The following is a 105,220-nucleotide window of genomic DNA, read 5'->3' on the forward strand; positions in this document are numbered from 1 at the left end:
GTTTGTGGATAAGACATTTAATAGTAAAATTTTTTTTCAAATGAACACTATAAAATACAGTCAAATTACAACAAAAAATCGGCCAAGTGCGCGTCGGACTCGCGCACCGAGGACTCCGAGCAAACATATTTTTTCATTATGTTGTATCTTACAATTTTGTTTAAAGGATTTTTTTCTTTATCTGTGCTTGTAAGTACTTAAGTCGTTGCTTTTAACCAAATTTCAAGACTGTGTTCACGGGAAGTACCTTGTAGGTTTTGATTGATAATTCCCTTGCAAGTAGTTGCGAATTACAGAATATATTGCGGCTCTAATTGCTTTTTATTGCGTTGACATAGAATTTGAATTAAATAACAGATTTAAGTTATTATAGACCTGAGTTCTGATGTGAGTATCAATTAAATACATGACGTATACGTTCATGAGTAAGGGGATTGTAAGTTAAAATTATTTGAAAATATATTTTTATTTAATTTAATTAAATAATTAGGGTTTTCGCAGTTATTAATACATCTGTGCACGATACTATATAACACGATACTTTTTACTCAATTTCAAGACTGTATTTACGGGACAGGGTGCTCCCTGCAGGTATTGATTCCCTTGCTTATGTCGAAATCCTACGGTCTACGGTCCCTTGATGTTGTGAAAAATTCAAACGTTTTAGCCAACGCAATCAAAAAATGCAGCTGTAATTGCTGAAATTTTTCGACACTCCCAAAGAAATCAAAACCTACAGGGTTCCTAGTACACAGAGTCATGAAATTTAGTACAATCAAACGTCTTATAACGCACACTAGCTTACCGCCCGCGGCTTCGCCCGCTTTCTCTAAAACCTTATAAATTATATACTATTCCTCTTGAATCACTCTATTTTTAAAAAACTGCATCGAAATTCGTTGCGTAGTTTTAAAGATTTAATCATACATAGGGACATAGGCACAGAGACAACGACTTTGTTTACTAATTGCGAAAAGCATGAATTCTTCCTTAGATTATAATATAAAAAAAATATTAAAAAAAAATTTTAACTTACAACCCTGTTACTCATGAACGCTGACATGTATTAACTAGATATTCATACCAAAAACTCAAGTCTAAAATACCTTACGCTATAATAAAATCAAACTTCTATCATCTATGTCAACGAATCAGAAGATACAGCCGTAAATGCCGAAAAATTTCGCAAATTTCGACATTCGTAAGGGAATCAAAACTCAAAACCTACAGGGTACTTTCCGTAAACTCAGAATCTTGAAATTCGGTACAAAGCAACATCTTATAGTACAGATACAGGAATAATTGCAAAAAAAATATATTTTTCAAGTTTGTCTGTGAAGACCCTTTTTCTCAGGAACGCGTGGAGGTATCAATCTGAAATTCATACCGAATACTTAAATCTACGATTCCTTATATGTAGCTGTGAAAAAATCAAAATTATAAGCCAACGCAATCAAAAGATACAGCCATTTATGCCGTAAATTATCGCAAATTTCGACATTATCGCAAGGGAATCAAAATCTAGGTATTGTACTACTTCCTGTGAACATAGAGTTCTGAAATTTGGTTAAAAGCAATGTCAGCACAGATGGAGGAAAAATTGCTAAAACATACATTTCATGCTTATCAACATTCGCAAGTGTTGCCAGGAATCAAAACCTACAGGGTACTTCCCGTGAACACAGAATCTTGATATTTAATCTTTATTTAATAGAAATTTACGTCTTATAGCACAGATAAAGGAAAAATCGCAAAAAGCATAAATTTAATATTAAAACATATAAAAATGTTTGTACGGAACTCTTGGTTCGCCAATCCGACTCGCACTTGACCATTTTTTTTAATCTACGTATCAAATAAATTACCAAATACCAAAATATAGCTTTTGAAAATGGATTACGTCTATGTGACCCCCCCCTGGCACTAAAGCTGGATCCGCCCTTGATAGTACATACATACAATTTGGAGCTTAAAATATTTGAGATTTTTTACATAGGTCCTTCACTTATGTATTGTTATTTTTGTACACAATAATGTATATTACTCGTATTAGCGTACCGAAGGGCAAACTTTTGTTCCGTTACTTATATATTAAAAGACCGCAACGAACGTTAGAAGTACTTTCGTAGCAAAGTACTTTTCCGTTCGTGAAACTTTTCGCAAATCTCTTGTTATGTTTTCGGTGACCCGGAAGAGATAATATTATACGTCATTACCCTTGAACGCGTTCAAGCCCTATATCACAAGGCCCAATTTGAACCCCTATAATTTTATACTTTACCTAATGTATAAAATTAGTAAGTATATAATTATGATTCGGTATGTACTGTTCGTATCTCATTATAAAAAATATAAGTACTCTGTAGACGTTAATAATTTCCATGATTATAAGACGAGATCTCCCTGCGAACACCTTGAGAAGTTCAATAGGTTCTTGTACATTAAAAAGTTTTCCCCTTCGCAGCTCTACAATTAGTTTAAATACAGTGAAGAAACCTATATTTACTTAAGCTTTTATTTCTATCATATCTAATTGGAAGCAATCGGCGCGGCGGACCATATAATTATCATTATTCAAAATTATAATGGGGCTGGACGAAATTTGACGGCAACAATGACTGAACATTCCTAAGAAGTCAGAAGCGCGGGAATCAATAAAGGATTTCCTGGCGGCGTGCCCACGCATGTGCGTGGCGGACTGATGCTCGAGAGCCTCCACTTCGACCACCAATTTCGGCAATCTAAACTAATTCAAAGCGAAACTTCTAAACTCACCTTACCTTAAGCTTCCTTGTATGTTTTTTATGAAACTGATTCGAGCGCAGTGGACTGTCTCGATGATCTCGATCGTAGTAACATTAGCCTTAGCTGACCGTCAACCCTATGCATGATCAAATAAATCTCAATAATAAGGCTGCGTTATTGGGCGTATGATTCGCGCGCAGCGTCACTGCGGCTGGGCGGGACGGGAGGCTCGCGGCGGCGCGAGTTCGCGCGCGACATTCTAACCCCGCGGCCCGACCGCGCCACGTCCGGCGGATTGTCACGAACCTATGCACGAGCTCAGGACTCAGTATTAACATAGCAGTGCAGTGCGAACGGTGTTGTCTCATGTAGAGGATTCAGTGGTGTGTTGCTCGTGTGATGTGGGGAGTGCGATGGTGCTAGCGACCATGTCTCGGCGCCCACTGCTGCTCCTCACCCTGTTGGCGGTCGCGCTTGCCAACCAGTTAGAAGATATACCCCACAATGAGTAAGATCTAATATCGTTTCATTACTCGCATTACTCTATAATTATGCAATCTGTGCTTTATTCATGATATACATACTCACATAGCTGATTTCTAATTGCTTCGTAGTATTTAAGCTTTACGTTTAGCGCTGCTCTCGCTGAAATAATTCCCATTATGATTGTATTTTATAAAGAACCAGGATTACATTCGAGTACCTATAATATACTGTTACGTGTTATTTTATCAAGCTATTAGATATATGTTATGCAAGATTTTAAAAACAAAAATGTACCTACCTACTAGAAATCCTGTCTTAAAGTAGGACGCTAAACACATCTATCATTATTTCATTATTATAATCTTTAAGGTTCAAGTCTTCGTCAGTAGATTGCTTTAATTGAATTGTAATGCTTAAATGAAATAAGCTTTCTAAGATATAATGTGCCGGTTGACCGAGCTACTCTCGAAAAGTTTCTTATCAACTATATATATCTATAAGCATTTAAATAAGTACATTGATAATTAATTAGGATACATAATTTAATTTTAACCGATCGTGATTAATGCTACAATTTGAATTATTCGAGAAACAAATTAATAATTTGTTTTGACATCGATGATAATGGATATAGTTGGTACTGTGTACTACGAGTTTTATTTTAAAATACTGATAGAAGTGAAAATGAAACTGAAATACAATTGAAACATCGCCTCGCCTCGATTATAATTATTCGACGCTATCTAGCTCCAGCATGCCATCTATCTACAGACTCCTAGCTTACTTGATTTGATCGAATCTAGTTCAAATGATGTTGTATTGATCTAATGTGTGCTTTTGAGGTGTTTTAATAAGGTGATGGACTATGCTGTATTTTTTCGTGATAGTTATAGAGCAATTCATTAATTGTATAGTGTATACTTAATACTGATTGTATTGATTAATGCATCCGTAATTCATATTCATCGTTTCAAATTCAATCTTCAAAGTTTTATTTAGAAACATAAATTTATAAATGTTTATTATGAGTAGCAACGCGACGTAGCAACTAGCAACTACGTAGGTATAACGTAGTCATCATAAAATTCATAATCATCAAGTAATGGCTAATTTTTTTAATCATGATAAAATTAAATTCATTTTAAACTATAGAACTCTTTGCTTAGCCATCCAAATAATGCAAAAATATTATTTACACTTAGAAGTAAACGTACGCGGCCCATTCGTGCACTAAGACTATATGACTAGAGTCACATAGAGTCACCAACGGGGCGATACATTTTATCATAATGCGACAAAGCTTATTGCACATTAAATACAAAACATAGATAGAGCGGCGAGTGAAGACAGCGCTGGTAAAGCCCACATCAACAGCAAGAACAAGGGTACTTTCAATTAATGTTAAAAGCCATGCTTGCACGGTGCAGACCACGCGTAATTTAAAAGGGGCTGCGTGCCAAGCTAGTGTCGAGACATGGCTGGTTAAACGTGCATCGTTGACTTGATATTTTGATAATAGCCAACACGTTTCTCGTGCAAAGCTCTTTAGGAAACTTTAACCACAAATAAGCAGCTTTTTCGTAGCTTATTTCAAATAGTTCGCATGCATGCATCTAGTATGAAATATAGTAGAATTTTCAATTCAATTGGAATTAACAAAATTACGAATTTTTATTAAGACATACGAAGAAAAACCTTGCATCTTAATTTGTATTTCCGAAGAAATATGAACCATTTTACTATGAACGATATTCTGACTAGTTCACTAAGCACTCACTGACAGGCAATTACACATCCTGTCAGTCGCCAAATTGCTAGGCTTCTGTTATTGAATGTTGCAACACCGTAATGGACTAAATTTGTTACTTAATAAGTAAATTTAAAGCAGCATTAGTTAAATCACAACTGAATGAATTTGTGACGCAGTAGACAAAATAATTAATCCCAAAATGCAACACAACTCTACATGAAAACTCTTCTTATGCAGATATCGAATAAATATCTAAATTAAAATAATTTTCATTAACAGCTTCGTATAATGTTTCACATATGACCCACGATTATACATAACACCGAATATTGCATTACAATTAAGCGTAGGTAACCAACGTACAAAACAGTATAAAATTTTACTTAAAATAGAATACATTCACATTATTGCAATCCCATTATTCTTTCATCCAACTCAATTGCTGTTACATCTCTGTATTGAATCGATAATTCAAAATCGAATCTATAATGGCGTGGCGTTGTCTGTCCCCCCGTTTGCTGAACGAAAAACTTTCTCAAGAGACAGCTTGAAGTTCTGAGATGGATCAATTTTTGATAAACGACCTTTCGATGGTCTGGCATGCTTTGGATGACTGGACGTCTGCATTATATTATTTTGAAGCTCATGATTTTGTCTTTTATGTGTTTTTATAAAATAATTGGATGCTATTCGATTATATATTAGAATTCAATAAGTTTACTTAAATATATAAAATAATTTATAAATAACACTACACCTATATACACTACTAGCTTTCCGCCTGCGGCTTCGCCCGCGTTTTCAAAAAAAAAACCCGCATAGTTCCCGTTCCCGTGGGATTTCCGGGATAAAACCTAGCCTATGTCACTCAGAAATGATGTAGCTTTCCAACAGTGAAAGAATTTTTCAAATCTGCCAAGTAGTTTCGGAGCCTATTCAATTCATACAAACAAACAAACAAACAAAAAATCAAACCTTTCCTCTTTATAATATTTGTATAGATTTAGAAATAAAAATTCTTCAAATTATGATTGACTTCACGGCATAGTAAGAAGTTTAATAAACAATTAAACTAAGTATTTAATGTTAAACTACAGATTACGATAAATCATGATCTAAAATTACTTTCAATTTATGAAGCTTTGACCTCTGCCTTTATCAGCGGCAAATATCAGAGTCTGCCACACACCCACCTAAACCTTTCAGGCGCGATAAAATTAAACAGCCCACAGTTAACTAAATATAGCTTGATTAGGCAATAAAATGCTGTAAGTTAAATGGCTCTTCTGAACCATGATTGCTTTATTTAATTATTTGTTCATTGTGTGATAATTTGAGGATATCGTAATCATTATTTTTCAATAGATAGGTGATCACGTTAAGCATTTAATATCAATTATATTTAGAATAAATGATTGCAGTATGAAAGTTTAGATATATTCCTTAAAATTGTATAATCTTCTTATATATAAAAATGAATCGCAAAATGTGTTGGTAAGCGCATAACTCGAGAACGACTGAACCGATTTCGATAATTCTTTTTTTATTATATTCCTTGAAGTACGAGGATGGTTTTTATGTAGAGAAAACGTAAATGTGTACCACGGGCGAAGCCGGGGCCGACCGCTAGTCTTTATATATAAAAATGAATCGCAAAATGTGTTGGTAAGCGCATAACTCGAGAACGGCTGAACCGATTTAGATAATTCTTTTTTTATTATTTTCCTTGAAGTACGAGGATGGTTTTTAGGGTTCCGTAGCCAAAATGGCAAAAACGGAACCCTTATAGTTTCGTCATGTCCGTCTGTCCGTCTGTCCGTCTGTCCGTCTGTCACAGCCGATTTACTCGGAAACTATAAGTACTACAGTGATGAAATTTGATGGGAATATGTGTTGTATGAACCGCTACAAAAATATGACACTAAATAGTAAAAAAAAGAATTGGGGGTGGGGCCCCCCATACATGTAACTGAGGGATGAAATTTTTTTTTTCGATGTACATACCCGTGTGGGGTATCAATGGAAAGGTCTTTTAAAATGATATAAAGTTTTCTAAAAAACATTTTTCTTAAAGTGAACGGTTTTTGAGATATCAGCTCTCAAAGTCGTAAAAAGTATGTCCCCCCCCCTCTATTTTTATAACTACGGGGTATAAAATTCTAAAAAAAATAGAGGTGATGCATGCTAATTAACTCTTTCAACGATTTTTGGTTTGATCAAAGTATCTCTTATAGTTTTTGAGATAGGTTGATTTAACTGTAAGTTTATTATATTTGCTGCTACGGAACCCTTTGTGCGCGAGCCCGACTCGCACTTGGCCGGTTTTTTATGTAGAGAAAACGTAAATATGTACCACGGGCGAAGCCGGGGCGGACCGCTAGTATACTATAATTTTATTCGTAGTTTTATCGGCTATGAAGTTGCGGTAAACCCAGGTATAAACCATAGGTACAACACTTTCATTATTTAAATGGGAAATCATTTATGCAAAATATTTCTCCTCATTTTTACAAAGCCCGTATTAACCCTTGGTAAATTGGTATTCAGATTCATGATACATATTGTTTGCATATTGTAAGTCCTTAATTATTGCTTTTTACTCATTAAATATTGTAAAGGTCTATTTGATTTGGGTTTACGCAATATGTACGTACAATATCTTTGAATAATATCAATAAGAGATGGAAATTGATCTCACAATTTGTTTTACGGTTTTCTATAAAAAACATGTATCATGTTTTATTTTTTATTTTACTTGTTATTTTCTTGAGCTAATATCTTATTCTAAAGGTTTATCTACATATTATCATAACCATGACCAGCTTGTTCGTGCTAAATCCGCAACATATAACATATTTTATTTCATCATAATATTTTGTACAAATATTTCAATCACGTCAAGTGAAACAAGATAAATATGTTCAGTCTTGCAAAACCGCACAATTTGTAGGCGTGCTTCATTAATTAAATGATATAAAATTATCCGTACACAGTGAAGAAAGGCGAGGGGAGTAATGTAGTACAATTTACTAGAAGCGTAGGCGTCAGTCGACGACCGGAGGCTCATATTGCTGAATCGTACTGCATTGTGAGTCGTGGGCTGAACGAATATATTCCTATTTTTTTATCTTGATATCATCCCTGAATACACTACAATAGTATGTAATTATGTTTTACAATGGATGAATTTTACCAGGAGTTGATAGGGTTGAATTGATGTTGTAGTTATTTTTAAATATGATTGGATTATTTGTTTATTACAGAACATATTCATTTTGAACTAGTATATAAGACAACAGCTAAGCAGTGTTTTTCCATTGTGCATCAAAATATTCAAGGCTTGGCTAGCAAATTGTTAGAAATAGAATTGTTTCTGAATGATAACAATATTAAAATATTTTGTGTAACAGAACATTGGCTTAAACAATGTCAGTCGTTAGTAAATATTGAAAATTACAAATTAAAAAGTATATACTTTAGGACACAGGCTATTCACGGAGGTTCTGTTATTTTTGTACATGATAGTGTAAAATGTAAAGAACGAACTGACATTGTTAGTCTTTCTGTAGAACGGACCATTGAACTGTCCTGTGTGGAGCTGGAGCGTTATATTATTGTTTGCGTTTATAGACCCCCTTCCAGTGACTATAATATGTTTGAGACAGTCATGGAAGAAATATTAAAGCGTCTAAGCAGGAGTAAAAAAAAAGTTATAGTATGTGGTGATTTTAATATTGATTTACTTTTACAAACACAAACGGCTACACGAATTGTTAATTTGTTTCAGTCATTTAATCTATATAAACTTTTTAACGAACCCACACGAATTACACCTACTTCTGCAACTTGTATTGATAATATATACTGTGACTGCATCTGTTTAGAGAAAAATATTCTCAATACATTGACTTCGGATCACTGTGGCCAGAAAGTAGTTTTTGAATGGGATTGCATACCTACATTTAAAAGGATTAATGTTAGGCCTATAACTAAAAAAGGCATTAATAAATTTAGGAATAATATTAATAAAAACCTGCCCGTACTAAATGATCAATCCTATCCTAATAGTCCTTGTGAAATGTTTAAAAATCTTTTTAATTTAGTACATAAAGAATTTGAAAAAATATTTAAAGTTAAATCTTTAAATATTACCAAGGATTTACCATTTAGTAAATGGGCGACAGCTAGTATACATAGGTGCAGGAACATTCTTTATGAATTATATGGTATGAAGCAATATAATAAAGACCCATCTTTTCTTAGTTATGTTAGAAATTACTCAAAAATTTTTAAAAAAGTTTGTTTCACTGCAAAGCGTTTGTATATCAAAGAAAAAATACGCGACTCTGATAATAAAGTTAAAACAGTTTGGTCAATTATTAATGGTGAAATGGGTAAAAGCAAATCAAGTAATACCATAAAACTTGTAAATAATGACAGGGTTATTGACAAAAGTGCTGATGTTGCGCTTGCTTTTGAAGAATTCTTCAGTAGTGTCCCTGCTACTATTACTAATAGTTTAAATTCGTCTTCAGCACTTGCAGAGACCTTTTTGAGGGACCATGTTGCGGAGTGCAGTACATTATTTGAATTACGACACGTAACTGCTAATGATATTGTTACTGCCTTTAAGACGCTTAATCTTAAAAATACTTGTGATCTTTGGGGAATGTCCGTAAATTTAGTTAATAATATAATAGAAAATATTGCGAAAAATTTAGCTTCCATATTTAATAAGTGTTGTGACTATGGTACATTTCCTAATTTACTAAAGCTTAGTAAAGTTATACCTTTATTTAAGAAGGGCGATCAAGAAGACTGTAACAATTATAGACCTATCTCTATTTTACCAACATTAAGTAAGGTATTCGAGAAGTTAATATTAAACCAATTGAGTAGTCATTTTGCAAATAATAATTTACTGCACACCAAACAGTTTGGTTTCACAAAGGGGCGCTCAACCACAGATGCTGGAGTTGCACTTCTAACACATATATATAAGGCATGGGAAAACTCTAAAAATGCTCTAGGGATATTTTGTGACCTCTCCAAGGCATTTGACTGCGTTGAACATTGTACTTTGTTACGTAAACTTAATCACTATGGAATTAAAGGAAAAGCCCAGAACCTCATAGCGTCATACCTGCATGATAGGATACAGACTGTAGTTGTTAATGGAGAACGTTCTAGCGGTGCGTCAATTAACATTGGTGTTCCACAGGGGTCAATTTTAGGTCCCTTCTTGTTCTTGGTATATATCAATGATCTTCCCTATTATTTGCAGGATAGGTGTGAAATAGTTCTGTTTGCAGATGATACCTCATTAATTTTTAATGTGGATAGGCATGACCCAAATGTTGACGAAGTGAACAGTGCTCTTTTACACATATCTGAATGGTTTACTGCCAATAATTTATTATTAAATGCCAAAAAAACCACTTGTGTTGAATTTTTACTTCCTAATGTAAAAAAGTTGAACAGAGATATTACCTTGAACGGGGAGGTATTGCATCCTACTGAGTCTACTGTATTTCTAGGGTTAACATTGGACGAGAAACTACAGTGGGGAGCCCATGTCAACACCGCTGCAGGTAAGCTCAGTTCTGCTGCATATGCAGTCCGAAAAATAAGGCATCTCACCGATGAAGATACGGCCAGATTGGTTTATTTCAGCTACTTTCATAGCATTATGTCCTATGGAATTCTACTGTGGGGCAGGGCTGCAGATATAGAAACTATATTTATCTTACAGAAAAGAGCCATTCGCTCTATATATAATTTACGTGCTCGGGACTCACTAAGAGATCATTTTAAGAATACTGGTATCCTTACTGTACCATCACAGTATATATTTAATAATATTTTGCATGTACACAAAAGCTCTGACTTACACACAAGAGTAGGAGATAGACACGATTATGGCACAAGGAACAAGAATAGAATTGAAATGCCATTTTTCCGATTAGCTAAAGTTAAAAATTCATTTATGGGTCAAGGTATACGCTTATACAATAGAATTCCTCATAATATTAAAGAGTTTAGTAGTACTAAATTTAAAACTTACATAAAAAATGTACTAGTTCAGAGAGCGTACTACAGTATTCAGGAATATATGGACGATAAAGACCCATGGAGGGTTGTCGCGTAAAAACCACAGGACAGTTCTTTGGCATATTATGTAGTTAGGTAGATATAAGTTACATATTATGTAAATTTATTGACATTATTTAAAAGAGCAACTATGGAGTTTCTTGCCGATTCTTCTCCATAGATACTGCTTTCCGAATCGGTGGTAAATGTTAAAATACTATGTAATGACGATTCGAAAGTGCTACTAAATAGTAGTCTAATTGAATAAATGAATGTTTGAGTTTGAGTTTGAGTTTGAGTTTGAAATTGTTTGTGTTTAAAGTATAATAATTAATAACAATAAGTATATCCAGGTGCAAGAAATAGTTGTCTCGGAAGAATTCTAACAAATACCCGCGGCCCCATCATTAAAGCGGCTCGACGGAACAAAGTCCGTGGGTGCCCACGCTGCTGATGCATACAAGATAGTCGGTTCTAGATAACTGCGATATAATATATAGTAAGAAATAGTTACAGGATAACCTTTTAATTACGATACTATAATAACCTATAAAGTAGTTATAATATTATATAGATGGTAAGTGACATATCACACTAGCGGATTGCGAGCGGTTTCAAAGCGGAGCGGGTGCGCAACGAATACGTTGCGGGCGCGCAACGAACACGCCGCGGTTGCGCAGCGAATTCGTTGCGGACGCGTGGCAGATGCGCAACGTTTACGTCGCAGTCATGTACACTCATTAACAAAATGGAATCCGTGCTGGTTGTTACTTATAACTTGTGATAGTATAATAATTATGAGATCATTATTTTTTACGAGTTTCATAACATATGTTAATGTTTAGGGTATTGTTTTATCTATTAAATCTTGGTCGAAATGCAATCAGATAACTTAATTGCTCATTAAGAAATTTCATTAGTGAAATAAATGTTAAAGCTCCTTAACTAAAACAGGGCTATCTTATTATTAGATAAATAGCAGTGAATAGAAAATTTTATCAAGCAACCAGCAACTCACTATCACTTTGCTCATAATTAGGTTCACAAAATCTCTTTATAACATACGTTGCTATGGGAGAGATTATACTGGTCAGTCGTTACATACTTTTGGAATGTATGGTACATTCTAAAAGTCCTAGTAATTCAATTTTATAGCACCTTTTTTTAACAACTCCAGTGGTTATTACATCTTTAGTTAAGTAAGTGCATTTCCACAGTACGGTTAAAATATTGAGTGCTACAGAAACGATGGAAATATTGAATGGAAGTTAGGCAAGGCGGAAGGGCTGGCTTTTGTGCGAGAGTATACAAAATGACGTCGACGCTTCTATTCGCAGCGAAATCGTTGCGCGTCCGCAACGAATTCGCTGCGCAACCGCGGCGTGTTCGTTGCGCGCCCGCAACGTATTCGTTGCGCACCCGCTCCGCTTTGAAACCGCTCGCAATCCGCTAGTGTGATATGTCACTAATATGCAGGCAATATATTCATAGTTTATTTTCCAAGAAACAATTTTATGACTAAATTCAAATTAATTCCAAACACTCGCTTGGTGAGCTTGAGCGCGTAGCGCTACGGCACTCGTAGCTACGTAGAGCTACTTTTTAATCTATATTTAACGTTATAAATTTTCCGTAGTAAATAATATAAATTTGTAGCTTTATTAAATTTAAATCCTTTTAAATATAACTCTAAAGTTTATTTTATTTATTTTACATTCTTGAAGAACATTTCGGGTTTAATCATAATGACCAAATCTCCAAAACAATGTTCATTTAAAAGTAATTTAATAAACAGATAAAAAGTATAATAAAATTAACTTTGAGATACAACATGATTTAACATTATAATTACAAAACTCAAGGGTCAAATATGTCTTATCTGTTACCCTCCATGTTATTCTTCAAAATTTCGAAGTTTTCCGTTTCAGATTATCAATTCTGTTTCTATAGAATATTTACTATTCATTTTTTGAGCCGATTCAAATCTCAAGAAATACCTTCACAAAAGTACAACAGAGAATCATTGGTGGTTTCCGAGCCGGAAGCCGGGGCGGCAAGGAAAAAATTACGGCCGGAGTGCCTATATTCCGTCAAAGGCTTTTAAAAATAATCATTTTTCAAGATTACAGGTACTTTATAATTTCTTGGAATTGCCGAAGTTTTACGGAAAATTTATGCGTTGCCAAATGAGATTTTATAATCTTTCATTATCGTGAAATAATGCACAATATTCATTACTTTTAAAACATAAGCAGCTTAACTACATATAAAAATATCCAATGACTTTTCGAAAAAAAAGCAATAAGCTAGAATCCCTAAACCCAAAGGGCTAATAAAGACATAAAAAGGACAATTAAAATTTTTATTTCCGCGCGTACCCGAGCAAATGAAACTAGTTATGATCTGTTTCCACAACGTAAATATTTGCGGAGCGGCACGCGGGGCACATGTCAAAGGCTCCGGTATTGATCTAGAGGTGCGGGGCGCGGGCGGCGCGGGGCGGGGCCCTGGCGTACTACGGACGCTGCCTTACGTAAGGCGCGCGTCTGACACCCGTCTGAACGCTGATTAATAAAACAACGACTATCGACTCGATTACCTGATAGCATCGGTTATCTAAATGAAGCAATCGTTTACATCTCACGGCTTATAAGTAGCGGAGGTTAATGCAAATTCACTTCACCGAGGTTGCTAGGTCAGCTTATATTTTTAATTTAATCCTTCACGCAATTGTAAATATGCGCACAATTTATTAACACTTAAATGAAATATATTGTATTGCTGGGGTACTTAGAATAGGGTTATTATATTTTTGGGAAATTTTCAGCGTTTTTTCCAAGAATTAAATTTTCCTAATCTGCTTACGTAATTATTATTTATTACCTATGTAATACAACTTTTTATAATTTAAATTTTAAGTGTTAAATTATAGAAAAATAGCTGGCAGGCTTTGTACTTAAAATATAAAGAGTAAGTAACGAACCAATTTTAAAATTGCAAATCACCCTTAAAAAGTGAAAGAATGCCACATACACTCCCAAATCCGTAAACAAACCTCTACATTAGCCACGCAACATCCCAGTAACCTACTTTTATTGCAAATATCATTTGAACATTATGCACAATGTTGCAAGCTCACAATCGCAAACTGAGAGGAACAATATGGGCACTCGTAAAATCAGGTGAGAGGTAAATCGGGTCGGTCCTTCAGCGAGCCCGGGTTAAACCTATTACAGTAACAAGATATTTTAAGCGGATACCCGCACACTTAATCCAACTTTCTTTTGTTTTTCAATGGCGCCGTGAGCTCGGTAAACTATTGAGTTAACGTTTCTCTGTGAGTCGTGCGCTTAAACGGTAAAACGATTGATAAAAAGGTTTGTATCTTCACGTAAAACATGCAGATGAATCTGAATGTAGCAAATATAATTGCGATTAATACGTTTCTGTGAAATAACTCTAGAATTTTTTTTGCAAATATGGTTACACCTTACAAGGCACAAAAATTTTTGTTAAGTACCTATATATTAATAGTGTTGTAATTTTATGAAGCTTTCTGTGTAGTTAGTTATTCAAATACGCACTCCCAATATACCTACGTGTAATAACTAATAATGAGGTATTTATTATAAACTCTACACTCATAATCTAATGCCTATATAAAAACACTTTTTGAATTTCGTGGGCTTATGAAAACCGCCTATCAGTGGGCATTAAAAAAAACCCAACTTCTGTGGTTGTCCGCGTAACTTGAGAACAATACCAACGAAACCTTCGCTGATTGCTAATGAGCATATTGTTGTATAACTTTGATTAAACGATACGAACTGAATATTATATTAAACCATTAAGGTTAGCTCATTCAATTAATTCGCTTCTTGTTTTTGTGAAATATAGGTACACTCAATTCAATCGCCTTTTATCGTTAAATTTCACGTATACAACACACATTAGATGATATTAAATTTAAATATAAATTGGCTTCAATACGTGTTACTAATACGAAAATAAATCGCAATTTCTATTTTGAAAATGCTAGCTTTGTCAATAAGTCTAAGTTACGGTATTTTAAATGGGGTCACGCGACGTATTGTGAAATTTAAATAGAATTTATTAATAGAGTGTTGAATCAAATGTTGCTTTTAGAATGAACCGGTGCGATAATCTCTATTTTATGTTTGGATTTATTAATGAATACCACGCCTACAATTTTACATAAAATAATACGCAAATTTCTATCAGAAAAGATAAAATATCTGAAACATTTATTCTACACATATGTTTTACTTCATTATTGGGACAATAACTCTACATTGCAAAAAAACCTTGTTGCAATAGACCTTTGAATTGACTATACTTGACACATACTACTGAGCCTTTTACAGGTAAATTAGCTTGGAGAAATTTTTGCGTTTGTAGTAGTGTATGGTCAGCAAATAAAATAAAACAACATTTTATTTTTAGTTTTTATTTTATACAGGGTTACTTGTAAAACACCAGCAACCTCGCAGGACAAGATAGCTAACATCATAAGTAACAACATTTGTTCTACGACTTTTGGCATAACGCAATAAATTATTTTTAAATGATTTTTTAAACTTTTATTGTACTCTCCTTACATTTGTAAGTCTATGTTCTATTCATTATCGAATGGACGACGCGACGCCCCCTTCCCCCTCTCGTTCGCTTTTTGTTTACGTAATTTTTGGGAGGCGTAGAGTTTATAATATTCAGACGGAAAATTAAATGAATATTTATTTTTGTATGAAAATAAAATCTAACAAATTATCAAAAGTCGTAGAACAAATGTTGTTACTTATGATGTTAGCTATCTTGTCCTGCGAGGTTGCCGGTGTTTTACAAGTAACCCTGTATATATAAGGGATTTTAAATTAAACTATATGTGTTTCTCCTCTGAAAAAGATGAGACTTTATTTTAATATTTGCACATTTAACATACATATAACTTTTACATTAACAATGTTACTAAAATGAAAAATTTACTAACCTGAAAAAGAAACGACATTTAAAGTTTAATTCTTTAGTTTGAGAAGTCAAAGGCTTGCCTCGACCATGTTTTAACACTGGAGCCATTTTGAATTAACAATATAAAGTTACAACACTTACACACAAATTAAACACTAGTTATGGCCCTGCCTTCATACAAAACTGCTGAATACGCCGTTCGCACGGGAATAGAATGTGGATGCGATTTCCCTTAGTTAGCATCCAAGCTTACGTCTTTATAATTATTAAACTGTATAAATTCATTCTTTAACTACGGTCTGCATCGTGCAGACATGGGTGTAAAAGTCTCATTTTAGCTATTAAATGTAGTTTTTAAGTACATCTGAGTTTTCATTTGGGGCCTCCGGCTGCGGGACATGTAATTCACTTCAACAAATATTATAACAAATAATAACAACAATCAACAAATACAAAATTTATCAATTAAATACGTACATAATAATTATAATTTTTGAATGAAATGTGTGCTTTATGTTCAAACGGTACCAAACGACTGCACGTGGCACCTGCGGACAGCGTAAACTGGTTTATTCTGGTTTTGTGCGTGTTTCCACTTTCCACTATCAAGTGACGATTTATTTATTTGTTTTGTTTCGTAATTATTATGGTCAAATATTAATTATGAAACAAATTATTATGGACACGATATTTTATTGTTTCACGGTAGTCGCCTTGTCGTTTGCTCAAGGACGTAAAATTGAATGATATATTTTTTTTATAAAGTCAAAACCATTTTCTTTCAAATAAAAACTTGTTTTTATTGAAAACAAAAGTGTTGCTAGGAATAAGTATAAAATTAAATAGTAATGTTAGGATATCGAAACATTTTTGTATAGGCCAGAACGATATAATGGAAACGCGCTCTAAGATCTGAGTAATATACACACCACTACATATGCAAAAATTTCTCCAAGCTAATTTACCTGTAATGTGTAGCGATCATCGATCGATATTATTATACGATTTCCTTCTTTGCTTTCAGTAATAATTTTAAGTTCAAAATGAGTTTATTTTTTAAATGAAATCTATTGGCAGTTGCTGTGCCGTTGCTGGTAATAGACTGATCATATTTCAATCATAAAATGGTAGAGAATTCATATAAAAAATTGTGATTGAACACAGTTCAGTTAGGTACATTAAAAATCATATATTTGTACCCTTTCTTGAGATTTTATCATTCAGTTATATTTGCAAACAATTTTACGACAGGGTGTGTTCTCGCAGTGTGTACGGAAATCGTTGTTTATTTGACAATGTCTGATTTCCCGACACAATTTGCATATCAAATAGTCAAATATGACTTCATTGTAACAAGGACAAATATTTGTTATTATATTTTTATTGCTTTTTGCTACACATAAAATTTCCATATTTCATATGTACTATTTGAATTTGCTCTTGCTATTCAATTTACTCACTTACTTACGAGTTACATGATAGCATTTAATAACTCTTTTTCCTTTCTATTTGAAATGTGTAACGTAACAGGTAGCTATGTATGATTTTTTTCCAGCACATGAACTTAATATAACAAAAAGGAACATTTCCATATGAATTACCTAAACATGGTTCTTTCTAGCAAACTGTAATGTATCTATATTAAAAACGTGCTTCATTCCAGCGAGCTTATTCAACTTCAACTTGCAATAAAAACTCGAAATAAAAAACTACATTATAGACCGGGAGATACTGACAGAAAATTTCGAGTCATTTGTATCAGGATGGCGGTTCTACAGGGGTCTTAGTACGCAATGACAAAAAGAAAAACGATGGTGTGAACACTGGTACCGGGGGCTTAGTCGCGTGGGCGTTAGTCGAACTCGTCGGAAAAATAGCAAAGTCAAACGATTTGTAACACAAAAATTTTAGAATTTACCGATAGCCCATAAAAAAGAAGTAGGCGGTAGTGTCATGCCATACTTTTCCGGTGTGACTTACAGCGCGCCATACCGACGCGAATGTGTTGATTTAAAAAAAAAATTCAACCATTTGTACCAGGCTAACTTTTGCACAGGTAACCATCGTCGTGCAGCCATTTACGAAAATCGCCATGCCATACTTTTCGGACGATTCCAAATGGTCGCCATACCGCCGAAAATCTGCAAATTTTTTTTTTCGCCGAACCATTTGTAACACCCTAAATTTTTTTTTCAACAACTCCTGAATGATTATAAATAGAAGTGTGATAATGCCATACCTGTGGGAGGTGGCGAATGTGTATAGGATTTTTTTTTTTGTAAGATTTTATTCGTATTTTGAACGATTAGTAACAGTATGGAACTAATTTTTCCTGTAAGTTTGAGGTTCAACGAATATAAATACAAAATTTCAAAGATCTAGGTGGTGGAAATCTTCACTTATAACCAGATGTTTATTTTGTATAATATTGTACGGCTACTATTACTACTACTAATACTATTGTAAGACGCAATGTCTGGCAACGCAGATATATGACAGATGCTTGTCAAATGAAACGACCAACACAAACATAGCAATAATTGGAGTTCTATGTATTACAATAAGTCTGCCATTGTAGTGTGCCTAAGGGTGGAGACAGTGTTGCCATATCTACCACCTTTTAGGTAGATCTACATACTTTGCCCTCAATCTGCCTGTCTATCAACTCAGGTTGATATGGTTTTGGCACTTTACTATAAGTACGGTGTAATTTTCCCAGAGCATACTTTTTTCAAGTTTCGAAAATTTGAAATGCTATACTGAAACAATTTGGTCCAATTATTTTATTAATTTTTCTTGAGCGCGACAATCTTCCGCCCCATGGTAACATTATGGGATAATAATTTTTAGGTAGAATTCCATCCAAACGAACCGAATACAATGCTGCCATACTGTAACAAATGATTTTATGTCTTGCACCTTGAAAGCCCCTTGAAAAATCAAGTTTTTTGAAGTATGTTGCCCCTTTTTCCCTCTATTAAAAGTATGGCAAATATAATAATGGTCACATTGCATCATATACTTTCCAAAAATCCAAATGCCATACTGGTACAAATCGCCAATTCTTTTCATTTTTTTTTTACGTCTTGGCTTAAGTCTTACAATCGTCCGCCCCATGTTTGCAATCTGCGATATTTTTTTTTAGGTAGAATTGTATACAAACAAACAGAATATAATGATCCCATACTGTAAAAAAAATATTTTACGTATTGTACTTGTACGTTGTTGTTGTATTTTTGAAACGTGACGAATAAATTAATTTCTCAAGTATGGCAGCACTTTTTCCCCCTACTAGAAGTATGGCAAATATAATAATGGTCACATTTTATCAAATACTCTCCAAAAATCCAAATGCAATACTGACACAAAAAGTTTGGCGAAAAAAAAAATTTTTGCAGATTTTCGGCGGTATGGCGTCCATTTGGAATCGTCCGAAAAGTATGGCATAGCGATTTTCGTAAATGGCTGCACAACGATGGCTACCTGTGCAAAAGTTAGCCTGGTACAAATGGTTGAATTTTTTTTTTTAATCAACACATTCGCGTCGGTATGGCGGGCTGTAAGTCACACTGGAAAAGTATGGCATGACACTACCGCCTACTTCTTTTTTATGGGCTATCGGTAAATTCTAAAATTTTTGTGTTACAAATCCTTTGACTTTCGCTATTTTTCCGACGAGTTCGACTAACGCCCACGCGACTAAGCCCCCGGTACCAGTGTTCACACCATCGTTTTTCTTTTTGTCATTGCGTACTAAGACCCCTGTAGAACCGCCATCCTGATACAAATGACTCGAAATTTTCTGTCAGTATCTCCCGGTCTAGGCGTTTCTTTGAGAAAACATCTAGTTACATTCTGAGCGACCGTTCGTGGAATGGAACGCAGAGCTCATAGATCTAGTCAGATACTTAATTAAAGACTGTGATAAACGATGCGTGAGATGTAAGGTGGCGCACGTGTGAAATGTTATACGTTTTTTGTTACAGAGTCAAGAATTGGGCGTTAAAATTCGGCGTCGACTTGTGGGAATTCGGGCGACATTTCACGAAAATGAACCAGATACAGAACGTAAGTAGAGACCTTTTATATTTGCGTGCATTTTCACTTTGAAAGTTGTACTAGAGTGGAGGAACTGTGGGCTGATCGGTCGGACGCGTTGCTACAAAAACGCAGTGCGAGTTTGCGCCCGCCTCACCCCTCGTTCATCCTGGAGGGAGGGGTGTCGCGACCCAGTTTCGGCGCCGGGAACGAGGACCCCATCGGATCGGATACCGCTGGATAGCACTTGCAACTCTCGAGTGCAATACTACTGAGTGCTGAAACCAAGACCGACAAACGAGACTTCTCTAATCATATTTTTTAATTAAGAAATTAGAGCGTTATTAAGTGAACTTGGATATTTAAATATTAATTTGCATTCTAAATAATTTATATAAGTAATAATGAAATGAAATCTAGACAATAAAAATCCTTATACAAATCTTTTGTGAGGTTTTGTAATGATAAAACTAAAGCATGTAATACAATATCGTACCAGGTGTGTACCTAGTACAAACATTGAGTCCATTAGCTTGCTTACCCATTTAAAGGCCTTGTCTACGTAATTTGAGGTTGAGTTATTTTCTTGCATCAGCGCCATGATAGAATCTATTGATAGCAATGTAATTTTGACCGCAGGGAAAGACATTCGAAACATCTACAAATTTAGAATTAAAAAAAAGGAATTAAAATACATTCCTTCGTAGAAAAGATGTTATTAATATCATCTTTACAACATACTTCAAAATCTTTACTTAGCTTTTTCTTAATCTCTAAAATCAATGAACATCGCTAAACAAATGCTGATAAAAAAATACCTGCAGAATAAAAATTACAACGTAACTTATAATAGAGTGCATTCTTTGCAGTTTGTACATCTTTTTATATAAAAACTTTAGTTATTAGTTTCAATGTTATTTTTTGATTAACAGTCTAACTAACTACCTTCAAGTATATTTAATATGTATTATAGCTTATATTATATGTGTATTATGCGCCCACGATCGTAGTGTGGTTAGTTGAGAAACTAATAAAAGTAGTCAAAGAAAACTTTTATATTAACGTTCTATCATATTATGAGTTCAGGTTTACGAATCGATCAGTCTTCAAAGCTTGCTTTGTTTGTAACATTATCCTTATAAATAGTTTATCAAAATCAGTTAATAAATCTTTTGAAACAGAAATGATGGAAAATTTTCGAACGAAGTCATTCGAAAGTATCATTTTTCATTTCGCTTTTTCCACAACAATAATGTATGAATAATTTAAGCAAACTTTTATAGAGGGTTAATCGCAGGTTTCGTGCCGAGTCTTTTACTATGAGTCACTAGCCATTGGTTTTTCCTATCGGCTATCTACCTCGCTCTACTTTCGCAGAGATACCTGAACTAACCTTAACTGAATGTATAGCCTTGATAATAGAATGGAGGAGAGGAAAATTAGGTTAAACTCCATCCGCACGACGTCACGGCCGTTTCCGATACGGCGTCACACAATAGCACATTACAGGTGAACAGAATTAAGTAATAATATGTCACAGTGATAATTGAATTAGCGATGCTTTCGGAAGCCTTTTAACTAAACTTATTACTTTGGGGAAGCCATATTAAGATTTCAAAGGCCAAGATAGATTTCCCAGAATAGTTTTTCACTTAAACTATTTAACTTCACTATGGATTGAAAATATAATGCATATTCAATATCTGTTTGTTCTTTTTAGGGTTCCGTAGCCAAAATGGCAAAAACGGAACCCTTATAGTTTCGTCATGTCCGTCTGTCCGTCTGTCCGTCTGTCCGTCTGTCACAGCCGATTTACTCGGAAACTATAAGTACTACAGTGATGAAATTTGATGGGAATATGTGTTGTATGAACCGCTACAAAAATATGACACTAAATAGTAAAAAAAAGAATTGGGGGTGGGGCCCCCCATACATGTAACTGAGGGATGAAATTTTTTTTTTCGATGTACATACCCGTGTGGGGTATCAATGGAAAGGTCTTTTAAAATGATATAAAGTTTTCTAAAAAACATTTTTCTTAAAGTGAACGGTTTTTGAGATATCAGCTCTCAAAGTCGTAAAAAGTATGTCCCCCCCCCTCTATTTTTATAACTACGGGGTATAAAATTCTAAAAAAAATAGAGGTGATGCATGCTAATTAACTCTTTCAACGATTTTTGGTTTGATCAAAGTATCTCTTATAGTTTTTGAGATAGGTTGATTTAACTGTAATTTATTATATTTGCTGCTACGGAACCCTTTGTGCGCGAGCCCGACTCGCACTTGGCCGGTTTTTTTAAATGTTACCTGGCTCTATAAAAAAAATAGGTTCAGTTTATTTTTTTACAAAACTTTACTTCAACAAAGAACCCTCGATTAATTTCCAGACAAACCTCTTTGAAAATGGTTCGGTTTCGTTATTTTTTTACTTAAATTTATAAAAAGGCTATTTTAATTTATATTTTCACAACCGTCCTATAAATTTCAGATAAAACATACGTAAACAAAACAACAACGAAATAGTAATTGAATCGTTAAATTCACGCGGGTAGTTTGTAGAAGAATGCAGAAGTTTAGATGTAGATGGGCGAGGCGAATAGTTGGTGAAAGGATTGCGGCAGGTGATGCGATCAAACGCTTATCGCTCGTAATGAGCATTCCTTTACGAATACACACATATTTGGAAAACGGAATTAAAGAAGACCACGTAACATTAAGGCCAGACTTTTTTTTAATTTTGTGACTGATATAATGTAATATAGTAATAATAAATAAGTATGCGAGATAATATTATAATATAAGGTTGATAATAAAACTTTATTTAAATAATTTCTTTTAAAATATAGAGAACTGAAGGACATATTTATAACATAAAAAACTGTTAATAGATATAATATATTCTTAATCTTTGGAATAATATTGTTTTACTCTATCCCGCTTTTCCTGGTGGTGCATTTACATCAAAAGAGCGAATGCTCGTTCTAACCCCACTATGTCAAATTAATTTAGTGTAAACAGGCGTAGAGCATTGTTTTGTTTTTAGTGCGTTTTAAAAGATTCTATGCAATGTTCTAATACTCAACAACACCATAGTATCTTTATACTATGACAACACTGAATACGTGCTTTCGTTTACACTAAAAGAGCTGTGTTCTAGCTCTAGCTCTAGCTCTATGTTCGTTTGATCTAAATGCACCGTCATGAACAATCACATTATAACTTGTTTTTATTTGATAAGATTGAAATTAATTTCAAAGAGGTCCTGAAATTGGCCAATAATAAAATCGTTGCCTACATAGAATAATATTGTTTTAAAATTTAAAATTCTTTAATACTTAATATTTACTACATTCCGTTGACTCTCAATACGTAGGTATACTTTATACTTATATTGTAGATCGAAAACAGATTCCATTAGTCCACAGGAGCACTCCTCAGATATGTCAATAGTTGAACAGAAACCTCAAACTAACCCACTTAGATAACCGCAATCCTAATGTAATTAAAGTGACATAGCTATGGTCATATACATATAAAAAGGTCAAATACTGTATCTTTGATATTTTCGATATCTTTATGTGAAATCGTATAGGTCAATGGATACTGGCAATAAAAAAGATAAATACCGATTTAGTACTTTCACGAGTTAAACTCGCGCTGAGTCCCTTATAATATTATCATTTTTCATTTGATTTTATTTAATATCTCTTCTTTTTTAACAATCATCATTACATTTTTACTATGCCCCGTTTGGGGACATTAGCCTAGAAAAATTAACAAAAATATTGAACGTAAGCTTTTACGATAAATTTAAGAAATATTCTCTTAAGTAATTCTTCACAAAATAGTCTTTTACTTATCCTTCTTCCGGGAAATGTAACAAAATATGTGTGTTACCTAGATATCCTTAGCTTTCCCCTGTCGGTACGAATGTCGCACAGGTAAGGAAGGTAAGGCGTGATCAGCACGATCCGCCAAAGTGGGAATTCCTGTAAGGAAACACTGGACGTTTACTCCACGATTCGTGACAAAGCGATTTAACCTTTTATTATTTCCCGCACCGTTTCACTTACGAGCCAAATCGATTCCTATGTATTATGATATTGAATAGTGAGCAATTTAAGGTAGAGTTCTTAGTTTGTCAAATTGGACTTTCTTATAGACTACCTGCACCTACGTACTTAATGTGTAACGATATTTGGTAAGGAAAAATACGAATAGGGCCATGCACAGAGTATGATTCGTTCGTCGTAGTTCCATCTTAGTTCTCTCTTACCTTTATCTAGAGATAAAGAAATTAGAATATTTAAGATTTAGAAGATTCTTTAAGAATAAGAAATCAGAATATTTCACATTTGAAATTTTTTTAAATTTAAAATCTTAACAAATGTAAATGATACAATAGCAACTTTAAATCACCACACAAATAATTTGTTTCAACCAATACATAGAAAATTTACTGTCTTCCTAGTAAGCGAAAACACAGAATTCAATCAACGGCTCGTAAGGATGGTGTTGACGTACAAAGCGGATTAAATTAACAGCCTTAATTGAATTTAGGTTCCTTGTTAGGCAACGTGTCCCCGGGGTCCAGGCTCGCTGCAGTACTCGACCGACTATTTAATATTCCATGAAATCAACCGCAAAACTCCCTTTAAATATGATATTTTGACTCTTTATTTTGATGTTCAGTTAATAGATTTATGGCTGATTTTTCAATCCTCGGTTAAAACTTATTCGTCGAATAATGTATAAAACTACCACTTTAAAAACGTATTCTAATTGCCCGTATTTGACAGTTTACGTGACATTTTAATATTATCGTGTAATACTTTATTGGACGGATAAGTTTTAACCAAGGATTGAAAAATCGGCCCTTAAACAATTATGAATGCTAGCACAATACTGATTATATTTATAGATAAGCTGTCAGCTAAGCGATATTTTTGTTTCCTTTGAATTTAGGTTACTAGCGAAATTAAAAACTAAATTAGAATTTACTCAAAAATAAACAAATTATCTATATAGATGCATGTAAATTTTCAACTACACGTGTCGTTATTACAGGTAACACGAGGTAATTAACCCTTACCGCAAAAAGTTTCCACTGGGAAACACGATATAAATATTCGTCAAGGATACAAAATTAAATGTATTACTGAAGAAGTGGAAATATACCTCATTAGATTTGATAGCACAACAAAGGCGACATCGGGTACAATCCAAAATTCAATAACAACGGCGCGCGGAGCGAGCACCTCCGCCGAATAACAATAATTTGGCAGCGAGCATCCGCCAAATTCCGGACGTGTTCGTTCCATTTTTAAATTTGACAGGTCTTCGCCGCCATTTTGGGACCAATAATTCAACGCGTAATGTAGCGCAAAATCATGAATGCGATGCAACACGATTGTTGTCATATTCGTAATTAACTGCACGCCAAATGTTTATCAGCTTCGTGACACTATAAAATATTCCCTGCAGTCATTCAGTATGTTTATTGAAAAGTTTGCAACTGCCAATTTTGGAATTATTCGCTATAATTTAAATGATAATCGTTTTATAAATAGATCGCAGTTTAAAGCTAATTTGCATGTTAACAAAATTTGCTTAAATTCAATGCATACAAAGTGCGGCTCGTTGCATTGTGTTGTAAACAACTGACAATACTAACACAGACGCTAACACTGAGATACCACTTATATCCTATGCATTGTCTCTCAGTTTACCTTTTACAGGATACTGTATAATGATGATAAGCATAATTTGTATGTTAGGTAGAGATTTTTGATTAGAAAGAGTAGGTATGCCGTTTGATAATAATGGTAGTTCTAGGAAATTGTTAGTCTAAATTGGATATTTTTGTCGCATCTAACGTTCTCTTTTATAGGTAGGTATATGAAAATTGATATTACCTAAATTGTGAAATAAATCATTATTTTTATAGAATTTGCACGACTGAAGTTATAAAGATTAACGTCTAAAAGGATCTAACGTTGTATAGAGAATCGTCATTGCTATAATCTGCATGTGTAAAATATATAAATTACCTTATCCATCAGGTTTATCACACAACAATAACCTTTCTTATTATTAATTCATTTTTAATTTTACGCAGAAATATCACGAATATAACGTCGAGGTGGTGCGGAAGGATGGCCTTCTTCTGGTACGAGACCTTGCTAACGAAGTCAAGAACCATATGGATTTCAAAATTAATGCCGTTATGGTAAGTCACATTATCCTTTTTTTATACAATTTCTAAACTTTTACAATATTATGTTAATTATTATTAAAGCTATAATATTATATGCATGGTACCTATCCTTAAAAAAAGAGTTGTAGCCGAGTACGAATTGTACGAAAGTTTTAACACAAATTTTTTACAGTTAATATGTATTTAAATCTAATATTGTATTGACTATGTGTAGTATGTATCCTTAAAAAGTAAGACGAATTGTTACGCGAAAGTAGAAATTCTTTGTATTTAGTTAATATTTTTAATATTAAAAATAATAATCACCAAAGTGAGGCATATAATGAAAATAATCAATGTAGAATAAAGCTTGGTCGTTCGGATGGAAACTACGAGCAAACATTTTATTATTGAAGCAAAACGCATTCCTCATGTTTCGCTTGAAAAAATACAACTCGCAAGGAGCCTTTGTTTTGAAGAAAGAAACAAATCGCTTTGCTCAAAAGAAAAACAGCTACACTCTCTGAGAATTGTTATCCGCAACAATACAATGATGCTTTTAGTTCACTATCTTACCTCGCGGACGGAAAACAAATATATCATCGTAGTATTATCCGATTTTGTATAAGTGCATCCTTTTGTACCGTTGGAATTCAGTCTCAAGAGCACTTTTATACCTTGATCTTCGAGTGTTATTTAATATTTTGAGAGGATTGGTATTACTGCTGTACAATGTATTGTGAATTCAAATTGTATGTATCAAGAGCTCTTCAATTCATTGTAAACATATTCTTTGTTATATTATAAAATCTATAAGGTTGAAATAGTTGAATTTTATATAAAAATTCCAGGACATCTTTACAAAAATTATCTAATTATCTATATCACAGTCCAATAATCCACCTTCACCTCAAAGATAATCTCCCAAAATTATTGATAATAACTAATACGTGCTAATACCCTCTACCGTGATGTTTGTTTTCATAGCGTAAACGTAGTTTCTACGCGCCCACACTCGGGTCGTACCGCGTACGCGTGCTCGAAGGCTTTAGGGGAAACAACCGCCCTTATTATTACGCATGACTCAATGCTTCGGTCGAGGGTGATTCCCTCGTCTATTGATGGACGTTTTGGATTACCAACTTGCATGTGTGTGTTTTTTCAGCACTCCAACGTACAAGAGAGGCGCATTTTATAGACATAGTTGTATTCTGGAAACCTTGAACCACAATTAAGCAATTGTTGTAGATTTTGATATTTCGTTTTGTAGCATTCATCACCTTTTAGAAAAACGTGGATACAATCCACCGTTGTGATCGATTTTTTTTTGTATTCCTTAAAAATGTCTCAATTTTTGTAGATTCTTATTCTAAGGATTGTAGAAACCCAAATTATTTCATTTCAATGATAACACCACGCAATAATCGGTGTCTCAAGCTATTTATCATAACGCGGGCGGAGCGCTCAATATTGCTTTTGTTTCAAGAAAAGTTAAGAGCTGATAAAATGTAAGGTCAAAGTATCAGCAATTCAGAGAGGACAATTTTCTACATTAACATATTCAGTGATGGCCGATAGTCGACCGTGTCTCTCGTCTCTGTTATTGGAATTCTTCTGAATCGCGAACTAATCCCAGTGGCACTACGGTTGTTACTGACTTTCAATTTGATGCAAACTTCACCGTTTTCTTACAACGCTGAAATGTGAACATTTCGCTAAATTCATTTGAAGATTCTCGCTTTTAATATTACCCTATGGCCTAAATTATTGAAAGGATTAAAAAGTATCAATAGTACCTACCTATCTATACCTATGCTCAAACTACGCAATGATACAGAATCTATACAATATATACAAAGATTATTTATCGATAAAATTGAATGATATTTAGTTACAAAATTATTTTATAGAAAAGGAATCGTAAATATCGTAACACAAGTGAAAAGCCTCATATGAGCGTGGACGCATGGCAACATAATTTGACGCGGGTCACCTTCTGAATGTCGTTCAAGTTTTTGTTACAACTTCTCCATTCCGCTTTTCTGTAAAAGTTCTTTTTGCCGTTTCTAAGCCCTCGATGTAATGAAGGCCTACAGGATTCAATTAACCGAAGAGATTGGAATGTCCCTGGTACACAATTCCATCAGCGTACTTCAATTCTGCTTTTTTACTTGTACAAAACATTTATATTGAATAGATCTAAGCAACCTATACTTTGTATATTATTTATTTTCTTGGACATAATCTATAATATATTGTTGACAATTTAGACTGGCGGAATATAAAAAAATAAATTTATTATATTGGATCATAATATATTCTTCGTATATTAATTAAGAAGATCGCTTTTTATTTACTTGTTTGTAAAGAGAACCTGAATAAATATGGAGCTAACACCGCGCTTGTAGGAAGGTGGAAGTAGGTAGTTAGGAATTGTTCTCGAGAAGTATGCATATTTCCCCTCATACACCGACATGCTTTAGTCAAGAATGCGACTAAGCTTCAATGCTTAGCTTTAGTGTAGCATTTTACCTATATTTCAGCAATATTATAAACTATTTGCATTACTCAACGACGCGATTGTTATCCACATAACGTTGTGCGTTTAAATTAAATAAAAATTCACAATTGATATCTATTTGTTTTATTGTAAACCAAATGCTAAAGTTCATCATTATTTCAATTCTGTCATTATAAAATCTGCCATGATTATGGTATTAAAAATAAGCAAATAAATTCAATGTATTCTAAAAATTTCGAGGGGTTTATCCCACGGAGATTTTCCGTTCTTTCGTTTCAATTAATATACACGTACATTTTTAACATATCATGAGCTACATTTCCAAGGCTTTAACGTCTACCAAAAACTATTTTCAAAAATATCTCATTAAAAGCTCACCTCCGTAAAGTTATAATTTAAGTACATGCAAAGAGAATTCGTATCAAAGGCTCACGTGTTTGGGCGTGGTTAAAATTCCTTTCTAAGTGATGAAACGGTAACGAAATTTGGTTAAATTACAAAGCTACTGAAGGCGAATAAGCAATAAATCATAACATTATAAAAGCTAGCTTTAATGTAAACAGGATGGAACCCGACCTATCACCTCTGGCCCGTTTTTCCAAACAAAGCTTCGTTTAACGAGACAAAAATGTCAGCCAGCGCTTGACAAATTAAAATTGATAATATTGATATCTACATTTTAGGATAATGAATTTTTCCTTCACAGTGTTAATTAATTAATACGTTTGTCATAATATATTCAATCGTACTATTTGGATTAAACAATAAAAACACACGGTGACGTGGTTAAGGTATATTCATTAATTTGATGTTAATTACAAAATGTCTTTTTAAACTCGAAAAATTGTAAAGCTACAAAGGCTTCAAAATTTAAAGAAATCTTTTCATAAAGGAGCAGACGTCATAACTTCACGGTTTCACTCAGAAATCATTTTTAATGAGAAAGGTTTCAGTGTTGCTCTTATTACAGCTCTTGTATTTATATTTGTCTTTAATTAAAGTTAGAGTAGCATTGCTATATTTTTGTACTGGATAAAATATAGGGTAATAGGATTTTCTCCTCAAGAGGGGTTAGGCGGTCAGCAAAAATTCAGCTATTCGCGCCTTAGGTACCTAAGGGGTGAGGGGGTCCGCGTTTAGTATGGAATCAACGTGCTCGAAACTAAAAATCGTAAGCGCCATTCATATTTTTATCAAAAAGTGAAGGAAAATATTTAGTATTTTCTAAATCTAAAACAGTCACGAAATCGAGAAGGTCAAAATCACAAATTCTTATGTATTTGTGATTTTATACGAATTGCTGTAATTAAATACGGTTGTAATGAGCGTTTATACAGGGTGTCCCACTATTGGTATACTAAGCGCGAAGGGACTTATAGTTTTGCATATACTGATCACGAAAATAATACTTAAACATCAAAATTACATCAAAAATTTTTTGTTAAATTTTTCCTGAAAATCCATGTTCTCTTCTCTAGCTTCGCGCAGCCTGCATATACCGCTTCGCTGATGTGAGCATTTTGTCTATGAAAACATAATCTTAAACGATAGGTTACGTGCTGCTAGCAAATCTGGGCGGGTTGCTTGTTAGGGGTGTACACATAGAGTTTTAAGAATTCATCTATTTGAAAAAAAAACTGCGTCTGGAATTTTATAAGTAGTTTTTACGTACTCAGCGTAGGCAAAACTATAACCTCCTTTGAGCTTAGTATACCAACAGTGGGACACCCTGTATATTTTAGAGGTAACTTCAGGATATTTTTATCGAGCAAAATTTTTCCAATCGTGTTTTGGAAACAGTCATTGTGCAGTCATCCCATCACACATACGTTCTGTAATACATATTAGAAATTTCAGTGCGAAAAAACTTCAATATTTTCAATTATAGCTCATAGATAACAGTCCATTTTGCCGTTTTCACCTACTAAGGGCCCTTAATACACCTACATTTCTTTTCTGCACAGTTGCGTTTTTATGCTTACTAATAAAGCTGTAAAGTCTAGTAATTCAAATAACAACACAATGCATTGCAAATTGCATTTGAATATATGGAAATTGATTGTACCTATTGTTGTATGTAAATTCACATAACATAGTTGAATTTGAAAGCACTGGTATGAAACATAGTTGTGAATAAAAAACATACATGTATAAATATCGAGCCGCCTATAAAATATATTCCTCGCCTGGATAACATGTGATAGGTATATGTAAAATACATATAGGATATTATGTACCAGGTTCACCTATAATCTTAAAAGTGTGAATTTTCTCAACGGCATTAAAATCAAAAGCATAGACAAAAAATAATGTTCTTCTATAAATATTAAAATATCAATATGGATCTTGTTTTCATAAAACCTTACCTATATTAGTGACCTTATCCCATGTCCATTACTCACACATACCGGAAGTAGTAAAGTTTATCAAATGGCGGGTAAGTAAAGAATTGGAACCATTTTCCTTTTCTACTATTAAAATGTTATATTCTGGAGAGTCCCTATTATAATTTCATTACAGTCTGATAGGCCTATTGTTATGATGATTAATTAGTCATAAATCATCTGAAGATAAGTTATTTAAATAAATATAAATATTATTGAATACACAAACGAAAATACTAATTCAGAAGATAGGTACAACATCTACGTAATTAATATATAATATAGAGTTTCAACATAGACAACACGAGCTGTGAATTAGACACGAATATAATATATCCTGGCAGTATTAATTTTACGGCAAAGCCCACAGGCAAAGCCGTTCTTTGACATCAAACTAGTACAAGAACAAGTACAAACTACCACATCGTATGACACGGTATACGTATAGCACAAGGCGCACCGCCAAATTCTCCAGGCATGCCGCAGGGTGGGGTGGGGCGCACTTACCGACTAATGTCGCCATCAGCAAATTGCAAAACACAGCTGCTGAAAAGTGACAGTTCACAGATCACTATTCGATCATGACATCCCCATTCCCCAATCACACGCTGCAATCAGACGCTTGTTCTCCACAATTGCCATATTGTTAGCGTAATTTTTACTTGTTGACTCGTGAATGAAACTAGATTTTCACTCTTTTACAGCGGTCACTGCACTGCTATTTTCATTGAAATTTTCTACACGAATTCTCTTTTCGTGATATGAAACATGCAGTGTGTTGCGTTACTGAAATAAGTGGTAAATTCAATTACCTATACGTGTAAAATACTTACCGAATATTAAAACGAAAGTAATTTAAACGTCTCTTAGAATTATGTAATAAATTGTATACTTTACATAGCTTAAACTGGAGTTAAATTACAATTTCAAATGGAGCGTACTGTCATAGAGAGCTTATAAGAGCGCACTTAACGTGAAACCACTCGAATTCCAGTGTAAATATAGGAAGGATCAAGTAATATCTGTCGGGGTGTAAAGGCGGTTATTAAATACGCGGGAGTGCAGCGTGACCCATATCCACTGCACCCCGACTTGTATAAGTGGACTGTATTGATTCGCAGTCTTGAGACGATGCCTCCGTCCCTCTTCCTCTCGCACTCCGAAGTACTCCCGGAGGCTACTTACTCAATATTCCGTACCGCTCGGGACATTTGCAGTAATAGAGCCGGTACGCATTGTATTAAATGTACCTACTTAATACGATAAGTATTGCGGTTTTTTTTTGTCTATTGTCGTATAGTTTGATCTTTATTTGATTCTGAAAAAAAAAAGTAGAAGGTTAACCACGATACAATTATACAATACGTACCTACTTTTTCAATACACAATACACACAACACATTTCTGATAAAAAAACTATACTCTTAATGTGGTATTTTTTAAACAGGTAATATTGAATAATAAAACAAATTACATACAAGGAGCTGATTATGTGTTTTAAATAGTATAACAGATAACTTGTTGAGAGCAGTTACACGTGCAGTTTTAATTTCATCTAAGTGTGAGGGTACGCAGGCGATAGTACAACTATGCGTTTTTAATTTAACTCGCGTCTAACATCAAAGGCATATTTTTATATAAAAATGCAAGATATTACAGGGCAAAGAGCCAAGCCGTAATTATTGTGCAGTGGAAACTTGCCGTAAATATTTCAATGTGCCTATACTCTATAGAATGTAAGTTTTAAGTGATAACGGTATTATTACTACGACAATTAAATTTGTTTTTACTTTTAATACACTCACTCACTCTGCCAAATATTCGTCCAAAAAATTTTCCATTTTAATAAATAAAAGACATCTACAACGAGTTCAATATATTAACTTATTTAGAAAAATCTTTCAAAATAATTGGAATGTTATTCTTTCATCTATCTATATTTTCCACGCAGTAATGTAGAAGAAAATGAATTTAATCTAAATATTTTTAATCTCAGAGCAAGCACGAGACGGCTGCGACGGTCAAAGACCGTTAGAAGCGCATCGCCCTCTACGAGGTATCATAATACGCTTTTCACTACATACGACCGACGAAATTGTATATCATATTTATAGTTTTCTTTTCAGTATAAAGTGTTCCTTTGAGTATATAAACTTATACTTTTCGGAATTTTTCAATACCTACCTGATAGCTAATATAATTACTATTTTCCAAAGAGCTGAACATATTAAAATAGCTCTACTATTTCAGACTATTTCGATCCAACGACCAACATAGTACACACCCGCCTTTAATGATAAAACTTTAGATTGAAAACGTACTTTCAGGTAGGCCGAAGTATGTGTTATCGGGCTCAAAATAGAAATATATTTTAAGAAAAATCAACGCCCTTAATTTTGCTTGACTAAATAAAAAATTAAGCAAATTGCTCATGTGCTACATTTGTATTTTGTTGTACGGAATATTATTCGATCCCAGAACCCCACTCTATTTAAATAATAACTTTGAGTACTCTAGTAATCACGGGTTAAATCTGAGATCGAATAACACTTATCTCATTAATGTACCTGTACACAAAACTAAATTCTACAATTCCTCATTTACAGTGAAGGCTATTCGACTATGGAATGACTTACCAATAGCCATACGCAAAGCGAGATCCATCGATGCTTTTCAAAACATGCTTTTTGACCATCTCCTTAGTAGCCAAATGATGACTTTAATAATTTTTCCCTTATCTATAAGTATTTTGTATATATATTATATATGTATATATATTTATTTATATTATGAATACATATATATGTATAAAAAAAATACTTGATTATTAACGTTGAGCATGTTTGATATCCATCCGTTTTAACGCTTTTTCGATCAGGTCACGTGTCCTGACGCGAGTTTAAGATTTTATACCCAACGCCGCTAAAGAAGTTTTCACTTAAATAATTTCGATTTTGATTTTGAACACTTAATAAATATATGGGTTACGTTATTGTATGTACTTACTTTCATTCAGTATCTTTCTTGAGTAAAATGTAACAAGGCGTTAAGATAACCCGTATAGAAGTATTGAATTATGATTATCCGTCTCACGAGGAGACCGAACCGACAAAATGTAAGGAACAACCAATTTTCTCTCCCCAGTGACCTGGCATTATTCCACTAATACGATTTCTATTACGACTGGAGAATTGAGAACTGTTTCAATTGAAAGCACTTCGAATAATTTTAACGTGGTTTTAAAACGTCGTTTTTCATTTCCTATTAATTTTGCATGTGGAAAGTAATTTTCTCTATTCTTATTGGATTTTACCGACATAGAGATAATAAATACATAATACTTAAGATTCATGTGCGAGTTTTTCATCAGTATCTCTGATATACTTAGTCAAGGAAAATTAAATTAAGATTTATATCTATATTATAGATTTTGACTAAGAAGAAGCAGTTTATTAGAGCTATAACACTACACATTCCTGAATCCCGCCACATTCCATAATAATATGTTATTAGCGTATTGAACATACCGACATCTCAAGTTGCACGATAGCACGTACAATACCACTAACGCGAAATTGGCTAAGTGTTTTAAGTAGTTTCAAGTGTTTACTCGAAGGCGAAGCTAAGCTGTCGAGTTTGACATAATGCAATATGTCTAGCCCGATGAACATGCGGTTTGCGTCGAGGACCGTGTAATCTTATTATAGCAAAGTTCCTCAGATTCTCCGAGAGTTTTAAATTATCCCGTGGCAAGCGTACATCGTCCAGACGATTTTATAGCCACATATCGGCGAAAGCGGTCCCAAATGTTTTTACTTTACAGACTTAATTGAAATGTCTGCTTTTTATGTAGTGATCAATTTAAAAATAAATTATATTTGCAAACCATCTAATTTGTTTTTTTCTTAGTAAAAGTATCTATCATGAAGATATAATAAGTATGGCCTAGACTAACATGTCTCATGTGGTATTCTAGGCCATAATCGATTGCATTTGAATCCATTATCGAGTTTAAATAAGACCAAAGGCTGAAGCTATTCGCTTCTAAAAGAATTGAAAAACTAAACCGGCAGTAAAATAATAATCAGTTTTAGTTCATAGTCTTTAGAATATTGTCACATATTTCGTGGTTGAATCATAATATCATGTTTCCTAACGCCAAAAAACTATACGCCGTGAATAGATCAAATATTCCCTTCAAAGAGACCATTGAACGATAAACAATCGTCTACAACCATAAAAAAGTGTGTCGTAAAAGTACTACGAATAGGCGGTATCATAATAAGTTGTGAACAAGGCCCGGGCCAAAAGCGCCTAGAACTTAGCTCAACAATAAAGTTGAAAAATCGCGGGGATTGCTTCGCTGCGGGCGTCGCCAAGAAAAAACGACGCCAACATTTCGCACTTAATGAAACTGTAGCTGGAACAAAATAAAGGAATTCCGCATTTACACAGCACCGTTAAATATTGTTAAGAATATGCGGCCTTCGTCGCGTTTCTTAATGACTACATTTAAATATTGAAGGTAGCGCCCGCGCCGCCGAATTACATTGCCTCAGCCTACCCTTGGTCTTACTGAATTAGCGAAAAAACAGACTTAATTATATTCAAAATCTTTTTTAAACATACCGTTATTTTTTAATTATTTCAGTGGCTTGCGGTACAAACTTATTTCTGATTAAAATTATTTTGTGGTTTTTGTAATATCAAAAATATTAAACGAATTATTATCCGGTGAATTTTTAAAAGAAACGTGTAGGTATAATGAAAAGCACAGAGCTCGTAGCATTCTCTAAAAGCTGTGTACGAAACTCTTTTTAACAAGAGTGTAAATAAATATTTGCAGGATAGTTAATTAGGTGAATTATTAAAATTTTAAACATTTTCTAACTGATATATTCCGATATACAATTTAACTTACTACAATTTAATTCACTAACAGACCTCATTATAATTGGTCCTTTATCTAAGATTAAATGAAGCAATATTTGGATTACAAAATTAAAATCTCAACTACAAAATGACGTCGAGTAGGTAAGCTAAAAAGTTTTAATTCCTAAGTATCTTTACTTAACCGTCTCGTATAGAGGAGATCATAGAGGACTTTCATCTTGTTTATTAAAAACTTTCATATATAAACCACTTCGTCTATCATCTGTTATTTTAGAAATTTTATTTAAAATTAACACCAGTATCTACGTACCTAGCTGAAACTTTCTAATAAGAATTAAAATATATCAAACTATTATCTTCCAAAATATATCTATTTGACCTTTTGAATTAAAGGACGTTTTAAATAAAAAATCATCCATTGCTCTTGATATAAACAATTGTTATTAATGTAGAGGCTAGGCTCCTTCAAGAATTTGGTCTTTTAGCACTTTTCATAACACATTACTTCCCAGCTTACGTGTTTGAATACTAACAGATCAAAGAATATACATATATTGCTATAACAATACTCAATGTGGTTTTCGAAGGTGCTAACTCTTCCGTGTTGAGACAGGTCACGGCCGCTACAAGCCCTTACCCTCATTACTTGTGCATATTTCAAATCTAAACCCTACATTATATAACTCTGACCCTTCGCTTAGTCAACTAGTTTTCGTCAATCAATTTAATCCTTTAACTTATAGCCTATATGTGTGTGTTTGGGGATACACACACGATGATGTTACAATATTTTGGCTATGACAAAATCCTTTCAGCTAGTATTGCTGAATCATGATGGCTCTTGAAATAAAAGTAGTTATATATTTTGAAGATTTTAAATGTGAATGGGATTCTTTTATACATATAATATGATATAATATCATGCGATGATTGACATGATGTACATCCATCGTCCAATCACGCTTAGATATATCGGCATAAATCTATCTGAAATAAAACATTACTAGCCATCTTTTTCAATACCTACAAAGACGGAGTATCGATCTTCACGTAAAAGAAAAAGATTTCTACAACTTCCTTAAGTAAAGATCATTCAAAACACTATGACAAACAAATCATGACAAATTATCTGAACAGCGAATTATGGATTCCGCGGAGGCAGCAGCACTCTCCGGCGGCGGGGGCTCCGATGGCACGCCTGGCACGTACTACGACGCGCGCTGGCTGAACGTGCACGCTGATGATGGCACGCTAGCCGCGCGGGCACGACGGTTGTTGCTCGCGCCCAGCAGGCACTTCGACCATATCGCTGTGAACACCAGCTATAGTGCTGTGCTCATGCCGCCGTATATTAGCACTGAAGGTAAGATTCAGAACGTAGTTTAATTTTAACGTAAGAAGATATTATGGTAAAAATATGTTTTTATTTGGCACTTAAAAAATATGGTAAGAAGCAAGGGTACCTACTTGTTATTTTGTTAATTATAAAATTGCTTAAAAAAAACTAACCTTCCATTTATTTTATTTGTTTATTACGTAGAAAAATAAATACCTATCTCTGTATATAGAGCATTCAATATGTAAATAAATTGTCTCAGTTGCACGTACGTAATAAAGTATCTCTAAAAGGATATAACGGGACGTATATAACGCTATCGAGTGCATTTCAGATAGAGGATGCAATATCCACCGTTTGAACATTTTCAATCAAAAACGTAGTTTATAAGTGGGTTGCAGTTGCCAGTCAAAGACAAAGAATGGAAAATAAAGGGATATTGAACGTTTTAAATCTCATGGGTTTTATTCTGAGAACAAAAGTTTCGACATATGTGGGTAAAGCGGATTTTCTGAGGCGCGCCAGATGTCGCTTGTTGAATATTCCCAATCCCATGTGGAGTCACAGCTTTTCGCTGATTTGATAAACTGCCTGATAAAATATTTCTATCATTTACTTTGCATAACGTTCTACAATTTGGTTTTACTTTAATGTTTGATTAAACTAACGGTTTTGTTTATCCCTAATGATTATGAACAGTAATTGATTTACTAATTTCTTTGATGCTATCACCAGTTGCTTTACTTTTACTGTAGCGCTATAAGTGACACTGAGTGACAGTAGGGGGTTGTTTGGACCGCTGTCCCTAAATAACGACACGTAATATATTGGTGACACGCAACGCGGGAGGCCTCGAGGCCTAAAGGGTGAAATGATTTATTAACAAATGGACTTACATATTTTTGCTGCAACTTTAGCTTTTAGATGGAAAGATATGTTATAATTTTTGGGTTTTATATTAATGATCGGGTACTTACTCGATTGGTATGTTTTGTGGAATCGTTAATCGTGACCTCACTAGGAACATAAATCAAAGTACATATATGTATATATAGTGTATATTGCTTTGGTGGCATATAGAGCAATGCATCTGCTCTACCTGCTCTCAAATCTTGTAAATTTCATGCTTTGAAATAATTATAATATCTATTATTGATAAGTACCTACGAGTAATTTAAATTAAACTGTTTGACTACAAATTTACAAAATATACGACATCGCTGAATATGTCGACGGGATAAAACTACGTATCCGCATACAGGTAAATTAGCTTGGAGAAATTTTTGCATATGTAGTGGTGTGTATATTACTCAGATCTTAGAGCGCGTTTCCACTATATCGTTCTGGCCTATACAAAAATGTTTCGATATCCTAACATTACTATTTAATTTTATACTTATTCCTAGCAACACTTTTGTTTTCAATAAAAACAAGTTTTTATTTGAAAGAAAATGGTTTTGACTTTATAAAAAAAAATATATCATTCAATTTTACGTCCTTGAGCAAACGACAAGGCGACTACCGTGAAACAATAAAATATCGTGTCCATAATAATTTGTTTCATAATTAATATTTGACCATAATAATTACGAAACAAAACAAATAAATAAATCGTCACTTGATAGTGGAAAGTGGAAACACGCACAAAACCAGAATAAACCAGTTTACGCTGTCCGCAGGTGCCACGTGCAGTCGTTTGGTAGCGTTAGAACATAAAGCACATTTCATTCAAAAATTATAATTATTATGTACGTAGTTTAATTGATAAATTTTGTATTTGTTGATTGTTGTTATTATTTGTTATTATTGTTATAATATTTGTTGAAGTGAATTACATGTCCCGCAGCCGGAGGCCCCAAATGAAAACTCAGATGTACTTAAAAACTACATTTAATAGCTAAAATGAGACTTTTACACCCATGTCTGCACGATGCAGACCGGAGTTAAAGAATGAATTTATACAGTTTAATAATTATAAAGACGTAAGCTTGGATGCTAACTAAGGGAAATCGCATCCACATTCTATTCCCGTGCGAACGGCGTATTCAGCAGTTTTGTATGAAGGCAGGGCCATAACTAGTGTTTAATTTGTGTGTAAGTGTTGTAACTTTATATTGTTAATTCAATATGGCTCCAGTGTTAAAACATGGTCGAGGCAAGCCTTTGACTTCTCAAACTAAAGAATTAAACTTTAAATGTCGTTTCTTTTTCAGGTTAGTAAATTTTTCATTTTAGTAACATTGTTAATGTAAAAGTTATATGTATGTTAAATGTGCAAATATTAAAATAAAGTCTCATCTTTTTCAGAGACACATATAGTTTAATTTAAAATCCCTTATATATATAAAATAAAAACTAAAAATAAAATGTTGTTTTATTTTATTTGCTGACCATACACTACTACAAACGCAAAAATTTCTCCAAGCTAATTTACCTGTACGTATCTACAACCACAGTCATACGCGCAGCGTAAATTTTAATATAGCTATTGAAGTACATACATACTCGATTGGACTGTAAGGCCATGGCAGCTATGTTATGCCGTATTTATTTCAAAAACACGGCAAGAGATTAAGCGTGTATCATTTATATTTTCACAATACGCGGTAATTAGCGCGGTCCAGCGTTACGTATTTAATTGCACACAAGGCTGTTTTAATCGCACATATTACATGTATGTAAAGTTGCATTATGCTCTCATCTGGGTTAACGCAATTAACCCATATAGAATTTCAGCTGCTCCGAAACGTAAAGTTCGCGCTGAATGAATCAATGCACCGACTCAATTCAGTTGTGGGCTCCTGGCGCAGACGAGTCCTTCAGAGCTTAGAATGCTTTTAGTGTGATTGTAAATTAAATTTAACTCGAGATTTGGTCTCGAATGCTGAACTCCTTAACAATATGGGTATTGTACACGTACTCGTGTTTGCAATTGTTAGTTTGTGGTTCAAAAGCTTTTATGGCTACGTGTATTATAACTAGAGTCGAGATTTGAATCATGAATATCCTTCCAATCTTTATCCTCGTTCTAACGTTATTGTATGTTTCCGTTTATTTAATACGTTTCAAGTCCACAATTTCTAAGAAAGCATTGTGGCATATCGCCATTAATTTTTCCGGTTCAGTCCAGGCAAAAGCAATCAGAGTTGCTCAATGAAGCAAGTTCACCAATTACACTGCCTCTAATAGCCTCGCTAGTTAAATAAAAATTTCCCTAATTGGTTCGCGCAGCGCCAACCCTTCCCTCGATACATAACTTGAATCGCTTCATGCATATTTCATGAAGCATTTTCTTTTATTTAATACAACCATGAACTGTGTTTGAACTCTAATCAAACACTTACTCTTCAATCCGATAGTTCATAATTCTTTATTAATGTAGGAAAACACAAATTATATTTTAAAAAGTTAATTGTATTGTATTCCAATTTAATTATATATCCAGTGAGTGATAAATATAATAAATAACCACGCCCCAACACTAATTTAAAACCATGCTAGGTCTTTTTTTATACGAAGGTCAAATATTTGACATTGGAATTAGTTTGTATAATTAATGGTCATTATAATTAATGTTGTATTTGTAAATAGATGGCGAGGTGCAGAGCCAAATAGCGTGGTCGGAGCATTTGGATCCGCTGTTCGTCAATAATTATGAAATCGATCCGACACTGTCGTGGCAGTACTACGCATCCTCTACGGGATTCATGAGGAGATATCCAGGTTAGTATCTCGTAATATCAATTAGATAAATGTACTTTATTTCGATTTTAATATCCTACAAAATCGACGATTTCTAGCATCTCGCAGATAAAAAATTATACTATACAATACTACTGAAAAAGACGTTTCATAATAGAAACTATCCTTTCTCTTTTTCCTCAAAACTATGTTATTGATTTTATAATATTGATTCTTGAGTACTGTAACACAATTAATAATTTACTAATAAGGCATTATTTTCCTACCAGCAATGTCATGGCCACCAGAAGACGGCTATTCACACCACGCCCGTGATTTCTACGACTTTAGGTCATCAAATTGGTTCGTTGAAGCTGCCACGTCACCGAAAGATCTAGTGATCCTTTTAGATGACTCAGATGACCTAGGTTCCTCCTACCGGCGGTTAGCCAGAGCAACCGTGTCAGCGCTTTTGGATACTCTCGGACCGAACGACTTTGTCAACATCTATAGATATAGTGACACAGTGTCAGAATTGCATCAGTGCTATACGAAGATGCTGGCTCAGGTATGTTAATGTTTCTATTGAAGGTAGTGTGTTGTTAGTCTGTAAACGTTTACAATAACACACTAATATTTTCGAAAAACACGAATTTTGTTATAAATATTAACTATAGTAAGTACAATATCAAAAATGAATTCATTATATAAGGGTTTAAATAATTGAAATTCTCAGATATCGCCTCCATAATTATAGTCACATTTTGACCGTCCAACGCTACAATACGACAAAGCAAAATTATTCCAATTATAATTCGATAAAAGTTCAATCAAACAAAATTCCGTGAATAGTGAACCAATTACCACCAGAATTCATAAGACCAAACATTCAAAACGAAATTATATTGTGGAAAACAGTAGACAAATGCATGTATTGCGTGCGACCCTAAGTTCTTTGATACGCATCTGCTGACTCTGTATTTGGTTTAATGGATTCAATCAAAACGGCTTAATTTGTAGCTCCATTAACATCGGGACGAATATAATGTATGTCAGCAATTCAGTTAACCTGAAGAATTCTTTGTATTTTCTCTTTTACCTTTTCCGAAATCTCCATAAGAGTAAACGGGATAGCTGTATGAAACAACTTCGTATGAAAAGACAGACCTATTTAATCGAGTCGAAGGTATCGCAAAATCCACGTTTCCTTTCAAATGACGTCTTTTATTACTAAACAAATTAAGGTATACAATATACATTTCTCCTAGTCTATACTGAATAGAATAAATGTGTTCAGCTTGTCAATTATCTAAATAACATTTAAGTAATGTAATCGTAGGTACTTATTGAAAGTACCTACCTTTTTAAATATTCTCTCTTCAATTGAAGAGCCTAGTTAGTAGCGTTAAGGAACAACAAGGAGAATGAGAGAATTTATGATAATAATTTCCTATGAAAAGTAGATAAATTGATGTTTCTCAAGGAACATCTTATGAATACAAAACAGAAGTTAAGCTTCGTAAAGTATCTTCTTAGATAGAATTCATCAATTGTCTAGTCCGTTCACGCACCTTTAATGGAAGAATTTGAGGACGTTGTAAATGGTCCTTCTTAAGTGAAAAGTTGTATTTACGAGGCTCGATAAAATTAATGAACTTTACCACGCAACTTTTAGACTTTAGTATAGGTACATTATTATTAAACGTAACTTTATAATAGGTTGTTAAGAAATCAACATCATATATTATTTAAGAACAGAACTACGCAAGTTGCAAAGGGTTTCTGACATCAAGACAAAAGAGCAGAATAATAATGAAACAAGTTAGTAAGTAAAGTGAACGTAGCTTTTCATGCACAACTGCACAGGTGCAACTGAGCGACAATTCTCGTTACGTATATTAAAAACACAAGCAAGGAACCATTACTAAAAACGTAATATACTTTCCATGTTCTGAGTCCCGATTCAGCTACAATAAGAGATAACGATTAATATCTAGAGCATAAATCTGAAGGCGAATAGAAGGTTCCAGATATTTATCTCCGTTTTACAAAGAATATTCCAGTTCTTTGAAAACTCTAGAAATTTTGTTGGCGAGTGAAGATCATTTAAAGTGAGATCTTATAGTTTTGTTGTTGTCTGAAGATGTTACGTAAAAAGCCAACACATAAGTGTCTCTTAGATCACATCTCCACTTGACATTTGGCGCTATTGCGGTCAAGTCAAGATCAATTCAGAATAAAATTCTGACTTGCTTACTTTAGAAATGCAGAAAATAAATGCAATATTTTTATAACCTTGTATGTACGGAATGATTAACTAAGAAAGTCGTGCCAGAACTGAATAGGGGCAGTTTCTTCTCTTTCTTCGATGATTAATGAGTTATTTGCAGCTTTCTTATGGTATACCGCTTATCCCAGACGTTTAAGACCACATATAAGACATTATATAATTTTTGAATCATAGAAATCAAACGTTACACACGTTACAGAGAGGTTCTTGGGTAAAACCATCGTTACATTTTAGACAAAAAATTCCGGTAGCAACTTGTAGCGAAGTATATAAGAAAAATATCTTATAAATTCCCCCGTATTTGTGAACTCCGCGTTCGTAAAAGCATTCAGCTAAAACTGTCACAATGTTGTTCAAATGTGCTCTCACAGTTTATAAGTGGAAAGTTTCGCGATGCTATCTGTGGTGCGAAGAAGTAGATTCCCGCTTTTGACAGGTGGGTGTTGTGACCGCACCCTTATCGCAAGTTCGCTGCCGTCTTGGGCACACACGAGAATTCCCAATGACAAGTTTGACTAGTCTCGCTCGAATAAACTTATATGAGAATGTTACATGTTATTATATCTTACATTTCTGCTTATTAACCTTTGGCGTGTAACACGTCAAATATTATATATGTAATTATTTGAGTATAAATGTTATCTCTAGGTAAATAAAACATAATATATGATGATCATGTAATATTATTAAATAAGGTTCTATGATTATAATAAGATTTTACTAAAATGATGTTAATGAAAGTATTTGTCTAATTGATACCTAAAGAAGAATTTAAAATTCGAAACTTTTTCTAAACGCTTTGATAAATAGTTAATCAATAAAGTTACTTTGGCTCCTGACACATTTAAAACACAACTGAAAAGTAATCAATTATCACGTCCGTAAAAATTCAATGTAGAAAAGATACAATAGGTACGCATTACAGTAGACACAATTAAATGAAATCTAAAATGATGATCTTCAGTTTCCCTTTCATATACGTATGAATACAAAACAAATCATATTATTAGTATACATAAACATATGTCATAAAGTTGACGTGTTTGTTTAAATTAACAGCTTGTCGCGAAGTTATTTGAGTTTGATATCGAATTGCTTATTTGCAGTGAACGGGTTGAAATGTGGTTACGTGTGGGGAACGAAATGAGTTTCAAACTCCCTTGTATTTGTATTAATAACTGGATGTTTGTATTAGGATCAGATTTAATATATTTTTTGTATGAGTAAGAATGTTAAATAATGATTTATCGTATTGTGAAATTATCGCGTTACCATGAAATTACTCAAGTTCTATACATGAAATGAGTTAAAAAGTCATTTTTAAATCAAAGCTTCGATGATATTCTATTCTGTTCTATGCTTTCAAAACTTTACAAATATTTATGTAAACACTCCACTTGTGAAAAATTGAAAATCACAATCCATACTAATATTATAAATGCGAAAGTAACTCTGTCTGTCTGTTACTCAATCACGCCTAAACTACTGAACCACTTTGCATGAAATTTGGTATGGAGATATTTTGATACTCGAGAAAGGACATAGGCTACCTTTTATTCCGAAATATGTACCACGAGCGAAGCCGGGGCGGACCTCTAGTAGCATCTTCTTATATATAAAATTCTCGTGTCACAATGTTAGTCTGCATACTCCTCCGAAACGGGTGGACCGATTCTCATCAAATTTTCTGTGCATATCGGGTAAGTCTGAGAATCGGCCAACATCTATTTTTCATATGTACCACGGGCGAAGCCGGGGCGGACCGCTAGTATCTTCTTATATATAAAAATGAATCGCAAAATGTGTTGGTAAGCGCATAACTCGAGAACGGCTGAACCGATTTCGATAATTCTTTTTTTATTATATTCCTTGAAGGACGAGGATGGTTCTTATGTAGAGAAAACGTAAATATTATGTACCACGGGCGAAGCCGGGGCGGACCGCTAGTAGCATATAAATTTAAGCGACATTTGCAAAGCGATGCACGTTCCACTGTCAAAACTCGCACTCAAAGTACAGCAAAAGCAAAAACATAAATTATCGACATTGTGGACTGTGGTGTACATTCAGCTATTTTGCATTTCCTTCATTACGTATTCGCTGGGCGCACTTGCCGTAGTTTAGAATCACCTAGCGATATCCGCACTGCAATGATCTGCATTATATAACGGTTACTGCAGTTTTAATTGATTACTCACAACTAAACTACAAATATTTCGCTTCCTACAACATTTTAATATCAATCGACAAATATTAGTTACTCGTGCATGCATCGGATTGTACGATTAATATGTTTTTATACAAACTAATTTTGAAACAAAAGAGCTTCGATTTGTTATATATTACGTAATACGATAGACGTATACACTCGTAGAAACGTTTGCAACATAAGAGTTTAATGTGTCTAAATGGACTGATGACACAAATCCTTGACCCTTTTAAAGTATGACGGCCGTCGAGAACCTATAGGCTTCCTAGTAATATAAAATGTACGAGTAGTTGAGATTTACAACAATAGTAATAAATTGCTGTGAGCTACATACGAAGCTTTTATGTAACTATGATTGTGTATTTTTGAATTTGAATATGAATAATAAATATTTAGATTGCTAAACATGATGGTTATTTGAATGTGAAGCTATTTAATATTTTAAAGTAATATCAAGTGGATTATTTTTAGGCAATTCCGGAGACGCTACGAGAGTTAAAGAGCGCAGTATGGAACACGGCACCGACTGGCGGCGCAGCTAACTTGACAGCTGCATTGAGTACTGCTTTCGAAATTCTTCATAGGGTATTTATATGAACTAATTTTATGCGGAATCCTTAGTCAGAATCTCATACATTCAGGGTGTATCAATTACGCGCTTATTATTAGTAATATCAAGTTCGAATTAGTTTTTGTTAAAACTTTATAATTTTTTTATCTATTACAACATACATTTCGTAAATTATAATAGAATTCTTTTTGTCATTAAAACATTTTACGAAATAACTAGAATTAAAACATTACCTGTCATACGTGTGTTGGTACACGTATACATATTTATTACTCAATATCTTCAGGACTCCGTTCTAAGCCGCAATTTTCGTTCCAGTATAACAGGACAGGACAGGGCTGCCAGTGCAACCAGGCGATAGCGGTGGTGGGCGCGGGGGGAGGCGCCGGCGGGGTGAAGGGGGTGTTCCGCACTTGGAACTGGCCACACATGCCTGTCAGGATCTTTACGTACCGAGTCGGTGGAGATGCGACGTCCGGGAGCAATATGAAAGACATGGCTTGTACTAATAAGGGTAGGTCATTTTTACTACGGTTGCTGTATAGTATAACAAATAGGCTTCATTACTATAGTTTCGTAGCTTAATGAAACCTTATCTAAATTCTTAATTTATCTGCTAGTTAAAAAAAGATAACACATGTTAACTTTTTGAAAGTTAGTATTAGTATTCATTAGAAACATTTTAGTAGTTAGTTGTTAGTATTCATTAGAATCATTTATTTCTGAATTTGATATTATCCAAATATTCATGAGCAATATTTACTTTGATAGAACATTTATAAAAGCGACACTATTATAACAATACATAAATCTCATAGGTTTCCACGTGACAATAAACGACCACGGCGAAGTGAAGTCCAAAGTCTTGCATTTTGTGGAAGTACTGGCCAGACCTCTGGTCATGTACCAGACCCTCCACCCTGTACATTGGAGCCCTGTATACGTCGGCGGAAGGGTATGTCTAACTGAAAATGTAATTTTTTTAAACAACGTATATAGGATGAACATAAACAAAGGTTAGAGAGGAATATTATAACATTTTATGCGGCGTAGACAGCTCTACGTCGTAGAGGGCTGCATTATGCAATACATCGTAACAATCGATTTTCAATCATTTTCTATTTTCAGTTCAAATATTGGAATGAAGTCGCCTGAAAGATTAAAACTTTGGAATAATATCAAATCTGTTTAAAATATTGAGTTTAAAAATTAAAGTATAACACAGCTTGTAACTTAAATTTAGTCAAATACAAAATTAGAATTACATGACGCAAAATAAAAATATATGATATCTTCTACTTATTTGGGTATTAATTTTATTTATTCTTTGCAATACAGAGTAGCAGCTTGGATGATGATGGAATGGGTCAATTAATGACTTCAGTGACTGTACCAATATTCGACAGGAGAAATCATACGGTATGATTTATTTCTCATTTACATATGAATTTAGTTGTGTAGTTATTACTTAATTTTTATTTATTTCTTGTTTATTTCAGCAAAGAGAAGCGAATCTTTTAGGAATTGTAGGTACTGACGTTCCTGTCGATCAAATAAAGAAGCTCGTTCCACCTTATAAGGTATTCAAAAATAATTTTCTATGCTAATTTCTGCATTTTAATTATAAAAGTAGATACTGTATTAATTTTTTATTTAGTCAAAATTTTAACAAATGCCTAATACTTAACATATTTAATTGTAAAATTATATGTATTACAAAAAGCAATATTAATTAAGTGTATAATTATTTTAGCTTGGCGTAAACGGCTATTCTTTTATGGTGGATAACAACGGGCATGTTTTATATCATCCAGATTTGAGGCCACTGGTATGTTTAATACACAAATACTTAATATGAATGAGTTTATTTTTGAATTACACGTATTAATTATATATCTTTTACAGCATACTAACGAGGAGGTAAGGAACAATAAGAAAATTTGGATAAGTAGTTAACGCTCTTTTTTCATACACTAACTCTTATATTATATACGAATTTAATATTCTATAAGGTGTTCATTTTATTCGACTTTTTATTGCAGTCCAATGTAGTTGCATAAAAATGTTCAACCAAATTCATCCCAAGCTTTATTAATAAATGAGCTATTCACAACCATTGAAAAACATTTTCATATTAATAAATTCTGTAGATTTAAATTTAGAACATCGTGAACTAAATATGTTGAATAAATTCTAGTACACGGAGACACTGCGGCCTCTATACTCAAGTGTGGACTTAACTGACGTTGAGTTGCTCGTTGACTCGGACGAAAACTCCCGGGTCAATCTCACGTCGCTTCTTCTAGATGTAAGTTTTTATTTTTAAATGTTATATTCTTTTTTCAAATAACCATCCAAAGAGGCCATTTATTTAAACTTGGCAGTAATATTCTGCAAAGGTAATGAACGTACTTTGATGGCTGTTTCAGAACTGTAATTTATATCTTTGAGGTCAAAAACACAAAGTTGAATAATTACACTCAATTGTACGTAATGTAGCTACCAATGAAACATGAAACCTTATAAATTAATTTTCGCGTTCATTATTAGCTCGTTTATTGCGTTTCTACAATGCATTAAATTTTAGTAAATAACTGTAAAATTCAAAGAAACAGCAAGAAAACACGCATAGTTAGCGGTCTAGCGGCGCTAGGAATGTACTCGACACTAAAAAATTGAGTGTAATTCATATATAAGTATTTTATTGCGTTATTTGTCACTTATGCTAGTCATACGCCCTTGGTTTGAGCGTGTGCCAAAGTGTCATCGGCGGGAAGCCGGCGTACAACCACGCAACGATGGGCTTGCCATATTGTTTATTATTAAATATTATGACAATTACACAAAGATATTTATTTTGTGATTTTTAAGATTAATTGTATCACCTATTAGATTACACAGCTCAACAAAAAAACTATTTTTTTTTGTTGCCCTGGATATTTCTACAGATTTATATAATTCAAGTACCCGGTTTACGAATCTAATCATTAAAATTATTTAATTGGCTCTAGTTTTTTTTTATTTGGATTTTCATATATTAAATTTTCTTACGGCCCTTCAGAATAATTGGTTAATAACAAGTGTTTATTTTTTTGGTGAATTACGTTTTCTGCACATTTATTTGCTCAGAAATAACCCTATTCTATAAAACAGGCTGTAGAATATCAGAATAATAAATGATTTCTGTAAAAAAATAATTTTCATGAACAACAATGTTCGGTTTGTATTGAGTTGAAGAAACCCAGTAGCACTTAGTCAGCAAAGTGGATAGGTATACGAAATTCCCTTGATGTTTTTTTTAATAGAATTAGACAAAGCAAATTAATTAGGAATAATTAATAAATATGAGAATTTAGGCCTTTGAGGGAATCTAGAAGTATAAGAAGAACACCCGATGGCCCTACAGGACGGGCGTGTCGAAAATTGATAAAAGATGGAAATTTAACAAAATTTTATAACTGATGCTGAATGTAAATTATGGAGAGATATAGTATTGGTAAATTTAAGGTAAATTTAAAACACCAAATTATAAGGAAATTGCACAACAGTTGTTAAAAAACTTCATTATTTTATGAGCAATTACGAACATAAAGCTACACTTTCCCCACAGTCTCCTGGATAGATATCCAGTAAATCTGCGAAATTTCTGTGAGAAACAGGAAGAACGCATCGAAAAAGAAGTAAAAATTATGGAATAAAGGTATCAGGATATATGGGATCGTCACATGATGGCAGATTACTGATGGTCCATAACAAAACTATTGTCCCAAAATTAACTAAGAAGAGAAGCTTATAAAATCTATTTCCTTGTACTATTTCACAAGTTTTAATGATTTTTCTCTATTTTTATATCCATTTGAATTAATTAAATACTAAAACAAAACAATAAGTAAAACTTTGTAATAAATAAATGATGTTAAACAAATATACCTTCTATTTCATGCTGCGTTTAAGAGTCTAATAAGAAAATTAGGATTAAAAAAAAACTAGAGCCAATCTACCAAAACCATTAATAGTTTTATATATAATATGCATTAAATTATTCGAAACCACTTTCACATCCAGGGCAACAAAATCATTGTTGACCAGTGTTATGTATCGTGTATTAAGATTAAAAGATATGCAATATTTTTACAATGTTACATAGATACACTATTATAGACACGCTACGGTGGATCAATATAATATATGCATACCCACAAGGTGATGATATACCCACGATACCCACGATGCAGCGAAATACATATATCATATTGACGATCGCCTTTCAGTACTTATTTATTATCACGACAATGGCCCCGTGAATATTTATGCAATTATTAAAAACATCTACGTTTACTTTATACCTATATGTATAATATTACACTTTAATTTAAGATAATAAATAACTAAATAAGACGAAGAAATACACAACAAATATATTCTACTTTCTATATAAGCAACTTTATTTCCAGCTACGTCACGACATGATAGAACAGCGTGAGGGCGAAACAGAGATCGGTGTGAAAGTGCAATACGATGGCATGCGTCGCGTAGCAACCAGGCGGCAGAGATATTTCTACAGCCCGGTTGAAGGAACTCCGTACTCTCTGGCGGCAGTGCTCCCTGATGGCTATGGCATGTATGAGTTGCAAGCGGAGCAGGAGATTAAGCACAGTCCTATTAATAGTATGTATCACGAGTATATGGTTGAATAGAATAACGGCCTTTCTTCGTATTAAGATATTGAGCTTTTAAAACAATGAAAGTTTGTAAAAAGTAAAAAAAGGTTAGGCTGAATATTACTATAATAAATATTCTTTTGTTTTTAGTAACGGAATACTTTAAAGGCGAGAACTGGAAAGTGCATCCAGAATGGTGAGTGTAATTAGTGATATGACGTTTTATGATAACTAAAATTATTACATTTCAATGTTATAGACTAAATGCCATATTTAAAAAACTGCCGTTTACTCCGTCGCGGTCGTCTTCTAGTTCAGCGTAGACAGCTCTACGCCGTAGAGGGTTACATTTCAAGTTCGAAAACATTACAAAAACTATAATTTATTTAATATCCAGGGTGTACTGTGAATACGCATCCACATCAGATCAAACGTTCAACTCCCCGGAGGAGCAATTGCTCCACTTTCTAACCCGGACAGGCCGCCCCGGATGGAAATGGATGTCCCTTCGTCCCAGGGCCCTGACGCTGCACAACGCGCATAAGAAACAAGAGAGAGACTCATATTATTGTAAGTATATCATAGAAAATTACGTAATAATATAACATAAAATAGCTTATCTGGGATAATTTTTCTCTAGCATATTTACAACTTGATGTTAAAATCTCTGTTTAAGTGGCACGGCTTTTATCGACACAAAATATAATGTCTGTTTGTCGAACACCATTATGAACAAAAATTTGTTTCAAAGATTTTGTCAAAAATCTCTCTTATGATTTTCGGAACTTATAGGGGCTATGGCTTTACCTAAATGTATATTGCATCTTATAGTTCTCATAACATGAATTAAAATATTTAAACTTTAATTTCAGGTGACAAAACTTTAGTTCAATCCTTAGTTAGGGACGCAATGGTAATCAAAGAGTTAGACACGCATACCGGACACGCTAGTCATCACTCTCAGTAAGTATTATTTTATTTATAGCATGTTTTTTTAGTCACCAAGAATGAAAATAATATTAAAAATTAATTAAAAGTTATCACAATTGCAATGGTAGGTTCTTTTAATAAGCAATAGTTTTTTTTTAATATCGATATTTCTAACAGATACCAAACGTTCAATTTGAAAAAACAGAAACTAACATTGTTTATGTAAAAAATCTCTAACAATGGATTGAAATTTTAAGTCAAATAAAATCTCGTCTTTTTATTTTTCATAATTGATGGACGATCAATATAATAATCTATAACGAATCTCCTACAATATTAAAGCATGAATATTTTATTTTAAGTTAAAGCACTTTATTATTTTGATCACTAATTCGATATGTTTATCACACGAATAGCCCAATAGCAACATTAATGGCACTACTAACAAGGTAACTAAAACATAAGGAAAATCCTAAATAGCGTTTGAATTATTCATAGACATGGAAATTGGAACAGCTAGTTTTTCATACTTCGTATTTTCTACACTATGGACCTTGGAGCTAGATTTTCTTCTGTAAAATTACCTAGTTTTTTTTAGGAAATGTATCAAATGGCACGTCCTGTACAAAATATTACTCAACAAATCATCCCATAATTAGAGATAATTTTTAAACACAACACAGGCTCGTAATGTCACCATTAGGCATTATTAGAGCCACCTGCTCTACCGACCTCAGTAATCCACGTTTCTACGCTATATTTCAATGGAATAATATTTATTGACAAATATACGGGACCCCTAAAATTACACCTCCATCGCTAGGTTTAATCTTTTTATGCTTGATTTACAATATATTTTAAGCATTTGTAAACTTTTAATTTTATGGTATTCAAAGCCGCGTATTTACCTGGAATGTGCCTAAAACACTTCGGGAAACGTACCTACGTCCTGTATATTCAACGCTTTAAGAAATGTTTGAATGGGTCTAGTAGTTCCGGAGTAAAAATAACATACCCAACTCAAATGTATATTGATGAGTGATTTCCTTCAGTGAAAAACGAAATAAATTTTTCCGGCCACTGACCCATAGCTCTGGTATTGGTATAATTATTAATTTACGTAGACTAAGTTTCATACAATCGACTTATAGTATTAACTCTAAAGAACTTGTGGATATTATAATTTAAGACGTAATTTAGGTTGCTAATAATGTGTATAGCCTACAAGGATCAGGTAAATTTAATCATAAGCTAATCGATTTACAGGAATTTAAGCTGCCAAGGATTTTAGTGTTCTGACATGTTTGATGCTAGATATTAAGTTATGCTAGTTTGCTACGTACTTTGTTACATAGGAAATAATTATTCGCATAAATTCAGTTCATATTTTAAAGTACATAAATATCTCATTTAGATTTGTATGTGACAAAGTAGGTATATCAATAAGTTAGTATGTAAATGTATACAATATGTACTGTAAATTGGAGGAAAATAGTCACTAAGCTATTAAAAAAATAACTGAGAGTCTTATAAATAGAGATTCAAAACATCATATAGAGCGATGTCTATTGAAAATTATTTTTTTGGGTTAACGATTAAGTACCTAATTTTTGACGAATTTTATTTGTATTTTAAGTTATGAAATAAGATCTACTTTCACCGACCAATCATTTGCATTGTCTAAACAACTGAGAGCATAAACCATGAATGCTCTTATAAAGTATTGGAGATATTTTAAATATAATTAAATCTTTACAGACAAGGCCGCTTCCACAAATTCGTGGTGACGATGTCGTTCATTGCAACCCGCAGCGGCCTGCTCAAGTGGACCGAAAACATGAACACCACACGATCTACCGAATCTATTGATCCGTAAGTATTTATACATATATTTTAGTATGTGATGTTTTAAATATTGTTGTGATCATCTCACTTGTAATTTTTAAAGACAAGTTCCTGTTCTCTTCACAAGAAACAGCTACAAAACCAGCATTTCATAAGCACACGTAGTTAACGATACCTAACTGTAATAACTTTAAATTAAATTAAAAAAAATTATTCTGTATGACCAACCAACCATTATGATTTAAATAAAAAATAATCAAGTCATATATTTTAATCCTATAAATCACTATTAAAATATCCTAAAGTAAAATAGTAAAATACTCTATTTCAAAAAATAGAGTTACTTTTATCTGGTCTTAAAAAAATTGTGTTTTAAAACAATAATTATTTTTAACATCGTATCCAAATTATTATTTATAGTCCTTTTCACCTATGATGATTCCTGTGACACTTCATCGTGTTCCGAATTACGTATTTTATGTTTAAAACGCCAAAATAATTTTAGTGCATAATATTTTTATTTTATGGCGGAATTATTGCCAAAAATATAAAAATAAAACATCTTAAACTTATAAATCGAAAACAGTATTGTTTAGTTTAATATAATGAAAAATAAAATAAAATAACACAAAAATATAATACCTACGCAATTTGTGTACATGAAATGGATCGTTGAAAAATCATAGAGTTGGAAAATCATATAATCGGCGCCCATCTTGTGATCGTTTGTCAATCGAGACAATCGTCTGTACGAGTGCCTCAGCCTTGTATATAAGTTGCATTTTTATAATGATACTTTACGTGGTATTCTGTTATTGTTACTAATTGTTATTGTTGACTTTTTGTTGCTGTTGTTTGCTAAGTTTCCTTAGTTAATTGTTGACGAAATGCCGAAAAAACTAATTTTGGTACTTTAATCAAATCGATTTAATTTCCATATAAAATATTATCGATTATCGAAAACAATTGATATGATTTCAGTAAAGACATCTCTACACGTGTCAAAAATCCATGTGTCACAGAAATCATCTTAGGTGGAAAGGACTATAATTTGTTTATATTTCAGGCATTTCAGCGAAAAGTACGCGCGCGCGTTCGACTCAGAATGGTACAGGCGCGCAGTGGAACACCATTCAATCGAACCAGAGAGCTTCGTGTTCTCCGTACCGTTCCGCGACGGGTCTGAGACCGAGGACCTCAGTGCGAAGCCCCCGTTGGTACTAGCTACACATGCAGTGTTTGTTGAGTCGAGGGGACATCGGGCGCCTGCTGCGGTTGTCGGCTTGCATTTCCAGCTAGACTCGCTTGCGAAGCACTTCTTGAATGTTACTTCTACGGTAAGCTCTACGGATATTCGTAATAACTCAGGCACCGGAATCACAGACACAATAGAAAATCTATTGTGTCGTGGACCGATCGGGCCGCTCGGGGCTCAATGGGTTAAGTTGGTAGAAGATAAATAAAATGAGGCAAAATCTTTTGTATGGATCGTATACTTTGCTTTGTGAAAGTTGCAATATCTCGATTTCACAGTATAGGATCGTAAATTCGTATGAAAAGTGGAATGCATTTTAGATGAAATCCCTTATTTATCCCTTTAAAAATCAACGAATATAATCAAACGATAACTTTCTAAATTGACTCAATAAAGACACATCTATAATGAGAGCTTTACAACTGTTAGTCAACTGACTTTTTTGAAGCTTTTAATTTAATAAATATTACATTTTCAGTGTACCGCTGGAAGCGTTTGCAAGAAAACATGTGCAGGCGACGAACTTGACTGCTACATACTGGATGACAACGGCTTCATCATACTATCTGAAGACGTATCTCAGACTGGAAGATTTTTCGGCCAAGTTGATGGCACTATAATGGATTCATTGGTTCAAGATAAAATATATAAGAAAGTGACGGTACACGACCATCAAGGAAGGTGTCCGGACTCTAGGAATCAATACAACGCTGATGGGAATAAGATAACTCCAATGAAACCTTTATCATGGCTTGGGGGATATTTAACACGGCTTTTGGCTATGTGGTATCCTTTGTGGCAAACTTCCTACGCTCACCCATACACTGAAGATGAACCTGGTAAGTGTCACAAAACTTGCCAACTTTTCCGTTATTAATTTAAGTAAAATAATAAGTGGTTGCTCGTATAATTTTTAATGAATTATAACAGACAGATACAATTCAAGTTAATTTAAATTATGTTGTAGGTAATCTACCTATAAACAGTAAATTATATATTTTTATTGATTTATTTAAACCAAATGTTCATAACACTTATTTCACCCTACACAGAATACGAAGACTACGAAGGCGAGGACGACGCGGACCGCGACCGTGGAATGTACGAGATCATTATCGACGGGGTGGGTGACGTCACGCACGAGCCGAGCCCGCCGCCGGCCCACGCGCCGCGCGAGCCGCCCCGCGAGGCCGTGCGCTCTGCGGCTGTGCGTCCCTGCGATACAAGCGCAGAGCTGTTTACACTACAGTCTACGAGGTTGAATGCCGCGCAACCGCTGAAGGGGAAACTGACGAATTGCCATAATTCTGGATGTGAGAGGTTGGTGGTGTATATTTTTAATTTTCACTTGAAATGAAGTTTGTATCCAGTTTGCTATAGGTTATCGTTTATGGAAGGAAAGAATGTTACAAACTCGTTACTACAAGATATTTGAGTGCTAAAGAAATTTCAAAAGATGCAACCTGTTGTTGTTGTTGTTGTATGTTTCAAAAACCTCAAGTAATGCACCTTCATGCTTTTTCTCAACCCTTTCAATATGTCGTCTTCTAAGTACGGGAATTGTGGACATTCTACATTCTGGAATGTCGTCGTGTGAGTGTGAGACACCGTGTCGACGTTAATTTTTTAATGCTAGGAAGAAAAGATGACTGTTATATGTACTAAGCTTTATAATGGTCATGTTAGTAACATTCAGTCAGGTATGTAACGTTTGTTATGATGTCATAAATGTAACGGTACAATTTTTCGCGGTCATACCCTCCAATATTACCGGCACATACCTATATTTAAAAATGTGTACATCAATCAAAAGCTCATTCACAATTTGTTTCCCCAGACCGTTCAGCGTGCAAAAGATCCCGCACAGCAACTTAATCCTGCTCGTAGTGGACACGCTATGCCCGTGCGGCGCCAAGCGGCTGGACGTGCGCGCGCGGGAGGCGCCGCCGCGCGCCGCGTGCCGCCGGCCCCCGCGCGCCACGCACCGCCGCAGACCCCGCTCCTGCGTGTCCTACCACCCCGAGGTAAATTATACCTTAGTGAAGTGTGAATAGGATTGGTTTTAGATCAATTTTGTTTTACAGTCGACGCTTAACACGTATAAAACAAAGTCGCTTTATCTGTCCCTATGTATGCTCATACTTTATAACTACGCAACGGATTGATGCAGTTTTTTTTGTGTTGGAAGGTTTTAGTATATAATTTATTAGGTTTTTGACAAAGTGGGTGAAACCGCGGGCGGAAAGCTACAAGTACCTATATGATATTGCACAAATAAATTCGCTTATTTGAATTAGCTAGATTTCTTTACCAGTATGATTTCATTTTATAACATTGTCCAGGAGATCGAGATCCAGTCATGCGGAGGCGCCGGCGGGCTGCGCGCTGTGCACGCGCTACCGGCGCTGGCGCTTGCGCTGCTGGCGCGGCTCGCCACGTGACTGCACTAGCCGCCCGCCCCCGACCGCACTAGCTTTCCATAAACCATATCGAATTTCATATCAACCCTATAGTCTTATCTGGATCGTTAATTTCCGAACGGAAAGCTTTGCGCGTCGATATTACGTTGTGTTCGAATCGCGTGATGTGATCTATGAACTGTTGCTCTCGTCGATGGGCGACGGGATACGTATCCGCTCAGACGAGTGCCGCCGTCGGTCTACGAAATGTTTAAGAGTTTTGATCAATTTTATCGACTGAAGTTTTGGTCCGACCAAGTGAACTTTTGATCTTGTTTTGAGACAGGATTATTTGTATTAGGATAAGATACGGTTTAAAGATTTTCCCTCTCTGTTCGGTTCACTCATATTGTAACTACGATGCATTCGCGTAAATAAATAGGTAGATAACGAATATCTTGTTAAATTCGATTAAAGATATTACTTGGAGATCTTATAAATTATAGAGAATGTTAATAGGTGATAAATGATTTAACATGAAGTACTAACTGTTTTAGAAAAATTTACCTATGTTAAATTTATTCTTCATATCAGTCATCCAAACTTATTGAAAAATATAGAAATTTATTAAAAACATAATTTTGTTTATAGAGATTTATTTTGTGTGCCTAAAGTAATTTAAATTGTTGCTGTAAGTGACATCGCATTATTATCGATCAATTTAATATATTAAGTGTGTAATAATAATCGATATTGTTCATTAGGCATTTATTAAGTGTCGAAAGTGTACTAAATTCATGTACTTACGTTACTCGATGTCCTTGCAGTAAGATTCATAAGTAGTTGCTAGGAATTTTCACGCCTAATCTTTGAATAATTAAATAATTGAGAGCGTTAGTAATCTCATATTTTATTGTAAATATTTACTATTTTGATGGCCTATGAAAAACGAGTGTCGCTGATTTTAAACTATGGCATTGAAAACACGAGAGCAATTACAAAATTTTATGCATCGACCTGTATGTTGGGTGTTGCGGAAAATATTGTAGTCTCCATATTGTCATTACTGTGAACCGTTTACAATAATTTTGCCATAGTAATACGGTTTACAATATAATATTTCTCAAGTATCAAGACGTATAAAACAATTTCCTTCTTGTCAGCTACGTATGGTATATTTATGAATGCACTTTATTACTGTTAAAATATTTATTATAAATGTGGTCCTTTAAAGGGTGCGTATATATTAGTATTAATTGCTCTTTACACTGTCGTGAAACGATATATTTTTTATTTTATATGATTATTTATTCTCCATTTCATGGATTACAAAAAAGTGAATTATTTCATTTTATTAAATTGTAACAGATGTATAGAAAATTTCAAATTATTTCTATTTATATTTAAATCAATAAAAACTTCAGTTGAATAAGTTTAAACAGGTCCTAATAAGTCACTCTTAAATATAGGAATTTTACATATTTATCGATAACTACGTCATCGGGCTTGCTCTTGTCCGTTTTTCTTATAATTAATAATAAATGTAAATGACCGCAAAGCTCTGAAATAGTACAAAATAAATAGTATTTCTCGCATTGTGTGCCAAAACGCAGCAGTTTGTATTTTGGATGTTTGATGTTACCCGAGTGAGATCACGTGATGGGACAAAAGCAAGCTCCTAGTGGGACTGATTGACTATACGTGTTGCTACCAACAAGGGATTGGATGAGAATATAAGGTTTTGAGGGACTGGTGGAAGTAATTTGTAAGCATCTCCATAAACCGACACGGAATCGATTCTTGTTACTAAATGATTTCCGTCGATGTATTGAGAGTTTTCTTAAAATTTCGCAAACTTTGGGAAAACTCTAACACATCTTTCCATCACAGAACATATATTACAGTTATAAATCAGTATACTATAATCGTTTTGCAACGCGACACTAAGTCGTAAGATAATATTAAGTACATTAATATTCTAAAATATTTGTCAGTGGTTCCATGGTCGTTTGTAATCAAACTGTTGTATCCGTACGTATTTACAGAGTTGTTGAAGAATGCTTTTGAAATATTGTACATTTTGTATAAACTATACAGTAAGGAGTCGATATAATGATGTAATCGTTTCTACCGGTGAGTGTTGAACGACTAATGTATTGAAAGTGCTTCTTGTAAGCGTCGAGTCTTCCATAGCAGTCGTGAGGCGTATTTACTCTTAACTAAGTATTAAAATGATAATAATAGTGTATACTTTATAGTATAGGTGGCGCTCGCGATGCGTGCATACTTCGTATTGCACTTCGTGGGTTTTAGTTGATATAGACACAAAGGATATACCTCGTTTAGTTACGCAAATAATAGCTAGACAGTTAGTGTTCTTTTCGCGTTTATTTCGTGGACATATCAAATCAGGCACCAAATGATACTATAGCGTAAGCGGTTTTTTGTATATTTTCGATTGTGATCTTGTATAACGCGATTTTAAGGAGGCCTCGATCAATATAGAATAATTTCAAAATCAATACCCGCCATAGTAGCTTTATATATCGTCATAGTGTAAGTAGAGAAATTAAAAAATGATAGAGTAAAACTCATTTATTTAGCCGCCAGTTGTTTTGCGAAGAGACGTTGAAGGAGGTCTTCTTAAAATATTTTATTAAGGTTTGTAATCGCGTAAGTTTTATGTAAGGAGGTAATTTTACGCCATTCACTTAACAGTGTTACACTTTTCTAAACGTATCCGTTTGTTTTATCCCTTTAACTATAACTATAATCATGCCCTCGTTAACGCTTCTAGAATTTAGATAATATTCGAAATTTATAAGTAAATTGGAAATTTGTGAGTCGAGTTTTGATGTCGCTGTGTCAACGTTTATTTGTTCTCATATTAGTTGATGGTAAGTGATATAGCTGTTGTATATTTGGGCACGGCCGACTGTGAACATGGTTCTCTAGTGTAATTCTAGTCAAATATTGTTCTTTTTGTTACTTGCCAGTTCATGCTATAGATAAACCGTAATTACAATAAAGTTCTCTTATAACATTGTGGAATTTGTGTTTGTTGTTTTATTCCTTTCCAGACAAAACAAAACTATTGTTTCAACGAATGAATCCTGTTTCAGTGCTTAATTTTATTCCCCAATAAGAATATTTTTTTACATCATTATAACTTAAATTATAAAATTTGTTAGATTTATCTCCACTTGGATTATGATAATAAAAGTCGAAAATATGATAAAATTACTTAACTACTCGGTCGAAGTCGGAGATAAAATATTTCCCGATGGAAACTCACAGACTATCATAATCTACCTAAAACTATTGCACCAATCAAACCATTACTATCCTACAAAACCCTTATTACTACAAATAAAAAGCAAACTATGTATAAAATAACGTATATTACCATACATTTAACTACATATATAAACTGGCAGCGAACACAATGTCCCTCTTCAACATTTTGATGGCTTCACTGAACTTATTCTCCAAATCTGTGTTACCAATGTTCTTGGCCGCTTGACACAACTGCCGTAACACTTCTTCCAGACGCCGCATACAACGGATTATTGATCCTGGAAAATTATATAGTTGATTAATGCTTTAGGAATAACGTTAAAAGAAAAGTTGAATTAAGCTGCAACTTTTGAAGGTTGTAATTAGATACGACTAGACTTTTTTATAAAATATTACAGTTAGTCTAGCCAGTCAAAATCTTTTTTTTTTTTTTTACTAGAATAGAAATTACATTAATGAGCTATATAAACAATTTGAACAGAAGCGTTAATATATATTTAAATACGTACTTTTCAATTGGATAAATTAAATAAAATCCTTTCTAACACATAAAAACAATGTATTGGTTAATTATTATTGAGACAACAGACATTGATAACACAACTCCCATTTTATTGTGAGTTTTATAATATTTTCAATTACAAACAAACAAAATTTGATAGAGCCTTTCTAATACAATGTATTGGCAAATAATTTTCGAAAAAATTAAATGTAGTCATTACACTTATTTAACGAAACATACCTTCAAAAACGTCAGTCATCTTGCATATCTGCAGGAAGGACGCGCCCTTGGCCCACGCGAGCACCACGTCCATGAGCGTGCACTTGAACTTGCCCACGTACTCGTCTTCATCGAGCGACATCTTAGCGTCTATTGATACTTTTGCTATGCGACGCGCGTATTCCTGGAACAATTTGTGTTTCTTCTTAAAAATATTGTTATGATGGAATATGTATGTGAACAATATGTTTTACTCATAATTAGAAACAATGGATAAAATAAAAAAATACTACTATACTCATTTCAACAATTATTTCACGAGTAGAAAGCTTCAGTATTGGACAACATAATAATTTTAAATAACTTATTGAATATGCGAACCTTAACAACTACTACGAGTTCTCGCCACACAAAACAGATCACTAGCGACGCGCTCTATTGAGCTAAATTGAACTATAACCACTACACAATAAGGTCCGTTTTACATTATCACTGACATGTAGCTATTTAAGTTCTCCACGCAACTCCTTCCCAGTATACGACGCTTGTGTATAGTTCTCATAACAAACAAAACAGCGCACTAGCGTCGCACTCCGTTAAGCTAAATAAAACCATAAGTACTACACAATAAGGTCCAATTTACACTATCGCTTACCTGTAACTGTCTTAGTACACAGTGGCGGTACGTTCATACAAGCCGAAAAGCCCGGCTTGCCTTAGAAATTCGCTACGAGATAGGAAAATAACCAAATTCACGTTTGAATATTCGCGCGCAATGAGCAGTTCATAATTTGTTCCGAAATTCAATGAAAACTCACCTACAATATAATATATAATACGCCTAGCATAAAACAATGACGAATTCGAGTAAACTTTTAATTTCATCCTTCAGAATAAGATGATCAGAATAAGGTCGTACCTTTTATTTTGACGTTACAATCTAAATTGGATGGATTATAAAATGTAGTTGTCTCGCTTGCACGCGTGGGCTTTTACCGGGCTTTGCGCTCATCTCTTCTAACGTATGAAATTTCGTCTAAGTAGCTACATACCTAGCCATAGAATTCTATAGCAATCTGTATGGAAAATAAAGCCACGATAAAGCCCGGCTTTAACAGTGTGAAGATAGTTACGATTGCGCGAACGAACGTCGTGAATATTATTGTTATTAGGTATTAGTTTGTTTGAGCGGGTGATTATATCGGTGTAATTTAGGTTATTTTTTTCGAATTTTGTGATAAAATGAGTGTCGCGACAGCAGATTGTGTTGTAAATTGTGATGGTTTGCTTTGTGCTCAGCGGGGGAAAGGTAAAATCATTAAACTTTACTGAAAAACATCAATTAATTTCTTCATAAAAACCAACTCCCGATTTGTGCATTACCCAAACAGCTAGTAAGTCACATAAACGAAATTTTAATTAAAATATGTTTACGAATTAATCGATTTCATGAATAAGAATTGCTTAGAAGCCCCAGCTGTTGAAACTTGCACATTTGGTACTTGGTAGTTATGATTTCTGCTAGTAGGTATAAGGTAGTTCTTCCACGGAGCGTGCTTTCTCATCGTTAAATCGAATTCATGGGTACGTATTTAAGAAATACACAAGGCCAAGAACGCCTTATTGAATTATCAATAATTGAAAGTTGTTAGGTAATTGAATTCTAAAACAATCACCTAGTTTCTTCCGATTCCGATTCCGATTCCGATGTTATAAAATCTTTCCTTCAGAAGATCGCCGTTTTGAATTATTAGAATATAAATGATCTGTTCAATTTTATTAATAATATAATGTCATACAGTTTAATAATTATAATTTATCGATTTTAATGATAAACGTTTGACTCAACTGTTAGCGGGCGCGCGTGAAAATTTAGAAGATTTGATTCGGTAATTACACAGTATAGGTACCTTAGGAAGGTTTCTAATTCAAGAAAAGGGTACCCAGCAAAAACTTTGAAAACTTTGGGCTTGCCCAGTCCTTACACCCTAGGCACGCCACTGTTAGTACACCACGCAACTCCTCCCCAGTAGAGGACGGTTGTGTAGAATTTTCATCACACACAAAACAGCTCACTAGCGGCGCGCTCCGTTAAGCTAAATTGAACCATAAGTACAAAGTAATAAGGTCCAATTTACACTGTCGCTTACCTGTAACTGTCTTAGTACACCACGCAACTCCTCCCCAGTAGAGGACGGTTGTGTAGAATTTTCATCGCACACGAAACAGCTCACGAGCGAAGCGCTCTGTTCCGGTGTGAGGTTGTTGAACACACCGTTGAATATCAACTCGGTCAGTAGTAATTCGTCAGCACTGCGTAAAATAAAAATAGAGATTATGATATAAAATTATTATTTTTTATTTACTAATAAATATTTATTTAATTATTTAAGTTGCTTTATTTTGTCAGTAACATAATGTTGTAAACTAAAAGCTTAACAGTAAGTCGTAACTCGAAGTGTTGATAATATACCAGTATTTTTTGAAATAGCAAACAAGTACAAAATTTTTATTATAATTTCCGACGTTAAATAGAAACTACATCCGTCAAGATTATTAAAAGATATATTCTTATTCTCCTACATTCCTCACAGATATACAGACAAGCAAAATTTCCAAAGTACCTGCTCAGTTCGCAAGCAATCCGTCCCTTCATCTCAATAACATCAGCCATAGTACAATATCCCATTCGTCGAAGCACACGTTTCCGTTTCTTCAATTCGTCCATTTGTAAAATACTCTTTGCTTTATGCAACTCCTGTTTCACTTGTTTCAGATCTTCGTACATTTCTTGCTTCTTTTCGTATGCGCTTGTTAGCGCTGCGCGGTTCTTGTCTTTGTGTAGTGGGTGGGCATATAATCTTTAAAAGAAAGAGAAGACATAAATCAAAGCATTATTTAATTTTTATTTCAGAACATCGGAAACATTGATTAAGAGTTTCGAAAGAGAAGAAGTATCTTTAAAATGGATTGCAATGTGTAAATACATTAAAACCACAAAAATAAAAGATACATTTATTGTCATACATCTTTATTTGAAAAAAGTCTCTAGTCTCTAGATATGAATAGATGCTTATGTATGCAATGAAAATTTGTACATACCTGTCTTCAAAAATTTTGATTTTATCCACACAGTCTTTAAATACGGAATCTTCAATTTTCATATCTTTTATAGGGTTCAACAGGGGTGGACCTTCAGGGAAACGTTTTTTCACTTCGTTTATCGTTTTTAAAACCGATTTACGGCTATCGGATGGTCGTAAATCTTTAGGATAGTACACACGAAGCGAACTTATTTGATATATTAGCGTGTGCAATACTGGAACTACTTCCACATCTCCAGACTGCAATAAATGTTTTTAAGTTGAAAGTCTGCTAAATATAGTGTGTTCTTTTTTCTACCATTAATTTTAATGGACTTTTTTCAATCTTTATGTTAATCAAGACTCAAATTATATCTAACATCAGATAAAAATACCGTGGAATAATAATTTATGTTTTGAACTAATACAGAATGCATTGAGAAAAAAAATACTTCAAATAAAACAGATATAACAAACTGTTATATTTTATTACCCTTAAAGGTAATTTTGGCTTAATAAAATAACTTCACAAATCGCACCTTAATGCTATACAAATAAAGTTCACATTACCTCACCCGGCGGGCACGGAACATTGCTCTCCGGTTCATCACCCTTCCCCTTCTTAACATGGAGTAAAATATCAACAAGTATAACTGTATCAGCGGTTAGAGGATTCTCATCTTGTCCTTTCTTGCCTTTGCCTGTTTTATGCCGGAAATTCACTATTATACCCCAGTCGTATTCGTACTTTTCTGTTTTTATCTGAAGAAGGAATAGTTTTTGAGTAAATATTTCAAGTTATCTCTCTCTCTGGTTTGTTTATTTTAATTTGGTGGTGGACAAATTACTCAATATTGTTATGTAGGATGACTCAAAGGTTCAAAAGATGTTTTTAAACTTTCTACAAGTAGAAACTTGTCTAAAGATGTAATATGATTTTATTATGTTTATCGACCAGTCGTCAATTATTACGGTTTTTAAAGATTTTTTCTTTTTTTTCGTAATATTTTTATTGAATTTAAATATAGTTTACCTTAACAAGTCGTCCAGGCTGCAAGAAAGGTTTAAGATACTCCGGTCGCGTAATAAAGGATCTAAACTGCGCTCCCAATAGGTCTAGTTGCGAACGAATATTACAATACGATGCGATTGAATTCTCTTCGTCTATGCTTAGCGCGTCGTATTCTTTTTGTTTCGCTTTAACCTCTGAAAGATTATGTTTTATTTAATATTTACATGTTTAAATTTTCAATTCAGGTTATCAGACAATGCAATGACCCTCTCTAAATTATAAAACACATTTTGAATCCGGATAACAAAGATCAGGTGCAGGTCGACAGATTGACCTTGAAGACCTTATCATAGCTATGTTAATTGCATACTTAGCATTTTAATATAGTACATAATGCATTATGATAAAAAAATTATTTATATCCCAAAATAGTCATTGCACTTACTATCTATGAGATCTGGAATGGCAGCTTGATTTTGGAATTGATAGAAACTTCTCTCCAACATATATTCAGGATTGATTTCTTCTACACGTAATAAGTTCAATACCTGGAACAAATTATAACAAAAATATTTAAACTATTTTTGATTAACACTTAACAAAATTTTATTATGTCACTATTATACAGGTTTATGATTCATTGAATAGTATTCAAGACAATATAGATAGAATAAAATAATTAGAAAACATAACTCTTATATAAAAAAATATAAAATACTACATAGAAAAATAAGTAAAACAACACACCATATTATACGTGAGATGGAAAGCTGAATTAATAGGATCGGCTTTGCCTTGCACCATGCCTTTCACAGTAGCGGGGGCTACTTTCTGGTCAATCATGAGTATCACGATACCCTTGTCATCGAGACCACGCCGACCCGCACGACCCGACATTTGGATGTATTCGCCTGATGTTATCTAAAAATGTAAATAACTTTTTATACCATTGGTTTTATTTTTTATTTAGGAAACCATTATACGGTCTGTAAAAGAAATCCATACTTAATATTATAAATGCGAAAGTAACTCTGTCTGTCTGTCTGTTACTCAATCACGCCTTAACTACAGAACCAATTTGCATGAAATTTGGTATAGAGATATTTTGATACCCGAGAAAGGACATAGGATAGGTTTTATCCCGGAAATCCTACGGGAACGGGTTTTTCTTTGAAAACGCGGGCGAAGCCGCGGGCGGAAAGCTAGTTACTTATATAAAAGAATAATGAAAGAAATTACATTTTCAAAATTTTGAAGACATATAATATGCCATTTATAGCGCTTAATTCTTGTGGACTGAGTGTGTAGGTGTAAGTGTGTACTTGGATGAATACATTTCTATAAATCAAAGTCATGAATAAAAATCACGTATACTTACGAAACGTATATAAAGTTTTCGCTAAAGTTATCCTGGACAGAGTGTCAAACCAACTAGACGAAAACCAACCGATAGAACAGGCTGGTTTCAGAAAAGGATTCAGTACAATTGATCAAATACATACAATTAAACAGCTTATCCAAAAATACAATGAATACAATAAAACTATTTATATGGCATTCATAGATTACTCTAAAGCTTTCGATAGTCTCAAACACGAATCCGTATGGCAAAGCTTAAAAGAGCAGGGAATTCCAAATTTATACATAGACATCATCAAAAACATATATAAGGAAAGTAAAGCTAGTGTCCGACTGGAATCAATGGGAGATGTTTTTCCAATTGAAAGGGGTGTCAGACAGGGTGATCCACTCTCACCAAAGCGGTTTACAGCAGTGCTAGAACAAATGTTCAGGAAACTAGAATGGGAGCATGTGGGACTAAACATAAATGGATCAAGACTGAATAATCTCAGATTTGCTGATGACTTGGTGTTATTAGAAGAAGACCCGCTACTACTGGAATCTATGATACAAACTTTATCAGACAGAGGCAGGGAAGTGGGTCTAGAAATGAACTCTAGTAAAACTAAAGTAATGACGAATTCAACACCCATAGACATAACCATCAATGGACAAAAACTTGAATACGTAGAGGAATATGTGTATCTCGGCCAGATTATATCACCTTATGATCAAATGTCCAAAGAAATAGACAAAAGAATTGCAGCAGGATGGAAGAAATACTGGGCCATGAAAGAAATCATGAAAAGCAAGTCTCTGGGAATTAAGATCAAGAAGAAAACATTTGATACCTGCATCCTACCCTGTATAACATACGGCTGCGAAACCTGGGCTCTAACTAAACGCCATAGGGATAAACTAGCAAGTTGTCAAAGAGGTATGGAAAGGAGCATGCTGGGTCTGAAACTAAAAGACAAAGTTAAGAGTACAGACATCAGACATAAAACTAAATTAACAGACATCCTCAAAAGCATAGACCAACTAAAATGGAGATGGACTGGACATATGCTCCGCTGCAAAAAAGAAAAATGGAGCAAACAGGTCACTGTCTGGTACCCTAGGGATGGAGTAAGGAGCCGGGGTCGCAAAGCTAGGAGATGGGATGACGAATTAAAAATGACTGCAGGGCCCTTTTGGACAAGAGTGGCAGCAGACAGGGTACAATGGAAAGAGTTGGAGGAGGCCTTTGCCGTAAGGCATACCGAAATAAGAGACATTTTATAGTGAAATTTTGTTTTTAGTTTTAAGTAATTTTTATGTTTATATAACTTATTTATGTCAACTTTTTTTTCGGAAATAAAGGCTTTATTATTTATTATTATACTTACGAATCGGAAATCTCTTCCGTCGAATTTTTGACAACTCGTAAACACAACAGTTCTCGCCGGCATGTTGAGACCCATTGCAAAGGTCTCTGTGGCGAAAAGAGCCTGTAAAATATATTCTTTATTGTATTTGTTCAAAGTTAAGCTACAATTGAGTATTTGAATGAAATTTTTTTTTGTGATAAATGGAAAGATTATATATTAGTTTTATAACAAAACTGTTTTTATTTTTATTTTTTTTGCAATAATTCAAAAGTTATTTCAAAATAAAAATTAGTCTTTGAATCCAGTACCGAAGACACGCCGACAACTCCCGAAGCGTCACCCGAGCGCGTGTGACGTCATAATGTTAGTTTTCACTCATTGCAGTTGATAGAAAAATAAATATGGTTTGAAAAACTAAACAGGATAATAAGATAAATTCATGAAATTATTGTATTGTTACCGGGTTTTTATAAGTATACAAATTTAAATTAAATCCGTCGGTTTATAGTGGGTTTAAATCGAATCGAAAGGAGAATTGGTTACTTACAAACATATGTTTTAAGCTGATCCTGGCGATCCTTATCAGGATAAAAGGATAAATTTATGATATTATTGTATTTTCATCGGACCTTGATAAGTGTTCAAAATTTGAACAAAATCCGTCGGTTTTAAGTGGGTCAAAATCGAGTCGAAACTTCGAAAGGAGTCGGTTACATACAAACATACAGATACAGGTGAAGCTAATAAAAGCGTGTTAATAATAGGTAATAATAAATACAGTGTTTTGATCTATTTAATTTTGTTGTCATTATTAAATTACATATTAATTACTAGCGGTCCGCCCCGGCTTCGCCCGTGGTACCTACATGTTTAAACTATCCTATCTCTCAAGTTGGATCGAACTGCACATGGTGTGCGAATTTTATTATAATCGGTTAAGTGGTTTAGGAGTGCATTGAGGACAAACATTGTGACACGAGATTTATATATATTAAGATATTAATTGTTAATTATATTATTTAAATTTATATTAAAAATGGCGAACCTCAAAAGTTATCGTTTTGTACCATTATGTACGAATACTACAAAGGCAACTCCTGACAAAAATCGGTGATCATAAATTGTATATCAACATCAAGAATATTATTTTCGTAACTAACTAACTAATTCGGAACCAACAAACAAATCGTATCTTAGCAATAAATTTTCAATATTATTGTCTAGTCACGTGTAATAGCCGTAAACGATATGTACTGCAGTTAATAGCTATAACATTATGACGTCACAATCTATGGTGACCAGTCATGGCGCGTTTGTAGTCACGTGATTCTAATTTAAATTTCATCAATTTTTAATTGCTTATAATTACGGAAAAAAAAAATTTTGAAGTTATTTGCATTAAATATCAATATTATTAATAATAAAGTTTCAAAATACATAAAAAAAATCAATAATTTTTTTTTATTCAAATACTCAATTCAATTTTATTATAGCAACCTATTAAAAAAAAACCTATTCTGATAAAAACAGATAACTTTAGAAACTACATTGTGTATGGTTTTTGAATTAGTTCAACTGCAAAGACTTAAACATTGTAACACATTACTTAGAAGAGTAATTATTAGTACAAACTACAATATTAATGTGGAAAAGCTAAATGCATTTTTAATATTATAATTTAAAATACACTTATGTATCAAGTTTACTATAACTCCTCATTCAACATACCTTTATAAGCCCCAAACCAAAGAGAATCTCAATGGTTTCCTTAAGTATGGGCAGTAGACCACCATGATGTATACCGATACCGCGTCTCAATAACGGAATTACATTTTCGACTTGCGGCAATTTCCGGTCCTCCTCTGTTAATACGTCCATAGCGTTGTTGAACACTTCATCTACTAATTTCTTTTCTTCAACTGCAATTAATATTATATGTTTACCATTTTTTAAATAAGTTTTAAAATGTAAATGAACCTTTATAACACTTTGAATAGAGTATGTGTTTCTTTAGTAAAAAATTGAAAACGAAAATGTTGAGATTCAAATAAAAATTACACAAAGGAATTCTTCTATGAGTGACTCTGATAAAAGAGATTAGAGAGATAAAAGAGAATAGATATTAACAGTATTCAATCACTTTAAAATACACCATACTCACTGGTATTAAAGTCCAATTTAGCCATTTGCATAGCATACAGCTCACAATCCTTCTTACTAAAACTGAATATGATAACGGGCGCGAAATTTCTTTCCATAATCATCTTGACGATGTTGAAAATGTTTGTATTATTGTTTCCTTTGGGCCCACCTCGACGCCCGCGTTGGTCACCTTTACCTGCGTCACCTGCATTGCTTAGTACAGCCATTGCTGTGTTAAAGTTATCCTCTTTGAACTGACCCTGAGAATTAGTAATGATGTTGTTAAAATTAAGGGTAAATAATTTGAGTTGAAAAATTATGATGATGTCAGAATTATATATATTATAAGTTTTTTAATGACATTAGACTTTGGACAAATATTTTCTAACTGAATTAAGTTCTATTTGACCTTATAAAATTGTATGATGAATAGATAACGAAATCCTTAACACGGCTTTTACATAAATATGCCAAGACCATAACCAACTTACAAACCTTATTAAAAAATATTCATACTTTTCACACACTTGAAAAAAAAAGAAGCATTTTCAAGTGTACAAAACCTTTTTTTTTATAGTGGGGAAATCTTCCAAAGATACCCATGGCCCCCGGGGAAGGAGCCGTGGGTTATGTCGGATTCTTTCCGACTAAAACCCCACTGTGTTACGTCGAGCTGCTTTAATGATGGGGCCGCGGGTATTGGTTAGAATTCTTCCGCGACTCAAGTGTATAAAACCTGCTTCAAACAGTTTACAGTAGTAATATCCAACACTTTAACCACACTTACCTTCTCATCAACAACAAGATGTATCCCGTCCCCACCCGCTGGGAAGATATAATGCTGCAGCGGCGTTGGTCTATACTCCGTGTACACCACGTGGCATGGTTGCGAGTGCAAGCGGCACACCCACTCGGCGAACTGCCGCGCGTTGGGAATAGTAGCGGATAGGAATACGTAGTGCACGTTGTCGGGGAGAAGGATTAGTGTTTCTGAAGAAAGTGTATTAAATTATTTGAATTTTGATGTATTGGGTGGGAAAAGTGGAATTATTACTATATTTGAGGGTGAGAAGAAGTGAGGCATACACAAAATTGTTGCGGACAATTTTAACAAGCTTTTTGTTTAAACATAAATATGTACATAATACAATGATATATTTCTGAGACAGAATAATGAAATGATTACATCAAATAGTAGTAAGAATTAATATAAAGCAACATACAAATGATTAAAATAATTTGTTACAATTAATAATTAATTCTTATTTAAATCATTTATGGCAATATGAAATTTAAGATTTTCTTGTATCATACAGTTGATTGTAGAAATTAGTCAATAAAAATAAAAATTTATAATATTTACCTTCCCACACTACTCCTCTTTCTTTATCTCTCATGTAGTGGATTTCATCAAACACAACCCATCCCACCTCTCTCATGATTTCTGATCCTCTATATAACATATTCCTTAGAATCTATGGAACAAAAACGAAAAAAAAATCATTTAAACAACTCCGAGATTTAGTTATTACAAAAACCATTATAATATTAAACAATGGAATATTATTGGAGATTATTGATAATAATTATTTATACTTTCACAGCATTCAAATGCTTTATGAGAAATCTTAAAGAAATTGAAAAAATAATCATTTCCCGGAATGGGCTTGAATCTCATTAGCAGCCCAGGGGCTGTATTATGACCTTTTATTTTCAGGCAAATTCATTTTATGATCGCAATAACCAGCCATGGTTGATTATGGTATAATATGAATTTGCCAGTTAGTATATGGCCCCAGACCTTGTTCCCACCTCACACCACCACATTATCTTTTCTTTTTTCTTATAATAATATGAATGGAAGTTACCTCAGTTGTCATAATAAGACATGAAGCTGATGGATTGATCGTCACATCACCAGTTATCAAACCAACATCATGGAACTCTTCAGAAAACTCTCTGTATTTCTGATTTGAAAGTGCTTTGATTGGTGTGGTATAAATTACTCTTTGTTTTTTCTTAAGTGACAAAGCAATAGCATACCTATAAGGAAAGAATAAGAGGAATGATGTAATATTTTCTATAAATATAAAATTTATAATTTTAACAGAAACCTAATTTAAATTCTTCATTTTTTGACATATTATATATAAAGTTGCAATTGAGAAATTAAATTAGACTTACTCAATCCTTAGACTTTAATAATAAATCTATAATATATTATTTTAGCCACTAAAACTCAATATAATCAATATCAGTAAATAATAATACTTACTCTGCAACAACAGTCTTTCCTGCTGATGTGTGGGCTGACACAAGCACAGATTGCAAATTATCTATACACATGATTGCTTCCTTTTGAAAGGGATCCAATATAAAACTATACTGCTTAGCAGGTTCGGAAGATATTGGTACTAACGGTGTATACTCATGATTTGGAGGAATTGCTACCTCATGGGTACATCCTTCATGGGTTTCCAATGTGTGTATAACAATACGTGAGTTAGCTAGATCTAACCTAGAATGGAAATAATATAATATATTAAAATATATACCAATATTTCGAGTATTATATTGCTACCAATAGTACGTAGAAATATATAAACGGTTAAACTTACTTTAAGTCCCCAATTGATTCAATTTCTTCTTCATCTGTTTTGATTTTTTTATTATCTTCTGGCTTTATTTCTGTATCTGCATATTCAACTTCTTCGTGGGGTCTTTTCTTGGCTGGCGTTTGTTCTTCTTTAATACTCCTGTAGTTCGAAGTATAATTAAGTTATGTATTTGTAGAGAACAAGAAATCAAAACAAAGGTTAGAAAATACTTACGGTTTATCATTTTCAAGATTGGGTAACTGAATAGCGACTTCACTTGAAGATGGATCTTCGAAACAGTCAAATAAATTATTTAAATCTGCCATATTTATGAATATTCGGTCATATTCTTATACTAATAGACGAAAACAGCGTGGTATGCTTGAATTTACCATAAACCCATACGATTTTAATATTCTAAAACGCGTTACCACCAAAAACGCGTTTTAGTATAGTTTGACACGTGACAGATGTGAAATGTGAATTGACATTTGACATGAAAGTTGAAACTTGACGGTGAGTGCTGCCAGTAACAAAAAATATTAAATATGGTGTCTTTTGACAACATCTAGATTTAGCTTCTAGAAATATCTAGAAAGTAAATAATAATTTAAAATAAAATAACTGGTAATATCGTATAATTTATTCTTCAAACACGTCTTTAAATGTTTATTATTTATCAAATCATTACTAAAGGCACGTAGGAAGGTACCTGATCTATGAATTTTGTGAAATACAAACATTTTAGTGAGGTGCGTAATAATGTACCTAATATGCCTCGAGCACAGAATACTTAATAAACTAACGCTAACGCTAGAATACCTTGAGTCTACTGAGCAGTGAGCATCTCAAGCAGCAAGCTGTTCTCTCAAATTCTCAATTTAACGGCTGTGTCTCTACTCTCTGTATTAAGTAAATATAGTCTATGAATCCTTGACAGAATTATTATGTCAAATATGACAGATGGTTTTTATTGTTACAAAAATAAACAATTCCTGTAAATTGCACGGAAACCTCTATTGATTTTTAAAAATTATGTTATTTATGACGAAACAAGATAAAAACTATAATTATTATTGCGTATAAAATAAGGGCTAAACTTATCTGCTATGACCATGTCTGAGAATTTTATAGATAATTCAGAAAATACCGGACGTGTTCGTAAATATTTTTTAGCATTTATTTACCTACATTGTAAAGTATTTTGAAAAATACACATTCTTATATAGAACGTCTTAATTTCAGGTAACAAGGCCAACATTAGCGCAGCTAAAAGCTGTTGTAAACTTCATTGAACAATATCCAGAGTTAGCTCAAAGAAAGCTTCAATGTAGAATAAGCAATGAAAAATTTCAACAATTATGGGCAAATCTTTCGAATATAGCAAATTCTATGGACGGAACCCGTAAAACGATTCGTGGGTGGATAAAAGTAATTCTTTTCTCTATTAAGTACTTCTTTACAACAACTTTTTATTTGGCTTACATTTTTTGGTTTATATTAATAGTGATTGTATTTTTTATAGTTTTGGTCTGATAAACGAAGGAGCGTAACATTAAAAAATCGACAAATAAATCAAGGAAAGGTGCAAGATAGGCTAACAGCGCTAGAACAGAAAATTCTCAAATTGTGCACAGGTGTAAAAGCTAGTAAGTTTATAAAATGACCTAACATTCGATATTTGAAGAAAAACAAAATATTGATTTGGTTATAAAATTGAAGAATATTTCTACAATTTAGAGTGTGTGAATTTATCAATGTTTAATTCATTAATTATTGAATTCAAGCTTAAAGTATATCAAATATTATAAGCTGTGTAATTTATATATAAGCGGCAAATACTCTTGTAAAATTTAACAGTTTAATATACAAACAAATACCTACATATACCTAATCTTAATTTTTATTGTATCAATAAGAGCAATTGCCATACCCTTATATATATAGCTACTTGCTTATGCATCTCTTTTATATTTAGACTAGTTCAATATAATATTGTAGACGTATAATAATATCTATATTGTAAATCATTTGACTAGCTGTTTCATTGAATGGCATATTTTATAGGACACATATTCACATGTTGAACACACATTGAAATGCCAAGCTATAAACATATAGTCACATAGTTTTATATTCTAATGTAATATTTTCTTGTAGAGAAAAATAAAGAAATGAAACAAGAACCTTGTAATGGAGATGAAAGCTCAATGGATGGTGATTATTTAAAGAATGGTGATCTACCTAATGGGGATGTCAACAAGCTGCTTCCAACTGAATGTGATGAAAGGAATTTTAATATTATGGATACAATGGTTTGTTCAGTTTTAAATATTCTATAAAACCATTCTGATTTCCGCAAAGTTCTTCATAATATTATAATAATATACAGAAGTTATTGTGATATAATAACAATAAAGTCACCATTTATACATACTTGTCTCTGTTAGTCTTTCTATCTGTGTTTTATGTTGTGTGTGTGCAATAAAGAATTATCTATCTTTCTATAATAATTTGCCCGTTTGCAAAACCAGAAATATTTCACCAAACATAAAAATTATGTTATTAAAATTTTATAGACTTATTTATCTGTGGGTGTAAATGTAACACAATATTTATTACAAAATAATTAAAGAAAAACAATGGTTACAGATAGAAGCAATGAGCAAACAGGCGATGGCCGTATCACAAATGGCACAAGCTTCCCTTGCTCATTCAAAAGCAATGGAACAAATAGCTGAAGCATCACACAAGCAAGTAATATGACATGTCACTATCATTACTTCACTCCATATTTTAATATTATTTAAATCAAAGCATTTGATAGATTAACGATGAAGACTAGGGCTTCATGGTAAAATTAATTTTAATTTATTCCAAAAAAAAATAACCTGCAGAGGGATATTGGTCCTTGTACCATTAATCATTGTATAAAATGTGACAGGAAACTTTATTCTTTGTCAATTTTTTTTTCTATTACAGTGCAAGCATTGTGCCACATAAGATCTTATCTTAATATCTTAATATATCTTAATCTTAATCTTATCTTAATCTTAATACTATTATAAAGGCGAAAGTTTGTATGGATGTATGGATGTATGGATGTATGGATGTATGGATGTTTGTTACTCTTTCACGTAAAAACTACTGAACCGATTACAATGAAATTTAGCACACATATAGAGGGTAACTTGGATTAACACATAGGATAGGTTTTATCCCGGAAATCCCACGGGAACGGGATCTATGCGGGATTTCCTTTGAAAACGCGGGCGAAGCCGCGGGCGGAAATCTAGTATTAAATAAACTTTTATTTATATGTACTTACAGGCTCTGGCCGTGGACAGACTTGCTACAACATTTGAGAGTATCTGTGGATCTGCTTATGAAGTGAGGAATGCTATAATGGGAATAAACTACACTATAAAGGGGTGTTACTCAGCAAATGCTCAAAATAGACAGAACTCTAATCTTTTCAGTTAGTCCATTGTGTCCTGAGTAATGAGTATTACAAGTATGTGTGTAATTAAAAATATGAATTGGTATTTATTTTAAATATTTATTAGGTTTTTTTACTTATTATAGACTGAAAGCATTCTCAAAAGTATTATTAGGATAAGTTTTACTATTATATTTTACCTTATTTACAATAATAATATTAGTACTGTTAGTAAGGAAGTACGTGAAAATAATATATCTTTAAATAAAAATCTATTATTTCTTGGTTACGAGTTTCTCAACATCACTTGACGATTTTTTTTTATTGTAAAAAATAACAAAGTTGCCCTTCTATGTCAAAACTCACACATACCCGTACTATTATTGCACGCCTCATAAGCGAAGCGTTGAGGTGGGTACTACTGTCACTTCGCGCAAAACATCTGATTTTTCAAACTTAAAATGTCTTTATGTATCATACATTGCACTTGTAAGATAATACATACACACACATATTAAGAAAAAACACTATTTTTAACGTTCATGATATTTTTGATGTCATTTTTGTTATTTAAACTAGTTAAAAAACAGTTTAAAAAAGTTCTGTCTTGGACGTCCGTGTGTCTGTATGTGCGGATCCTTTTTCTTGTCTTAATTCTTAATATCTTCTTAATACTATTATAAAGGCGAAAGTTTGTATGGATGTATGGATGTATGGATGTATGGATGTATGGATGTATGGATGTTTGTTACTCTTTCACGTAAAAACTACTGAACCGATTACAATGAAATTTAGCACACATATAGAGGGTAACTTGGATTAACACATAGGATAGGTTTTATCCCGGAAATCCCACGGGAACGGGATCTATGCGGGATTTCCTTTGAAAACGCGGGCGAAGCCGCGGGCGGAAATCTAGTTAACACGATAGCGACCGAAATACTTTACTAATCGAGTCTTTTTTTTTCTCTTACGCTTGAGTATGCTCAGGAATAGAACCCTTTCATTTTTCAGGGTCTGATTCGATGTGGTTTAATTGTTATTAAATAAACAAAAATAATAATTAATAAATATTTATTAAAAAAAAATTATGAGGCGTGCACTTTTGGATTTTCCAAATTATTTAAAAGTACGAATATATAATTAATATAATTATACAAAGTAAACATCACAAATATATACATTTTTTAACTACATAATTTATTTCGTGTAATTGTGAATAAAATATTTACTGGAATCGCTAATTTTATTTCCCTTTGTTTATAAATGAGTCGTCAATACAAGGAGACAGTGATAGCGGGCTATCTTATCGCGGCGATAGCAGCTATCAGTTCATTATAGCACTGCTCCATTTTCACACGAGAACACCACTAGTGCTTTCAAACAATTTATAATGCACCTTTTAAAGGTGTGGTGTAAAAATGTGGACTTTATTATTCATATTAGTGTCCCTATTGAGTGAGTCGTACTGTGTTTTGTGTCCGAAGCAGTGTGATTGTGATTCAGATAATGGGTTAAATAGAGCGATTTGTGTTGATCAAAACATTATATCTGTGGCTCTTGGTGTGCCAAAGGAAGTGCAAGTGTATAGCCTGAGTCGAAATGTTATTAGCGAGTTGGATAACTTCTGCTTTAAGGTATGAGTTCCAAACTAAATTGTGTGAATAATATAACTGCCTTGCGACATCTTTGCATAACTATATAAATAAACATAGTCTTAACAATAGACAGTAGAATAATTGTACGTAGTACGTATGTATCTATGTAATATACTAATGAAATGTAAATGAAGATAAGAGGCAATCGGGAACTGCATGGGTGTAGTGCATTATTTGTAAAAGCCTTATCTTTCTTAGTCATACCGTAAGCGATAGTGAAAACTTCGTGTTATTAAAAAGCTATTGGCCCATTTTTTTATAACGTATTGCATAGGTATTATATGTATACAAAAATATACACCTAGTTACCTAATTTCCCAAAAAAAAAAATCTCGATAATATCTGTCCTTACCGTTGCTCTTGTTGGGTAAGTAAATATCAAAACAAAGGTGCACTATAAACTTTAGTGGTGGTTAGAGTTCAATTAAATAATTGTCTTGTACATTTCAGGAGCTCGGCTACAAGTCGATCAAAGTGCTGGACTTATCATACAATCAGATATTCTGGATTGGCTTGCATGCATTCGCGGGGTTGAATCAACTTACTGAACTAAACCTGAGCAATAATAGGCTGAGATACTTCCCATCTGATGTGTTCTGGTATACGCCCGATTTAAACATCCTCGACCTATCGACGAATATGTTCGAGTCCCTCAAAAATGAACCTTTTATTGCACACAGTAAATTACAGGTAAATAAATCATGGATTTTTACACTATGTATGAACAAAATATACCTGCTTGGGTTTTGCAAAAGAAACCAACGGGCTGGAACTAATATTTATGTTAATATAAATATCTGAATCATCATCTATTACTTAACCACTACGCAATTTCACTAATGAGTATCGTTATAGAAGTAACGATACTAAGTAATTACTTAATGACATCTACCAAGAAAAATATAAAAAGCATTATTAAATGCATTTAATATTTTTAAATAAGGTAAAATTAGGTCTCTAATGTAATGTAAAATAAATTTTCAGGTGCTGAATCTTAACAGCTGTCGCATTAAATCGTTACCGGATCGGATGTTTACACGCCTACCCAATCTAAAGAAGTTAGATTTGAGTGAAAACTATATGGTCACTATAAATCTGGACGTTTTAAGACCCTTGCGAAAATTAAAAAGAATAGAACTGAGAAACGACTACTGGCAATGCAATGCTGATTTTAAAGCTACGGAAGAATGGATCGTATCACACGAGATAGCTTACGAGAAAATTTGTAAACAGAGAATTCCGAAAATGTTCGAAAAAATGATCTCAGTAGTGCCAATTGAGAGGAAACCCGTAGATGTGGACGCTGTGTGGAATATAACCAAAGCGAATGAAACGCAAGTGCCTCCGAAAGAGCCGCCATTGACGCCTTTTCAGAAGTTCGATAAGAACTTTTCTGCACTCCAAGCATTTGTAATCGGAGTAGAAATTGGGATGGCGATTGGTATAATAGCGACGTATGTATGGTTGAGACAGATATGTTCGTGTCGTCAGCTGTTTAGCCGACCGCAGACAAGGCGAGATCGCTGGAGGAGGCGAAGGGAGGGGGATATGAGGAATCGTTTGTTGTGGAACGCAATAGTACACAGTGATATGGAAACCCCTCCGATATATAGGAGACAAGTTGAAACAGGCCCGTCAGCTCCACGGTTGTCTGGGATTAGAGAAGGGAATGCTAATGTGGACGAACGACCGGAGACTCCACCCCCGCCTTATAACGAATGCCGTGTTAACTTGTAAATTCAATACTATTAAGCTAAACTATTTATAACTTAAATACTCTTCTAACTAAGTTATAACTGCACTATACATTGAAATTGGCACTATGTAATGAGTATTAACGAATATTTATAAGGATCGCAATTATCGTATTATCTAATGTGGATATTTTTCTGTACTGATATTAAATTATAAGACATGGTATTTTTTTAAAAAAAAGGTAAGCTGTATATTAATTGAAATTGTTACATTTAATTATATTAAAATACTTGAATATTTAAGTCAATACATACAAATATTTGGTTAAAGACATTATTATTAAATAATTTTATATGGAAAATTAGTCTTTAATTTAAAATTTTAATCTATATCTATAATATAAAAATGAATCGCAAAATGTGTTGGTAAGCGCATAATTCGAGAACGGCTGAACCGATTTCGATAATTCTTTTTTTATTATATTCCTTGAAGTACGAGGATGGTTCTTATGGAGAGAAAACGTAAATATGTACCACGGGCGAAGCCGGGGCGGACCGCTAGTTGATAATAAAACAACGAATTATGGAATACATTTTATTAAATCGTCATAAATACCGTTATCACATTTCACTTAACAAAATTGATATAATCTGTTAAAATAATTAAAAATACTAAATCAGACTCGTAAAATAGAATTTAATATAAATTCTTTAAATAAACAGAGAATTTGGGTAACTACGATTAAAATTTTGTACACAAATAACACAACCTGGCGATCGCAGGAATATAACACAGTAGTATGGCATTCAATATTAAATTACAAATGGTTAAAATATATGCATTCATGAGAAATAATCGTTCATTAATTAAAAATAACATTGACTTTGTATTGTATTAAATGTATAATAAATATATGAGTTAATCCATAATTTATTTTGCTACAAACTACAAAAAAGGAATGTACACATTGTATCAAATGGTTTCATTACTTACTAGTTTAATACTAAAAGCATTAACAACCTAACATTTAGTACATAATATGATCTGTATAGGCGAAAATTAAAATGCCAGAATATTAAACATTTGAATAGAAAAAATATATTTCGTATAAAACACAATATTTTGTACAAGTATCATATAAATAAAAATTGCGATATCTAAAAACGTTTAAAATGCATTTAAAATTTGTATAATAAATAAGCCTACTAAAGGATATTTATGTGTCATTAAAACTTATTGCTTACTGATATTTAGTTGGAAGTCCATAAACCATATTTTGTACAATAATATCTTAAAATTAAATTATTTCTATTTTAATACAGTCAGGCTCAGGCACATAAAGGCATACAACACACTCACACACCTATATTACGAGATTTTTAGATCATAGATAGAACATTGATAAATTGTGTCATGTTTGAGAAACTTATGAAGTATAGCGTAAATAAGAAATGCAAGAAATTGGCAATGTGAATAAAAACGACGTCACAGTTAGTTACCATGAAATAATAATGAATAACAACAAACTACAATACCAAAAAAGAAAATGCAAAAAATTCATTTTAGCATAAAAAGCAAATATCCTTTTTCTTGTCAAGAGGCCTAATAAATTTTATTTAATTTGAACCATATTTATTACATGTATACATTAGATCTAGTTTTTAAAATCATATTTTCACCAATCATGGTTTTGGTCAAATCTTATAAAAAGCCATTATAAATTTACATCTAAATGATATCAGCGCCATCTACAATAACCAAAGCATTCCTATTGATATAATTTTTCTAACTACATAGTAACTTTTTAAACTCACCCTACACAATACAAAGACACATTTTACAAGTATTTTGTTTTCTACACATAAATCACGTAAAAAATTTTCATTGATACATGACTTATAAAAATCTAGAGGGGGTTGAACGGCGGTCGAGCGCTACGTATTTTTACTTGTTTCGGTCTCTAGACAAAAATACCTAAATCACCATTCACATAACTTTGCTTAGTTCTTCATTGATATCTCCAATTGATTTAACATTTTTTTCTAACACGTAATTTAATAATTATTGCAATACCCACCCTACAGTATACGAGAAATGCTCTACAAGTAGCCCTTGGCTTGTATATTATGACGTCAAATCATGAAATATAATCTATATACTACTAACTGGGCGCTAGATGTTAGGCGTTGACGTCATCATTATCGAGCACCGGCTATCAAAATTAGTCCTGTCTCAACATAAACCGAAGCGTTCCTACTGTAACAACTTTTCTACTCCATTAATACATATACCAACTACTACAAAATCACTAAATTTTCACTCCTTACATATTATATAGCAACTAGCTGCTCCCCGCGGTTTCACCCCCGTGGCTCAGCTCCTATTGGTCGTAGCGTGATGATATATATTATATACCCTATAACCTTCCTCGATAAATGAGCTTTCTAACACCGAAAGAATTTTTTAAATCGGACCAGTAGTTCCCGAGATTAGCGCGTTCAAACAAACAAACAAACAAACAAACAAACAAACTCTTCAGCTTTATAATATTAGTATAGATAAACTATTCTAACTACGTCATCGATATTCCAACTTACCATCGCCTTCTAGAACATTTCTTATGCATAGGCCGCATTGTAGGTGGGCGCCCGATGTCAGACGGTGACGTCATTGTTATCGAGCGCCATCTGGCTGATGTTCACATAGTCCGGGTGTTGCGAGTATACATCGACCACTTCTAGAACATTCCTTACACGTAGGCCGCATCGATATCGTCTCCACAAGTGAGGCACAACACCCGCTGCACAGCGCGTATCAACCAGAGCGCGCTAGAGGGAGCTAGATGTCAGACGGTGACGTCATCGTTGTCTAGCGCCATCTGGCTGATGTTCACGTAGTCCGGGTGTTGAGAAAATACATCGACGAGTTTGCTGAACGTGGGCCGCACGTCGGGCGTGTACGCCCAGCAGTCTAGCATCACTTGGTAGATCTCGTCGGGACAGTTGTCCGGCCGCTCGAGCCGCTCGCCGCTCTCTACTAGCTGTATCACCTGGAAAAGAATTTAAATGTGAGTGTGATCGAGAAAGTTCTATACACTTTGCATTTAGTTTGAAATATCTCATGAGAGGCTATTCTCTACACATATAAATACTAATAATTATCACAATTTCTGATGAAATACTGAAATTGGAAAACACTTCTATTAGTTTTTGCTCATGGAACAATAAAAAAGGATATAATGAAGCTTTTGTAAATCAATTGTATTAAAATGACCATGGACAAACTAACAAACTTTGACTAAACTCAAACTCAAACATTTATTTATTCAATTAGACTTCTTTGAGAAGCACTTTTGAAACGTCAATACATATTTTTTACATTTACCACCGATTCGGAAAGCAGTATCTATGGAGAAGAACCGGCAAGAAACTCCATAGTTGCTCTTTTAAAACATATCAGTATTACAATTTAATTTTACAAAATATGTAACTGTATATTATCATAATATTATGCCAGAGAACTGTCCTGTGGTTTTTACGCGACAACCCTCCATGGGTTTTTATCTTCCATATATTCCTTAAGGTGATTGCTACGATCTGTTCCCAGCCAATATCCCGCTAGATGGCGCTGAATTCTACATTTCTAGTTTATTTGAGTTTTTGCGTAATTGGAATAGTCATCAAACCTAGGAATAGTCATGGCGGTTACTGAATATTATATTTTATTGAAATATGTTATATCATTGCCTTAAAATCCACCCAATTCGGTAAAATTATGCGTTTTAACATCTGTCATTGCATACAGGGTCGTTTACACACACAGACGTATACAAAAATGATAAAGATTTAACTCTAGATGGCGTGAATGTAAAGCGCGTCACACACGGTGAAGATACTACCTATAATATTTTATCTAATCTAGTAATATTTTATATTACAGTATCTTAAGGTATCCGGTATCAGCGTTCTGACCATCATTTTTCTTTTTTCGCTGTAGAACCGCCATCCTGTTACAAATGACCCACAAAGGAGAATGACCACGGGTGGTATCGGTAAAATTTTAGTTGTGCCACGTATTCGTTATATTGTTAATTCCTATTTGTATTTATAATGATCATATGTATCAATATTAAGTCTTAATTAAACCGGATAAATTGAAATAATAGTAAAAGTAAAAGTTTTTCTTTTGAAACATGTATGACTACGTATGGAATCGGTAAAATACTAGTTGTGTCACGTGTTCGTGATATTGTTAATTCCTATTTGTATTTATAATGATCATATTTATCACTATTAAGTTGTAATTATACCGAATAAATAGAAATAAAAGTAAAAGTTTTGTTTTGACACATACCTATATCTATCTCTCTTGCAAACGTCATATGTCATAGTTTCTATTTGAAATGTCAAATGAATGTGTTCGACGCATTGTTCGATGTTATTTTGAAATAATGTTTAAATTACGATTTACTTTTCACATTTGTCTTGTAAATTAAAATATTACCTATGTAATAAATGTAAAACTTAACGTTCATCGTTAGTTTAAACTCGATTAAGTAGTTTTTTGAAGTGTTGAATAAAACTATTGTTTTATTTTTATTGTCGCGAACTGCGGCTTATTTACATAAAAACTTTAATCATATCTAAAAGTACTAACATCAAGCTTTAAATTGAGCTATATTTCATCTTGACACAATAAGTTTGATTGCGATACCAAGTGCCATAGTCACTTGGGCAATCTCCTGTGGTTTTCATTTTTCTGTATGGGTAGACAAAACTTCAAAACGCCACCTGCTACGGTTTATATTATTATGAACGATTAGCTTTCCGCCCGCATTTTCAAAAAAAAACCCGTATAGTTCCCGTTCCCGTGGGGTTTCCGGGATAAAACCTATTCAATGTGTCCAAGTTACGTTCTATATGTGTGCTAAATTTCATTGTAATCGGTTCAGTAGTATTTGCGTGAAACACACACATACACATCCTCACAAACTTTCGCATTAGTAGGAAGTAGGATTGTTATAAAAATAAAAGTTATATTTGTTGGCGTAAACTATTTTATTGTAATTTTGGGAAATAAATAATGTCAAAATTGATTACCTACAATAAAACGCAGTTTTATTTTATTACCTACATTACACTATTGTTTTTTTTTTTTATCAAAACATGTATTTGAAGTAGCAAATATGATATTATGCTGATCCAAGCATTTTCACTCAAAACTAATATCACTAATGATTTGTAAAAGTAAATTATTTCAATATACATTTCATAACCAACAAGTAAGAATAATTATTCATACAACAACAAATCAAAAACACTATTTACTATGGAAAAAAAACCAGGAAGGTGAAAAACATATTTACGATTTCGATGCACTCGACTTTTAGTAAAATAATAGGTAAAAATATTATTATGGTTTTGATCACAGACATATCTGTGGTTTTGATTTTAGCTACTAGTATCAGAAAGCTGCGTGTTCAATGCACGTCGGGGTCCCACAACTGTGGAGGAAGGAAGGTAGAATACCTCCATCGAATAAGTGAAGTTTTTCGACATACTCGATTTGCCGGCCGGCCTCAATGAAGATTGTCCGAAAGTTGTATATGTGCTCTGTAACGAAAAAATTTCGCTAGCGCGATTCAGAGTGAGGTGTCGTACAATATACCTAATGAAGTTTTTCATCTTTTTATTTTACTGCAAATACAAAATAAAAATTAAACAATGGTAATGTAAATTCTAAACAAACTACTACCAAAATACAATTAGAACAAAAATCATTTGACTGGTTGATTTCACCCAGAGGCCAGAGGCGGCTCGTGACAAAATTGTATGGGTGTTCACTTGAAATAAAACAACGAAAATACAATAGCGTAGCAGGATAATTTATTACAAAAAAAAATGAGCACCACATTTTATAAATGTCTATAACACTAAAAATTACAAAGTACAGGCTATTTCAAAACGAATTCAATGACTAGGTATCAATAATTAGTAAATCACCGAATTTGCATTCGCGAGCGTAGGTATCCATAGTGTTTGTCACTGACGGTCACTGACCTCTATAACTTATAGTTATAGAGGTCAGTGGTGTTTGTTGTGTAAACATGTATGTATTTGAGTAGTTAGTAGCATATTATATTCTGAATTTCTGATCCATGCCTATTCACTCAAAACTAATAACACTAATGATTTGTAACAGTAAATTATTTCAATAGGTAGGTATTTGAACATTTCCCAACAAGACGTAAGAATAATTATTCGTAGGTATACAAGATACAATAACAAATCTAATACACTATTTATTATTTTATTATTTACTAGCGGTCCGCCCCGGCTTCGCCCGTGGTACATGTTTACGTTTTCTCTCCATAAGAAGTAATAGCTAGAGAGCTAGCGCAAAGCTACCTGTATGTATTTGACCAGACCTGGATTTTTGTGTGTTGATTCCCCTATACCTACTACACATGAGATGAGGAGTCACTAAGCCCAGAGTGGTGGACGGGGCGCGCGCTTAGGTAAGACAGGTGGAAATTTTTGGCGAACTTTGAAACCATTTGACCACGTCTGCCATTTTGATATTTGAAAATAGATTATTATTACTATCGGAAAATAACAATGGCAGACCATTATCACGCGGATAACATTCTGGCAGACACTTATGAAAGTGCTGAAAAAAATACAATTTTGAAAGTATTTGACCAGATCTGCCATTCATATATTTTATTTATTAGGGTCTTAAAAACTTATTTTCGAAACGGCAGACATTTTCATTGCGTACAGACTTCAGCAGACAACAAAACTTTACAGACTTCAGCAGTCAACAAGACTTAGCTTCTACATGGTCAGATGTATATATGTATTACGTTCCCTGACCTTACATCAATGATTTACTTTATTAATGTTTTTATGGTCATTTACATTTAATTTTGAAAACTATGGAATAAAATTTATAAATTTGATGATACAAAACTAAATATACATTTGTAAAGAATCTCAAATATAAAGTTGTGTTGCAAATAACAAATCATCATTTAAATATTTAGTTTATTTCTTTATTTAAGAAACAATTAACAATTACAAAACAACATAAAAAAACACGCATGCATTTATTGAAATGTTCATTCATCATCACTATCGTATGGCGTTGTGTGACTCGTCTTCATAATCCATTGAATCGGATTCTGTAAAAGTAAAACGTAAATTATATAATAAAAGAAATGAGTCATTATAAACTTACCTAGTAAGGCAATGCCTTTGATGTCGCACGATGCCGCCGCGCCGCCAGTGTAGGTAGAGATTGTCTAATCTAAAAATGAACGCCCTTCCACTAAACTTAATTGTTTCAATGTGTGAGGACAAATAATTATTGAACCACTTTTATATGTGTGCGCGCGGCGATTCTACTGCAAACTTTGACTTTCGCGCACTGATTTGTCAACTAATCGGGCGATCAGTTCAGGTGCCTAGCATTGTATGGCGGGGAGAGTGCGCTATGTACGGAATGACACGTCCGTTCTGTCGTGCATCGCGTCATTTATGCACTAGTTGGCCAACTGGTCCTGTCGTTCGGGCATGGACAGGACTGGAGGACTGAACGACCAATGAGGCAGACCAATTTGTGTGTATTGCGTCTATACACGTACTTTGAATGTGAGCGTAAACACAGTGGAGGGGCGTTCATTTTTAGATTAGACAATCTCTACTTCTGCTGCTACATGAAAATATGCTAGGGTTGCAACAAATGGGAAATAAAACAATTGTGATTATTACTATTATGATGTAATCATTTATTCATATTATGTACATTCAAAACAATTGCTATTATTAATTAATAATTTCAACGATACAATTTAGTAACCGAGAATTCAGAGGATTAAAGAAAATACCTGCCTGATCATTTTATCAAACTCTAAAAGAATTATGGTTATTTCGCATCACTCGGTTTATTAGTTTGGTAATAATTATTAAAGGTAGTTACAACCCTAGCCATTGAGTCGAACGGTAGGCAACACAATATCGACTTTGTGCGGGTACATATGGTACATTTCTTCTTGCTGTGAAGCGTAATTATTATTATTAATTTTTTTTAGGCTATTTTGAATCAGCTGTTCTAATTTAATTCTAGAAATTTATTAAAACGTGATTTTTTTAAAAGTATATTATGAGTTTATAAATACCTCAACCAATAGTTATTGTGTCCTATCCTCATTTCTTTATATCTTGGTAGTTAACTAAAGTGTTAAATTTACATAACCTCAACAACAACATTTACACTGCCACTGCACTAAAACTAAACTAACTAGGTCTCTAGCTATAAGAACCATCCTCGTACTTCAAGGGATATAATAAAAAAAGAATTATCGAAATCGGTTCAGCCGTTCTCGAGTTATGCGCTTACCAACACATTTTGCGATTCATTTTTATATTAGACTAGCGGTCCGCCCCGGCTTCGCCCGTGGTACATGTTTACGTTTTCTCTACATAAGAACCATCCTCGTACTTCAAGGAATATAATAAAAAAAGAATTATCGAAATCGGTTCAGCCGTTCTCGAGTTATGCGCTTACCAACACATTTTGCGATTCATTTATATATATATACTAGCGGTCCGCCCCGGCTTCGCCCGTGGTACATAATATTTACGTTTTCTCTACATAAAAACCATCCTCGTACTTCAAGGAATATAATAAAAAAAGAATGATCGAAATCGGTTCAGCCGTTCTCGAGTTATGCGCTTACCAACACATTTTGCGATTCATTTTTATATATAAGAAGATAAGATTATGTGAAAATAACCAGGAAGGTGAAAAACATATTTACGAAAACATAGTAACATAATATGGCTGTCGCTACAATAATTATATTTCAATTTTATCTTTTTATACCTAGTAGAACTGGCCGACGAATAAAAAAAATCGTATTAGAATAAATACAATAAATTACGGAACAAAAAAAGGATTGTAACTGAATTAGGTATGTTTGTTTCTGGGCGCACCGTTTTCGACGACGCGACGCGCGACGTAAGCGTATAGGTATAGGTACCTACTTTGCTAAAACAAACTAATAAAATTGTGTGTCTGTCTGAAAATTCGGAAAAGCATATTTTGCAAGTTTGTAATTACTTTGATAGTTTACCGATTTATAATAATTGTAATTGTAATTGTATAATATATAATTTGCAATGTGGTGAAATTTCATAAAAATCACGGGCCAATTTTTTGTTTTGAATCCCACCGAAAATATAATTGCGTTATTAGAATAATTAATTACTATACCTACCCACGATCAATTATTACAATATAGTCTCAAATGCATACTAGAGAAATATTGCAATTTGATTCAATTAAAATGCATAGCATACAAAAATAAATTCACAACACAAGAAATTCCGCGCGCAAATCATAGCGCGTGTCAATGAAATCAAGAATGTTTTATATCAAGCCGACGCGGACGACGACGCGACGCCGAACAAAAGTACCTACGACGGACGACCACGCTTCGAGTTGCCAAACAACATGAGTAATAAATTGTTTACAAAAAAAACAAGTTTTCCATTTTTCTGTATGAGTAGACTAGAACTTCAACTTCAAAACGCCACCTGCTACGGTTTATATTATGAACGATTGTTATAAAAATAAAAGTTATATTTGTTGGTGTAAACTATTTTATTGATCAATAATTTTGGAATTTAAAATTGTCAACATTGATTACAATAAAACGCAGTTTTATTTTATTACACTATTGTTTTTTTTATCAAAACATGTATTTGAAGTACCATATAATATTATGCTGATCCAAGCATTTTCACTCAAAACTCATATCACTAATGATTTGTAAAAGTAAATTATTTCAATATACATTTCATAACCAACATGTAAGAATAATTATTATTATTCCTACCTACAACAACAAACCTAAAACACTATTTACTATGGGAAAATAACCAGGAAGGTGAAAAACATATTATTATTTACGATTTCGACGCACTCGACTTTTAGTAAAATATAGTAGGTAAACATAATATTATGGTTTTGATTTTTGCTACTAGTATAAGAAAACTGCGTGTTCAAACTACTTGTTTGTCTGTCTGAAAATTCGGAAGTACTTTGGTAGTTTACCGATTTATAATAATATTGTATATATCGTTGTTTAAAAAATATTCAAACACAATAAAATATGATATACTGATTTATCACTGGTTTCAGTGATGAACTGATGAGTCAATTATAGCCACTATACTTTCGTCATACGTGTGTATGATTGATGTGATTTGCAACGTGGTGATATTTCAGAAAAATCACGGGTCAAATTGTCCCACCGAAAATATAACTGCGTTATAAGAATAACTATACCTACGATAAATTATACATAATAGGGGAGGGTGGGGTAATCACGGACGGCGGGTAATGCCGGACACATCAGTTTAGGTGTGTTAGAAAAGGATAGCAGATATTCTCAATGCTTCAATCGCGAGTCGAGTTCGAACGTAGTGCCGGACTGTGAGTAGGAGAGTGAGGCTGCGCACACTTTGCAAGGTATGTAAAATTGAGTTTTTTTCTACAATTTCATCTAATTTTAGTGTAATTTTGAAAAGTTGTATATTATGGCATTAATGACATAGGAATCTGGTATCTTTTATGTATATCGACATGTAATTAGATAAGGTTTTAAAGTACTCAGCACTTGCATCACTCGATTCTAACCTCAAATAAAAAAATAGTTCTGGATATTTCTGTGAATCGGCTAATGACGGACGACTAAGATGGGGCAATCTCGAACGTCCGCAATTACCCCTACATAGATTGATTTTTATCTTTTATTTAAAATATTTGTTTCCACCGGTTAACTGCGGTAGTTTTTGTTTCCTTGTACCTAACCTAAAATATTGTTTTAACAGACTCTTAACTGTTGTGTTATAAATATGTATACTTACTTACTATATCTATTTTTAGATGCCACGACGACTTAACATATTTCGGACCCATTAAGACTGCTTATAATAGAGAATGCGACTTATACATGGCTTCAAATGTGGGCCGAAAAATTACACAGTATGAGGTCGTAGAACTTTTTACGAAGGCTTTTAACCGCATCAGCAATATAGAGAAAGCAGCAAACGGATTCCGCGCAGCTGGTATTTGGCCCATAGATACAACTAAATTTGATGAACAGTTTGTAGATGCAGCAACATCATCACTGGAAAATCCCAGCATTTTACAAAGAGCAGTGACCCCTGATTCACAAATATTACCAACATCAATTGAGCAGCAAAGACCAGCCACACCTTTGGTTAACTTAAATGAATCCATTCCACTTACAAATATTGTTAATGTTCCCATAATGCCACAACAAAAGAGTAAACAAACTTCCAGAAAAAAACATTCTACTGTAATAACGAGCACTCCGATGAAAGACAGTCTTGAGGAAAAAGAACAAAAAAAGAAATATAAAGAGCAGATAAAAGAAACTGAAAAGACCGTAAATACAAATAAAGGAAAAAAAGGAGTGAAAAATCTTAGAGCATTTGCAGATGAGAATTATGAAATTGAGAAGCAAAAGAGGAATGTACCACGCAAAAAGAAGAAAGTCGATAAAGGAGCTACGACGGAGAAAGAGTATTATTGTCTGATTTGTGCCGAAAAGTATGAAGATCCTCCAGGTGAAGACTGGATTGAATGTCACAAATGTAGGTTGTGGGCCCACGAAAACTGCACAAGTGGTGAAAGCACTTCAAAGGGTTTTCTCTGTGATTTTTGTAGGAGTTAGACCACGTTCGTTATGACCCCAACGCATCCGAGATTACCCCACACTGTGTCCGTACTTACCCCACGTGCTGTGGGGTAATCCCGGATACAAGGGTTTTGTTTTTTTGATACTAGTTGATTTTATTTTGAAAATATATCTACGTTAAGTATGAGAACAGAAGATTGATTAGTTTAAGTAAACTTTTGGCAATAAATAGTATTCGTAACTTGGTATGGTTTTGTTCTATTTCAATTCTCCCTTAAGTGTTCGCAATTACCCCACTCTCCCCTACAATATAGTCTCAAATGCATACTAGTGAAATATTTAATTTGAATCAATAAAATAAAAAAAAAATAAAAAATAATAATAATACAAAAATAAATTCACAACACAAGAAAATCCGCGCGCAAATCATAGCGCGTGACAATGAAATCAAGAACTTTCGAGCCGACGCGGACGACGAAGGAGCCTAACAAAAGTACCTACAATCATAGGCGGCTCGTGACAAAATTGTATGGCCGTGTTCACTTGAAATAAAACAACGAAAATAGGTACCTACAATAGCGTTAGCAGTACAAAAAAAATGAGCACCACATTATAAATGTCTATTTATACACTAAAAATTATAGAGTATTTCAAAACGAATTCAATTATTATTTAGCAATAATTAGAAAATCCCCGAATTTGCATTCGTGATCGTATTCATAGTGTTTGTCTACACTAATATTATAAAGAGGAAAACTTTGTTTGTTTGTTTGATTGTAATGAATAGGCTCATAAACTACTGGACATTTTACCAATGTTTGCAAGTTTGTGATTACTTTGATAGTTTACCGATTTATAATAATTGTATACTTATATCATTGTTTAAAAATATTCAAACACAATATGATATAGGTACTGATTTATCACTGGTTTCAGTGATGAACTGATGAGTCAATGTTAGCCACAATACTAATCACTTTCGTCATACATGTGTATGAACTATGATTGATGTGATTTGCAATGTGGTGAAATTTCATAAAAATCACGGGCCAATTTTTTGTTTTGAATCCCACCGAAAATACATATATTACTAATTGCGTTATTAGAATAATTAATTACTATACCCACGATCAATTATTACAATTTACAATATAGTCTCAAATGCATACTAGAGAAACATTGCAATTTGAATCAATTAAAATGCATAGCATACAAAAATAAATTCACAACACAAGAAATTCCGCGCGCAAATCATAGCGCGTGTCAATGAAATCAAGAATGTAATTTTATATCAAGCCGACGAGCGACGACGCCGAACTAAAGTACCTACAGTACCATTTACCTTCAGTGTACAATACAGTTTACAGACCTACGACGGACGAACAATAATGAGTACCTAATAAATAAAAAAAAACATAGTTTCTAAGGTCATTAGTTTTATTTTATTTTATTGTTATTTTCTTTGAACGATTGGAAATGAAATTACTCAATTTTTACACAGAACTTTGATTTATTAGAATTATGCTCATTATGCATAAGATAACGAACGCGAATGCACGACATCTAGCGCGTCAATGTCTAAACATCGCCTTTCGTTTAGACATTGACGCGCTAGATCTGTAATAAGTATATAGTCTATGCGCTAGATGTCGTGCTTTATGTCGTGTTTCGCTTGGCAAAAGTCACGCACACTACTGTAGAAGTGTCAAATTTTTCCGGTATTTTACTGTTGTTTTTCTAAGTAAATATTGTAAATTATTGATTAAAAAGGTCGAACGCGCACACATTTCATTATAGAGAAGTGATAAAATGATTAGTTTTAAAGAAATAGTGTCTGTGTTAAGTGTTTAGAGGTAATCAAAAATGTATGGAGGGACGGTCGGAACATCAACCTTAATGCTGTAATAGGCTCTCTGAACTAATACGTTTTTTACATAATTTTTAAATTTAGCACTACTAAACTCTTTGATACTATGAGGAATTCTGTTGTAAAAAAGTATACCTTGGCCCATAAATGAGTTTTTAACTTTCGCTAACCGATAAAATGGCATTTCAATTTTATTTCTGTTCCTTGTGCCATAACAGTGTCTATCTCCTACTCTTGTGTGTAAGTCTGCATTTTTGTGTATATATAAAATGTTATTAAATATATACTGTGATGGTACAGTGAGGATACCAGTATTCTTAAAGAGATCTCTTAGTGAGCACGTAAATTATATTATATAGAGCGTATGGCTCTTTTCTGTAATATAAATATAGTTTCTATATCTGCAGCCCTGCCCCATAGCAGAATTCCATAGGACATAATGCTATGAAAGTAGCTAAAATAAACCAATCTAGCCGTGTCTTCATCGGTGAGATGCCTTATTCTTCGAACTGCATATGCAGCTGAACTAAGCTTAGCAGCGGTGGTGGCAACATGGGGCCCCCATTGTAGCTTCTCATCTAGTGTCAAACCAAGAAAAACAGTAGAATCCACAGGGTATAATACCTCCCCGTTTAAAATAATACCCCTTTTTACCTTTTTTACATTTGGAAGGATAAATTCTACACAATATGTTTTTTTTGCATTTAATAATAAATTATTAGCATTGAACCAATTGGATATGCGTAAAAGAGCAGAGTTTACTTCGTCAACATTTGTGTCATGTCTATCCACATTAAATATTAATGAGGTATCATCTGCAAACAGTACTATTTCACACATATCCTGCAAATAATATGGTAGGTCATTAATATACACTAAGAACAAAAACGGTCCTAAGATAGATCCCTGCGGAACACCTATGTTAATCGACGACTAGTCTTTTGTAGCTGTATGACATATAATTTACTATCAATATCCTCACCTCAGTGCCCCTCATATCTCCATACGGCTGTTTCCCATAGGAGAACATCTCCCACAGCGTGACCCCGTAGCTCCACACGTCGCTGGCGTGGCTGAACGTGCCGTAGTTGTACGACTCGGGCGCGTACCACTTGATCGGCCACTTGCCGCCGCGACTGGCCTTGTAGTACGAGCTGTCGGTGGATAGTGCGCGGGATAGTCCGAAGTCGCTGATTTTTACTTGGTGCCTGGGGATAATTGCAAATAATATAGAATTTATTCATTAAAACAACAAATTTTCTTTGTTTTGTTTATGACAAACTCAAATTAAAATTTGTACAACGCATACAAATTGATGGAATATATTTAAGAAAGCTTTGCGGCATGACTGCGGCAAGTTGCATTAACGACTACGTTGTAATGAAGCTGCAATAAACCTTTTCAACTAATTTCATGAAACTGTATGTATATAAATATAGTGGAAAATTTTTTTGGTACAATATCGACAATCAACGTTTGAAAAATATTTCCACCAGAACAGAACTGCCAGTATCGCATTATAAATATTCTTCAATTATACATTGAATTCGACATCTACAATTTGCAATCGACAATCATTCACACATACACAAAAAAGTTACCATTAAAAAAATACAATCCGTCTCGAAGGACCAACAATGTTTCTCCTAAATACCCGAAAAATTACAATCTTAACAAAATACAATCCGGTTCGAAGGACCAACATCATTTCGTCCCCAAACACACAAACTTCACACATACATCACAATAGAACCCACCTGCTAGCCAACAATATGTTCCTTGCAGCAAGATCCCTGTGCACAAAGCGTCGCCGCTCAAGGTACCGCATGCCGGCCGCCACTTGGCACGCCCACAGCCGCAACTCGCAGCCCGCTGTGGATTCTGCATGCCGCACTAAATACTCAAGTAGAGAGCCCAGTGGCACTAGCTCTTGCACCATCGCGAGGGGAGGGCCCTGGAGGAAGGGATAGTTTCGGTTAATAAATTTGTTTTTATATTTATTTCAGGTCATAGACAGTAAATTGTAGGTACAGACCCACATAGAATATAAACCTTATAGACTTACATATATGTATTTATTCAATGTGCATGTTATGAATGTGTGAGTAACTTTACAAAAGTAACATTTTGATATTTTTACAAAGAATTTGGCTATTTTTGTCACAATAACCAAAAGAAGGTTGAAATATGGCAAAAACGGTGCATAACAAGCACAATATCATGAGATTTATATGTTCGCACCGCAAGGCGTTATGCTAGTCTACTACGTGTGTCGTCGTCGTCGTCGTCGTCGTCAGCCATTGGACGTCCACTGTACCACGTGTGTAGTATTACTTAAATAATGGATTTCAATTTGTTGGACTGTATTAACAAAACAATCACTTAAACCTTACGATATCATCAGTACTCACCAAAGACACCCCAATCAGGCGAACAATACAGCGATGCCTCAACGCCATCATAAGCTTCGCTTCCGCCAGAAACTCTCGTTTATTCGAGTCCGTGTGTTGCAAGTGTAACGTCTTCACGGCCACTTGTACAGGTGGTTGGTCAGGCGCGTTGTACACAGCACGAAGTACTGAACCGAACTCGCCTTCGCCCAGTACCGCACCGAGGGTAAGCTCGCTGAATGGTATGAATTCTGCGGGATGATCTCGAATTTATTATGTATTACATTAAAAGACATTTAAAAGTTACCTCCAAATACGTAATAAGAATACATCTATTCACTGACGCACGTTAATGAACGAATGAAAAAAAAAAACACTTTTACTAGAGTCAATCACTGTCTCCTTCATACTCATCATGTGTAAGCGCGAGAGAGACAGATAGACTTTTCATGATGCGCAGAAATTACGACGTCACAACGCACACTTATTCAGACACTACACAAGCGCAATATGAAAATATGTACTAAACTAACACTAAACACACTACTAACAAGTACTAACCTTGCAAAGTAGACAGCTGACCGTCCGAATTAATTGATATTTCATTATAGTTCTCCGCTAAAGTTGTCACTGCACTATTATTCACTGGAACTTTATATGTATCTGCGTCAGCTTCATCATTATTATTCATGGAATCATTGTTGAAATCGGTAGAAAAAGACAAATTTCTTGTTAGAAGCTCAAACGTTGATGCGTTGTTGTTGTTTATCGGAGATGTGGCATTCTTATTTAATATATCGTTCTTGACTAAGGATAATGACTGGTTTGTGTTAACTCGGCTTGGCGAGTGTTTCTTTGTACGTGGCATCGTTGAAAACTGAAAGAGGTAATTGATGAATAAACATAAACTGAAAATAAATAAACGCATTCTAGATCAGAAAATAGACGCGATAGATAAAAAAAAGAGCGTGTATGCCGAGCACACGTGATAGACGTGAAACTTCTTTCTATTTTTTTTTTGTTTTTTTTTAGAAAATCTATAAAGTGAAAGTTTTAATCAAAATATGATAAAAGGACAATCTCTTCTATTTTTCTTCGTGTTTTTCTATAGCCAAATTAATTTTTAGTATGACTAAATGACAAGGTAAACAACATAATATACATTTTATCTCATATTAATATAAAACTAGTACAATACATACCTCAGGCAAGGGTGGTTTAGGTTTAGGCGGTACTGGCGCGGTGAGTCTCGTGGGCAAGCCGTCGGGCACACTCCCATAGTGTTCTATAAGACGCTCTAACGATTCTAGGTATGGACCATCATCGATAAATAGCCAATCACCCTGAAAGTGGAACATTATTATTAAATCGATACTAAGGAATTAAAAAACTAAAAAAAATAAGAAGCTTGCTAGATAGATAAATTTCGCAAGATCTGTACCACAATTGGAAAACATGTCTTATTTTTAAAGTTGAAGAAATTGTAAGTTAGGTATCATATGTAAGGCTAAAAGAGTTCAATATATTTTTTTTGGCTGATATGAGCCAATGATAATAACAGTTATTTAAAAAAATATAACGATTGAAAAATGATACAACTACATATTTTATAAAAAATTGCAACTCATTAATTTTAATATTCTATAATAGTGAATGAATTTCTTTATGAACTCTGGTGATCACAAAATATTTTACATGCACACCAACCTCTTTCCTAATAATGAAGTTATACGGTGTATTCTCGCTGTACATAGTGAGCACATACGCCCCAGTATGTCGCTCACTGTACCGCACTAAGAACACACCATCTGACGCTTTATCACGTAAGTTGTGCTGTCTACAATATTCTTCTAGAATCTTTACTGCTTCCTCACGATTCAGTGTCCCGTGGTACCATTGGCTTTTTGTAGTGTTCGCGGGCTCTGGTTTGTGGTTTTCTGTAATCATATTAAAATTATTAATAATTTTAATTAAATAATGGTCATTTAAAAATTTGAACAAAAATAAACTTTAATATAAAGTTACACTTACTGAGCAACTGATAGCATTCAGTGTGTCCATATTGTTTGGCTAATTGAGCAGGGGTCTCTTGAGCTAGTGTTCTTGGGTGTGCTGGTGCTTTGAGTTTTAGTAAAACCTAAAAAAATAAATTTAGACGGTAAAGTATAATAACATTTTCAGTTTTTGTGAAAAGTATTATTTTATCTACTAAAGTTAGTCATTAAAAATAATATTAAGTACTTATTTAAGAAGAAGAAAAAAGTAGACAAGATAAATATTATGATTTCTGCTAACAAATATAATTTTACAACAAATACCTTGATACATTCGATATGTCCTCTCTGAGCAGCATCATGTAGCGGCACTTTACCGGTGGGCGCGTGCCGCATCTGATAGTTTGCGTAGCCGTATGTGATCAACAACTCTGTTGTGCTTGGTAAGTTATATTGGCAAGTGTACTGGAAACGAAAATTATGGTTTTGTTAATTTTGAAGGGTAAAATTGGTTTCGGTTTTTGATTATTTGCTATTATATCTCTATCAGGAGATGTTCTGCCATATTGCTACCCTACTTAAAGACCATAAAAATTTTGCTTTTCATATCAAACAGAGCCAATCTCAATTATTTACAAATAACAATTATAAAATAATTCTTAACACTGTTATTAAAAAACCCTAATTTTTATATAGAGTTACTGTGAGATAAATGTAAAATTAGCTTAGATTTCTACTGTTTTGTATTTTCTAGAACTAAATTTAAGAATCAAACTTCAAATACTTACGTGCAAAGGCGTGAATCCCAACGAGTCTCGCACATTGACCGTAGCTCCACTCTCAATCAGTTTGGCAAGTATATTATCATGGCCTGTTCTTGCTGCAATGTGCACTGCGGTTTGTCCATCTTGGTTCTTTGCATCTCGGTTACGGTAGCCACATGCGAGCAACTGTGACACCACATTGAAATCACCTGCCTCTGTAGCCCTGAAAGAGACACTAGGCATTTTAGCAACTCATAAATGCGCGTAAAGTAATGTAGGGTATATTTTTAAAGGAGAATTCTACCTACTTACTACTGTAAAAGCTTAACAGTTTGGGAACACATACTGTTTCATTAATAATTTTATGGGGCTGTTGCAATAACAAAAAAATATTGAAAGCAATATAATAATAATATTGCATCTGTGTATTTAAATATGTAATAATAAAAATCTCTTAAGTAAATAAATTAAACGATTTATTGTACAGTGTTTTGGGAACCATTCAAAGGTACTGAAACTTTATTCATTCAGATGTCAGATGAGTCACAATTAATTATTTTTATTGTAAGAGAATGTTATTCCAATCTAAAAATCAATATATTGAACATATTATTTACTTATTAATTAATAATGTTTGTTTTACTGTGTACACATTGCTCATATCTTGAGAATGTTCAGTGTCGTAGCAACAACATAGCCAGCATGTTGGGCGATGATGAATACAATGTTTATGTTAATGATTCATTACAATAACACACCTCACTGATAGTTTTGTTTACAAGTCTCATTAAGCAACCAAACATTCAAATGTTTTTATACTATGAAGTCACTAGTCAATAGAGATGAATAGCATAGTTAGTAGATATCTATGGTAGTTAGCATAATATTATTTGCAATTAATAGAATTCAAATACCTCAAATAGTGTTTGAATAATATTTTATGTAAAGCATATTCAAATACATAACTACAAATCTGCATGTTAAGGTAAAATTTAATATAATTATTTAATTTATTTTAATGATTAGAGCAATTTATATATTTACACTTGAACAAGTACAACATAATTTTTAAGCCATACAATCTGTATTTAACTATGATTTAACATAACTATTAAACTGCCTGCAACTAATCTATACTGGATCTAATGCATGCAGTAGTTATTATTAATGTACAATAGCCAAATTAAAGTCATTAGTAGAATAATAAATAACCATCTCTATATTATTCAGAAAGCCCTCGCCTTAATAGGATTAAAGTGGAGAGGCAGTGATAAATGTCATAGCTATTTGTGAACAAGTCCAAGTGTCCTTCTCTCAATATTTATTGAACATGCACTGAGCAGGAAATCAACAATAAACTTGTCAGTGTTTACAGTACATTATATGTTGCAAGCAAAAATGTTGGGTCAATAACCTGGCTAGTGCCTATTATACAGATATCGGATAATTGTGAAACTGAAACCATTTATAGTCTGTAATATTCCATTGAAAAATATATTTATCATTGAGATTGTACTCACAATCAAAACCATTGTAAGACAAGTGTTACATGACATCAAAAATTAAGGGCAATTTGAACAGATCATGCCTTAATAGAACTTCCTACTTCACATTCTTTTAGCTTCTTTATTGATGATAAAATATTGACCTATTGAAATATTGAATGTTTATTTATATTTTAAAATCAGTTTTGGTTTTGTTTTATTAATAAGTTAATAACTATAATAATGCATATTGATAGATTATTCTGATTAATCTACTTTAAATAATTTTTCTTGTTGTTTATAATATGTATTTTCTTACAATTAACTCAGAATCTTCTCAATCAAATAAAAAACTGTTTGACATAATTGTCACCATCTTTACAGTAACATACTCTATTTCTGTATCCAAATTCAACACAGGCAAGTGGTTACAGGTTAACGAGACACAAAACATATGAAAATTTTAGTTTGATCAAAACACAGCGAGGTCAAACATGACAAATTTTATGGACACTAAAATAACTTGTAGACTAGCAATTTATTCATAGTGTGTTCATGCAGGTGTCATATTTGTAAGGACATGATGCAATTATTGTTGTCTTTGATTACCAATACATGACTTGAATGATAATGAATATCAAACATATGGAATTTTAAATAGTTTTATCATATCAATTCTTTTTTGTTGTGCAGTTTTTATGTACAAAAATTATTATCACTGGTGATTGATATGAGATAATTTGAGATATTTAAAACTTGTTTTTTTTCTAACTTGTTCTCTGGCACTATACATATATTCATTTTAAGAAATTAACAAATATTGAAATAATTGTGTGTAATGTTTAGTGCCATTATTATTTGAACAGCAGAATTATTTTTAATTTAATATTATCAACGCCAATTAAAGTCTTATTAGACATTGATTCAACCATTATGTAAACATAAATTGATTATTGTCTTTATAGTCACATTTCGTTTATTCATAGATTTATTACTGGGTACACAGAATTCTCTAAATAAACAGAATAAATAATATCAACCATTTATACATACTGAACTGACCTGTGTAAAAGATTTGTTGTTCCCTGAGTTCTTGATTCATGCGGAGGTGCTTGTCCCTTGCATACTACTGAAAGACGAGTCACTAAGCCATTGGAGTCACCTCGGTAATGCTGTATCAATGTATCCAATCCATGTACTGTGGTATGCTCTTCAATAGAAAAGAATGCATCTTCTCCGTGCCTTCTTATTTGATAATGCACAACCTCACCCTGTAAAAGAACCATGAAAATGTAAGACAAAGTTTGGATTGTGTGTATCAAACATTTTTCGATTTTATTGTATTTACCTGATGTAATACCGATAGCACATAGTCTCCTGGTGATGTATTGCTCTCGCGAACCAAGAAAACACCATCTTCGCCCTCTGCAAAAACATATATGTAATTGTATAATATTTGAAAAACATTACAACATGCAACAAAAGCGCCGCTGGTCTATTTATTAGTACTCACCTTCTTTTAAAAGTTTCTCAGCAGTTTCTCGAGATATCTTCCCATGAAACCAGTTTACATTATCCTCCCTATTCATCCTCAATAAAAATGAGTTTGTCTGAAATGTTATAAATAATCTTTACGAATGTCACAAATCACAGCTGATGAACGCAGTTTACAACAAAGCCGAGTTTATGCCATAACTTTACAAGCACTAATATTTTTTCACTTTATTCTGCACTAAAATCGTATTATTTCATGATCTCCAATATTAAAAGTTTAACTTAAAAACAAGTTTTTGTTACAATGTACCTTTGGATACTTGATTTTTAGAAAATATTTATTCTATTTCTTTCTAACCTATTGCATTCTTGTTTGACAATACTACTGATTTATGAATGAATTAGTAGGAACTACCATCCTTCTTACTCCAAAGAACATTCAGTTGAGTTTGAAAGAGACAACCGATTGCTGTAGTTGTTTTCGTTTTTATCGTATAATAACATTTGTAAACGTCAAATGTCAAACAATTACGGTAGTCAAATAAGGATCTATTTAATTTTTTTTGCGATATTTCATGATGAATAGTTTCATAAAAACATTTAAAATGTTAAACTAATTATTCATCATATAAATTATATTTATATTACCTTTAATAATATGAATGACGTCATGGTTGTTATCATGTTATCCAACTTCAGAAAAAGCACTGAATTTATATTCCAAATATTTATAACTTCACACTATTTATTTTTCCACCTCTTTTTGGCAATCCACATTTTTCATGATTTAATAGATAAACCAGATAAATTTTTATTAAAAGCGCTTGTAGCGAACTGTGTCTAGCAAGCAACCGGCAGACAGGCGCGGTATCCCCAACTCTGCCTTCCAGCGAATGACTCATAGCAAGGTCAATTCCGAGAAATGAATCACCAGTATACTCAGTTCAGTTCAGCAATGCCATAAGTAATCGCATTCTCTGACAACTCTACAATCTACATCGTTATAGTATTTTCACAGACTAATAATAATATACTACGTATTTTGTTAAATGAAGGCTTTATGTACTTAATTAAATACAAATTATTATAAAATGATTTCAATCTAATAATTACTAAATTACGATTCACGATTCACGTTATATCTTGTGTATAGGTACCCACTACCCATTAGAATATTATCTATAAAAAGTACATAATATATGTGCCTACTATTGTCTATTCAACTAGATACTAAGAAATAGAATACCTATCCCTAAAAATGGATCGAATGGAATAATTAGTAATTACTAATTACACCTTGGTTACAGATAAACTTAAAAACTACGGAACGAATTTTACAAATTCGATATAAGAAAAATTGTGTATCGCAAACAAGGACGACAATAATAATTATATTATTATCACGCGCGGTGTACCTAAATTGCTTATGAATTCAGTCAGGACCGAGCCACAGATCACAGAGCAAGTAGCCTGGATGAGGACTGAGGTACCGCCTGCAGCTGCATAATAAAACCTCAGCATTTTTTTTAGTTTAATTAGGTATGTATATGGTACGTAATTTAATGGAAAATATAATATGTATTTTAAAATCATATCAAAAGTCAATACCTACTATGATCTGTTTTACCAGGCAGAGGGTAATTAGTTTAGTTTGGGCAGTTCACTTATATGACAAAAATAACTTCTAAGTCCTAATAAATACTCTACTTCGGAAAACCTGTGGCCGTATGACACAAATACTTCGATTAAACGTTTCAACAGATATTTAGAAAGTATTAACTATAAATGTACTGCTAGTTGTCTAACGAGATCGAGCTTAGTAAAACCAGTCTCAGGTTTGTTTACCTCACGAATGCAATGCAATGTTTATTTACTTTCATTCTCCGACCGTCTGCCTTTAACCTGTCTGCGTAGAAAATTCTGGATTCTTGACATTACATTTCGAACGGGGAATACAGCAATGCGTAAGCCGTAAACATAATCTATGTAGGTGTACCTACCTACCACTAGGATATATTTTGTAAGAATATTTACTTAAATTGAACAAGGATAAGGCCAAATCATGAAAAATATGATTTTTTAAATTATATATTTGAACATTTCCAATATTACATGTTTTGCAATGGTTTTGCATTGATTTACGCGGCTTATACGCTCAATCCTTACTCGTTTCCCAGTCCATAGTCTCCTGTAGATTTAGACCATAATCTAGACTGTCGCCTAATAGTCTGCATACACAAGCCGGCCCTGAGTTGCCTCGTAAGTCGTAACACGAATCGTCAAGGCAGCCTGGACCTGAATGTGTGAGTCACCACTTTCTACCACCACGCGGTCGATGACACTTATTAAGTCTCTGGCTATATTTGTTACTTTATAATATCGAGTAATAAATAAAAAATAAACACTTTAAATTAGATTGAGTAACATAATATGCTTCCCGGTTCAATCTTTAATAGGTACATTATCGTAGGTACAAGACCAATCTTGCTACAATATTACATATATGTAGTTTCATTAGCAAGCGATCTTCAGTGTGATATACCTAATATTAATATCGGAACATATCTGGAAATTCGGATTTAAACGATTATGTACACTTAAATATGTTACCCATTGTTAACATGATATCCGTTCCGTTCCGTTCCAGCCTTTTAAGACGTCCAACTGCAGGACATAGGCCTCCCCCAAAGAGACGACCGTTCCATAACGACCGATCACCAGCGGCCTGACTCCAGCGGCTAACATGATATGTGCGATTTCAAATATTATACTTAATAGAAATAAAAATTTAATCAATGTTTAATGAAGCAATTAAATATCAAAGTGTACTCTATGTAATTTACCTACTCAATTATAAGGTTACATTATCAATAGATGAGGAAACTGCACGACCTTAAAGGCGCTTGCAATATTAAAAAACGAATTAAACAAGGCGATCAAGATGTAATACAATTCCGACGAATGGGCCGGAGCAAAAACCCAAACAGTAGCCACGAATCACGATGAGGTAATCACTCGACACTCAGTTCTCTCAATGAAAAACATCTATAGCATAAAAACTGCTGCCAAATTTAACTGTTTTTAATTTTTTCATTCAAAAATATACCAAATTCTTTTGAAGGTAAAGATGATTTTCATGTGTGAGATTGTTAGTCGCAATTCGATATATCTAACAGATACGGTGAGTCACCGCAATTCCGTAACTAATGCAAATCGCAAATTGTAAACAGTTGTGCTTAAATGAGTAATGTAATAGAAAAAACGCGCCGGTTCGTTAAAACCAAAAATAGAGTCATGGAAGTTGTAAAAAATTTAATAAAAATGACCAGGGGCCGTAGTCTGTACATAAGTCGTAAATTATTATCGACGAACTTATTTATAGTCCCGTCTTCAGCAATGAAAATGATTATTTATTTGTTTCCAGGATATAAAGCAAAAAGACGCAAAATATGAAACACCTGTGGCGGAAGTACCAAATTCAGTTGCTATAGGTAGATAATGTAGATCATATACATATAGATAGAGAATGATGGATTTTATAATAGTTTAGATAGTTAGAAACAACAAAATAACAAAATCGATAGTAATTAATCGACTAGGTATATGGGAACGTTATGGGAAAGTCCCGATTGAACAAGAAAATATTGAATTCCGTAATTGGAGCTAGATTAACCATACAGTACGAATTGATATCAACCGAATCTAATTGAGTGAATAATTGCGTAAAATTTGTATGCATTACCTATAATATCTTATAAGGCTTTTCCTGTTGACCTACAACTTTAAGCGGCCGAAGGTGAAATATTAAATTCTTCAAAAGCAGTGGACTGTGGAATAAATGATTAGGAATTAATAGTTATGTATGAATATATAGA

At 33.5% G+C, this 105,220-nt stretch overlaps 5 protein-coding genes across 7 annotated transcripts; 3 read left to right on the forward strand and 2 right to left on the reverse strand.

The window, feature by feature from the left end:
• The first annotated feature begins 3,080 nt into the window (after positions 1-3,080).
• stol (voltage-dependent calcium channel subunit stolid) lies at positions 3,081-60,309 on the forward strand. Its single transcript, XM_089696659.1, has 24 exons — positions 3,081-3,253; positions 20,044-20,125; positions 26,214-26,324; positions 37,227-37,452; positions 41,017-41,148; positions 41,397-41,674; positions 46,077-46,190; positions 46,495-46,690; positions 46,995-47,131; positions 47,515-47,595; positions 47,676-47,756; positions 47,930-48,004; positions 48,082-48,096; positions 48,374-48,484; positions 50,631-50,844; positions 50,988-51,033; positions 51,235-51,407; positions 51,710-51,800; positions 53,526-53,639; positions 54,679-54,949; positions 55,346-55,706; positions 55,920-56,187; positions 56,705-56,891; positions 57,210-60,309. Exons 1-24 carry the CDS (start codon positions 3,159-3,161, stop codon positions 57,306-57,308), a joined length of 3,558 nt encoding a protein of 1,185 aa, XP_089552785.1. The 5' UTR covers positions 3,081-3,158; the 3' UTR covers positions 57,309-60,309.
• Positions 60,310-60,648: 339 nt separating this feature from the next.
• Positions 60,649-73,289, reverse strand: Mtr4 (exosome RNA helicase Mtr4). The gene is made up of 18 exons (XM_089696660.1): positions 73,064-73,289; positions 72,851-72,988; positions 72,508-72,750; positions 72,101-72,275; positions 71,596-71,707; positions 71,020-71,222; positions 70,252-70,492; positions 69,819-70,009; positions 68,109-68,210; positions 66,127-66,300; positions 65,825-65,927; positions 65,401-65,573; positions 64,938-65,129; positions 64,387-64,628; positions 63,909-64,145; positions 63,435-63,597; positions 61,306-61,468; positions 60,649-60,841 (listed from the first exon to the last, which is right to left on the reverse strand). The coding sequence occupies exons 1-18, from the start codon at positions 73,153-73,155 to the stop codon at positions 60,684-60,686; spliced, it is 3,102 nt and encodes a 1,033-aa protein (XP_089552786.1). The 5' UTR covers positions 73,156-73,289; the 3' UTR covers positions 60,649-60,683.
• A 484-nt stretch (positions 73,290-73,773) lies between these two features.
• LOC149487944 (uncharacterized) lies at positions 73,774-76,493 on the forward strand. Its single transcript, XM_089696666.1, has 6 exons — positions 73,774-73,986; positions 74,075-74,260; positions 74,355-74,478; positions 74,990-75,144; positions 75,482-75,586; positions 76,160-76,493. The coding sequence occupies exons 1-6, from the start codon at positions 73,939-73,941 to the stop codon at positions 76,310-76,312; spliced, it is 771 nt and encodes a 256-aa protein (XP_089552792.1). The 5' UTR covers positions 73,774-73,938; the 3' UTR covers positions 76,313-76,493.
• Positions 76,494-77,560: 1,067 nt separating this feature from the next.
• Positions 77,561-79,903, forward strand: LOC149487945 (uncharacterized). Its single transcript, XM_089696665.1, has 3 exons — positions 77,561-77,905; positions 78,377-78,616; positions 78,911-79,903. Exons 1-3 carry the CDS (start codon positions 77,690-77,692, stop codon positions 79,661-79,663), a joined length of 1,209 nt encoding a protein of 402 aa, XP_089552791.1. The 5' UTR covers positions 77,561-77,689; the 3' UTR covers positions 79,664-79,903.
• Positions 79,904-80,201: 298 nt separating this feature from the next.
• Positions 80,202-102,246, reverse strand: Shark (SH2 ankyrin repeat kinase). Of its 3 annotated transcripts, XM_089696662.1 has the most exons (16): positions 101,994-102,246; positions 101,365-101,461; positions 101,200-101,276; positions 100,914-101,122; positions 98,392-98,590; positions 97,928-98,068; positions 97,641-97,746; positions 97,317-97,546; positions 96,812-96,952; positions 96,171-96,486; positions 95,631-95,860; positions 94,977-95,173; positions 94,202-94,427; positions 82,186-82,670; positions 81,671-81,962; positions 80,202-81,639 (listed from the first exon to the last, which is right to left on the reverse strand). In XM_089696662.1, the coding sequence occupies exons 1-14, from the start codon at positions 102,027-102,029 to the stop codon at positions 82,467-82,469; spliced, it is 2,409 nt and encodes an 802-aa protein (XP_089552788.1). In that variant the 5' UTR covers positions 102,030-102,246; the 3' UTR covers positions 80,202-81,639; positions 81,671-81,962; positions 82,186-82,466. The 3 variants fall into 3 exon arrangements, with proteins under 3 accessions (XP_089552788.1, XP_089552787.1, XP_089552789.1); XM_089696661.1 differs by having other exon boundaries at positions 80,202-81,962; XM_089696663.1 differs by lacking the exon at positions 101,994-102,246 and adding an exon at positions 101,656-101,740 and having other exon boundaries at positions 80,202-81,962.
• Positions 102,247-105,220: the final 2,974 nt, after the last annotated feature.

This window comes from Colias philodice, chromosome 6, assembly GCF_061535455.1.
Source record: "Colias philodice isolate Cphi_HAF_F1 chromosome 6, ilColPhil1 Martin Lab GWU primary, whole genome shotgun sequence".
Classification (NCBI taxonomy): domain Eukaryota; kingdom Metazoa; phylum Arthropoda; class Insecta; order Lepidoptera; family Pieridae; genus Colias; species Colias philodice.

What these genes read in the sequence shown, in the direction of transcription:
- stol (XM_089696659.1), top strand. Translation starts at nt 3,159, where the DNA reads ATGGTGCTAGCGACCATGTCTCGGCGCCCACTGCTGCTCCTCACCCTG. An exon ending in ATTCATGAGGAGATATCCAG is followed by an intron (nt 41,149 to 41,396) that starts GTTAGTATCTCG and finishes TTTTCCTACCAG; the next exon opens with CAATGTCATGGCCACCAGAA. An exon ending in TCTTGAATGTTACTTCTACG is followed by an intron (nt 54,950 to 55,345) that starts GTAAGCTCTACG and finishes TTACATTTTCAG; the next exon opens with TGTACCGCTGGAAGCGTTTG.
- LOC149487945 (XM_089696665.1), top strand. Translation starts at nt 77,690, where the DNA reads ATGTGGACTTTATTATTCATATTAGTGTCCCTATTGAGTGAGTCGTAC. An exon ending in TGGATAACTTCTGCTTTAAG is followed by an intron (nt 77,906 to 78,376) that starts GTATGAGTTCCA and finishes TGTACATTTCAG; the next exon opens with GAGCTCGGCTACAAGTCGAT. An exon ending in TTGCACACAGTAAATTACAG is followed by an intron (nt 78,617 to 78,910) that starts GTAAATAAATCA and finishes ATAAATTTTCAG; the next exon opens with GTGCTGAATCTTAACAGCTG.
- Shark (XM_089696662.1), bottom strand. Translation starts at nt 102,029, where the DNA reads ATGATAACAACCATGACGTCATTCATATTATTAAAG. An exon ending in ACAACAAATCTTTTACACAG is followed by an intron (nt 98,591 to 100,913) that starts GTCAGTTCAGTA and finishes TGTCTCTTTCAG; the next exon opens with GGCTACAGAGGCAGGTGATT. An exon ending in GACATATCGAATGTATCAAG is followed by an intron (nt 97,747 to 97,927) that starts GTATTTGTTGTA and finishes TTATTTTTTTAG; the next exon opens with GTTTTACTAAAACTCAAAGC.
- Mtr4 (XM_089696660.1), bottom strand. Translation starts at nt 73,155, where the DNA reads ATGGCAGATTTAAATAATTTATTTGACTGTTTCGAAGATCCATCTTCA. An exon ending in GTCTTATTATGACAACTGAG is followed by an intron (nt 71,708 to 72,100) that starts GTAACTTCCATT and finishes TTTGTTCCATAG; the next exon opens with ATTCTAAGGAATATGTTATA. An exon ending in ATTGCTTGCGAACTGAGCAG is followed by an intron (nt 63,598 to 63,908) that starts GTACTTTGGAAA and finishes TATTTTACGCAG; the next exon opens with TGCTGACGAATTACTACTGA.
- LOC149487944 (XM_089696666.1), top strand. Translation starts at nt 73,939, where the DNA reads ATGACCATGTCTGAGAATTTTATAGATAATTCAGAAAATACCGGACGT. An exon ending in TTAATATTATGGATACAATG is followed by an intron (nt 75,145 to 75,481) that starts GTTTGTTCAGTT and finishes CAATGGTTACAG; the next exon opens with ATAGAAGCAATGAGCAAACA. An exon ending in CTGAAGCATCACACAAGCAA is followed by an intron (nt 75,587 to 76,159) that starts GTAATATGACAT and finishes ATGTACTTACAG; the next exon opens with GCTCTGGCCGTGGACAGACT.